The 144,179-nt window shown below is 43.3% G+C and overlaps 1 protein-coding gene across 1 annotated transcript; it reads right to left on the bottom strand.

The window, feature by feature from the left end:
* Nucleotides 1–79,445: 79,445 nt before the first annotated feature.
* On the bottom strand, nucleotides 79,446–142,326 carry LOC141058131 (mucin-2-like). Its single transcript, XM_073554290.1, has 13 exons — nucleotides 142,267–142,326; nucleotides 130,396–130,547; nucleotides 127,265–127,403; nucleotides 124,070–124,180; nucleotides 123,803–123,982; nucleotides 114,550–114,789; nucleotides 114,285–114,441; nucleotides 113,395–113,523; nucleotides 113,129–113,273; nucleotides 83,204–83,247; nucleotides 82,531–82,692; nucleotides 82,129–82,220; nucleotides 79,446–79,661 (listed from the first exon to the last, which is right to left on the bottom strand). Exons 1-13 carry the CDS (start codon nucleotides 142,324–142,326, stop codon nucleotides 79,446–79,448), a joined length of 1,827 nt encoding a protein of 608 aa, XP_073410391.1.
* Nucleotides 142,327–144,179: the final 1,853 nt, after the last annotated feature.

Raw genomic sequence — 144,179 nt, 5'->3', positions numbered from 1 at the left:
GGTCACTTCCTGCGGCGCTTCCTGCTGTGACGACGAGCGACGAGCGTGGAGCCGGGCGGGAGGACGCAGGATCGCCTAGTGTAACAGGTAAGTAGCGATCCCCGTCCCCAGCGATGTCGCTGGTGAGATCTGCCTGTGTGGCAGCTCACTAGCGACCACCTAGCGATGCACCAGTGATCCTGACCACGTCATATCGCTGGTTGGGATCGCTGGTGCATCGCTAAGTGTAACGATACCCTAACTCTGCTGAATGAAGGTGCTGTGCCGATCACAGTGAATGATCCACAGAATTGCTGGATAAGTATGTGACAAGCTGGGAGGATGAAGTGAATGAGCTCAGCTGAATGGAGTGCAAGTAGTGAATAGAGCCGGGCAGAGCCAGGATAGCTCCTGCCGGTAGCGTCCTGGATGCACGGCTGAAGGGGCCGACACTGTCCTGCACTGACAGCGTGTGACGTCACAGGTTAAGGCTATGGAGCCTAGCTGGGGCCAAAAACCTACGTGTTTCAAAGCAAAACGTGCTTCTTCATCAGGGTTACCGCCCACCCAGTCTAGCTGTCATATATAGTGTGTGTATGTTCAAATACCTGTTTGACTCTTGGATTGAACACTCACCCCACCCTCCCAGTAGATGGCTAATTAATGATTAAAATTATATCATACATTTAAAAAAGAAAGAGAAAAGAACAGCCATAGTGTATACCTCACATAAATGGGTTGTAATATTGAGAATATTAAAAACTATAACTTTATTATACTAATATTAATAAAAAAAAACTTAGCATTTTAATATAAATAAAATCAAATGCAAATATGAATATAAAGAAAAACTGTGTGCATAAAATTAAATATGCTCCACCTGCTGTGAATACTCATACAAAAAGCAGATATTAAAAATATGAATGTGGAGGATATGGTAGGGGATGGCAAATGCATATTCTTTAGAAAATATTCATAAAAACACATAATGTATATATGGCATAAACAGCCTCTATGTATGCATTTCACAATATTAATATTGGTTATGGACGTTGTCCTATTGCATACCGAATATTAGTATAACTGGTGAGGATAATAATTTAAATTACTTATATATAAATACCCCTTATAGATAAACTAAAAATCCAGTTTAAATACGAATAAAAATAGAATAAATGTGAAAGAACTGGTTAAAAATAGTTAATAATAAGTACATGAAACCTCTAATGCAAGCATCCATATGTATTCATTTGTCTACAATCATATTAGAAGGCATATAATTCCAGTTCATGATTCAAGCCTTTTGGGGCCAAACTGTCCAAGGAGAATATCCAGTAGGACTGGATATCTGGCTAATCGTCCATCTGGCTAATCGTTACTCAGACGCGTCCGCTCTTCGCCAGTCGTTACACTGGCTGCCAATTCATTACAGGGTACAATTCAAAGTACTTGTTCTCACCCACAAAGCTCTCCACAGTGCGGCACCCCCTTACATCTCCTCCCTCATTTCTGTCTATTGGCCTAACCGACCGCTGCGCTCTGCAAATGACTTTCGACTAACCTCTGCCCTAATCCGTACCTCCCACTCCCGACTCCAAGACTTCTCCCGTGCTGCGCCAATCCTCTGGAATGCTCTACCCCAAGATATTAGGATCATCCACAATTTGCATAGTTTTAGGCGCTCGCTCAAAACGCATTTGTTCAGAGCGGCCTATCACATTCAGTAATCAAAGTCATGTTATGTTTGTGTGTGTGTAGCCCATTCACTATCTCCATCTAACCCCCACCCCCTGAAGATGGCTGGACCGTCATTGTAAATACATCATTGTAAATACAAACCTATGCTTTGTATCTCCCCCACCTCATTGTAGATTGTAAGCTCCACAAGCAGGGTCGTCTTATTTCGCTTTAATTATTGTATTGTTAACGTTGTTACTTATGACTGTTGTGTTTGAAACTGTTCAACTGTAAAGCGCTGCGGAATATGTTGGCGCTATATAAATAAAGATTATTATTATTATTATTATTATTTAGGACTCTGCTCTAGACATTGCCTTGAGGAAATCGCCCCCTCTCTGGTTATGATGGACCACCTGAATGCCGCAAAAATGAACGCCTTTCAAAGATTGGCTATGCTTGTCTTTAAAATGGCGTGAGAGAGTGTGTCTTATAAAGCCTTTGCGAATGTTAGAAAAGTGTTCTTTGATGCGATCCATCAAGCGACGTTTGGTACGGCCCACATACAATTTGTTGCATGGGCACCTAATGCAATATATGACCCCCCTAGAAAAACAGGATATGTTCTCTGCGATATTGAACTCCATCATACCACTGGAGTTAGAAAAGGTAATTTTATGCACACAGTTTTTCTTTATATTCATATTTGCATTTGATTTTATTTATATTAAACTGCTAAAATGTTTTTTTTTATTTTTTTATTAATATTAGTATAATAAAGTTATAGTTTTTAACATTCTCAATATTACAACCCATTTATGTGAGGTATACACTATGGCTGTTCTTTTCTCTTTCTTTTTCTTTTTTAAATGTATGATATAATTTTAATCATTAATTAGCCATCTACTGGGAGGGTGGGGGTGAGTGTTCAATCCAAGAGTCAAAAAGGTGTTTGAACATACACACACTATACAGTTGTGGCCAAAAGTATTGACACCCCTGCAATTCTGTCAGATAATACTCCTTTCTTCCTGAAAATGATTGCAAACACAAATTCTTTGGTATTATTATCTTCATTTAATTTGTCTTAAATGAAAAAAACACAAAAGAGAATGAAGCAAAAAGCAAAACATTGATCATTTCACACAAAACTCCAAAAATGGGCCAGACAGAAGTATTGGCACCCTCAGCCTAATACTTGGTTGCACAACCTTTAGCCAAAATAACTGTGACCAACCGCTTCCAGTAACCATCAATGAGTTTCTTACAATGCTCTGCTGGAATTTTAGACCATTCTTCTTTGGCAAACTGCTCCAGGTCCCTGATATTAGAAGGGTGCCTTCTCCTAACTGCCATTTTTAGATCTCTCCACAAGTGTTCTAAGGGATTCAGGTCTGGACTCATTGCTGGCCACCTTAAAAGTCTCCAGTGCTTTCTCTCAAACCATTTTCAAGTGCTTTTTGAAGTGTGTTTCAGGTCATTGTCCTGCTGGAAGACCCACGATCTCTAAGGGAGACCCAGCTTTCTCACACTGGGCCCTTCATTATGCTGCAAAATTTGTTGGTAGTCTTCTGACTTCATAATGCCATGCACACGGTCAAGCAGTCCAGTGCCAGAGGCAGCAAAGCAACCCCAAAAAATCAGGGTACCTCCGCCATGTTTGACTGTAGGGACTGTGTTCTTTTCTTTGAATGCCTCTTTTTTCTCCTGTAAACTCTATGTTGATACCTTTACCCAAAAAGCTCTACTTTTGTCTCATCTGACCAAAGAACATTCTTCCAAAACGTTTTAGGCTTTTTCAGGTAAGTTTTGGTAAACTCCAGCCTGGCTTATTTATGTCTCGGGGTAAGAAGTGGGGTCTTCCTGGGTCTCCTACCATACAGTTCCTTTTCATTCAGACGCCGACGGATAGTACGGGTTGACACTGTTGTACCCTCGGACTGCAGGACAGCTTGAACTTGTTTGGATGTTAGTCGAGGTTCTTTATCCAACATCCACACAATCTTGCGTTGAAATCTCTTGTCAATTTTTCTTTTCCGTCCACATCTAGGGTGGTTAGCCACAGTGCCATGGGCTTTAAACTTCTTGATGACACTGCGCACGGTAGACACAGGAACATTCAGGTCTTTGGAGATGGACTTGTAGCCTTGAGATTGCTCATGCTTCCTCACAATTTGGTTTCTCAAGTCCTCAGACAGTTCTTTGGTCTTCTTTCTTTTCTCCATGCTCAATGTGGTACACACAAGGACACAGGACAGAGGTTGAGTCAACTTTAATCCATGTCAACTGGCTGCAAGTGTGATTTAGTTTTTGCCAACATCTGTTAGGTGCCACAGGTAAGTTACAGGTGCTGTTAATTACACAAATTAGAGAAGCATCACATGATTTTTTGGACAGTGCCAATACTTTTGTCCACCCTCTTTTTTATGTTTGGTGTGGAATTATATCCAATTTGGCTTTAGGACAATTCTTTTTGTGTTTTTTCATTTAAGACAAATTAAATGAAGATAATAATAACAAAGAATTTGTGATTGCAATCATTTTCAGGATGAAACTGAGTATTATCTGACAGAATTGCAGGGGTGTGAATACTTTTGGCCACAACTGTATATGACAGCTAGACTGGTTGGGCAGTATCCCTGATGAAGAAGCACGCTTTGCTTTGGAACGCGTAGGTTTTTGGCCCCAGCTAGACTTCATAGCCTTAGTCTGTGATGTCACACGCTGTCAATGCAGGACAGTGTCGGCCCCCTTCAGCCGTGCATCCAGGACGCTACCGGCCGGACCTATCCTGGCTCTGCCCGGCTCTATTCCCTACTTGCACTCCATTCAGTTGAGCTCATTCACTTCATCCTCCCAGCTTGTCACATACTTATCCAGCAATTCTGTGGATCATGCACTGTGATCAGCACAGCACCTTCATTCAGCAGAGTTAGGGTAAGTCTGCATAAGTTCTGTCACCGCTCATTAGTGTAGCTTGCTGGCGTGGTAGATCTGTATCTCCTGTACGCTCTGAGTATCTCCTGTCCGCTCTGAGTATCGGATTTATGTGTGAAAGTCAGGACGCTTACTTTCACTTTTATCATTACTGAATCGTCCTGTGAGCGCGGTACCTTCCTCTATTTACACATTACAGGATTCCCCATACTGTGCTTCCTCATTGATATTACTTCAATCTTGTAAATGTCATTGTAACAGTGTAAAATATATGTATATGTCATATATGCATGGAGTTAAAGTACAATTAGTCTTTAACATTTGGTACCTTTGTATTATGTAGAAAAAATTATGCCAGCTCACCAATTGTCATAGTCCAGTGGGCAGTGAAATCACGATCCGAATATTTGTGTGGCGATGAGGAAAAATAAAAAAAGGATATCTCCATCTCCTGGTAAAATATCTTTAAACTTTATTCCATCATAGATTAAAAAGTGTCATTCTGGTACAAAGCAGAAATGCCGAATGCGACGCATTTTGAACGGATGCCACCGTTCTTTGTCAAAGCACTGTTGCATCTGTTCGAAACGCGTCGCTTTCTGCATTTCTGCTTTGTATCAGAATGATACTTTCTAATCTATGATGGACTAAAGTTTAAAGAAATTTTCCTTTTGTGTTATACCATAGTGCTGCATTTTGTCCTGTGTCTTCATATGAAAACAGAGGCATGCGAGCTACCATATGGGCGAACCCATAGCAATCTAATGGTGCCATATTTCAGATCCAGCCAAAAGAAAGCTACAACTCAGGCTTGTATGCGAGACTTTTTAGATTTGAAGAAGAAATGCTTGTGAAGGACAACAACAGAGTACATCCATTTACAATAAACCATGTTAAGATTTTAATTTTAAACTTTTTGTTATTTAAAAAAAAATTGTCCCAGCATGTGAACACTGCAGTCATTTAGTGGCCTCAGTAAGTATAACATATGACTGCTGAGGCCAGTGATTGGCTGAAGTGATGCCATGTCCACCATATTTACATATCACCAGGGTCATGACATACTAAGACTAGTTGGGGGGAGATGGGGAAAGCACTTGGGGTCATGAGCGCTGGGGCTATAGAGAAATTAGTGGGTAAGTAACTAATTATAACTTTTTTCTGGTGTCAGCTTTTTTCTCTTTTTAAAGGGAATTGATCAGTAGATTTTTGCCAACTAATCAGAGAGCAGCATAATGAAGAAACAGAATCAGTGATTCCAGAGATGTGACACTTAGCTTCTTACTGTAGTTTTGATAAAATCACTGATTTATCAGCAGGAGATTATTTATCACTAGAAGACAAGAAAACCTGCTGCCCGGTAGTCCTCCATGCTCATAGGCTCTGTATAACTCCGCCCTCATCACTCATTTGCAGCTTTCTATGTACACTGTATGTAGACAGAAAGTTGTCAATCAGTGGTGTGGGCGGGGTTATACACAGCTCAGCATTCAGTAAACTGGTGGATCTGCAGCTGATAAAACAGGGATTTTATCAAAATTACAGTAAGCAGCCCAGTAAGTGATATGTCACTGAACATAGGCTCACTGCCTCTATGTCATGCTCCACTCAGATGGGGTAGCAAAAATCTGGTGACAGATTCCCTTTGACCCCTTCACAACAATGAACCAATTTCCGATTTTTTATTTTTTTCCTTCCCTTCTTCCAACATCCATAACTTTTTTATTTTTTTTTATTTTTATACCCACAATCCCATATGATGATTGTTATTTTTGTGGAACAAATTGTTCTGTTGAATGACACCCTTTATTTTTATCATGTAATGCACTGGAAAGTGAGAAAAAAATTTGAAGAGTGTTGACAACGCAATTCTACACTTGTCTTTGGCTTTTTTATATTTACCATGCTCATTATGGGGTAAAACTGGCCTGACAATATGATTCTCCAGGTCAGTATGTTTAGGGTGATACCAACCATGAATATATTTTTTTCATTTAAGGGATTAAAAATAACTTTTGAAATTAAAAAAAAAAAAAAATATTGCTTGTGTTGCCATTTTCCAAGACCAGTAACATTTTCAATTTTTGAGACATGGGGCTGTGTGAGGGCTTATTTTTTGTGTCCTGAATAGATGTTTTTACAGATATAATATTGGGGTAGAGGTGATGTTTTGATCTCCTCTTTTTGCATTTCATTACAATATTGCAGCTGCTGAAATAAAACATAATTCTGGTGTTTTGATTCTTTTTTTCACTACACCGTTTACTTCTTGGTTTTATTAATTTTATATTTTGATAGTTTTGCAAATGCAGTAATATCAAATCTGTGTTTATTTATTTTTTTAATTGCTTTATTTTTAATGTGGCAAAATAAGGTCATTTTTTTAACTTTTATATATTTTTTTCATATCTTTTTCTACTTCTTACTATATTTGTTAAGAACCATGCTGGTTTGAATTTTGTTATCCTTTCTCTAATTTTTCATGTCCTCGTTTACCTTGAATATGCTTTTAATAAAGTTTTAGTAAATGTGATGTATTAAATACAATATTTTTTGGGGGATTGCTGGATTTTTTCTACTGCTCTTATGATCACTTGTACTATACATAGTAGTGTTTTGCATTCAACAGGGCAACAACCTCGGGTGGTGCTTTGCTCTGCTCATGGCTATTAGAGGCGGATGATGTCACAAGAGTGTAATGTCCCCCTGGAAGACTGAGTTAGACGGTGACGTTGGGTAATGATCCGCAGTTCTCTTTAGACATGGTGTGATTCACATCCTAATTTAAATGGATTTTCCTTTCCTTCAGTGCTGAGAGGGTTAAGGACTCCTTCCATGCTGGCTGAGACCATATTTCCTGGTTACTCTCAAATGTAACTGCTTACCCTTTACACCCTTTAATATACTGTATCTGGGTGTTAGGTCCCTGTTGGTGAAAGATTCATCTTCCTGTGCTGTGCGCTAAAGCTAAGTAGTTGAAGTTTGGAGTTGGAGTTGTGGTGTTCTATAGCTTTCTGTTGTGCAGGTGAGTTTATATCCTGTTCACTTTTCCCATTCAGTTTTTTCCTCCCTGTCTCCATCCTCCTCCCTAATGTTGGTTAGTGCTTTTGTATTGTAGAGGTTTTCTGTTATCCCTGTCTTGCCTTTGTTTCTGGTATACCTTTCATTTCTGTCCCAGGCCTCATGGGTTGTGGGAGGGGACAGATTAGGATTTTTATAAGAGCATAGTAAGGTCAGCGACTCGGGCCTCTCTACCTTTAGAGGTACAGTTTGAGGCCCCTCTTCCTTACTGAAGACAGAATAATTCAGCCATCATCTGCTGGGAAAGATTCGGGCTTGGCGTGTGAGCCCGAATCAAAGTCAGGGACCCGACATTTGCCGTAACTATACATGATATGTCGGGATTATTTAAATCAATTGGACACCTAATTTAACCTCTGTGTCATAATAATGCTAAATGTTCTTAAAAAGGGTGCCCTGCATCTCTCTCTAGATCCCCTAGTCTGACTGGATGGTTCTGCCATCTTCGATCCCATCGGTAGGAAGACGGATAGTCAAAAAACGTATAGTGTTCATAAGGCTAAAATATACTAAATGTTCAATTAAACAATGCTGAGGTTTTGCAGAATATTTATGTTATTGATTCTTAAATAAAATGTAGCAATAGCTCTTTAATACATTTTAACCGATTCTCTTAACAAGATTGACACTTTACACCTATCTAAGGGATAGTTGATAGCATTCTAAGAAAGTAGTATGATTTCTCTTAGAATGGAGGTCCTTTATCTTCTGTTTCAATGGAGCAACAGTCAAGCATGCACATGGCACTTTGCATCAGTCCCATGGGTACTGCACATTCTTGATCAGTGTTCTGTTCACACAGGGGACCTCCATTCTAAAGGCTTTCCAGCTGATCAGACAATTCTAAAGGGGGTTTTACACATAGCGATATTGCTAACAATATCACTAAAGCATCACCGATTTGGTGACGCAGCAGGGATATCGCTAGCGGTATCGCTATGTGTGATACTTACCTCCGACCGGCTCCCCCGCTGTCCATCGCTGATCACGCAGCTCCATTTCTCGTCGGGCACTTCCTGCTGGCGCCGACGAGCGACGCGTGGATGCGGACGGGAGGACGTCAGGATCGCCTCGTCTGAAAGGTAAGTAACGACCGCTGTATCCCTGCTACATCGCTGTGAGATCTGCCTGTGTGGCAGCTCACTAGCGACCATTTAGCGATGAACCAGCGATCCTGACCGGGTCGTATCGTTGTCGGGATCGCTGGTACATCGCTAAATGCAAAGGGGCCTTTATTTATCTTAGGAAGAGGTTATCAATCTTGGATCAGCAACACCCTAAATTCCTAATACTTAGGTGTCCGTGTAAACCACAAGGAGACATTTCCATTTTTTATTGGCAGCATTGATGACAAGGGTCAATAAATGTCTATGAATGCTTACAAAACACGTACAGCACATGGATGGCATCAGTGTACCATCCATGTGCTATACATGTTAACATTGCAAAATATAGGGGAAGCTTTGTAATTTCATTTTCTTTTGCCTTACCGGAAAAACCCTGATGTCACAATGTTAACACAACGATGGCACAATGATGACAAAATGATGACACAGTGATGACACAATGATGACACACTGATCCAAAGCACTGATGACACCGGCACCATTTCTTCTGGTACCGGTTTTATATGGATGTGTGACGGGGACCTTAGGGTGCAGTCAGACGCAACATGGACGACGATCACATCATAATGCTTGGACTGGCCAGCATTTCCCATTACACAAGCATGAAAGCCTGTATTTTTATGAAGCTGTCACGCTTGGGTGAGGAGAGTCGATGGCCGGTTCGTGCACTTCGATGCGATCGTCATCCGTGTTAGACGGCCATCTGACTTCGCCCTTAGGTACATTGATGATTTGCTAAATTCCTCACCATTTTAAACTCTCCATGAGGCCCAACACAACCTAAGGACACAAATAGAAAGATAATTAGATTTAAGTGTAATACTTGTTAGTAATTAACTGGTAGTAAAATTTGTACATGAATTATTAGAAACCTTTAATATATCTGTTTTGCCTCCATTATGTGGTGGCTGGTTTTAAAACAGAGTGCCCCTAAGCTACTGCACAGTTAATGGTCAATATTAAAGCACTTGCGGATGACCATATTTTCAGTCCGAGTGTGATGACAAAACAATTCATCGAACTTGGACCAATGATAGTCTATGAGGATGTGCACATCAGAATTTTTCCTTGGACAGAGTCTTTCTGAAGAAAAAAATTGGTGCATGCTAGAGTTTAATCCAATTTTTGGGTCGCAAGTCAATGAGTCCGTGGAAACTACATGACTGCACTCGGATGACACATCTGAGTGTAATCCCATTTTCACAGACTGACACAAAGGAGAGAATGGACAAATATTGTTCTCCATTTTCTCTTCATCCAAGAGAATAAGATCACACTATGATCACATCTTTTAGGCAAGCAAGTATGGCCATTAAATCATAACCTATATAGACCGATCTTCATTACAATCATTCTGCTTTATTTTTTAAGTCTTTTTGCACAAATTTGGATATTTCGCTAAGCTATTTAGACAAGAAATAAGATTGGCATACACAGGTGTCTAAAATTAAAAACTAACTTTTTAGAGACAGCGGCATTCATATCAACTCATTTATGCCATAAACGACCAGTTAATTAGAAAAAAAACTTACCGCACTCCTCAACACACATATCATCTCTTGGACCGAATGCAAAACTGTCTTTTGGGCAGATGCAGGTGTCACCAATATAATATGGTAATTGCACAGGAATTCTATAAAAAAAAATTATACATTTTGGCAGAAACATAATCAATGCAGGTATCAACAACTAGAACCAGCATCTTAGATATAGATATTAAAGAAGCACTCCTCTTATCAAAGCTTTTATCCTCTTAATATATTGCATTCATTATATTATATGGCACTGTGTACTTAGAATTGCTCATTTTGGTTTTCTACCCAGATAATTCTTCTTGTTTATTTTAATGCAAATTAAATGCTTCTTTTTACAGCACCAGCCAAATCTATGAGATTTTCGAAATCTCCCGCTTACTTTTATTACTTTTTTTTTAATTAAATTTGAGAGCAGTGTTTTTTAAATCTACAGCATGTCAGTTCTTTTAGCGTTTTTGTGGTGATTTTTGAAGCATTTCTCGCAATTCTACCACTGAAATGTATACAAAAAGTATGATTTTTTTATATTTATATTACCGATATCTTTACATTTATTTTTTACATTGCAATTGCCTTGGCTGGTTTGACTATAACTCTTCAATATCAGGCTCACTGTCTTGGGGTCAATTTTGACATATAACTTTCCTTTATTCTCTATATGAAATCACTCGCTCACTTATGTTACCTGCATCTTAAAAACAGCTTCAGATTCCGACCTTTTCTCACTTTTGAAACTGCAAAAACACTTACTGTTGCTTTTATTCATTATTGTCTGGACTATTGCAAGTATTTACTGATTGGTCTCTCGCTTCAATTTGTCCTGAATGTGGCAGCCAGGGTCATATTTCTGTCCAGCTGCTACACCGATGACTCCACTCTGTGCCAGTCATTGCACTGGCTGCTCATCCGCAACAGAATATATTATAAACTTATCTCTCTCACCCACAAAGCTCTCCACAGTTCTGCACAACCCTATATCTCGTTCCTCATCTTTGTCTAATATCCTCCAAATTCTGAACTTCTTACATCAGTCTCCAAGACATCTCTCATGCTGCACCAGTTTTCTGAAGTGTACTACCTCTGACAATCCATCTAATATCTAGCCCCCACAATTTTAAGTGTGCTTTAAAAATGATATATCTTTACACAGGCCATTTACCTCAATTCACTATTCTAACTCTCCCCCTGTTCCCTCTTTCTTTGCTCAGAATCTGCTCAGAATTTTGCTCAGAGTCTGGTTCTTCCTATTCATGCACTCAATAGCACACGGTAACTGCACTTAGACATATACTGTCTGATGCCCAGATCCTGCAGCTTTATATGAAAACCCTTATTTATTATAATGATTCCTAGACTGTACATAACAAGCATGTTCTACCTATTGCGTTCCCCTCTTTCCTTATAGATTGTAAGCTTGTGAGCAGGGCTCTCACTCATCCTGGAACTGTTGAACTGTGTGTTACTTTGCATTGTCTTTATTGTCGGTACAGTTTCCCGCCTAACTGTAAAGTGCTGTGGAAAATGTTGGCACTATATAAATGAAATTATTATTAATTATTATTATAATTATTATTATGGCTAAGTACCCTGCATACCGATATAACTGGCTTAATTAGCATTTTGAGGTGACAGAGTCCATTTAACCCCTTAACGACCGGAGGTATTTTCGTTTTTGTGTTTTCATTTTTTGCTCCCCTTCTTTCCAGAGTCATAACTTTTTTATTTTTTGGTCAAAATGGCCATGTGAGGACTTGTTTTTGAGGGACAAGTTGTACTTTCAAAATACATCATTGGTTTATTATTATTATTATTATTATTATTATTATTATAATATTGTGTACTGGAAAAGGGGAAAAATATTCCAGGTGCGGGAAAATTGCAGAAAAGTGCAATTCCACTGTTTTTTTTTTTTTTTTTTTACCATGTTCACTAAATGCTAAAACTGATCTGCCATTATGATTCTCCAGGTCATTACAATTTCATAGACACCAAACAAGTCTAGGTTCTTTTTTTTATTTAAGTGGTGAAAAAAAAATCCAAACTTTGGCAAAAAAAAAATGGCATCATTTTTCTTGATTTTGTGCTGGGTGAGAGCTTATTTTTTGCATGCTGAGCTGAACTTTTTACCGAGATCTCAATGCATGCCGAGATCTCAATCTGCTTCCGGAGGCCATTTTCCCAGAGGTCACAGCATCGAGGCAAAGGAAGTGCGCTGGTTCGGAGCTTTCACAAAATGTAGCCGGCCACCCCCGCACCACCGAGCACTGCCGAGCCTGACGCACCTGCTGCACCGGGATGGGAGTGAGATCATTACCCTTCAGCATCAGACCACAGGAAAAATCGCCCGACTCCTTCTGCCACCTCGCTAATTGTAAGTGAAGTATATCCCGACTATATAATGCATCCCCGTTTTCCCCCAATTTTTTTGTGAAAAAAAATGCGTCTTATAGTCCGAAAAATACGGTATGTTTTTTGTTTATTGTTTTATTTTTAATGGGGCGAAAGGGGGTGATTTTAACTTTTATTTTTATTTATTATTTTATATTTTTAAAAAGAGTTTTTTTAATTTTTCGCATGATTCAATAGTCTCCATGGGAGACTAGAAGCTACAGTTGTCTGATCTGCTCTGCTACATAAGGTGCTGATCAGATCGCCTGTCTGTAGCAGAAATGCTCACTTGTTATGAGCGCCGACCATCGAGTGGCGCTCATAGCAATCTGGCTATGACAACCATAAAGGTCTGCTGGAGACCTCTGGTTGTCAAGACAACCCATCAGTGACCTGCGATCATCGATGGGCGTTTACCGGAAGCACGAGTTAAATGCCACTGTCAGAGATAGATAGCGGCATTTAACGGGTTAACAGCCGCGGGTGGATTAGCATTACTGTGAGGTTGTTACACTTACAGTGGAAAACGTATCAAGTACACATATTAATAAATTCAGCATATGTTAAATTGATGAATTGGTTAGTGTGAAAACCAGTTTACTATACCATAAGCATTTGCATGTCACAATGTACAGTATGCACAAAATACATCAGCATGTGTGAATAAACTGATTAACTATTATGGGCCGGTCACTAAGGGGATATATACATATCCTTAGTGACCTGGCCATTTTTTAAAAATCTGGCATCTGTCACTTTATGTAGTAATAACTCTGGAATGCTTCAACATATCCCATAAATTTAGAGACTGTTCTTTCGTGACACATTATACTTTAAGATAATGGTAAATTTCAGTTGAAATGTGTTATGTTTTGTTATAAAAAATATCAGAAATTTGACAAAAATTTTTAAAAATTTGAAATTTTTAAACTTTGAAAGATTATCCCTATAATCTAGACAGTCGTATCACACAAAAACTTTAATAAACAACATTTCCATCCTGTCTGCTTTACATTAGCACCATTTTTGAAATGTTGTTTCATTTTGTTACCATTTTAGACAAATTAATAATGTAGCAGTCATTTTTGATTTTTTCAAAGAAATTTACAAAACTTATTTTTTTTTAGGGACCTGTTAAGTTTTGAAGTGACTTTAGAGGTTCTATATATTGGAAACCACCAAAAGTGATACCATTTTAAAAACAGCACCCTTCAATGTATTCAAAATTACTTTCAGGTACTTTATTAACCATTCAGGTGCTTTTCAGGAATTAATGCAAAGTGGCATGACAGCAATGAAAAATTTGATTTTTACCACCTAAATGTCGCTAACTTCTGAACAGGCCGCTCTAGCTGTCAGACTTTAAGACCATTATTTGGCCATGAACTGCCATGACAAACATCAGGACCCATTGATCAAGATATCAGGGTGCCAATAGGGTTGAAGAGGGAGTCCCCACACTCTGTTATCCATTTAGGTGCTGTAGTCACTATTGACAGCAGCATCTAAGCGGTTAAATGACCATGGTCGGTACCAATGTGACACCTCAGAGTCCAGTTGTCACAGTGACATTACCTCCCTCTAAGAGGTGAAGTCATGCTTGGAAGCAGAAAGGGACCCCGTGCCAGGCAGCAGAGATTAAAAATCACAATTTCCTGCTGCAGGTCAGAAAAGGGAGATGCCTTATAAATTCTGGCCAGCAGAGGGGGTTGGTGAGTCAGCTAGAAGTCAGCTGAGGGGTTGTCATGAAGCAGCTGTGAGCTGTGAGGAGAAAAATGACAGTTACAACATGAGGAGGTGAGGTAAAGCGATCTTTCTGGAAGATCCAGTCAGATGAAGACAGGGAGTTGATCAGAGAGAAGCTCGATAGGCAGAGCTGATCTGTGAAGAGGGAAAGGACAAGAGTAGAGACTAAGAGACTCTAAGGAAGCTAAAATATTGCATATAGCAGACCCCTGAGTGAAGCACTAATAAAGAGAAAAGGGACATCAGAGTCCTAGGCTGACAGGAGATGTAAGTCCTGATAGCGGAATCTGAAAGTACAGGGGATTGTAAATTCCTGTGCAAATTAATCACCTGAGGGCACGTCAGCGGATAAGGAGCCCAGGGCTGACGGTGAAAAGGACGGTACCCGTGGAATAGGCTCACGCTGACAGCCGTACAGGTTAGTGAAACCATCACGAACAGAGTGTCGCAGCATAGTTATATGCAGCGGAGACCCACACACAAAGCGCAGAATCCTAAATCCCCACCTGGCAAGGTGGATCCCCTGAATGCCTCCAGGCGAGCCGGACTCATTCCATCACCTGTATGTGGTACTCCGGACTGCAACCTTTTACCAGTAAAAGGTAAAGAAACTGCACCTCTCTGTGTCTTTCTCTCATTTATCTGCACCCCAACGTTTACAGCCACTTTTACTATTTATTTAACATCTTTGCCCTGGGAATACAGCCCTACCTGAGGAGGGCTACAACATCATAGCTGCGCCCAACATCCATCCCAGAGAAGCAACACCGCAGCGCTGGTCACCTCTGACTAGAATACCACAGGTGGCGTCACGTATTTCACCATCTAATAACTTTATTTTAAAATACCACACAACTTTCCCCTATTTTATTACTGTACGCCTCTGGGCCACGGACCGGGTCGCCTCCGCCGTGACACCGGCCCCTATGGAAGTCGACAGGCCCGGTACCGAGTGCCCCCAGGCCCCGCGGGGCGCTCCACCAACACTGATTGTGGCTGATGCAGCAAGATGTCAACTATAGAACTATTGTGTATAGCTGATAGGTGCTGGATTGTCACCCGTCGGAGGATGCTATTCTCTTACATCGCAGGTCAGTAAAAAGACATATTGGGTCAGTGATTTGGATCAGAGTGTCAGTGATGTGTCATCAGTATACGATCTGTGTGACTTTTTTTACCATCAGTGTTTTTTTTGGTGTGGATAAAGAAAGAAAGAAAGAAATTGAAAAGCTTTTCCTGTACTTTGCAATGTTAACCCCTTTACCCCCAAGGGTGGTTTGCACGTTCATGACTGGGCCAATTTTTACAATTCTGTCCACTGTCCCTTTATGAGGTAATAACTCTGAAACGCTTCCATGGATCCTGGTGATTCTGACAATGTTTTCTCGTGACATACTGTACTTCATGTTAGTGGTAAAATTTAATTCAAATAACTTGCGTTTATTTGTGAAAAAAGCAGAAATTTGGCGAAAATTTTGAAAATTTCGCAATTTTCAAAATTTGAATTTTAATGCCCTTAAATCACAGAGATATAGCACTCAAAAACTTAATAAGTAACATTCTACACATGTTTACTTTACATCAGCACAATTTTGGAACTAAAATTTTTTTTTGTTAGGAAGTTATAAGGGTTAAAAGTTAACCAGCGATTTATCATTTTTGCAACACCATTTTATTTTTACGGACCACATCACATTTGAAGTCACTTTGAGGGGTCTATATGATAGAAAATCCCCAAAAGTGACACCATTCTAAAAACTGCACTCCTCAAGGTGCTCAAAACCACATACAAGAAGTTTATTAACCCTTCAGGTGCTTCACAGGAATTTTTTGAATGTTTTAAAAAAAAATGAACATTTAACTTTCTTACACAAAAAATTACTTCAGGTCCATTTTTTTATTTTACCAAGGGTAACAGGAGAAATTAGGCCACAAACGTTATTGTGCAATTTGTCCTGAGTACGCTGATACCTGATATGTGGGGGGGAACCACTGTTTCGGTGCATGGCAGAGCTCTGAAGGGTAGGCGCGCCATTTGACTTTTTAAATGCAAAATTGGCTGGAATTCTGATCGGACGCCATGTCACGTTTGGAGAGCCCCTGATGTACCTAAACAGTGGAAACTCCCCACAAGTGACCCCATTTTGGAAACTAGACCCCCCAAGGAACTTATCTAGATATGTGGTGAAAACTTTGAACTCACAAGGGCTTCACAGAAGTTTATAACGTACAGCCGTACAATTAAAAAAATCATATTTTTTTTCCAAAAAATGATCTTTTCACCCCCAATTTTTTTTCCCAAGGGTAACAGGACCTTAACAGTTATTGTACAATTTGTCCTGAGTGCGCTGATACCCCATATGTGGGTGTAAACGACTATTTGGGCACATGGCGGAGCTCGGAAGGGAAGCACCGCCATTTGACTCTTTTGGCTGGAATTGAGATCAGACACCATGTCGCGTTTGGAAAGCCCCTGATGTACCAAAACAGTGGAAATCCCCCACAAATGACACCATTTTGGAAAAAAGACCCCCCAAGGAACTTATCTAGATGTGTGGTGAGAACTTTGAACCCCCAAGGGCTTCACAGAAGTTTATAACGTACAGCCGTAAAATTAAAAACATATTTTTTCCACAAAAATGATCTTATCACCCTCAATTTTTATTTTTCCAAGGGTAACAGGACCCCAAAAGTTATTGTGCAATTTGTCCTGAGTACGCTGATACCCCATATGTGGGGGTAAACCACTATTTGGGCGCATGGCAGAGTTCGGAAGGGAAGCAGCGCTATTTGACTTTTTTGGCTGGAATTGGGATTGGACGCTTTTGTGAGCTTATTTTCGGGTTTGCCTCTGGCTTCTGGTGAGGGTTATGGAGCTGGCTGTGCTGACAGAGGAGTAGTGAAGTCTCTATCTGGACTCCCTCTGTTGGTGAAGGGAGGTAATGAAGCTGAATTAAATGGCAGAGACCGGCTATCTCAGGAAGAGGACTGTGATTGGACATCAGGAGTTTCTAATTGGATTTAAGGCAGCCGACTCCCTAGTTTCTTGCTGGTGATTTTTCCTGACTGTGGCTTCTGATTTCCAGTTTGGTTCCTGCCTTCCTAAAGCTAAGTTTTCTCTGCTATTGTTCATATGAGTTTTGTCTGGCTTTCCTAGTTTTTGTGTTCAGCCAGCCCTGGCTGGGACTGGGCTGAATCCCCATTTTGTCTCTGATCAGTTGATCTCTTTTGCTCTGTCTTCAGAATATGCCTGAGTGCTGATATAGTGATTTAAAGTCTAGCAACTTTAGGGCCTTTTTCTATCAGACGTGTTGGACATTGTTTTTGGCAGGGTTTTTTGCGTGATTGCGGACAGCAGCTTTTCTTTCCTGTCCTTTCTAGTTAGTGAGGGCCCCATCGTTTGCTCAGCTATCTGTGTCTGTGTTTTCATCTTGTTTCATCGACAATACATGTTGGGGGCTGTCTATTGCTTTGGGGTCTGCTCTGGGGCAGTGTAGATTTTCCCTTTCTTTCTTTAGGCTTATTTAGTTCTCCGGCCGTGGCGAGGCGTCTAGGACCACCGTAGGCAGGCTCCACATCTACTGCTAGTTGTTGTGGATAGGATCAGGGGTCTGCAATCCGCTAGTTACCAACCTCTCCAGTTTTCTGGGCTTAGCTTGCTTTTTGTTTTTTCCTTCTCGGTGATTCATTCATAACAGGACGCCATGCCGCGTTTGGAAAGCCTCTGATGTGCCTAAACAGTGGATGCACCCAAAAAAGACACCATTTTGGAAACTAGACCCCCTAAGGAACTTATCTAGATGTGTGGTGAGCACTTTGAACCCCCCAGTGCTTCATAGAAGCTTATAACACCCAGGCATGAAAATAAAAAAATCATATTTTCCACAAACATGATCTTTTAGTCCCCAAATTTTTTATTTTCCCAAGGGTAACAGGAGAAATTGGACCCCAAAAGTTGTTGTCCAATGTGTCCTGAGTACCCTGATACCCCATATGTGGGAAAAAATTACTGTATGGGCACACGTCGGGGCTCGGAAGGGAAGTAGTGATGTTTTGGAATGCAGACTTTGATGGAATGGTCTGCTGGTGTCATGTTGCATTTGGTGAGCTCCTGATGTACCTAAACAGTGGAAACCTTCCACAAGTGACCCCATTTTGGAAACTAGATCCCCTAGGGAACTTATCTAGATGTGTGGTGAGCACTTTGAACCCCCAAGTGCTTCACAGAAGTTTATAACGTCCGGGCGTAAAAATAAAAAAAATCATATTTTTTTCCACAAAAATGATATTTTTGCCCCCAATTTTTTATTTTCCTAAGGGAAACAGGAGAAATTGGACCCCAAAGGTTGTTCTGCAATTTGTCCTGAGTAGGCTGACACCCCATATGTGGGGGTAAACCACTGTTTGGGCGCATGGCAGAGGTTGGAAGGGAAGGAGCACCATTTGACTTTTTCAACGCAGAATTGGCTGGAATTGAGATCAGATGCCATGTTGCGTTTGGAGAGCACTTGATGTGCCCAAACAGTGGAAACCCCCCAATTCTAACCCCAACACACCCCTAACCCTAATCTCAGCCCTAACCCTAGCCCTAACCCTAGCCCTAATGGGAAAATGGAAATAAATACATTTTTTTAATATTATTATCTTTCCCTAACTAAGGGGTTGATAACGGGGGGTTTGATTTACTATATATGGCGGGTTTTTATGTTTGGCAGCTGTCACACGCTAAAAGACGCTTTTTATTGTAAAAATAATTTTTGCATCACCACATATTGAGAGCTATAATTTTTCCGTATTTTGACCCACAGAGCCATGTGAGGCCTTATTTTTTGGGGGACGAGTTGACGTTTTTATTGGTACCATTTTGCGGGAGCATGACATTTTCTGATCGCTTTTTATTCTGATTTTTGGGACGCAGAATGAACAAAAACCAGCATTTCAAGAATTTCTTTTGGGGGGTTCGTTTACACCGTTCCGCATGCAGTAATATTGATAAGGCGGTTTTATTCTTCCGGTCAGTACGATTACAGCGATACCTCATTTTTGTCCTTTTTTAGTTTTTGGCGCTTTTATGCAATGAAAACAATTTTATATACAGTGGGGAAAAAAGTATTTAGTCAGTCAGCAATAGTGCAAGTTCCACCACTTAAAAAGATGAGAGGCGTCTGTAATTTACATCATAGGTAGACCTCAACTATGGGAGACAAACTGAGAAAAAAAAATCCAGAAAATCACATTGTCTGTTTTTTTTTTCATTTTATTTGCATATTATGGTGGAAAATAAGTATTTGGTCAGAAACAAGCAATCAAGATTTCTGGCTCTCACAGACCTGTAACTTCTTCTTTAAGAGTCTCCTCTTTCCTCCACTCATTACCTGTAGTAATGGCACCTGTTTAAACTTGTTATCAGTATAAAAAGATACCTGTGCACAACCTCAAACAGTCTGACTCAAAACTCCACTATGGTGAAGACCAAAGAGCTGTCAAAGGACACCAGAAACAAAATTGTAGCCCTGCACCAGGCTGGGAAGACTGAATCTGCAATAGCCAACCAGCTTGGAGTGAAGAAATCAACTGTGGGAGCAATAATTAGAAAATGGAAGACATACAAGACCACTGATAATCTCCCTCGATCTGGTGCTCCACGCAAAATCCCACCCCGTGGGGTCAGAATGATCACAAGAACGGTGAGCAAAAATCCCAGAACCACGCGGGGGGACCTAGTGAATGAACTGCAGAGAGCTGGGACCAATGTAACAAGGCCTACCATAAGTAACACACTACGCCACCATGGACTCAGATCCTGCAGTGCCAGACGTGTCCCACTGCTTAAGCCTGTACATGTCCGGGCCCGTCTGAAGTTTGCTAGAGAGCATTTGGATGATCCAGAGGAGTTTTGGGAGAATGTCCTATGGTCTGATGAAACCAAACTGGAACTGTTTGGTAGAAACACAACTTGTTGTGTTTGGAGGAAAAAGTATACTGAGTTGCATCCATCAAACACCATACCTACTGTAAAGCATGGTGGTGGAAACATCATGCTTTGGGGCTGTTTCTCTGCAAAGGGGCCAGGACGACTGATCCGGGTACATGAAAGAATGAATGGGGCCATGTATCGTGAGATTTTGAGTGCAAACCTCCTTCCATCAGCAAGGGCATTGAATATGAAACGTGGCTGGGTCTTTCAACATGACAATGATCCAAAGCACACCGCCAGGACAACGAAGGAGTGGCTTCGTAAGAAGCATTTCAAGGTCCTGGAGTGGCCTAGCCAGTCTCCAGATCTCAACCCTATAGAAAACCTTTGGAGGGAGTTGAAAGTCCGTGTTGCCAAGCGTAAAGCCAAAAACATCACTGCTCTAGAGGAGATCTGCATGGAGGAATGGGCCAACATACCAACAACAGTGTGTGGCAACCTTGTGAAGACTTACAGAAAACGTTTGACCTCTGTCATTGCCAACAAAGGATATATTACAAAGTATTGAGATGAAATTTTGTTTCTGACCAAATACTTATTTTCCACCATAATATGCAAATAAAATGAAAAAAAAACAGACAATGTGATTTTCTGGATTTTTTTTCTCAGTTTGTCTCCCATAGTTGAGGTCTACCTATGATGTAAATTACAGACGCCTCTCATCTTTTTAAGTGGTGGAACTTGCACTATTGCTGACTGACTAAATACTTTTTTGCCCCACTTGTAAAAAAATAATTATTTTTGCATCGCTTTATTCTGCGAGCTATAACTTTTTAATTTTTTTGCTGATGATGCTGTATCATGGCTCGTTTTTTTGCGGGACAAGATGACATTTTCAGCGGTACCATGGATATCTATATGTGTCTTTTTGATCGTGCGTTATTGCACTTTTTGTTTGGCTTTATGATAATAAATCATTATTTTTTGCTTCGTTTTTTATTTTTATTTTTTAAGGGGTTCGCTAAAGGGGTTAACTAATGGGACAGTTTTATAGGGCGGGCCGTTATGGACGCGACGATGCCAAATATGTGTACTTTTATTGTTTTGGGTTTTTTTATTTCCAAAAATTGAATTTATTAGGGAATATTTTTTTTTATTTATTTAGCGATTTTTTTAAAATTATTTTTACACTTTTTTTAACTTTATTACATTGTCCCAGGTGGGACATCAGTGTCCTGTGACAGATCGCTGATCTGTCACATCACAGATCACTGTGACAGATCAGCAATCTGTCACAGGCAGGGTGCAGGTTTCCTCCTTGCCTGCGCTTTGCAGGCACTGAGGAAGCCAGCTCCCTGCAGGCCCCCGAAGGTCCCCGTCGCCATCTTGGATCCGGGGACCTGCAGGGAAGGAGACCCCGCAGCAGCGCTGCACATTGCGCTGCTGTGCGGGGCTCAGGGAAGCACAGAGGAGCCCCCTCCCTGCCGATGCTTCCCTTTATCCCCCGTTACACCGCGATCAAGTTTGACCACGGTGTGCAAGTGGTTAACGTGTCAGGGGCGGTCCGTGACCACCCCTGACACATAGTGCCAGGTGTCAGCTGTGATAATCAGCTGACACCCGGTCGCGATCAGCTGCGCTCCCCCCGTGAGCGCAGCTGATCGCGCTAGACGTACTATTTCATCCATGGGCATAGGGGCCCGGGTCCCATGGACGGGATAGTACGTCTGATGTAAGAAAGGGGTGAAACAACAACACGAAGCGCATGCTTGGCACAAGAATGGCATCCGTGTCCTGAATATGTGTTTTTCAGAGACACATAGACTTGTATTGGCCTTTGCCTTTCGTACTGACTGGAAAAAAACATACATGTTTTCATGTGTTTTGCAACGACACGGTCCATGGAAAATATGGGCATGTGCACAGCATCGTAGGTTAAAATAGGTACATGTGGTATCCATGAAAAAATTGGATACCACATGTATTGGAAACATAGACGTGTGAAGGAGGCCTTAATTACGTGTTACATTATCGCATTGGTGGAGCCAACGACCTTGCACTGGTCATATACAGAACAAATGGGATTCAGCTGTACAGAATGTCTGAATGTCTGTCTCCTTGCTTTTGAATCTCAAAGGGAATGTACCACATATATTATTTTGTAATAGATAAAATATAATATTAATATTCGTATTGTTTTTATTTTATGTTTGCACATTTTTTTTTCTTGTATGCATAATATAGGGGTAGCTATCTTTTTTGAGCTTTTATTATGATATTTAGAGATATGCTTCACAGCAGTTTCTGTACATGGACATAGGAAGAAATGGGCAGGACATGTTCATTGACTTCTATGGTAGGCGGGTACTTCTGGCCCCAATGAAGGACAGTTCTGTGCATGCGCATGGAAGATCATGATGTACATTGTGATCTTGCGCGCATGCGCAAAAACATCCCATACCTCATCTGAGCAGGAAGTCTTACACTAGTTTGAAAAGGTCCAAGATTTCAGTGCGAGCTGCAGTGATAAGATGATGCAATGAGAACTGGACAGTGATGGAGATGAATGGAGGCTCCATAGGGCTAAAAGGTAAGGAGAATATTAGTGGGGTGCTTTATACTAACCTGATGGCACTTTAGATGGCCAACAGCCCCCTTTTTACTGAAGCTGCACAGAAGCGAATTACAAAAATTCCCATTCTGGCGAATGAGGATTTTTCTAATATTCAGGAAGAATTTAATTCCACTCAAATATATTCGCTCATCTCTAATACATACATTCATACACAAATATAGATAAAGTGATATAGGATTTCTGAAGATTATTTTGGACAGATCTCCTTTATACATGTTTTAAAGTATAGTATAGCTATTCTTACCTTGAATTGCATGTAGGCTGTTGAATGTTGTTGCAGGCTTGATAAACTTTATCTGCAGGACATATAAAATCTGCAAACAAATATAGATGGATATATAAATGGTACATTCTCAAAGTGACCAGCTGTCCACGGTAGTAAAAAAGCAACAAAGTAAGCAGAAGAACACTAAGCATGCAAATATCAATTAAAAAAAATCAATTTTTTAACGACCAAAGGGCAGCTTGTGTAAAACCATGAACGTGTTTAGTATTTCATAACCTCAGCAACATGGCACCAATTTCATAGGTTAAAAACTGCAGACAGGTTCCTTTAGAAGAATAATGAGACACTTACCACATGTAGTATTTGGCCTCCAGTCTGTGCATATTCCGTGAAGTATACAATTTGTTGCATAAGCTGCCACATGATCACAAAACGTATGCTCGTCACAAGTACTGTCTAAACATCTGCGCTCGAAATCGACATAAGGAACAATTTTGTGGCATTCTTTAAAAATTCTGATGAAGACAACAAAATAATTTTAAAAAGTCCAAAGTGTATATATGCGAGAAGATAAGACTGTAACTATTCAAGATGGGATGTCTTCTATACATCAAGTCAACAGTTTCTAAATAACCCTGTTTCATATTGTAGCATCTCTATTTCCATCTCCCAATATAATTTTTTTTGTTTTCACTGATGATAATAATCAAAAATAAAAATGTTGCATCCCTCATAAATATTTTTCTTGAATCTGTGCTCATATTTTGGAGACTTCAGCTTCTCTCCTAGTTTCTCTGCTCAGTGGGGTCCATGGGAGGTACAAAGCCTTGCCCTCACATGAGGCACCATACTCAAATTGCTTTTATCATGTGTGCAACTTATGCTAGAATACAGTAATAATAGCTACATTGTAATTAAACCATCATCTCAAAATGGTCTCCCACAGTCTGACCCTCTGTTTAGCAGGATTTAAAGGGGTTATCCCGTGATTGGATGTGTTTATATAAAATGTTCCTGTGCTGAGATAATCTTATAAATATGCCCCCACTGTGTGCTGTGTAGTGGCTGTGTCTGAACGTTCAGGAAGAAGGACTGATCATACCACAGCTCCTGGGCAGGGGAGGAAGCAAAAGACTATACTGACACGACAGCATGAGATTACAGCTGATTATTTTTGTGAGGTAAAACATTTCCCTGCTGTTTTTTTATGCAATGTTTTATTTCAGAGAAAGATTCTCTTTCTTTGCGAAGCCTTGCCTACTTGTTAGTTCTGCCTTCCTCACAAGCTGCATAGCTCTCGTTTCCACAAAATGGCAGCTGGTTGGAGAGCATGTGACCAGACCTACAAAGTGTTCCCATGTTTACTATTGGAAAAGGCTGAAAAACCTATATGGTCACAAGCCCCTCTAACAGCAGCCATTTTGTGAACATACAGTATATATTATGAGGAAGACTGCACTTACAAGTTCAGGAATATAATCTGCAAAATATATATATATATTAGAAGGAGCCACAAAATTATGTGCCGAACACATTCAGTAAAATGAAAATAAAGTGGACAACCCCTTAAAGGGCTATTCCTAAAATAACAATGTAATCTTTTAATAAGGTACTCTTATAATTGAATATTTATGCCAATATAAAACATTTTTAAATCTACCAGTTTTGCACATATCCCCACTAATTCACCCAAAGGATGCCAATGTAGGCTGCATTCACTCTCCAGTTGCACCAGATCCATCTTGCTATAGTTCCACAGCTCCTGGTCGATCATGTACACTGAGTGCAGTATAACAGTTGGCTTCCTTTCAGCATAGCGCTGCTCTGGTTCAAACACTGATAAAACGTACTCTTCCTTTACAATGCACTCTATGTTCTGTGTACTGCATGTTACGGGGCATAACTGTACCAACTGATTTTATCTTACTGTATGTTATCTACAGGGAGGGCCATTTATATGGATACACCTGGGTGGGATGTTTATCAAATGGCCACCATGGTCACCACCCATTTTGAAAAGTTTTCCCCCTCCCATATACTAATGTGCCAGAAACAGGAAGTTGATATCACTAACCATTCCCATTTTATTTAGGTGTATCCATATAAATCACCCACCCAGGTTTAACCATATAAATGGCCCACCCTGTACATAGGAATGCTGCCTGAGTGTTCTTAAATCAGTGCTCTGTTAGCTGGTTTTCAGCAGAACTCAACCGTCCACCAATCCTCAACAATGGAGGTTCTATTAACTAGGCTCAGCAAAGCTGACATAGAGCTGGGCTAAGTTTGACGCATGTAGAAAACATCTCAATGATGGAAAATTGCTAATGCCATCTCTCTGTTGATGCATATGTCAGAAGATAATCCTTTGACATATGCATCAACAGATAAGCACTTGCAAATTCAACTCACTGATATGTCTGCTATGGGCATCAAACAGAAATCAGCTCTGCAGCATCTAATGATCACAAGCTTCATTGTGGAGTAGTACAAGACAGTTGAGCTCCGTTGAAAACCAGCTAACAGAGTAATTATAAAACACACAGGTAGCTAAAGTGATATAGGTAGCAGAAGATAATATTGGACTGGCAGAGATGAGCAAAGAAGCATGCAATACACTTAACTATAGAGAGGATTCTACTCTTATATTAGCTTGATGATATGCCAAATATCAGTGGATGCAGATCAACTAGCCACTAACATACAGGAGAAGGAGGGATGGATCAGCAGCACTGACGAGAAGCAGGGTACTGCTGGAAAATGTAGTTTTATCACTGTAAGAATAAGACCAACTATTTAGCTATGTAAAGCTGGATGCATATACTGGCAGTTAAAGATGAGAAAGAGACACAAAAGTACAAGAAAAAAACATATTATGCTTTGTTTACATATTAAAAATAGGTATGCTTTACTATGGGTTGTGAAAAGTAATGCAATTGTGAGAGTAATCCTTTAAGATTATTAGTTTGGCATTGACAAAAGTTGCCTGTGGTTAATACTGGATTTATTTAGCATATAAAGCCCAACATCAAGACCCACAGAATGTGCTACGCTGATAGTAGCCCAAATAAGACAAGTTAATGGCATTTACCTAGGGCAAAAAAAAGACATGATAGATTGAAGCATGATCAGTATTGCAATACTGTCAAGAATAGAATAATATAGTAAATTATCACAACTACTTAGGTCTCATAAAGAAATTTAAAGGGAAACTGTCACCCTTTTTTTTGGGCTATGAGCTGCCAGCATCGACATCAGGGGCTTATCTACAGCAGTCTGTAATGCTGTAGATAAGCCAGCCCCCAATGTAACCTGAAAGATAAGAAAAATGAGTTAGATTATACTCACCCCGGCGTCTGGTCCGGTCCGATGGGTGTCGCTGTCCGGTGCCTCTCATCTTCATGCAATGACGTCCTCTTCTTCCCTTCCTGTCGTGGCTCCGGCGCAGGCACACTGCTCTGCCCTGTTGAGGGCAGAGCAGAGTCCTGCAGAGCGCAGGCGGCGGGAGAGGTCCGGCGACTGCGCACTGCAGTATTCTGCTCTGCCCTCAACAGACAGAGCAGTGCGCCTGCGCTGGAGCCATGACAGGAAGGGAAGAAGAGGACGTCATAGTATGAAAATGGGAGGCGCCAGACCGCAACACCCATCAGACCGAGACCGGACCCCCCTGTGAGTATAATCTAACTCTTTTTTCTTATCTTTCAGGTTACATCGGGGGCTTATCTACAGCATTACACAATGCTGTAGATAAGCCCCTGATGTCCATGCCAGCAGCTCAATCCAAAAAAAGGTGACAGATTCCCTTTAAGTTTGTTTGTCAATAGGTTTCTAAGCTCCATCCAAGTCCTTTGTATAATGCAACAGCATTGCTACGGAGGCAGCCCAAGGAGCTAGTATGGGACTTTGGAATGCGGGTCCAGGTCTGGTTGGTGCTATTAATGAACTAAACATTTTCCAAATTATGTTCAAAATGATGATTATTCTTACTTACTGGCTTGAAATGATATTACATATAGAAGCAGAAGTGCAAAATGTTGTTACACTTTCTCGAGTTACAGTGACAGGGCTGCCGGTAATAAAGCTACAACCCGGTTTAGATAAATATACATCCTTCCAGTAAGAGGCCATAGAAGAACAATCAGAGATGACGCTTCCATCTGGAAGACGACAATCATCTTCCCTTTTGTTGGAACAAGTACCTAAAGAAAAGATTGTAAAGTAACACAAGTGAATACAGACATTGATTAATTAAATTAATTTTATAAATTATATTTTTTTATGTATGTGCAAAAATTTGGAACAAAAACTTTAGATGTTAAGCCGGGGCTTTTTGCCACAAATTTGCTTTTTTGAATGTGAACCCCACCTTAATCTGGGGAACTGTGTTACTGTATCAGTCAGGCTCAAGAACCATATTTTTTTTGTGCGAAAGTTCTATTTTAGGCACCATAAGTCACAAAAACGGTTCAAGAAAGAAAAAAAACATTTTTGACTTTGCAATAAATTCATGAATCAATGAATAAGGCACAAAAAATAGTAACTAATATCACAATACAAAAAAAAGAAAGTGACTTAAAAATGCAATTGATGAATCTGGGATATTATGTTTATGCACCAGAAAAGCTCATAGCACACATATCTATAAATTCATATCCACCATCTAAGCCATCTACATTTGGGTAGCATCCATCAGGGTTTTGGTTTTTTTATTGCATCGATTATAGCATCAAAAGGAACTGTTCAATACAGTGGCAACCTGTTGAAAAAATGAGGTCCCAAGTCATCTTTGCCTTTGCACTTATTTTTTGTTTAGTTTTGTGTGTTTTGCGCCTTTTTTGTTTACATTCAATTCATAATTATATTCTGCACCTTTTTTAATGTCTATTTTATATTTTATCGCCTATTATTTTGTTTGTTTTCAGTTTTGTGGGCAGAGTTGAGAAATTCTAGATATTTTTTTTTCTCATTCATCATCATTTTTAAAAAGTTGCAACATTTTGCAGAACTTCACTCCAGCCCCTTACTGGGCTATTTTTGAGTACTCCATTATTTTGGGTAATTTTTTTGTGCCATTTTGCAAATTGTTCGACTTGTTTCACCAAAAACAGTAAAAAAAAAGATCATTTTTGTTTTTTGCATTAAATCATAGGGTTTCATTAAACACATGTAGGATTTACCAGCAACCAACCATGCCTTATTTGCATGTTTCTAATTTCTTTATAATTTTTATTATATTTTTTTTTCATGTGCTAACATAAAAATTAAAATAAAAAGTTTGAGCAAAAATATAACATACCACATTGCCCTTCTGTATTGTTCTTGAACAGGGTAGATGACAATTTTATTTCGAATATTGTGCCACTCAAGCTGATGTAAGCGTCAATGGTTTTTATGTATACTACCACTTTGGCATTATTGCCGGAAATTCTAATATCATTGTAGATGAATTCAGGATAAACTCTTACTGAGTCAAATGTAACCTGCACGGAAAAGTAAGTATTTTAGTTGGGTATTAAAAATTACTCTACATTGATTGGGCAGTTGGAATTGCATATAATATAAGCATTTCTTACTTCACATTGGGTATATCCTCCGAGAGAGTTCCATAGTGGAAAATCTGCAGTGAAATGAATAGCAAAATGCCGCAGATTTTGTCGTAGAAATTCTAATTGGTTGTTGGTCACTTTCCCAATGGGACAGGATGACATTTCAATTTTATGGCTCAAGCAAATTTACACTAAGGGCTTGTGCAGATGACCGAATATGTTCCGACAATCAAATTCGGACCAATATTTTATGGGGCCAGGCACATGTCGGATTTTTTAATCAGACAGAGTCTGTCCAAGGAAAAAAAATCCAAGCATACATGATTTTCATCTGATATTCGGATTGCACTCGGCCATGCAAGCCAATGAGTCGGTGGAAAACATTGGACTACACTCGGATAACGTCTAATTGCAGTCCAATTTTCACAGTCTGATGGAATGGAGAAGGTGGAGAATTTTTTTTTTCCATCACCTCATCTGAGAAAATCAGATCACTCTCTGGTCAAACGCTAACCAGAATGTGATTAGCATAATTGGACCGATTTTCTCAGATGAGAGAAATTATGGTTGTGTGACACTAGCCCAAGAATTATCTCCAAAATGTATACAGGAGAATTAATGAAATGTCATTCAAAAAAACTTGTACTACAGTATGCAGTGAGTTTTCCATCCAGACAAAAAATATACTTTACGTATGCCCTGTGGGAACATACCCTAAGAGTTCACCATAGATAAGAGTAAAACCATAAAACCTTACCTCATTGTAATCCCCCATGCCAGTCAGCTTGATCTCATGGCCTTCATAGAAAATTATTAGAGTAAGTCTACAAGATGCAGCATATTTGGAAGAGCAGTTGGTTCTATCTAAGAGCACTCTAAAGTTGTATTTTGGGATAATTTCTTGTACTAGAACATCTATACACATGTCATGATACTTATAAGAAGTTCCATCAAAAGTTAAATAGTAGCTTCCACCCCATCCAGTACAGACACCTGCAACAAACCATACATTAATTAGAAGAGATTTGTGATAACCCAACTGCCAAAAAATCTCTATTAAAGGTGAAGAATCACTTTAAAAGGGTATTAAATATACAGAAAAGTTCTACAACTTTGTAATATCCTTTTCCCTCCATTACTCTCTGCTAGGATTGAGAGGAACTGAAGGATAAAATAAATGAGAAAGTTGAAGAACTCCCGAAACTGGAGCCAGGACAACAGTTAGAATATGGGATTGAGGGAACCCCATTCTGGGACCCGCATCCATTAGACTTTTATGGTATACTAGATTATGGCCCGATGCTATCGCATCGGGAGGATGCGATAGCATCACACCTCTTGCCATGTTAACCCTCAACACACACACTCCTCTCACCTTTCACCATCTCCACTCACTCTTTCACTCCACATACGACCCCTTCTCTCACTCCGTCTCTCATACTCATGCCGTCATCGCCGCTGCTCCACGATCCCCGACATCTTCTTCCGCCGGCGCCATCCAGGATCCAGACGTTGTCCACGCCGGCGACATGTTCTTGCGGCGACGCCATCTTGAGTATCGTGAAATCCCGCGATAGTCAAGATAGCGTCGCCGGAAGAACATGTCGCCGGCGTGGACGACGTCGGGATCCAAAATGGCGTCGGCGAAATCCCGTGAGTTTTCGCCGATGCCATTTTGGATCCCGACGTCGTCCTCGCCAGCGACGTGTTCTTGCGGCGACACCATCTTGACTATCGCGGGATTTCACGAAATCCAAGATGGCGTCGCCGCAAGAACATGTCGCCGGCGTGGACGACATCGGGATCCAAAATGGCGTCGGCGTAATCTCGCGAGATTTCGCCGACGCCATCTTTTTGGATCCCGAGTCGTCCACGCCAGCGACATGTTCTTGCGGCGACGCCATCTTGAATCTCGCGGGATTTCACGAAATCCAAGATGGCATCGCCGCAAGAACATGTCGGCGGCCTGGAGAACGTCTGGATCCAGGATCGCGGCGGCGGAGGAAGATGTCGGGGCAGCGACGATGACGGTGTGAGTATGAGAAACGGAGTGAGAGAAAGGAACGTATGTGGAGTGAAAGAGTGAGTGGACGTGAGTGGAGGTGAAAGGTGAGAGGAGTGTGTGTTGAGGCGGTGTGGTGTGTTGAGGGTTAACATGTGGTGTGTGTGGTGACGTCACTGGTTACAACTGGACGGAAGTTGTTACAACCGGAAGCTGCTTAGGGCATTTATTATTATAGATGATGAGGAAGAAGCCGTCTGTTGTTGGCGGTGATGGCGTGTAGAGGCTTCTTCAGCCAATGTAATAGATTTAGAGTTAGGGGATTCGTGTGTGAGACGACGGCGTTTATAAGCCTTAATCTTGTCAAGTCGATGCTGTTTTTCCTCAGGAGTCTCATTAGCACGGCGTTGTTTTTGTCGTAGTGCTATTCTGCTTTCCTTTCACTGGCATTGGCATACTGTGCATCGGTATTGAATGGTGGTATTGATAGGGCAGAAACAGATTGCTGATTAGTTATGTCAGTAAACGGCATATGGGATGAAGTGTAGCAGTAAATTGTTCCACATGCTGATGTGGAAGCATCCTGTTGTGAGTCTAATAATAATGATGAGGAAGAGGCCATCTGTTGTCGGCGGTGACGGCGTGCAGAGGCTTCTTCAGCCAATCTTATGGATTTAGAGTTAGGGGATTCGTGTGTGAGACGACGGCGTTTATAAGCCTTAATCTTCTCAAGGCGATGGTGTTTTTCCTCAGGAGTCTCATTAGCACGGCGTTGTTTTTGTCGTAGTGCTAAAGCTGCTTTCCTTTCACTGGCATTGGCATACTTTTTGTTATGACTCATGTTGGCACAGGTAAAGGAGTCTATTTGGCAGTTATCTGGCAGTGAAGAAGGCTTCCTGGAGTATTGTAGAGTAAACAGATACTAATTGACCCTGTAATTGCCCAGCAGTAGTTATGAAGTGGTAGTGGCAAATTGGCCCTGTAGTTAGACACCGGCAGAGGAGCAAGGCAGCAGTAGTTATGGCGGTAGAGGCAAATTGGCCCTGTAATTAGACACCGGCAGAGGAGCAAGGCAGCAGTAGTTATGGCGGTAGAGGCAAATTGGCCCTGTAATTAGACACAGGCAGTGAACAGTCAGAGGAGCAAGGCAGCAGTACTTATGGTGGTAGAGGCAAATTGGCCCTGTAATTAGACACCGGCAGAGGAGCAAGGCAGCAGTAGTTATGGCGGTATAGGCAAATTGGCCCTGTAATTAGACACCAGCAGAGGAGCAATCAGCAGTAGTTATGGCGGTAGAGGCAAATTGGCCCTGTAATTAGACACCAGCAGAGGAGCAATGCAGCAGTAGTTATGGCAGTAGAGGCAAATTGATCCTGTAATTAGACACCGGCAGAGGAGCAAGGCAGCAGTAGTTATGGCGGTAGAGGCAAATTGATCCTGTAATTAGACACCTGCAGAGGAGCAAGGCAGCAGTAGTTATGGCGGTATTGGCAAATTGGCCCTGTAATTAGACACCGGCAGAGGAGCAAGGCAGCAGTAGTTATGGCGGTATTGGCAAATTGGCCCTGTAATTAGACACCAGCAGAGGAGCAAGGCAGCAGTAGTTATGGCGGTATTGGCAAATTGGCCTTGTAATTAGACACCGGCAGAGGAGCAAGGCAGCAGTAGTTATGGCGGTATTGGCAAATTGGCCCTGTAATTAGACACCAGCAGAGGAGCAAGGCAGCATTAGTTATGGCGGTATTGGCAAATTGGCCCTGTAATTAGACACCGGCAGAGGAGCAAGGCAGCAGTAGTTATGGCGGTATTCGCAAATTGGCCCTGTAATTAGACACCAGCAGAGGAGCAATGCAGCAGTAGTTATGGCGGTATTGGCAAATTGGCCCTGTAATTAGACACCGGCAGAGGAGCAAGGCAGCAGTAGTTATGGCGGTATTGGCAAATTGGCCCTGTAATTAGACACCGGCAGAGGAGCAAGGCAGCAGTAGTTATGGCGGTAGAGGCAAGTTGATCCTGTAATTAGACACCGGCAGAGGAGCAAGGCAGCAGTAGTTATGGCGGTAGAGGCAAATTAGCCCTGTAATTAGACACCGGCAGAGGAGCAAGGCAGCAGTAGTTATGGCGGTAAAGGCAAATTGATCCTGTAATTAGACACCGGCAGAGGAGCAAGGCAGCAGTAGTTATGGCGGTAGAGGCAAATTGGCCCTGTAGTTAGACACCGGCAGAGGAGCAAGGCAGCAGTAGTTATGGCGGTAAAGGCAAATTGATCCTCTAATTAGACACCGGCAGAGGAGCAAGGCAGCAGTAGTTATGGCAGTAGAGGCAAATTAGCCCTGTATTTAGACACCGGCAGAGGAGCAAGGCAGCAGTAGTTATGGCGGTAAAGGCAAATTGATCCTGTAATTAGACACCGGCAGAGGAGCAAGGCAGCAGTAGTTATGGCGGTAAAGGCAAATTAGCCCTGTAATTAGACACCGGCAGAGGAGCAAGGCAGCAGTAGTTATGGTGGTATAGGCAAATTAGCCCTGTAATTAGACACCGGCAGAGGAGCAAGGCAGCAGTAGTTATGGTGGTATAGGCAAATTAGCCCTGTAATTAGACACCGGCAGAGGAGCAAGGCAGCAGTAGTTATGGCGTTAAAGGCAAATTGATCCTGTAATTAGACACCGGCAGAGGAGCAAGGCAGCAGTAGTTATGGCGGTAGAGGCAAATTAGCCCTGTAACTAGCCACCGGCAGAGGAGCAAGGCAGCAGTAGTTATGGCGGTAGAGGCAAATTGGCCCTGTAATTAGACACAGGCAGTGAACAGTCAGAGGAGCAAGGCAGCAGTACTTATGGTGGTAGAGGCAAATTGGCCCTGTAATTAGACACCGGCAGAGGAGCAAGGCAGCAGTAGTTATGGCGGTATAGGCAAATTGGCCCTGTAATTAGACACCAGCAGAGGAGCAATGCAGCAGTAGTTATGGCGGTAGAGGCAAATTGGCCCTGTAATTAGACATCAGCAGAGGAGCAATGCAGCAGTAGTTATGGCGGTAGAGGCAAATTGATCCTGTAATTAGACACCGGCAGAGGAGCAAGGCAGCAGTAGTTATGGCGGTAGAGGCAAATTGAACCTTTAATTACACACCAGCAGAGGAGCAAGGCAGCAGTAGTTATGGCGGTATTGGCAAATTGGCCCTGTAATTAGACACCGGCAGAGGAGCAAGGCAGCAGTAATTATGGCGGTATTGGCAAATTGGCCCTGTAATTAGACACCAGCAGAGGAGCAAGGCAGCAGTAGTTATGGCGGTATTGGCAAATTGGCCCTGTAATTAGACACCGGCAGAGGAGCAAGGCAGCAGTAGTTATGGCGGTATTGGCAAATTGGCCCTGTAATTAGACACCAGCAGAGGAGCAAGGCAGCAGTAGTTATGGCGGTTTAGGCAAATTGGCCCTGTAATTAGACACCGGCAGAGGAGCAAGGCAGCAGTAGTTATGGCGGTATTGGCAAATTGGCCCTGTAATTAGACACCGGCAGAGGAGCAAGGCAGCAGTAGTTATGGCGGTAGAGGCAAATTGATCCTGTAATTAGACACCGGCAGAGGAGCAAGGCAGCAGTAGTTATGGTGGTAGAGGCAAATTAGCCCTGTAATTAGACACCGGCAGAGGAGCAAGGCAGCAGTAGTTATGGCGGTAAAGGCAAATTGATCCTGTAGTTAGACACCGGCAGAGGAGCAAGGCAGCAGTAGTTATGGCGGTAAAGGCAAATTAGCCCTGTAATTAGACACCGGCAGCGGAGCAAGGCAGCAGTAGTTATGGCGGTAAAGGCAAATTGGCCCTGTAATTAGACACCGGCAGAGGAGCAAGGCAGCAGTAGTTATGGCGGTAAAGGCAAATTGGCCCTGTAATTAGACACCGGCAGAGGAGCAAGGCAGCAGTAGTTATGGCGGTATAGGCAAATTAGCCCTGTAATTAGACACCGGCAGAGGAGCAAGGCAGCAGTAGTTATGGCGGTAGAGGCAAATTGGCCCTGTAATTAGACACCGGCAGAGGAGCAAGGCAGCAGTAGTTATGGCGGTAAAGGCAAATTGGCCCTGTAATTAGACACCGGCAGAGGAGCAAGGCAGCAGTAGTTATGGCGGTAAAGGCAAATTGATCCTGTAATTAGACACCGGCAGAGGAGCAAGGCAGCAGTAGTTATGGCGGTAAAGGCAAATTAGCCCTGTAATTAGACACCGGCAGAGGAGCAAGGCAGCAGTAGTTATGGCGGTTTAGGCAAATTGGCCCTGTAAATTAGACACCAGCAGAGGAGCAAGGCAGCAGTAGTTATGGCGGTATTGGCAAATTGGCCCTGTAATTAGACACCAGCAGAGGAGCAAGGCAGCAGTAGTTATGGCGGTATTGGCAAATTGGCCCTGTAATTAGACACCAGCAGAGGAGCAATGCAGCGGTAGTTATGGCGGTATTGGCAAATTGGCCCTGTAATTAGACACCGGCAGAGGAGCAAGGCAGCAGTAGTTATGGCGGTATTGGCAAATTGGCCCTGTAATTAGACACCGGCAGAGGAGCAAGGCAGCAGTAGTTATGGCGGTAGAGGCAAATTGATCCTGTAATTAGACACCGGCAGAGGAGCAAGGCAGCAGAAGTTATGGCGGTAGAGGCAAATTAGCCCTGTAATTAGACACCGGCAGAGGAGCAAGGCAGCAGTAGTTATGGCAGTAAAGGCAAATTGATCCTGTAATTAGACACCGGCAGAGGAGCAAGGCAGCAGTAGTTATGGCGGTAGAGGCAAATTGGCCCTGTAGTTAGACACCGGCAGAGGAGCAAGGCAGCAGTAGTTATGACGGTAAAGGCAAATTGATCCTGTAATTAGACACCGGCAGAGGAGCAAGGCAGCAGTAGTTATGGTGGTAGAGGCAAATTAGCCCTGTATTTAGACACCGGCAGAGGAGCAAGGCAGCAGTAGTTATGGCGGTAAAGGCAAATTGATCCTGTAATTAGACACCGGCAGAGGAGCAAGTCAGCAGTAGTTATGGCGGTAAAGGCAAATTAGCCCTGTAATTAGACACCGGCAGAGGAGCAAGGCAGCAGTAGTTATGGCGGTATAGGCAAATTAGCCCTGTAATTAGACACTGGCAGAGGAGCAAGGCAGCAGTAGTTATGGCGGTAAAGGCAAATTGATCCTGTAATTAGACACCGGCAGAGGAGCAAGGCAGCAGTAGTTATGGCGGTAGAGGCAAATTAGCCCTGTAATTAGACACCGGCAGAGGAGCAAGGCAGCAGTAGTTATGGCGGTAAAGGCAAATTGATCCTGTAATTAGACACCGGCAGAGGAGCAAGGCAGCAGTAGTTATGGCGGTAAAGGCAAATTAGCCCTGTAATTAGACACCGGCAGAGGAGCAAGGCAGCAGTAGTTATGGCGGTAAAGGCAAATTGGCCCTGTAATTAGACACCGGCAGAGGAGCAAGGCAGCAGTAGTTATGGCGGTAAAGGCAAATTGGCCCTGTAATTAGACACCGGCAGAGGAGCAAGGCAGCATTAGTTATGGCGGTATAGGCAAATTAGCCCTGTAATTAGACACCGGCAGAGGAGCAAGGCAGCAGTAGTTATGGCGGTAGAGGCAAATTGGCCCTGTAATTAGACACCGGCAGAGGAGCAAGGCAGCAGTAGTTATGGCGGTAAAGGCAAATTGGCCCTGTAATTAGACACCGGCAGAGGAGCAAGGCAGCAGTAGTTATGGCGGTAAAGGCAAATTGATCCTGTAATTAGACACCGGCAGAGGAGCAAGGCAGCAGTAGTTATGGCGGTAAAGGCAAATTAGCCCTGTAATTAGACACCGGCAGAGGAGCAAGGCAGCAGTAGTTATGGCGGTTTAGGCAAATTGGCCCTGTAAATTAGACACCGGCAGAGGAGCAAGGCAGCAGTAGTTATGGCGGTAGAGGCAAATTGGCCCTGCAATTAGACACCGGCAGAGGAGCAAGGCAGCAGTAGTTATGGCGGTAGAGGCAAATTGGCCCTGTAAATTAGACACCGGCAGAGGAGCAAGGCAGCAGTAGTTATGGCGGTAGAGGCAAATTGGCCCTGTAAATTAGACACCGGCAGAGGAGCAAGGCAGCAGTAGTTATGGCGGTATAGGCAAATTGGCCCTGTAATTAGACACCGGCAGAGGAGCAAGGCAGCAGTAGTTATGGCGGTAGAGGCAAATTGGCCCTGTAATTAGACACCGGCAGAGGAGCAAGGCAGCAGTAGTTATGGCGGTAGAGGCAAATTGGCCCTGTAATTAGACACCGGCAGAGGAGCAAGGCAGCAGTAGTTATGGCGGTATAGGCAAATTAGCCCTGTAATTAGACACCGGCAGAGGAGCAAGGCAGCAGTAGTTATGGCGGTAGAGGCAAATTAGCCCTGTAATTAGACACCGGCAGAGGAGCAAGGCAGCAGTAGTTATGGCGGTATAGGCAAATTGGCCCTGTAATTAGACACCGGCAGAGGAGCAAGGCAGCAGTACTTATGGCGGTATAGGCAAATTAGCCCTGTAATTAGACACTGGCAGAGGACAAAGGCAGCAGTAGTTATGGCGGTAGAGGCAAATTAACCCTGTAATTAGACACCGGCAGAGTAGCAAGGTAGCAATAGTTATGGCAGTATAGGCAAATTGGCCCTGTAATTAGACACCGGCAGTAAACAGGCATAGGACCAAGGCAGCAGTAGTTATGGTGGTACAGGCAATGCCAAGCGTCCGCACAGCAAGTCGGCGTGAGGTAAATGACGCAATTTCACGAATGCAAGATGGCGTCGGCGAAATCTCGCGAGATTTCACCGACGTCGTTAAGGCTGTGTGCACATGCTGCGGATTAGGTGCGGATTCATCCGCGCGGATTTTGTAAAATCCGCTGGTGAAACCGCAGGTCAAAAGACCTGCGGTTTTACCTGCGGATTGCCCTGCGGTTTTGCCCTGCAGTTTTTCATCTCCTCAATAGAGGAGATGGCAAACCGCAGGAGAATCCGCAGAAAGAATTGACATGTCAATTCTTTCTGCGGATTGAAAACCGCAGATAATCCGCGCGGAAAATTCCGCACCGTCTGCACTGCGGTTTTTGATTCCCATAGGGAATCATGGTACTGTACACCGCAGCAAAAACTGCTGCGGGTCCGCAGCGGCCAAAACCGCTGTGGAACCGCAGCAAAATCCGCAGCGTGTGCACACAGCCTCACACCTCTTGCCATGTTAACCCTCAACACACCACACGCCTCAACACACACTCCTCTCACCTTTCACCTCCACTCATGTCCACTCATTTTTTCACTCCACATACGTTCCTTTCTCTCACTCCGTTTCTCATACTCACACCGTCATCGTCGCTGCCCCGACATCTTCCTCCGCCGCCGCGATCCAGGATCCAGACGTTCTCCAGGCCGCCGACATGTTCTTGCGGGACGCCATCTTGGATTTCGTGAAGTCCCGCGATATTCAAGATGGCGTCGCCGCAACAACATGTCGCTGGCATGGGCGACATCGGGATCCAAAATGGCGTCGGCGTAATCTCGCGAGATTTCGCCGACGCCATCTTTTTGGATCCCGATGTCGGCGGCCTGGAGAACGTCTGGATCCTGGATCGCGGCGGCGGAGGAAGATGTCGGGGCAGCGACGATGACGGTGTGAGTATGAGAAACGGAGTGAGAGAAAGGAACGTATGTGGAGTGAAAGAGTGAGTGGACATGAGTGGAGGTGAAAGGTGAGAGGAGTGTGTGTTGAGGCGGTGTGGTGTGTTGAGGGTTAACGTGCGTGTGTGTGTGGTAACGTCACCGGTTACAACTGGACGGAAGTTGTTACAACCGGAAGCTGGTTAGGGCATTTATTATTATAGATCTTGTGGGTATACCATAAAAGACTGAAACACCCCTTTAGCCAGACTAAAAAATTAGGGTAGGTTATAGGCAGCTGCAATTTTGAGGTTTGGCACTGCTATGTTCTTTTTCTACTTCTACTCTACACACAGAAAAACAGGTGTTTGCTCATGGTGTCATCAGTGTTATTTGTTTTCTTAGTAGCATATTTGGGTCCATTTAAAGGTTTGTACCTGTGTTTATGTATGTCTATATATGCGGTGTGTAGGCCTCCAATAAATGACTGTATTGTACGTTGCACTCTGCACTTTATTATCGATACTGTAAATTGACCGTTATTGCAATTTCTACTACTACCTCTTGATGCATGATTGTCGCTTTAATGTGATGCTTCTTTATTAATGTGTGGGGTTGTGTACAATTGTTTCTGTAAAGGTCACTACTAACTAATAAGATCCTGACTTTTGGTGGATTGAGATATATAGTGACAGTCAAAAGTGTAGACACTCATGTTCATACATTGGTTTTCCTTATTTTTATTGAAATGTATTTTCAGACTAATAACTGCAGAACTATGAAGGAACACATATAGAAACAAGGAGCACATGACCACAAGTGAAACAAACCAAAGAAACCTTAGATTCGTTAAAGTACCCCTCTTTTGCTCAGAAGACAGGATAGTGTGTCATTGCAGAATGAGGTGGCAGCCATGCTGAGTAAGTGTGCTTTGAATTTGGAATAAATCACCAACAGTGTCTCCAGCAATACACCCCCACACCATCCTGCTTTACAATGGGCTCCAAACATTTAGAAACCATCCACTTAACGTTTCTGTATGTCACGAAGACTTGACAATTGGCACAAAAAATCTTTGACAAATTTTGACTCCTCAGACTAATGGACAGATTTTCACTGATCTATTGTCCAGTCTTTGTGTTGCATAGTCCAAACAGGTCTCTTGTTGCTTATGGCCCTCAGTAGTTCTTTGCAGCTATTTAACTATAAATGTCCAATTTTCACAGTCTTTTCAGGACAATTGACTTTTTAGATGTCTGCTACTTGATGTCTGTGCATCATTTGACGGCTGTTATCTGAAGTGCTATGAATTTGCATTTTCTAATGTTGGCAATTCTAATATATTTATCATTACTCCTCCTGTAACTGTTGAAATTTATGTTACTTTGCATTGTTTTACATGTCCCAGATTAAAGGGAACCTGTCATCTTGTTTTTCATAATTAAAGTAAATGTGCCAGCATGATTTTGCTAAGTAAAGTACAGACACTACCAGATTGGCAGTGTTAAACTGATTAAAATGATACCTGGGGTGAATAAATCCGTCTTGTGTTTCTTGTGTAATCAGTGTTAGAAGTTTTCAGATAATGATATGCCCATGCTCTGAGGCAGGACTGTAGGCAGAGTCTTATCTTCCTGCTCTAAGCCAGAGAATCCAAGGAAAGACCTGCCCACAGGCCGCCCCGAAGCACAAACATCTTCCTCACCATAGAGACAGAGAGAGACAAACTGTTTGTGCTTTGGGGCGGCCTGTGGGCAGGTCTTCCCTTGATTTCTATGGCTTACAGCAGGAAGATAAGACTCTGCACACAGTCCCACCTCGGAGATGGAGCATCTCATTAACTGAAAACTTGTAACACTGATTACACAAACTACAAGACGGATTTATTCACCCAAGGTATCATTTTAATCAGTGTAACAGCACCAACCTGACAATGCCTGTAGTTTACTTAGAAAAATCCTGCTGACAGGTTCACTTTAAATGTAAAGTGTTGCAGAATAGGTTGGTGCTATATCAATAAAATTATTATTATTATAATAATCATAATTCATGGTCTTCTTTTCCTCTGCTTTGGTTGGTCGAGGTTGGGAGAGTCCTCGTCAGTAGAGTTGAGCAAAACAGGTCGGCAAGATTCATAAGTCACCGACATATACCAAAGTCGGGTTTCGCCGACCGAAACCCGACCACAGCTTGAAGTCGGCCATGCGGTCGGCAAAACGAGCAGCAAAGTTGCATTTCCGAGAATGGTTGCACATGACTTTTTTTCAGTCAATGAGCAAGGACGCACACTGTGGGCAACGAGATGACATGTGCAGCAACAAGAGAGAGAGACTTGCATTGGGTTTCGTGTTTCAGTCGGACCTCCGACTTTTCCCGATAGTCGGCCGATTTCGTTCGACTCGACTTTTGAGAAAGTCGGGTTTCATGAAACCCGACTCGACCCTAAAAAAGGCAATGTCGCTCATCTCTACTCGTGAGACATAGTTTCATAAGCACTTATGGAAACTTTTACAGTTTTAGCAATTTTCTAGATTTGCTGATGTTTAAGTCTTAGGCTAAGTGCACACGTAACGGAACTCTCGCGGAAATTACCGCGAGAATTCCGGAATTCCATTCCGCTGGAAAAATCGCATTTTAAATTCCCGCGATTTTCCCGCGGAAAAACTAGCATTTTGCAAGCTAATTTAGCTTGCAAAATGCTAGCGTTTTCCAAGCGATCTGTAGCATCGCTTGGAGAACTGATTGACAGGTTGGTCACACTCGTCAAACATAGTGTTTGACGAGTGTGACCAACTTTTTACTACTGAGGCCGCCTATGCGGCATCAATAGTAAAAGATAAAATGTAAAAAAAAATAAAAAATGGTGTTATTCTTACCTTCCGACGTCCCGCGCAGCCGTTCCCAGTAATCCTTTGCGAAAATGCCCGCGATGACGTCCATTCTCGCAAGATCGCGATGTCTCGCGGTGATTCGCGATGACGTTGTGCGAATGACCGCGAGACTTCGCGATCCCGCGAGAACGGACGCCATCGCGGGCATTTTCGCTAAGGATTACTGGGAACGGGAGCGTGGAGAGAGGCGGGAATGCTGCGCGGGACGCCGGAAGGTAAGAATAACAATATTTTTTATTTTAAATTCTATTTTTTTACAGTTATATGGTACCCAAAGCCCGAAGAACAGTCTCCTCTCCTCCGGACCGTGGGTACCATCCGCAATTTGTGCACAGCCACATGCGGGAAGTAAGCGGAACAATGCATTCCTATGGGTGCGGGATCGCCGCGATTCCGCAAATTAATGAGCATGCTGCGTTTTTTACCACGAAGCGATTCCGCCACGGTAAAAAACGCAGCATTAGCACAGCATTGCGGAATCCCATAGGAATGCATGGGATGCTTATTTTTCGTGTTTTCGCGGCAAAATCGCGCGGTTAAAACCGCCGCGGAAACGCGAAAAAAATGCCACGTGTGAACTCAGCCTTAAAGTAATGTTAGACTGTTGTTTATTTTTACTTAGTTAAATGGTGTTGAGAGAATGGCAAGCATATTTAAAGCAGTCATCAGAATAATAGGAGGTGTTTTGAGAGTTTAACCCCTTAATGACCCCAGCTTTTTTTAGTTTTGCGGTTTCGTTTTTCGCTCCCCTTCTTCCCAGAGCCATAACTTTTTTATTTCTTCGTCAATATGGCCATGTGAGGGCTTATTTTTTGCACAACGAGATGTACTTGTGAACAACATCATTGGTTTTAGCATGTCATGTACTTGAAAATGGGAAAAAAATTGCGGTGAAATTGCAAAAAAAAGTGCAATCCAACACTTGTTTTTTGTTTTTAATGATACCACTTTTGTGCAGATACGATCTTTTCATCTCCCGTTATTGCATTTTAATGCAATGTTGGGTGACCAAAAAACTGGCGTTTTGCTTTTTTTTCCCGCTATGCCATTTAGCGATCAGGTTAATCCTTTTTTTATTGATAGATCGGGTGATTTTGAACGCGGCAATACCTAATATGTGTATGTGTGTGTGATTTTTTTTATTGTTTTATTTTGAATGGGGCGAAAGGGGGTGATTTAAACTTTTATATTTTTGTATTTTTTTCATATTTTTTTAAACTTTTTTTAATTTTGGCATGCTTCAATAGCCTCCATGGGAGGCTAGAAGCATCCACAACTTGATCGGCTCTGCTAAATATAGGCGATGAGCAGATTGCCTATATGTAGCAGAATTACGCATTGCTATGCATAGCAATGCCTCATCAACAACCATAGAGGTCTCGAGGAGATCTCTGGTTGTGATGGCAACGCATAGCTGACTTCCGATCACGTGACGGGGGTCGGCGATGCGCATATTTCCGGACCGGCAGCAGGAAGCGCTGGTTAAATGCCACTGTCCGCGTTTGACAGTGGTGTTTAACTAGTTAATAGTTCAGGTGGATCGGGTGCCTATTGCGGGAACACGTCAGCTGTTCAAAACAGCTGACATGTCCCGGCTATGATGTGGGCTCACCGCCAGAGCCCTCATCAAAGCGGGGGATCTGAACTCGGACGTACTAGGGGTTAAGGTTTAACACCAATTCAGGTTTATTTAATATGTGTTTGTTTACTCCTTGATTTCATATGAGTTCCTTTGCTTTTTTTGCTGTTTTTTATCTGAATCTACAATGTGCACGTTCCAATAAGAACAAGCAAAATTATTGCATGAGCAGGTATATCCAAACTCATCAATGAAACTGTACATTCATATACAGTATATACATATACTCCTTAACATTTAGATTTTTTCATTAATATATTGATTTGATCAGCTGTCATGTGCCACCCGCGAGTGTTAACAAATTAAATGACAATGTTATTCTCTGACAGCAGCATTTAACATGCACATGTCAGAAGCACTTCAGTAATCCCGCCCATCGGTGCCACTGTCACATGATTGCGGGGTACCGATGAGTTGGCATGACAACAGATGGTCTATAGAAGACACCAGTGCTTGTCATTGCCAATCTGCTATGAGCGCAATCCTGTGGCTGTCATTCATAGGAGATGATAGCCCTGCTATTTCTAGCACAACCGATCAGAAGATCGCAACCTCAAGTCTCCTAAGGAAACTACTGAAGCAAGTAGAAAGTAAAATCAATGTTTTCAAAAGTTCAAAATACCCCTCTTTTGTCCAATTCAAAATAGAGCAGTAAAAAAATAATTTAAATACACATTTTGTCATCACTGCTTTTAGAAACGCCCGATCTATCAAAATATAAAAAGAATTCATCCGACCAGTGAAAGGAGAAACGAGAAAAAATCAAAACGACAGAATTGTTTTTTTTGGTCACTGCAACATTGCAATAAAATGCAATAACAGGTGATGAAAGCATTGTATCTACCCCAACATGGCATTCATAAAAACATCAACTTGGTGTGCAAAAAATAAGCCCTTATCCAGCCCCAGATCCCAAAAAATGGAGATGATACGGGACTCGGAAAATGTCGCCATTTGTTATTTATCTATTTTTTTTTTAAACTTTGGATCTTTTTTCACCACTTAAATAAAAAAGAACATATACATATGTGGTTTATGCAAACTCATAATGACCTGGAGAATCATAATGGCAGGTCAGTTTTAGCATTCAGTGAACATGGCAAAAAAAAAACAAGCAAAAAACAATTGTGGAATTGCACATTTTTTGCAATTTCACCGCACTTGGATTTTTTTTTCCATTTTCTGCTACACTATATGGTAAAACCAGTAGTGTAGTTCAAAAGTACAAAGCGTCTGGCAAAAAACGAGTCTTTAAACAGCCATATTGCCAAAAAAAGTTATGGCTATGGGAAGAAGGCGAGCAAAAAATGGAAACGCAAAAACGGAAAATCCCAGGTCACTGTATATTTGTATTTTTATATCACTGTATGGTGGTACTTCTGGCTTTGTTACATAGTGTCTATAAAGAACTATTGTGTGGAATGTCTTAATGACTGGAACTGTCATTTGGTCATTGTATGTTCCTTGTTTTGGGTCAATACTCTATGGTGCGTATTGTTAGGTACTATGTGTACTGTTTGTTTTGCACACTGTATATTAGTACACTTTTTAAAAGAGAGCACCATCAGAAGGTACTGCACAGGGCAAGATCAACTGTATTGGTAGCCTTGATCTAAACTTTGAGTGACTTAGATGATTGTTTCCCTCTACAACCAGTGGGGAAAAGTAATTCTCTAGTGAAAGTTTGTATAACCTGTGTAAGTGCATATTAATAATGAATCATACTTAGTATGAGCTATTCTTATTCAGTCATATCACTTACATTCACAGACATTTTGAAAGCAGCAGCCGTCATCTGACCAATGGACAGTAGGTTTCACTCCACTAGCGCAGGAATGGGTTGTTAAAGGAGGACAAGTCACATTTTGGAAAACAACTTTATTGTCTCCTAGACATGTGGCATTTGTACAGTTGTCAATTTTCCATGTCTCGTTTACCTGTATTAAAAACGAAAAAAGGGGACTTAAATTACAGTTTACGGCATACAGTAAAGCAATCATACAAGAGACAAAAAACTGACTGGCACATCCAAACTAATGTGAATAGGTGCATACCAAGAGGAGCTACCCCCATATACAATATACAAAGAATGGTTGCACTCTATCATGCTAAGGCATGTCAATGTGGAATATATGTAATTAGAATTGCAATACAGCTTCAGAATTATAGAAAAAATATATGAGACTCTTAGCATAAAATTTGTCCAAATATTATCTGCCCACCAGCCAACGTCAAAGCGGCCTCAAATCTGATAGGTACCCATCAGATTTGAGGCCGCCTTGACGTAGGCTGGTGGGCAGATAATATTTGGCCAAATTTTATGCTAAGAGTCTCATATATTTTTTCTATAATTCTAAAGCTGTATTGCAATTCTAATTACATATATTACACATTGACATGCCTTAGCATGATAGAGTGCAACCATTCTTTGTATACAGAAAAGAAATGTCATAAAAACAAAATAAGTTTCCTTGTGTACTTTTAGGAGAGATTATTTCTAGTTGTACCCTTCACAGTTACTTTTATGATACATTTGTATGAATCAGAAAGAAAAACCCAGTATGTCTTGCTTTGAAATTGGACAGAAATAGAGGTACAATAGAGGGCTCTTGAATCTAAAAGGAGACCCTGTTGTGGAGTCTTAAAACGGCTGTGTGCATGAGCCCTAAAGGTGAGCCATATTTCACAGGATTTCACAAATCAGAGGATACATATACAGAACAATCAGACATTACAGGGTAACAAACTAATCAATAATCTGAGCAAGTGGTGTAAGGTTCCTATTTGCAAGATCTTCTAGTCTATAAAGAGAAGAAACAGAAGGTTAAAAGAGCCACGATGACTGGAAAAACCGGAAGAACTCGCCCGATAATTTTAAAATTGTTGGTAATTTATATGACGTACAGGAGATACAGAAGAGAATGTGATGATCATGTCCTGCTAAACACCGCTTCATCTAGACTTAAGCATCTCCTCTAACCCTGCCCTCTTATAACAAGCTCTCAATAAACTCGAATTTTGACCAATGTACAGTCACCTTTTTTTTTTAGCAAGGGTTGGAAATTGCACCCTAAAATGACTATATGCATATTTACATAAAACCAATATACCTTTTTTAACTCCTTTCCTACATCGGGAGTGAATGTACACCGATGTCGGACTCCCTCCCTTTTGATGTGGGCTTCGGTGCTGAACCCACATATTTTCCGGTACATGTCAGCTGTTTTGAACAGCTGACATGTGCCTCTAACAGTCACTGGTGGAATCGTGATCCATCCGCAGCTGTTAACGAGTTAAATGTCACTGTCAAACTCTGACAGCGTCATTTAACATGCGATTCTACCTGCGTGCCGGAAATCTGCCCATTGGTGACCCTGTCACGTGATCGCGGGTCACCGATGGGTTGACATGACAACCAGAGGTCTCTAGCAGACCTCTATGGTTGTCACTGCCAGATTGATATGAGCGCTGCCCAGTGGACGGCGCTCACAGCAAGTCAGCAATTCTGCTACATACAGGCGATCTGATCATCGCCTGTATGTAGCAGAGCTGATCGAATTATGGCAGCTTCTAGTCTCCCATGGAGACTATTGAAGCATTCCAAAAGTTAAAAAAAGTTGTTAAAAATATTCAAAAAATATAAAAGTTTAAATCACCCCACTTTCGCCCCATTCAAAATAAAACAGTAAAAAAAAATCAAATATACACATTTGGCATTGCCGCATTCAGAATCGCCAGATCTATCAATATAAAAAGGAAGCAATCCAATCACTAAATGGTGTAATGATAAAAAATAGTAAAAATGCAAGAATTAAATTTTTTGGGTTGCAACAACATTGCATTAAAATGCAATAACGGGCAATCAAAAGATTTTATCTGCGCCAAAATGGTATCATTAAAAATATCAGCTCGGCATGCAAAAAATAAGCTCTCATCCAAACCCAGATCACAAAAAATGGAGACGCTACTGGTATCGAAAAATGGCGCCTTTTTGTAAACAAACTTTGGAATTTTTTTCACCACTTAAATAAAAAAGAACCTAGACATGTTTGGTGTCTATGAACTCGTAATGACCTGGAGAATCATGATGGCAAGTCAGGTTTAGCATTTAGTGAACATAGTAAAAAAAAAAAAACAACAACTGTGGGATTGCACTTTTTTTTGCAATTTCACCCCACTTGGAATTTTTTTCCCTGTTTTCGAGTACATGTCACAGTAAAACCAATGGTGTCGTTCAAAAGTACAACTTGTCCCACAAAAATCAAGCCCTCACATGGCCCTTTTGACTAAAAAAATAAAAAGTTATGACTCTGATAAGAAGGCGAGCAAAAAATGAGAATGCCAAACCAAAAATACCTCTGATCGTTAAGGGGTTAAGATTAAGTTTCTAAAAGTGGACTTACATCATTCTTAGCATTCTGACCCAAAAGTCAAAAAGCCTCAATTATCAGAATCTGTATGGTTTACTTATGCATTAAACCTGCAAACTGTATTTGCCCAAGGATTGTCGTTGTGATCTTAAAACATAAGCCCAATTCATTATTGTATTTTTGCCTCTACTTGTCTTGTTTTTGGTAGTGTTCACCTGTTTATCATTTGCACCTAATTTTTCTTATAGGTTGCATCTTTTTTAAAGTCCATTTTACATGTGTTCACCTGTTCTTTTTTATTTTTCACCACTGTGGGCAGAATTTGTTATTTCCAGATGTTTTTACCCTATTAATTGTGACTTTTTAAAAAGTCACAAAATTTGGTGTAACTCTACTTCAGTCTCCACTGAAGTGATTTTATGCATGCCCTTTAAAAGTTGCAATTTTAACAACATTTTGAAAAAGATGCAACTTTTTGTTCATAAGTCGCATCATAGTGAAGGACAGCAAAAAAAGCAATTTTTTTTACTTTGTTCAAAATTCATGAATCATATGCGCCATTTTGAGGAATTTGGCACAATAAATGTCAGTTAATACCACAAGACAAAAAAGCACAAAAAAGCAATATACCGTAAATCAGGACCATAATGTTTTGTTAAACTTCTTCTTTTAAACAAATCTGCCTTTGAAAAAATATGCCTCAAGTTGGCACAACTTCTAAAAGATATTTTTTTGCCATTTTTCTAATCTAATAATATCTACTATGGCACCATATTTAAAGGAGAACACAAACGTTTTATCTTTCTTTTATGATATTTTAGGAGCAATATATAATATATTCAAAAAAGGTCACACAGTAACAAACCTTTGCAGTCATATAATAAGATCAACCTTTCCTTTTTCACAAATGACATTTCATATACATTTAATAATTTAATAATTTAATTTCTTATCTGCATCTGTCACAATTACATACTGCACCCTTATTTCTTTGCCTTCCCTCTCTATATTCTGTAATGATGTGGTGTCATATGACTGGAAAGGTTCATTACCACACCTCCTTTTTTGAACATTGTCCATATATTCACGCACTTTTTGAGTTGTATCTTATCATTGTTGTTTGGTCCTGATGAAGAGGTTTAGAAACCTTGAAACGTGTTGACACAAACCACATTCATGACTTAACCTTGGGTGTGACTATATCTTTAAAGCTTGGGCAGCACGGACTCTGAACCACTGTATTCCTCATTTTGTGCATGGCATTTGACTGGCAGTCTGGCAGCAGCCTTTGTATGCTTTTTATCGCCCAGCCAAATTTGAGTCTTAAAACAGCTGGTGCTTTTTATTCTGCATCTTCTATGATATGAATACATGACTTTTTTTTAAAGTCGTTGGGTGAGTGCCACAGTTTATTTCTTTCAAGGATTCATTGAATATTTAATTACCTGTTGAGCACCACCATGGGCTTTTAGACAGCTGTTTTGATATTTAACTACCTGTGAACCTCATATACACTAATTGTTAGATGCCAGGATTCTCCCTCTTCATGGGGTAGATCCCAAACCTTATCTCCCTCTGCGGTCCCCCATTCAGCTTCGACTGCAGTGAGTGCTGCACAGCAGAGATGTCGGTCTCAGCATCTTGCTCAGACTCATGCTGTGCGCTATGTTACTGCTGGCTCTCCAGCTTCAGCTATAGTAACTAGCAATAGGCAGTGGCAAACAGACATTCCTGAGGCTAAGTCCTGGAATCACCCTACTGGGCATGCTCGTGAGGTGGTGACCTCTCATTGGTGGTCAGTCATCAGCTGCTCCGGTGATGTGGCAGTCCCAGATTGGTCCACTAGCAAGGTCCTGTCCAACTGGACTTAAGCACAGTCTATAAAAGGGTCTTGGGGCTCCTGATGGTGCGCTAAGATCATTTGCGGTAGTGTATGTGTGCGTGGAGCCTCTGCCGCTCTGTCAGCGTGTGTGAATGTCTAGTTTTACCTAGAGAGGCAGGTTTTTCCTTGGCTTGGCCTAGCGCCTGTCTCAGCCACGTGTGCTGCTAGCACGGGCTGTTTACAGGGCACAGTCAAACCCACATGCTTTAACCCTTTTGTTTTGGGTATAGCACAGACCTCTTTTGGTACCGCTCGGTGGTTAGCTGAGCTTGGTACTCTTATTTTTGCGCCACTCAGTGGAGCTGAATTAGTTAGTTGTATTTTTGTTGCCTCTTGGCGGTTAGCTGAACTTGTATTCCTCGGCCAATGCTCACTCACCCCTCTGAGAAGTTTTCAGAATAAGGTAATCTGCACTCAGTCCACACAGGGTGACGTTTAACCCCATGTGTTCTTGGTGATCGCTCACTGCACTGCTCCGCCATTACTCACTAGCAGCAGGTTAACATCTCTGCTCAGTGGAACCCGAGTTGTGATCGCACTAATTAAAGTAACTAATAAAGTGCGATCTGCCAACCCTAACACTAATTGTCCACTTTCAGTAGTTCTGATCTATTTCCATTATTGACCCCTTCACAACCAATGACCTATATTTATGTAATCGTCCTTGTCCCTGCCTTTGATGCGGGCTCACATGCTGAACCTACATTTTTCCCCACACTTGATGGCTGATTTAATTAGCCATTAAGTGCCTCTAACAGCCACTGATGGATCCGAGATCCACCTGCGACTGTTAACAAGTTAAATGTCCCTGAAAATCACTGACAGTGGCATTTAACACTCGCAGACAGGAAGCGCATCATTGATCCTGTCATGTGATCACGGGGTGCATATGGGTTATCATGACAATCTGGGGACTGCTGAAGACTCCTGTGCCTGTCAAACGATCCTCCCGTCAATGCCAGCCCAAGGCCATTTTTCATAAGAAATAGTGATTTTTGCTATACATAGTAGTGCTGAAGCAGATGATCAGACGATCACAGCTTCGTGTCTTCTAAGGGGACTATTAAATACAGTAAAAAGTAAGAAAAAATGGTAATTAGACCTACCGGTAATTGTGTTTCCAGGAATCCATCCTGACAGCACGCTGGAGGACGTCCTTCTTATCCACAGTGGGACAGGAAACCACGAGAGTTCAAAAGGACCCTCCCCTCACCACCCTTCAGTGATTTCTCAAAGTAACACATCTGGATGGATGCAAGAAGGTTTTTTATTTAACAAAATTTCCACATACACATGTTACATCACAATAGTATGGATGAATATCCTAGGGAGGGAACTAACAGTGCTGTCAGGATGGATTCCTGGAAACACAATTACCGGTAGGTCTAATTACCGTTTTCCAGGTCACCACCTGACAGCATGCTGGAGTAGTACCAAAGGAGACTGATCCTAGGGTGGGACTACTGTGTGGAGTACCTTTCTGCCAAATGCCAATTGTGCGGATACCACATCTAATTTATAGTGTCTAGAGAAGGTACTGAGACTGGACCAGAATGTGGCCCTGCAGATCTGCTCCGCCGAGGCTCCCCCCCTCTCTGCCCATGATGTGGCCATGGCCCTAGTTGAGTGGGCTTTAAGGTTCCCTGGGGGATTCTGCCCCTGTGTGCTATAGACTAGACTAATTGTGGATTTAATCCATCTTGCAATTGTGGATTTAGATGCTTTTCTCCCTTTATTCGGACCACTGTATTGAGCGAAGAAATTATTATCCTTTCTCCAAGGCCTGGTTGCGTCTAGGTACCTGAGTACTGACTCCCTGACATCTAGGTTATGGTAGGCGTTCTCTTTTTTATTCTTAGGGAACTGACAGAATGAAGGGAGTACTACCTCTTGATTCATGTTTGAATCTGAGACAACCTTTGGAAGGAAAGCCGGGTCAAGTCTTAAGATTAATCTATCGTCAAACACCTGTGGATAAGGGTCCTGGATAGACAGGGCCTGAAGTTCTCCTAGCCTCTTTGCTGACGTGATCGCTACCAGAAATGCCGTTCTGATCGAGAGATTACCAATCCCTATGTCTGCTATTAGCTGGAATGGGTGTTTGCATAGTGCATTGAGGACTAGGTTAAGGTCCCAGGGGGAAACCGACTTCCTTATTAAGGGCTTCAGCCTCTGAACCGCCCTGGAGAAACGGGCTACCCAGGGGTGTGCTGATAGGGCGCAGTCATAAAAACACGCTAAGGGCCGCAATCTGTACTCTTAGCGTACTGGGTCTAAGGCCCTTTTTGAACCCTGCCTGCAAGAAGTCCAGAATCTTTGGGATATTGGGGTGGTCAGTCTCAACTGTCGTCTCTCCACAGAAGCTGCAGAATCTTTTCCAGATCTTGTTATATATTGCAGCAGTTACAGGTTTCCTACTCGCCTGCAGGGTAGAGATGACGTCGTCTGAGAGGTCCCTTGATTTTAAGACCTGCCGCTCAGGATCCAGGCCGACAATTGGAGTGCTTCTGGCTTCTGGTGCCAAACCGGACCTTGGTGGAGGAGGTCCCTTCTTTCTGGTAGAAGAATGGGTTCTTCCTCTACCATCTTCCTGAGAAAGGGGAATCAACTCCTCTTCGGCCAGAATGGCACTATTAGTATGACTCTGGCTTTGTCTTCGTTGATTTTCCTGAGAGTCCGCGGTATGAGAGCGAGAGGCGGGAAGGCGTATAACAGGCCCTTGCTCCATGATTGTGATAGAGCGTTGATTCCTGCCGGGTTCCCCAGAGGGTTCAGAGAGTAGAAGGTCCTGACTTTTGTGTTCTGCCTGACTGCGAACAGGTCTATCTCCGGTGTTCACCACCGGCTGCATAGGTTGTTGAATACCTCGCTGTTCAGCTCCCATTCCGTTGCGACTACTCTTCTCCTGCTGAGAAAGTCTGCCACCTGGTTTTTGTCGCCCTCTAGGTGCACTGCTGAGATCGAGAGGGTGTTCTTTTCTGCCCATCTGAAGATCTGTTCGGCTAGGCGCTGCAGTCCTGGGTGTCTTGGACCGCCTTGGTGACGCAGGAAAGCTACTGTCGTGGTATTGTCCGACAGTACCTTGACGTGCCTGTTCCTCACCAGTGACTGGGCGGACAATAGTACCTTCCATACCGCATGAAGCTCCCTGAAGTTGGAGGACTCCTTGCTGTCCTCCCGACCCCATCGTCCCTGGTAGTATCTTCCTTGGATGTGTCCGCCCCAACCCTGCTGGCTTGCGTCTGTGGTGACTACTACCTCCGGGAACTGGATCCATGAGATACCAGCGCGTAGATTCTTCGGAACGGTCCACCACACCAGGGAATTCCTGACTCGGTGAGACAATCGGATCTTCTTGTCCAACGAACTCTGTCTTCTGTCCCAGGAAGATAGAACTGCCTGCTGTAGATCTCGAGAGTGGAACTGGCTCCACCTGACGCAGGGAATACAGGATGTCATCAGGCCTAGAATTTTCATGTCCTCCCTGATAGTGACCCGTTGTCTTGCGAACTGGCGAATCCTTTCCTTCGTGCTGGTCTGTTTTCTTTCTGGAAGGTAAGACATTCTTTCTTCTGAGTCTAGTATTACTCCCAGGAATTTTATTCTTGGCTTGGGTATTAGATCTGATTTTTGCCAGTTTATAATCCAACCCAAGCCCTGCAGCGTGGAAATCAAAGACTGACAGTCGAGTCTGAGCCGGGCCACTGAATCTGCTATGATGAGGAAATCGTCTAGGTAAGGGACCATCGTGATAGTTCTGATTCTTAGGTAGGCCACTACTTCTACCATCAGCTTCGTAAAGACCCTTGGGGCTGATGCTAGACCAAAGGGGAGGCAGCAGAACTGATAATGACAGATATTGCCCTCTTTTCTTACTGCAAACCTGAGATACCTCTGATGGTCTGGATGGATGGGAACATGGTAATATGCACTCTTTAAATATAGAGTATAACATTACCACCCCCTTGCCTAGGAGAGGAATCGTAGATTTTATTGATTCCATCTTGAACCTTTTGTATCTTAGCCACCTGTTTAGGAGTTTGAGATTTATTATAGTTCTGGACTCTCCTGACGGCTTTTTTATTGAGAAAAGGCTTGAGTAGTGCCCTCTGCCTTCCTCTCGCGCAGGTACTGGGATGACTGCGGCTGTTGTCAGGAGGTCCTGAATGTCCAACCACATTGGGGAGGCAGAATGGAGGTGGGAGCTGGTTATCAGAAATCGGCTTGAAGGGAGGGAGTCAAACTCTATCCTGTACCCCTGCAAGATCACCTGCAGCACCCAGGGGCTGCTGGAAATTTGCTGCCATTCTCCTAGGAACCCGAGCAATCGCCCCCCTACTCTGGTGGCGTCATTTTCTTCGGGAGTTTGACCCGGACCCGGAGAAGATGGAGTCCCTATTTCTACCCCTGCTCTCTCCCCCTTTGGGGTAGCTCCATCTTCCAGTTTTCCCCTTCCCTCTGTAGTCCGTCCTTTGGTTAAAACGGGGTCTACGAAAGGGCTGATATTTTTTGCGTTTCTCTTCCGGGAACCCTTTTTTCTCGTCAGAGGCTTTCTCTAAAATATCATCGAGCACAGGCCTGAAGACCTTGCCTCCCGAAAAAGGGTTTGAGCAGAGCTTATTTTTGGATTGTATATCCCCCGACCAGCTCTTTACCCAGATGGCTCTCCTGGCCACATTGGTCAGGGATTGATTCCTGGCCGTAAATCTGACGGTTTCCGCTGAAGCGTCAGCTAGAAACCCAGTGGCTAGCTTTAACAAGGGAAGGGATTTTAGAATAGTCTCCCTTGGGGTTCTATGTGTAAGGTGCTCCTCTAAGTCATCTATCCACAGGTGCATTGACCGTGCTACAGACATTGCCGCTATATTAGCCCGTATGACCGCGGCCGAACTTTCCCAGGCTCTCTTTAAGAGGCCGTCTGCCTTCCGGTCCATGGGCTCCTTCAGATTGGAAGAGTCCTCAAAGGGAATGACCATATTTTTAGACACCTTTGCAACCGGGATATCTATTTTTGGGATTTCCTCCCAGACCTTGACCTCCTCTGGGTCAAATGGCAGGCGCAGTTTAAAGTCTCTAGGGACAGTGAGTCTCTTCCCTGCCTCTTCCTACTCCTCCAAGATCATCGCTCGTATATGCGTATTTACTGGGAAGACCATTGAGGTCTGCGACCGCAGCCCCCCAAACATCTCGTCCTGTACCGAAAGAGTCTCTGGGGGTTCTTCGATCTGTATAGTGTGTCTTACTGCACCCAGCAGTTCATCCATATCCCCGGACGAAAAGAGATATCTCTTCCCCTTCTCTGTGGGTTCTCTTATCTCCTCCTCCTCTAACCCTGATTCGGACGGGTCCTCCTCCGATGAGGAGTCCGACTCCCTTGGCCTTTTACCGGATACCTGGGGAATCGGCTGCGGAGTCTGGGGGCATCTCAGGCCTGATACTGAAGCCTGTACCTCTTCCCTTATAATGGATCTCATGTTAGACATGATAGTGGCTTGCTCATCCCCCACTATGCATCTTGTGCATGCGTCACATAAGGGCTTATGCCATGTGTCCTTTAGTTTTTTGGCACAGATTGGGCACTTTTTCTCCTTCTTCCTAAACTCCTTCTTCTCTGCTGGGGTCCCCTGGAATACATAGAATATGTGTCATATGGGATCTGCCTACTTAGGGTCCTGCAGTAACCTTTGGTGAGGTACTCACGTGACCCTGGCCCTCTGGCCCCGTCTTGGTTTTCGCCTGATCCTCCATCTTTGTGCAGGAATGGCTGTCTGGGGCCCACCTGCCGCTAAGTCAGTGCACCTGGATTGGCGCGCCGCGGTGTACGACCTGCTCCGAATCCTCCTGGAGGGGATGTCGCCTGTCGGCTTCCAGCTCCGGGAGCGTGCGGTTCAGTTTGAATTGGCTGTGACTGAACCGCTACCCGGAAGTACTGCAGTTGCCCGGGCCCGTCCCCCGGAAGTGACGCGGCCGCTTGGGTCGCAATCCAGCCCCGGAAGCCCGGAAGTGACGTGGACCCCGCAACCTGGAAGTGGCGCCGGGGCCTGCGACGCTGCCGCCCGGAGAGGCGCGGTCCTCCAAGACGCTCGCTTCACCTGGCTGTACGGATCCGATGCCTGGTCCGCAGAGATGACCTGTGGCGATGATATGGTGTCGGGACCGCTTACTAGATGCAGCTTCTGTAGAGGCGGCCCGGCAGAGGAACATCAGAGGCGACGCCTGGAGTCGAGAGCCTCCTCAGGGGAAGCGACTCCGTCTCCCAGGAGCAACGCTGCACTGGGTCTGCTGAGGGACCCTCAGGTGGGTGTCAGCCTGCAGAATTCTTGAGGCGGGAAGGGAAAGGCTGGGCCCCCCGATCCTCACCATCTGCTCGGAACGGTCGGATCTCTCTCGTCGTTCCTATCCGCAGAGGGACAGGAAAAAACACTGAAGGGTGGTGAGGGGAGGGTCCTTTTGAACTCTCGTGGTTTCCTGTCCCACTGTGGATAAGAAGGACGTCCTCCAGCGTGCTATCAGGTGGTGACCTGGAAAAAAACTTTTTTAAATATAAAAAGGCAAAAACACAAAAGTTAAAATCACCTCCCTTTTGCTCCATTAAAAATAGTACAATTGGAAAAAACAAAACACATATTTGTTATTGCTGCATTTGGAAAATATAAATTAATTTGATCGTTGGGATGAAGTGGAATCTGTCAGGTGATTTTTTCGTAACATACTAATAGTATCTTGAAATAGGGTTTGGAAAGCACTTTGAGAATATGTAATGTTTAATTTTTTACCTTCCCCAGTTGTCATGCTGTAGGCTCTGCACAATTCAGAGTTGTGCGCTGACTTGTCAAACATATGTAAATCCAAAGTAAATATTCACCCTTACCTCTACCTATAATTCCACTCATTCCTCTGCATCAACATCTGTGATAGTTAGGGTACTGTCAGAAGGCTGCATTACTCATGCAAGGATTGCAAAGCAATCCTCTGACTGGCTGTCAGCTCTCCTGAACTGAGCGTGACAGCAAGCATTTCTATGCAGCTGTCAAACTCAGGTCAATGACTCGCAATTTTACATGTTGTAAAAAATGACCACATTTTTTATGACAGTCAGTTGACCACATTGGCTGTGATACAAATGAGGTCATTTTTTTACAACATGTAAAATTGTGAGTCATTGGTCGTCAGGTATGCAAAAGCTATTTATACTGTAGATGGCTTGTTTGGCCAGCCGCCATTAAGCCTATCTCCCATACCCTGATGACGCCGCTAGTGCGGTGAAACATGTTGTGAGGACCCTAGTGCTAAAATTTATTGTCCTATTCTGCCAATATGTATTAGTATACTAGGTGCTATACACTTTATAAATATAAATTAACAGGAATACTGCATAAAATAACTGCAGAATTTTGAGACAGATTAGGGACAAACCGTTTTATAACCTTTGTATATACTTTATATAAATTAATAGAAATAAAAGTTAAATGTTATGGTCTTCTAGTGAGGGTTTAATTGGATTTCTTCTCAATTTGGAAATTCTAGCATAAATTAAAAACAAATCTTATTCTCATATCTTCTCAACCCTTCTAGTGCCTGTTGTGGTGCAGTGACACTTGTGACAGCTAGGGGGCACTGTATGGGTCATGCACACAGGCATATCCATTGTGGCAATGGAGATAGGATGAACGGCAGGATGGTAAATGACCGTTATGTATCCCAGGGTGGGTGGCCCTGGGATGGACACTTGAACGTGTGTTGATCAGCAGAGATGCTGCTGAGGATTTTGTTACAGTGTATCAGGGAAAGCTTCCAGGTGGCTTGGTGAGATGGGTGGGACCAGTCACCTACAAACCCACCCAGGGGCATGGGTCTGAATGCCCCAGATAAAGCCTATGTGTGGCTGTGTGAAATAGGACCTGCAATGAGGTCATAGCCATGTGATCCGCACCTTACCAGTGGGCATGGCTACGGACCATATAAGGTGACCAGAGTAGGTCACATTGGGGAGAGTGCTTGGATCTGGTACATGTGAAGGTCGACGTGCTGGAAAGCGAGCTGCCTTCCTGATGAGCACATGCGGAGGCCGCTGACTCAGGGAGGCCTGTGTATTATGGCCTGCGAGTGTGTGACTGTTCCCAGGAGGGAATGGATGTCCGGAGTGAGAAGCAACTAAGAGGCATCCCCGGACAAGGGGGAATTAACTGTTAGACTTTAGAGCCTGTTTGCTGGACTAAAGCACAGTCTGTGTGAACACAGGGCTAAGAGAGCGGAGCTCCTTTATGAACTTTCGTTTGGTCTGATGTAAGACCGTTACCATTTTCTTCATGCTGCTATGGCTTATGCCGTGTACAATAAACTGTATGGACTATGTTATGTGTAAAGCCTGTGCTGGACCTGGTTTATCTGCAGCCAAGTGAGTGTCCCCCAATGCACTCAGTGAGCGCTACTTTACACTGTTCTACCAACTACTGCTGCCGGTTTTACAATTGTCTCTTCTATAGTCTACCTTTCTTCTGGTTAGGTCTTGCCAAGTGGGGCACATTGCATGTCAATGATGTGCATTGTGCAGCTTGGCGTCATTTGGGGTGTGACACACATCATTGATGTACTTTGCATTTCTTGTGACCACGTATGGTCTGGTGAATGGATGACCTGTCAGACGGTAAACGATAGAAGAGACAATCAGAGGATAGGGATGAGCGAACCCAAACTGTAAAGTTCAGGGTTCTTACCAGATGCATAGTGTCCGGTGCTGAACTTCAAACACGACTTCTCCCAGAAGTCTGTGTTAGTGTTCAGAGTTTGGATGCTCAATGAAGCTGAAAGGCTGCAGCACAGCTAATCAACAACCTTTTAGGCTATGGGCATTTCAGCAGCCATCACAACCATGATAAAGTTTGATAAAGGACGCCTTGTTTGAAACACGTAACTGTATCTTGCCAAGTGAACTTTGCCATTGCCATGGTTTATTAAGAAGCGTTTTCTAATACATTTTTGGATTCAAAGAAGCTGGAACACATCTTTTTCTCATTATAACCATGCACAGTATTGACATGGCTGTGATTGGCCAGCGCACCATGTGACCCGGCCTGTATAACCATTTAAAAGAAATAAATAATTAAAAAAACATTGTCGGGTCCCCCTCTTTTTAATAACCAACCAAGGGAAAGCAGAAAGCTGTGAGCTGGTCTTATTAAGCTGGGGGACCTAACAAAAATGATGTAGGGTTCCCTCTAGTTTTAATAACCATGTTCTGTCTCCAACATCTGATTCATTATCTGCTTGTTAATTTTTTCCATGTTTCTGGCTCCATCTAGTGACCAAAGTCATAACCGCAGTGTTATTGTATTTTACTTTCACTTTCTAATCTTTTTTCCCTCCGTCGCAAGGCATTCTGGTAAGCTTTTGCAAAGGATTATGGTTAGTCCAGCCCCCATTTTCCCTCCAGTTCTCCATTTTCCCTCAGCCTGCATCCTGGAAGCATCACATTTCTCTTCTCCCCTTGTGAGCGCATCGCTGGTTTGGTATCATGCTTCCTGTATCTAATTTCTGTCCCATATTAGCCCGCTTAGCTAGTTTTCCCCTGCTCAGCTAGTAGTGCAGATGTTGATTTATAATGTATATATGTATTCCAATGTACCCCATACTGACTGAGTATATATATGTTTGTATTGTAGTTTCACCGCTCCAATATACCATCACTTTCAAGAAAGCAAAGATTCAACCTACAGTCTCCTTATTGGACCCTCGTATAGCGGTTTAGCTGCCTGTATAGCTACATGAAGTCTGCTTCATTTAGTGAGGACAGAACAAACCAGGTAAGGCAAAACAGACAGCTGGGGCCTGATATTTATAGGCTGGGAAGATCAATAGATATTTGCCCCTTCCCAGATTAATAATACCAACCATCCATTTGATGCACCAATACTGGTGCTTAGCCTTGGCTCTTCCCCATTGCCCTGGTACGGTGGCAATCGGGGTAATGGGATTGTGGGGTTGATGTCAGCAGCTGGCTTCCCAGGGGTTAGTAATAGAGAGACATCTATCAGACACCCCCATTAATATCCTCATGTTTAAAAATAAAAATACACACAAAAAGGAAATTAAGTTTATTTGAATAAAGACTCCCCAACACATTCCCTGATTCACACATTTATTTAAAGCAAAAGTCCTCACAGGTCCGAGGTTATTTTCCGTAATGTAATTGCCCATGAGGCAAGAATAGGAATGACCTATGAAGCGTCACTCTCAGAATGACACTCCATAGGTTGCAGTAGAGAGGCAGTGGATGTAATGGGAATGCCATTGAGTGCGTCAGACTGCGAGGACTATTTTTTAATAATAAATGGATGAACAAGGGATCGTGTCAGGGAATCTTTATTCAAATAAACTTTTTTTCCTGTGTGTAGCTATTCATTTTGAAATAAGGGGTTAGTAATGGGGGTGTCTGATAGATGCCTTCTGGGCTTGATGCCAGATGGCATTACACAGCTGACATTAACCCCCAAAACTATAACCTAGACTACCAATGCACCAGGGCAAACAGTAAGAGCTGGGCAAATCAGCAGAATTGGCGCATTTAATGTGATGCACAAATTCTTGGGCAACTGCAGGCTGGTGTTTTTAGGCTGGGAAGGGCCCAATAACTAAGGCCCTTCTCAGCCTATTAATATCAGCTCACAGCTGTCTGCTTTGCCTTTTACTGGTTATCAAAAATAGAGAGGACCCCACAATTTTTTAGGGTCCCCTTTTTTATAACCAGCAAAGGCAAAGCAGACAGCTGTGAGGTGATATTATCAGGCTGGGAAGGTTCATGATTATCTGGCCTTCCCAGCCTAAAAATATCAGCTCACATGTATCTGCTTTACCTTTGCTTTATCAAAAATAGAGGGAGCCCCAAGAGGTTTTTTTTTCATTTATTTATTATCAAGTTTAGTAAACTACATATGCAAGCCACTGATCCACTCCTCCACTTGGACTTCTGCTTTGAGCCTATTGGTTCAAGATTACTATTATTTTTTATTCTAAGTTATTTAAAGTAATTTCTCTATCCACATTTGTTTGCAGAGCAGTTGTCCTGCTATTACCCCCATTTTGCTTCCCTTTTCAGCACCTAGCCCTTACTCTGACCATTTTACAGCCATTTTACAGCACTAAAGTTCAGGTCCCCATTGGCTTCTCTGGGGTTTAGGTCTAGAGTCAAGTTTGGGTCAAGTTCTGTTTCCCAAAACTGAACTTTGGACTACAGTTCAATCAATCCCAACGAACTCAAACATCCACTGGTACGCTCATTCTTATCAGAGGACCATAAGGGGCAAGACAGGTATAAGGAGAATCAAGAAGAGGCAAATGTCACATTTTTTAACCCCTTCCTTGCCTTTTACAACTCAACAAAATGGATGCCATGTGCTTGCCATTTTTCTGATTTTTTTCTAGCTAAAAAATAGATTTTTTTGAAAAACTCTAATGTTAAAACATCTTAAATACCTGCAAAAAATAAATGTTGGCCAAAATTAACAATTTTTCAAGAAAAACAATTCATGCTCAATCAATTTACAAATTGATTTATAATCCAATCACCTTGTTATGCTCACACCAGGGGTGTATCCGTGGTCCCAGGGGTTGCAGCTGCGTCGGGGCCTGGCGTGCCTAGGGGCCCGCACCCCAGGGCCGCCAGTCAGGGCATTTATGCCCTGACTGGCGTATGAAGCCCGATAACCAGAGGGGGCCCACATCAGGCCCCAGTGGTTGGGCAGGCTGGGCGGGAGGGGGGTCAGAGGGGCTCCTCAGCTCTGCACCGGTCCCCTGCAGCCCGGCTCTACCCACACATATGACTGCTCACTTGGGCATGACGTCAGCGAAGGTCCTTTCGCCCACCAGTGCCTGATGCTGCAGTGAGGTAGTGTACGGATGTGTGGCAATGGCAGGGCTGGACTATATTATATATCATGTGGGGATGTGTTATATACCATGTGTGGCTGCTCTCTATACCATGAGGGGATGTGCTGTATACCATGTGGGGATGTGCTGCATACCATGTGTGGCTGGGCTATATACCATGAGGGGATGTGTTATATACCATGTGGGGATGTGCTGCAAACCATGTGTAGCTGGGCTATATTCCATGTGGGGATGTGCTATATACCATGTGGGGATGTGCTGTATACCATGTGTGGCTGGGCTGTGGGGATGTGCTATATACCATGTGGGGATGTGCTATATACCAAGTGGGGATGTGCTATATACCATGTGGGGATGTGCTGTATACCATGTGTGGCTGGGTTATATACCATGTGGGGATGTGCTATGTACGATGTGGGGATGTGCTATATACCATGTAGGGATGTGCTGTAAACCATGTGTGGCTGGGTTATATACCATGTGGGGATGTGCTATATACCATGTGGGGATGTGCTATATACCATGTGGTGCTGGGCTATATACCATGTGGGGATGTGCTGTATACCATGTGTGGCTGGGCTGTATACCATGTGGGGGTGTGCTATATACCATGTGGGGATGTGCTATATACCATGTGGTGCTGGGCTATATACCATGTGGGGATGTGCTATATACCATGTGAGCTGTGTTATTTACTATGTGACTGTGTTATATACAATGATGGGTACATTATACATCATTCTATGGGAGAAGCTGTGTTATATAATATGGGGGCGACATTATATTCTATGGGGAGATGGGCTGTATTCTATTCTATTCACGGCTACATTATATTCTATCGGGGGGCTGTATTATATTTATTATATTCTATGGAGGGTGATTGCATCATACTCTATGAGGGGGCTACATTATACTATATGAGGAGGCTACATTGTATTCTACGGGGGGCTGCACTATATTTTATGGGGGGCTAGATTATATTGTATGGGGGCTTCATTTTACTTTATGAGGGGACTATATTATATTCTATTGGGGCTGCATTATACTATATGAGGAGGGCTACATTGTATTCTATGGAGAGGCTACATTATAATATATAAGGGGCTGCATTATATTCTATGGGGGGGCTGTATTATACTCTGAGGGGGCTGCCATATATTCTATGGAGGGGCTGCATTACACTATAAGAGGGGGGCTGCATTATATTCTATGGGGGGTTACATTATATTGTATGGCGGGGCTGCATTATACTCTGTGGTGGCTGCATCATACTCTGTGGTGGCTGCATTATACTCTGTGGAGTGGCTGCATTATACTCTGTGGGGTGGCTGCATTATACTGTATTGAGGACTATGGGGAATACATTATACTATGAAGAACTATGGGGTGCATTATACTATGGGAAGTGAATTGTACTACATGGATGACTGGCAGTGTATTATACTATATGGAGCACTATGAGGAGTGTGTTATACTATATGGAGGAGTGAGCAGTATATTATACTATATGGAGGACTATGAGGAGTGTATTATACTATATGGAGGACTATGGAGAGTGTATTATACTATATGGAGGACTATGGGGTGTAAACTGTAGATGTGCTGCTCATAACATGACACTGTATGGGGACAGATTGATCCATTAGTGATTGTTCTGTCCCCATCATTCTTTCCCAGGCAGTGGAAAGAGGCCGGGAAACAAGTGTTGAATGATTTCAATATTGTCGATCACACTCATTTAGCGGCCTGAACTCAGCACATGTGAATACAATCGAAATGCTTCTGTGTAATGTGCAATATGTTGAATCCAAAGGGAGTTTGTAGCTATATTCCGCGCTGCCGCTTTAGACAAATTCCAGGAGAGTGCTGTATGATTGCAGTGGTTTTATTCTACGCGTTTCAGGGGTCTCATGCCCCCTTCATCAGGAAATACCACAAATACATACAGGTATCACAGACATAAATAGGTTTGAAAGGATGCTGGATTTCAAAAAAATGAGTGCCAACAAGTCAGATGATGCAGTGTCAAAGTTCAATGACACCACATGATTAACAGTTAACCTAAGATATATTACAAAAGAATACGTATTTTAAAAGATTTTGTGATTAAATTTTTGTTTACAAAACAGATAATAAAGTCAAATTTACGATTTAAACAAAAAAAAAAAAAAAAAAGGGGAAGGGGGGAGTTTATTCCTGTTTAGAGGTGGATACCTTACAAGTGGACTATCGTATGGAAACAGCAAACCGCTTTTTTTCATTGAAAGCATTGCAATCTTTATACAAAAAGGGGAAAAAAGTAAAAACATAATTTTAATTCTTTACCAATAAAAAATATATAATTTTAGTTAAATTCTAAAAAATTAAATATAAAGTTATTTTTTAGTATAGAGGAAATGGGTTTAAAAAATAATAAAGGATGCTAAAAGCAGCAACACACGAGAAGCTGCACAGCAGTCAGCGCTGCTCAGAATGAGAACGCAGACAGCATGGATTCATTACTTCACTGATACAAAGATCATGGGCAAATTTTAGATTTAACACGAAGCACATAAAAAAGGGGGTTAATATCAGATGCAGCAACACACAGGACGCTGTGCAGGAGCCCACTACTGCTCAAAGTAAAAACACTGGATAAAGAGGCAGAGTGAATGGGTGGCTTCATTAATAGATAAGATCGCAGGCAGCTTTTGTGTTCAACATGTGACACATAAGTCTTTACACTGTGAAGGAGTGGCAGTAACATTCTTGCACTGTTCACTAATCTCTATGGCTAGGCAATATATGCATGGGAGCTGAGTTAAAGGAGAAATGAGATACTATTATCAGCCGGGGTCATTCTTTCATGTCAGACTAGTAGAATTAGTAGCGCTTACCCGGGCTTAATTAAAGAAGAAGAAAAAAAAAATATATAAAAAAGAAACTCTTCAAAAAAATTTTTCTTCAAAAAATGCAACTAACAGAGATAATGTTTAAGACAGAGGAATGAAAGTGATTGCTCCCAAGGGCAAAAGGAGCTAAACCTGATAGGAGGCTATACAGGATTTTCATATATATAACACTCTTTTAGAGCTAACGCACAAGTAATATTTAAATACACATGAGGGTTTTTTTTGTTTTTTTTTCTTCTTTAATTAAGCCCGGGTAAGCGCTACTAATTCTACTAGTCTGACATGAAAGAATGACCCCGGCTGATAATAGTATCTCATTTCTCCTTTAACTCAGCTCCCATGCATATATTGCCTAGCCATAGAGATTAGTGAACAGTGCAAGAATGTTACTGCCACTCCTTCACAGTGAAAAGACTTATGTGTCACGTGTTGAACACAAAAGCTGCTTGCGATCTTATCTATTAATGAAGCCACCCATTCACTCTGCCTCTTTATCCTGTGTTTTTACTTTGAGCAGTAGTGGGCTCCTGCACAGCGTCCTGTGTGTTGCTGCATCTGATATTAACCCCCTTTTTTTATGTGCTTCGTGTTACATCTAAAATTTGCCCATGATCTTTGTATCAGTGAAGTAATGAATCCATGCTGTCTGCGTTCTCATTCTGAGCAGCGCTGACTGCTGTGCAGCTTCTCGTGTGTTGCTGCTTTTAGCATCCTTTATTATTTTTTAAACCCATTTCCTCTATACTAAAAAATAACTTTATATTTAATTTTTTAGAATTTAAGTAAAATTATATATTTTTTATTGGTAAAGAATTAAAATTATGTTTTTACTTTTTTCCCCTTTTTGTATAACGATTGCAATGCTTTCAATGAAAAAAAGCGGTTTGCTGTTTCCATACGATAGTCCACTTGTAAGGTATCCACCTCTAAACAGGAATAAACTCTCCCCTTCCCCTTTTTTTTTTTTTTGTTTAAATCGTAAATTTGACTTTATTATCTGTTTTGTAAACGAAAATTTAATCAAAAAATCTTTTAAAATACGTATTCTCTTGTAATATATCTTAGGTTAACTGTTAATCATGTGGTGTCATTGAACTTTGACACTGCATCATCTGACTTGTTGGCACTCATTTTTTTGAAATCCAGCATCCTTTCAAACCTATTAATGTCTGTGATACCTGTATGTATTTGTGGTATTTCCTGATGAAGGGGGCATGAGACCCCTGAAACGCGTAGAATAAAACCACTGCAATCATACAGCACTCTCCTGGAATTTGTCTAAAGCGGCAGCGCGGAATATAGCTACAAACTCCCTTTGGATTCATGATTTCTTTGGTCGCTGAAGACCTGTGGATCTGCAGCAGCCGCTACCTACATGCTCTTATCTCATCCTAACCAGGTGAGCATATTTCATGATATACTGTCTTTTGTAACGTGGATAAGACCCTATTGCACTTTTTTGTCTCCCCCTTTTTTTTGCAATGTGCAATATGTTAGCATTTGGGGCCCCATTTTAAACTTTGCCTAGGGCCCCACTTTGCCTAAAACTGACCCTGCTGTGTGGCCCCAGGGGTGCACGGGAGAGGGAGGTGCTCAGTTTGTCCACTGCCGAACACGGCTGTGGTGTGATGCAGTGTGACCTGCACTGAACACAGCACCAATCCGCAGGGAGAGTCTCCACAGTGTGTATACACACAGTAGTTGCATTATTAGCATTTGAGGGCAGCAGAGCTGGAGTTCTGTCACTGTGTGCAAGAGTTCTTTATCCCGCAGCAAACAGACAGGGGCAGATTGATGACACTGTCTTAAAGAAAAAAAACTTTGTTGTCCATAGCAACCAATGAGACAGCAGCTTTCATCTTACCAGAGCTGTTTAAAAAATGAAAACAGTGCTCTGATTGGTTACTGTGGGAACACAGACATTTCATGACCCTGCCCAATAAGAGCGGCTCCATGTGTATTATGCTCGTCTGTTGAGGCTTCTTCGTCCTCCTAGAGGAAACCCGAGACAATATTGCACAGACACCCCAGACTAAAGAACCAGCCACACTGCACCGAGCTGATGCTTTGGAAACATGGTACTCCTCTTCCCATTTTTGCATTATAACTGCCATCTGTGGGGCTCTTTTCACACCTACATCAGACATACAGTTGTGGCCAAAAGTATTGATACCCCTGCAATTCTGTCAGATAATACTCAGTTTCTTCCTGAAAATGATCGCAAACACAAATTCTTTGTTATTATTATCTTCATTTAATTTGTCTTAAATGAAAAAACACAAAAAGAATTGTCCTAAAGCCAAATTGGATATAATTCAACACCAAACATAAAAAAGAGGGTGGACAAAAGTATTGGCACTGTTTGAAAAATCAAGGGATGCTTCTCTAATTTGTGTAATTAACAGCACCTGTAACTTACCTGTGGCACCTAACAGGTGTTGGCAATAACTAAATCACACTTGCAGCCAGTTGACATGGATTAAAGTTGACTCAACCTCAGTCCTGTGTCCTTGTGTGTACCACATTGAGCATGGAGAAAAGAAAGAAGACCAAAGAACTGTCTGGGGACTTGAGAAACCAAATTGTGAGGAAGCATGAGCAATCTCAAGGCAACAAGTCCATCTCCAAAGACCAGAATGTTCCTGTGTATACTGTGCACAGTGTCATCAAGAAGTTTAAAGCCCATGGCACTGCGGCTAACCACCCTAGATGTGGACGGAAAAGAAAAATTGACAAGAGATTTCAACGCAAGATTGTGCGGATGTTGGATAAAGAACCTCGACTAACATCCAAACAAGTTCAAGCTGCCCTGCAGTCCGAGGGTACAACAGTGTCTACCCGTACTATCCGTCGGCGTCTGAATGAAAAGGGACTGTATGGTAGGAGACCCAGGAAGACCCCACTTCTTACCCCGAGACATAAAAAAGCCAGGCTGGAGTTTGCCAAAACTTACCTGAAAAAGCTTAAAACATTTTGGAAGAATGTTCTCTGGTCAGATGAGACAAAAGTAGAGCTTTTTGGGCAAAGGCATCAACATAGAGTTTACAGGAGAAAAAAAGAGGCATTCAAAAAAAAGAACACGGTCCCTACAGTCAAACATGGCGGAGGTTCCCTGATGTTTTGGGGTTGCTTTGCTGCCCTGGCACTGGACTGCTTGACCGTGTGCATGGCATTATGAAGTCAGAAGACTACCAACAAATTTTGCAGCATAATGTAGGGCCCAGTGTGAGAAAGCTGGGTCTCCCTCATGGGTCTTCCAGCAGGACAATGACCCAAAACACACATCAAAAAGCACTAGAAAAATAGTTTGAGAGAAAGCACTGGAGACTTCTAAGGTGTCCAGCAATGAGTCCAGACCTGAATCCCATAGAACACTTGTGGAGAGATCTAAAAATGGCAGTTTGGAGAAGGCACCCTTCAAATATCAGGGACCTGAAGCAGTTTGCCAAAGAAGAATGGTCTAAAATTCCAGCAGAGCATTGTAAGAAACTCTTTGATGGTTACCTGAAGCGGTTTGTCGCAGTTATTTTGGCCAAAGGTTGTGCAACCAAGTATTAGGCTGAGGGTGCCAATACTTTTGCCTGGCCCATTTTTGCAGTTTTGTGTGAAATGATCAATGTTTTGCTTTTTGCTTCATTCTCTTTTGTGTTTTTTCATTTAAGACAAATTAAATGAAGATAATAATACCAAAGAATTTGTGTTTGCAATCATTTTCAGGAAGAAACTGAGTATTATCTGACAGAATTGCAGGGGTGTCAATACTTTTTGCCTCAACTGTATAGTCTTGTGTCAATTAGAATAGTACACTATAACATTAGTGGGGTCCTCCTCATGTTGTCACCAGCTGCAGGATGTCCATGGGATAGATGATAACTTGGGTTATGACTGCTGGGGGGGTCTGCAATGATCAGCATTACTGTGGACTTGTAGCCCCTTTACAAGATGGTGTAGCAAATCAGACACCTGCCCTCCGCTCCTTTCATTCCCTATGTGGGGGTGGAGTTATGGGAGTGGTGGGGCTGTGGACAGTTCGAGGGATGGAACCTGGGCTGATCTCAAGGGGGCGCCAAAAAATTTGCCAGTATGGGGCCCCGAAATTCCTAGTGGCAGCCCAGGGTGGGGGGCCCCATTTGAAAGTTCGCACCCGGGCCCATAACTTTGTAGTTACGCCACTGGCTCACACCCTGACAGTTTGGCGCTAGTGTTGAGAGTGTGGCCCCACTGTGCCACAAACCAGACTACCCTGGAAGGGGCGTGACTAAGCAGCTATCTTGGTGTTCACTGGAGCCTCTGATGGTGAGGTCAGGCTTGTGCGGCAGCTAGCTTCGAGGTACCACTCCAGGGTGGTGTCTGGCTGTGGCTGCCGATCCCACTGGGGGATGGAACGCTAGGACAGGAACAGGCAATGGGCTCGACTGGCAGACAGGTAGGCACGGCTTAGACACTGGAAGGTGGGCATGGCTGGCACTCTGGCAGGCGGGCATGGCTGAGACACTAGCAGGTGTGCACAGCTGGCACTCTGGCAGGACAGGCGGGCATGGCTGGCACTCTGGCAGGACAGATACTGACTTTTTAGGGACAGAAATACAGGCAGGTATATGGAAACAGGTAGGAACCTGTTCAGACTGGAGGGTATGTGGGAACAGGTAGGGACCTGTTCAGACTGGAGGAACTGGAGTTAATTTGGGAGCGAGTACAGACTGGTAGGACAAAGGTCCACAGGATGCGGAATGGAAGCAGAGCAGAACTGCAAGGTTGTGGAGCAGATAAGAGCCGCAAGGTTGCAGAGCAACTGCTGAGCAGAACCGCATGTATGCAGAGCAGAAAAGAACTGCAGGTATGCGGAGCAGGGCAGAACTGCAGGTATGCGGAGCAGGGCAGAACTGCAGGTATGTGGAGCAGGGAAGAACTGCAGGTATGCGGAGCAGGGAAGAACTGCAGGTATGCGGAGCAGGACAGAACTGCAAGGAGCGGAACAAGGCAGAACCGCAAGGAGCGGAGTTAGAGCAAAGCAGACAGAGTAAACACAAAGATACACACAGCAGGGAAAGGAAGCTACAGACAAGGATACAAACAGGTACAGGTTAGAGCTAAGTTCGGACAGGGTCAGGTACAGGCACAGGATCTAGATTACAAGAATATGACTCAGTACAGACAAGGACAGACATGGGAACAGATACTGGACAAGGACACAGGCCTGAGTATGCAGCCCTCAGGGAGGCCGAAACATAGGACACAAAGTGCACGGTAATAGGTCTGGGAAATGCAGCCCCCAGAAAAGACTTAAATAAGACACAAAGCACACGGTAACAGGTCTGGGAATGCAGCCCCCAGAGAAGGCGTAAAAAAGACAGGACCTGGCACCTCAGCAGCAAGACACTGACTGAGGAAAATAGTTTCTCTGGCATCCTCCTATGGGCGGGGATGCCTTAAGTACTTGAGGCCTCTTGACATTTGGCTGGGGACACCTTAGGAAGGTGCACATTGACTCAATAAGAGCCAGAGAGTGTTGGCGCCGCCCCCCAATGCACACAACCAGGAATTATGCAGAGGGCAGCCAGGAGGCAAGAGGCACCAAGCATGGAGCCAGCAGAAGACAGAACTTACAGCATGGCCCGGAGTAGTGAGTGAATTGGTGTGTAAGGCAGGTGGGGGATAGGAGGCCATGCAGTGATGTCGGCAGGGTTGTCACACATCTATCTCTGAAATACATTAATTTCATATTCTTGAAATTGACTTCTGCTGAATACTGGAAAATAATAGTTGAATTTGATTTAGCTGTTAAATACTATGGGTTGGTTGGAAAGAGAAAATAAGTGAATGGAGAAAATCATTTTGCTAAACTGCAAATAAGGAAAATTTGCTGCTTACTCACAAACAGACATATTTACTTTCATTTAGTCACCTTTCTTCCATTGCAATCATGTAGTGGAGTACTTGTTTTTTCTGAAGTGGTTGTTTGTCTAGTTGAAGTCCTTATTGTAGTAGTTTTAGTTGTTGATGAACTAGTAGATGGTGTTGTTGTTTTACTTGTAGTCTGAGTAGTTGTTGCTGTTTTGGTAGAAGATGGTGTGGTAGTTATAATATAAGGAGTAGTTGTTCTAGTGGTAGTTTGAGTTGTTGAAGTTGATGAGGAGATTGTACTCGATTTAGGTGTAGCGGTAGAGGAAATAGTTGTTTTTTCAGGAGTAGTAACTGTTGTTAATCGAGAAGTTGTTGTTGCGGCAGTGGAAGATGGCGTAGTAGTTTTTGTTGTGGTTGTAGTTTGTGAAGTTGTGGATGTTTTGGTTGTAATTTTAGTAGTTGATGCTGTTGTGGTTTCTTTTGCTGTAACGGTTGTTGTTACAGAAGTGGTAGGTGAAGTCCTTGTTGTGGCTCTTGAAGTCGTGAAACAGAAGTGAAATTCTTCAACTTTACAATTATCGCTGCACACTTTAGTAAAAATGCAACCATTGCTATCTGTTCCATTGAAAATAGTGTCACCTGAAAAAATAAAAAGAATCAAAAATAAAAATGTACTTAACTTACTTTATGAATTTAAGCAAGTTCTCATTCACTGATAGTAAACAAATATTTTGAAAACACATTTCAGCATATTGTCTGACAGCCAAAATTGAGGAGAAGCTTACAGCTCCTGGTTCAGTGCTATATGCATAAATCTATTTCTAGTTAAGTTTGCGTAAAGGTTGTTGCATTTAGTCTTGTATCTAAAAATATTCAAGTCAGAAAAACAAAACAGCTCACCACTAATATATTAGCAAATTAACCCTTTTAGGATCAGGAAATGTTTCATTTTTTCACTTTTGATTTTCTCCTTGCCTTCTTTGAAGAGCCATAACTTTTTTATTTTTCCATTGACATAGCTGTATCTAGGCTTGTTTTTTACAAGAAAAGTTGTAGTTTTGAATGGCAGCATTCATTATTTTTACCATACAATGTACTGAAAAATGGCAAAAAATTATAATTGTTATGAAATGGTGCAAAAAAATGCAGTTTCACCTTTTTTGTGGGGAGGAGTGGTTGTTTTATATTATTCTTTGTGTATTAATGATTTGGAAATATGATTGTTCGTGTCAGTATGATTATGGCAACACCAAACACTCAGCTTTTTCTTCTTTTTAAGTGGTGGAAAAATTCTGAATATTGTGAAAAAAATGTTTGCTTTGTGTTGCTATTTGCCCATACCTTTAACATCTTTATTTTTCTGCTGGTGTGGGTTGTGTTTTGCACAGTGAGTTCATATTTTTATTGATATTAATTTTGTGCACTCATGATGCTTTGATTGCTTATTATTTCATTTTTAAAACAAAGATGAGGTTACCAAAAAAATAGATTGGATTTTATAAACATAACGATACCAACCTTTTTCCCCTTTCTTTATTTTAACAGTGGAAAAGGGTGCTGATTTGAACTTTTATATATTTAAAAAAAATTAAATTTTCAAAAACTTTTTTTCTGTTATATTATTTGCGAGTCCTCTTAGGGGACTTAAACCTGCGTTGATTTGATGACGTTCCACTTGTACTATATACAGCAATACCATAGTATTGCAGTATTTAGTGAAAATCTTGGTCTCCTATGGAGCTCAGCCAACAGCTAAACTTCTCAGAAGGACTAAGTACAGCATTGGAGGTCTTCAGCAGACAGACATCGGACCTCTGCTATTCATCGCTGGGAGCTGATGAGAGCTGGGCATGCTTGCATCGCTCATGGGTCCCATTTATATGCTGCTGGTAGCGACATTTAAAATTGTTAAAAGCTGTAGCTGAAACGAGGCTCTAGGCATGAATGTTAGAGGCAATTACTGGCTGTTTTATCAGGCCAGTGTCCCAGTATCTGAAGCGTATGGAGGGAACTCACCAGCCGAGCTCCCTCCACACCTGAGGGCTCCTTCCCAGGATGCAAATAGCATTGACGGGAAAAGCTTAATTAGAAAACTAGTTTGGGATCTAAAAACACAATATGCATTGCAGTTAAATGTGAGGAATTGGGAGCAGGTTCTTAGTATCTTTCTATTGGAGCACTATAATGTCTTGCATTCACCTTTCCTATATGCTAGTCTAATGAGTAAAATTGATGGCTTTTCTATAAATACAATACTTAGAGACATACACACATGAAACGTACACTTAGAATATGAATATAACGTACCTGGTTTGAATGTTGTACCTTCCACGTAGCAATAGCAAGTTGTTGTTCGTCCTGTTGTAGTTTTTGGGATTGTGCTTGTTGGAGTTGTTGTCCTGGTTGTGGCTATTGTGGTTGTCGGTGTTGTAGTTGCTGATGTTGTCACTTTGGTTGTGGGTGTTGTGGTTGTTTTGTATGTTGTGGTTGTTGGGGTTGTTCTTGTTGTTGTAGGCATTGTGGTTGTTGGGGTTGTGCTTGTGGGCCTTGTGGTTGTTGGAGTGGTGGATGGGGTGGACACTGTAGTTGAGGCTGTGGACTTTTGGGTTGTGATTGTTTGGGTTGTGGTCATGGAGGTTGTTGGAAATGTGGTTGTTGTGGATTTGGTTATTGTTGTTGGGGTTGTGATTATTTTAGTTGTGGGTGTTGTGGTTTTAGTTGTGGTCTTTGTGGATGTTAGGATAGTAGTTATTGGAGTTGTGGTAGTGGAACTTGTGGTTGTGGTTGCAGGCGTTGATGTTTTGGGTGTGGTGGTTGTTAGCATGGTGGATGTTGAGGTTTTTGGAGTGGTGGATGTTGGAGTTGTGGAGATCCTGGTTGTAGGTATTGTGGTTGTTGGGGTTGTGAATGATGTGATTTTGGGTGTTGTGCTTATTGGAGTTATGGAGGTAGACTTTGTGGTTGTTGGGGTTGTAGTTGCTGATGTTGTGACTGTAGTTGTAGGCAATGTGGTTTTTGTGGTTGTGGTTGTCTTTGTTATGGTTGTTAGAATTGTAGTTGTGGTGGTTTTAGGTGTTGTTGTTTGAGTTGTAATTATTGGAGTTGTGGTAATGGGCGTTGTGGTTGGAGCTCTGGTTGTTGATGTTGTGAACATTGTGGTTGTGGGTGTTGTTGTTTTTGGGGTTGTGGGTGTTGTTTTTGGGGTTGTGGTTGTGGATGTTGATGTTTTTGGGGTTGTGGGTGTTGATGTTTTTGGGGTTGTGGTTGTGGGTGTTGATGTTTTTGGGGTTGTGGGTGTTGATGTTTTTGGAGTTGTAGTTGTGGGTGTTGTTGTTTTTGGGGTTGTGGTTGTGGGTGTTGATGTTTTTGGGGTTGTGGTTGTGGGTGTTGATGTTTTTGGGGTTGTGGGTGTTGATGTTTTTGGGGTTGTGGTTGTGGGTGTTGTTGTTTTTGGGGTTGTGGTTGTGGGTGTTGTTTTTGGCGTTGTGGTTGTTGTTGCTTTTGGGGTTGTGGTTGTGGGTGTTGTTATTTTTGGGGTTGTGGGTGTTGATGTTTTTGGGGTTGTGGTTGTGGGTGTTGATGTTTTTGGGGTTGTGGGTGTTGATGTTTTTGGAGTTGTGGTTGTGGGTGTTGTTGTTTTTGGGGTTGTGGTTGTGGGTGTTGTTGTTTTTGGCGTTGTGGGTGTTGATGTTTTGGGAGTTGTGGTTGTGGGTGTTGTTGTTTTTGGGGTTGTGGTTGTGGGTATTGATGCTTTTGGGGTTGTGGTTGTGGGTGTTGATGTTTTTGGGGTTGTGGGTGTTGATGTTTTTGGGTTTGTGGTTGTGGGTGTTGTTGTTTTTGGGGTTGTGGTTGTGGGTGTTGTTTTTGGCGTTGTGGTTGTTGTTGCTTTTGGGGTTGTGGTTGTGGGTGTTGTTATTTTTGGGGTTGTGGGTGTTGATGTTTTTGGGGTTGTGGTTGTTGATGTTTTTGGGGTTGTGGGTGTTGATGTTTTTGGAGTTGTGGTTGTGGGTGTTGTTGTTTTTGGGGTTGTGGTTGTGGGTGTTGTTGTTTTTGGCGTTGTGGGTGTTGATGTTTTGGGAGTTGTGGTTGTGGGTGTTGTTTTTGGGGTTGTGGTTGTGGGTATTGATGTTTTTGGGGTTGTGGTTGTGGGTGTTGATGTTGATGTTTTTGGGGTTGTGGGTGTTGATGTTTTTGGAGTTGTGGTTGTGGGTGTTGTTGTTTTTGGGGTTGTGGTTGTGGGTGTTGTTGTTTTTGGCGTTGTGGTTGTTGTTGCTTTTGGAGTTGTGGTTGTGGGTGTTGTTATTTTTGGAGTTGTGGTTGTGGGTGCTGTGCTTGTTGGGGTTGTGGTTTTGGGTGTGGTAGTTGTGGGATTTGTGGTTGTGGGTGTTTTGGTTGTTGGAGTGGTGGTTGACTTTATGGTTGTGGATAATGTTGTTGTGGCTGTTGGGGTTGTAGTTTTTGGAGTTGTTGTTTTTATGGATGTACTTTCACAGTAAGTCTCACAGCAAAGATACCTGATCTCATAGTCATAGCATGTAAAAAAATGTGTAAATTGATATACATTTAGGCATATCAAACCTTTTTCTAGAGAGCATTCAATGTTTTGATTTTCATATTTGTTATTTATTGTTCTGCAGTTAATGTCTTGTGGATTTGTACATATTACAATACCAGCATTTATTATTTTGTCAAGATTTTCTATGTCCCCTCCATTGTTTCCAAAGGTAGCATTATGTAAACTATAATACTCTGTCCATTTACAAACTTCTTGACAGACTGTAGTTGGTGAAGTCGTCTGAGTTGTCGTTTTAATTGTTGTAGAGGTTCTTGTAAAAATAGTTTTTGTTGAAGAGTATGTGGTAGTAGGGGTAGGTGTGGTGGTTGTCAATACTGTGGAAGATAAATAAAAAAGAAAATTATATATTTGTGGAGAAATCAATAACTTACGATAATGATTCTGTTTGTACAAAAGACTAAATTAAAATTTGGAATAACACCTATATCAATTTTTTTAGGAATTAAAATTCCAATATTCATTGCCTAATCTCTCACCTGTACAATAGGTGATGAATGTTCGATTTTTTGGGCCCCAACGGAATCTCAATACTATTACTAGTATATGAGTTTGGAGTTTCTGTTCACTAAAATTTGGTGAGGGGGAAGTTGTTTGCAGCAGTGGTCAAGCAAATTTCAATACTGCGTGATAAAGTGTTAAAATAAGGGTTTAATGTGTATGATATATGCTAGGTATGCGTGAGCTATATGTGTGTAAAAGGCTTAAAATATAATTATTGATAAATTCCTAAAAACTTTTAACCTTCCTAACAGATATTTTTAATATCTGATATCAATTCTAGTGATTCTGAGATAGTTTTTTCATGACACTTTTTACACTGTTATAGAGGTAAATTTAGGTCACTAAAATTGTGTTAATATATATCAAAAATAAATGTACCGTAATCATTTTTAAAAATTTTGCAATTTTCAAACTTTAAATTTGTATACCTTTATAACTGACTCAATATATAAACAGTCAATAAATAACAATACCCACATGTCTGCCTTACATAAGCATCATTTTTTAGTTTCCCTTTTATTTGGTTAAGGTAGTAGAGAAAAACAGCAGTGGAGTCCGGGCACTGCCAAGGATGTCGCGATGAACCATTTGTTGAAGAAACTAAACCATTTTAAAAACAATGCACTTTGGATTTGGATCAACTCCTTTTTGATACCTGTTTTTAAAATAAATTTGTTTTTCAACACCTGATTCATCATGACATCATTGGCAGCACCCGGACACCACCACCATTTCTTCTCTACTACCTTGATCTTCCTCTCCACCCACAGGGTGCGAGTGCAGTGGCCAGAGCAGTGGACTTCTATTGTTTGGTCTCACATGCATATCAGAGTTGTGCTGCACACTACTCACTCAGGTGAGGGGTTCACATCCTATTAACCTCCCCAATTACCTTTCAGTTATATACAGGGAGCACTCTCTCTTTTTTTCCCTTTTATTTTGTTAGGATGGTAGCCCAAAAGCATTTAAAACTGCATTCAGGAAGTTTGTTAACCTTGTTCTTTAAAGGGAACAGGTCACCAGTTTTTTGGATTTCAATCCCTACCTAACACCTTTAAGATCATAAGAATGGGTTTTCTGTAACCCTTTGATATCCTTAGATGTACCATTGCATGCCTCAGAAAAAAATGTTTTATTCTTTCCCTTGGTGTTTGTAAATTGCGCTGTCTGGTCCTATGGGTGTCTCCATGATACAGTCAGCACCGCCCTGATCCATTCAAATGCCGCCTCTTCTAACTACATGTAAGTTGATGACGTCTCTGTCTTCCACATACTGCTCGAATTGTCACGCTGGCGTAATGGAATCACTGGTTGTTCAATAGGGCACAGTGAGGCGTGACTGCGTGGCTCTCCCATTCCACTGGGCAGGTGCAAGACTTGAGGCACTACGTGGATGACAGACAGACGCCATCCATTTACATGCACTTAAAAGAGGCTCTGTTAGGGACCAGGATGCTGAACTCAATGTGGAGACACCCATCAGAATGGACCGTGCAATTTACATACAGCGCGGGACAAGTATAAATCACTTTTTCTGAGTTATGCAGAGACATGACTGAGAATATAAAGGGGTTGCAGGAACCCCATTCTTATGATTTTAAAGGTGATGAGCAGGATTTCTAAACCAAAAAACTGAACACTGGTTCCCTTTAAACTAAAATATTGTTTTAGCCTTATTTTTTTTATTTTCAACACCTGTATTAAAAAAAAAAAATCAACCCAAAAACTTGATATGCAATTTTTATCAAATGCAGTGATATCCCTTATGTGATCAAATTTACTTTTTGGGAACACAGCATCCCACATACGGTAATATAGGGTGCGCTATTTGACTTTTTGAGCACAAATTTGGCTACAATAGAGTATGGACACTGTGTTGTATTTGCAGAGCCCCCAACATGCAACAGAAAATTCCTGTAAGGGATCTCATTTTTAAAATATACCCCTCAAGGAATTCAACCAGGGTTGTGGTGACATTTTTGGACCCACAGGTGTTTCTCAATAGTTTATAAAATTGGGATATGAAAATGAAAAATATTTTTCCCACAAAAATATTGTTTTACCCCCAATTGCTCTATTTTCATTACTGTAGCAGGAGGAAATTGACCCAACAATTTGTAATTCAATTTCTCTTCAGTACGTTGATTCCAATTATGTGGACAGAATCTACAGTTTGGTCAAACAGCAGGGTTCCATTGGGAAGGAGTGCTATTTCACTTTCCTTTCTACAGTGCAATTTGTCTGAAATAGATTGCAGACGCCATGTTGCACTTGTAGTGGCCTGTAAGATGCCATAGCAGCAGAAATCTCCACAAGTGGAATTTTTTTTTTTAAATCTTCCTCCCACAAGGAATTCAACTAGGGGTGCAGTGACTTTTTTGAATCCATAGGTGCTTCACAAATTGGGATGTTAAATGAAAATTATGTTTCTGCCATGAAAATATTGTTTTAATGACAAATGTTTCATTTTCACAAGCATATGCAAATAAAGTCCGTGGAGCCTCATTTAAGAGTCTCAAACACGGGACTAGCCAGATCTTCCTCCAGGGAAGGACCCAGCCAAGGGGTGGCTCCTTTTGGAAACCACCATTACCCTAGTAGACCAACATCACAAAACATTCCCTGGAGGAAGATCTGACTAGTTCCATGTTTGAGACTCTTAAATGAGGCTCCACGGACTTTATTTGCATATTCGTATTTCCCAGGGAGCAATGCACCTAGGATTCACTGATTGAGCGCCATTGCCAGCTGCCGCAGTGTTTTCTTTGACTGGTCTCCCTGAAGTCAGTGATTGTTTCGTGATGTTGGTCTACTAGGCATTGCTCCCACCTAGCCAGAATCCTACTCCACACTGATGAGGGGCAACACCCCAAAACAGCTGTCTGTGGATGGATACCTGGCCTTGGTATTTCCCTTGTCATATCTGTAAACTCGTAAAGAGCTGAATATTGACTTAAAGGGCCACTTAATATGGTGGAAACGGTGGTTTCCGAGAGGAGCCACCCCTTGGTTGGGTCCTTCCCTGGAGGAAGATCTGGCTAGTCCAGTGTTGGAGACTCTTGAATGAGGCTCCACGGACTTTATTTGCATATTCGTATTTCCCAGGGAGCAATGCACCTAGGATTTCACTGATTGAGCGCCTGTTTTCTTTGACTGGTCTCCCTGAAGTCAGTGATTGCTTCGTGATTTTCACAAGGATAGCATAAGAAAATTGGCCACAAAAATTGTAAATATTTCTTTTTGTGTACACCGATATCCTATATGTTTTTGGAAACTATCATTTGGACACATGGCTGGGCGGAAGGAGAGCTATTTGACATATAGAGCATATTTTGGCTGGAATAGATTGTGGACACAGTGTTGCATTTCCAGTGCCCCCCAAGGTGCCAAAACAGCAGAAACCCCAACAAGTGACCCCATTTTGAAAATTACATATCTCAAGAAATTCTTCTAGGGGTGTAGTGAAGTGACTATTTTGAAGTCACAGATGTTTCATAAACTTTTATAACATTAAAAATTAGTTTTTTCCCAATGTAATGCTTTAGCCCCATATTTTTCCTTTTTGCAAAGGTAGCAAGAACAAATTGGCCACACAATTTGTTACCCAATTTCTCCTGCGTACACCAATATCCTAGTGTGTGGTTGGAAATGAGTATTCGTGCACACTGCAGAGCTTAGAAGGGAAGGAGCACCGTTTTGGAAAGTAAGCTTATCTGTAATGATTGAGTGGTATGTCACAGTAAGAGAGGCCCAAAGGTGCCAAAACAGCAGAAATGGCACACAAGTGAGTCCATTTTAAAAATTACAATTCTCAAGGAATTTATGTAAGAGGATATGAAGTCAAAAGTAGAGATGAGCGCATCTTTTAAAATTTGAATTCGCTGAAAGCCAAATTTTACAAAAAAAAATCTATATGTGGCAAGTAAATTTGCGTAAATTTCAACACTGGAAAGTTTGCAATTGTCGTCAAATACACATGGGGAGAAGAGAAAGAGAAAGAACTTTGTTGACCATAAGATCTTTCACTTTGCAGCAGAGAAATAGGATCCCAATAGCCATAAGAGCTTACACTCTATATTAGAAAGAATTCCCCAATGATTGTAAGTGCTTACACCTTACTGGCAAGGGAGAGACAGGAACTCGCTGGCCATATGAGCTTACGCTGTATAGGAGAGAGCGAGGACCATGCTAACTATAAGAGCTTGCACTCTACAGAAAAGGTAGATTTACCCTGTGACTCTGGAGATGAAAAATGACTTTGCCATACAAACGGTGCTCCTCTCTTAACCACTGATCTGTGAAAGCCCGAGATTGGACCAAAAAGGTATGATAATCCATAAGATGTCATAGCTGCAGTGTATTGTGGTGAATCCGGCGCAGCAATGCAAATTGAAGTTTTCCTGTTTTATGATTCTTCGGCGGCAATGTGGGAATTGGTTCCAGGCAAAGGTTTTTTTGTAAACCAATAACCAAAACTCAAAATGTTCTAATTTGCATAAAACCGGTGATTTCATAAAATCTTGAACTCGATCCTCCGCAAATCTATATGCTTATATATTGCTAAGGTCTTTCACAATGATAAATTGTGCCCTTTTGTATTCCTTTTTCGAATCATACCCTACATCTTTTCTATGTTCTTCCCTTCCTTGCCATTCGAGCGACCTCACTGGGGTACTATTGCCCTTGTACAATATGGCACCTTCAGTTCCAAAACTACTAGAACCCTCACCATCTTGATTTCCAAATATTAGTGTCTTGATTAAATCCTAAGAATGAAGTAATGCCTGCAGATAGAAACAAAGAATTGTACAGTGCCATCTGTCCTATGTGCACAGACAACTTTTTGTACCAATCTTTTGCTTCTTGGATGGCAATATGTGGTTTCAGAGCTTGATCTGAGAGATCAACATGCCACAAAAATGTAATATAATCCAGAAAATAATCTGGTTTTAGTTTTTGTGTTGTAGCACCTCGGAATGCGAATTCCTGAGCTACCTGTGAAATCACAAATTTGATCCTCATCATTTCAGAGGGATGGGGTCTATAGAAATCAGTTGCTGCGTGATTGCCTCAGCTACAGTCCTGACACATCTCACTGGAGACCATCCTCATTGGATGAAGAAGAGGAAAATTCTAAAAAAAAATAATGTGGCATTTTCCTCCCTGCCCAAATCATTGTTTAAGGCAGGGAATGCCAATGCCTCATCTGCTGATTAGAGATGTTATGATCAATGGATCATTTTTTTATCCTACCAAACAATGGTGTGAGTGTAATGCTTTTACATGTGTATTGTATAAGGTGTGTATATATTTATTATAATATGTAATATAAAATATGCAATTGTAAAAATTTAGAAGGAAAACTTAGAATAGCATAAGTTAGAAGAAAAAAACTGAAGCAAAAATTCAAAGAAAAATTCATTGAAAAAAGCAGAGGTGGTAAAAATAAGAAAATCTTTTGTCTAAAATTTTACAGTGATGTCCGTTACCATAATGCCCAACTTATAGAGTTACTAGATAAAGATGAGCGGATCGTGTAACACAACTCCGGTCCACAGTCCAGATCAGTACTCTCTTATGATTAGTCAGGTTGGCAAGATGCCACCTGTCTGCTGCGCAGATGAAGTCAAGCTAGGCGGGGAATCAATCACCACTTTAGGCAACTGAAAACTCAGGATTTCTCGTAGCTCCTGTCCAAGGAAATAAAGCACTGACCTGGACCAAACTTAACTTTCAAGCAGAAGCTTGAGAGTTAAGTTTTCTTATTCCCTGTCTTTGTCTGTCTCGTGCTTGTCACTACCCCCTGTGTTTACACCATCTGCAGAGGCTAGCATCCTTGCTGGCCAGTGCACTAGCCAGGGTATAGTGAGATGACAGCTAGGGACCAGGAACGTGACAGCGGCTGGGGGAAGGACCTGCCTAGGGCATTAGGGGAGCTTAGGGATAGGCACAGGCTGTGTTAGGAGGTGCCCCATCCCTTGTTCCCTACTGTTAGGGCCTTCTTCTCCTTTTTTCCATCCCCATTGATAGTGTTTGTTGTGTCGTCTGCTGGATCGACCCTTGTGGGGCGTGACACGCAGACTCTGATCAGCGATGTGCAGCACTATATTTTCCTGATATTTATATAATTGATTGATGTGCTAAATGTATGGCAATAAAGTTAAAATAATATAGATCACAGTTGTTTACCATTTTGTTAACTGAGAAAGCTCACCTGTTGATGAGCTGAAACATTGAGTTTTTTCACATGGACCAATAAACCACTACATTTTTTTCATCTGAGCATTTTGGAGTGCTGTCTACTAGTAAATGGAATGTGTGCAACGATGCTTTAATGGTGCTTTGTCAGTGGTCGCCTAACAGCTCTAAAATGGGTACCATAGACAAGCTGAGCACACTCAGCTTAACAGATCCCAGGGTTTGTTCCGACTTCACCCTTTAACTCCTGTACAGAGATCTGAATTTAACAGGTTGCTCTGGACTGGGCCACACAATAAGCTGCTGTTTGGTGGAGCAGGCTTGGCAGTAGTGGTCAGATAGCTTGGTCAAAATCAACAGGGAAGAAAAAATACAAAATAAGAATATATAACTTTAGTCAGAAACAAGCCGAGATTAAAACAAGGATCTAACAAAAAGCAAAACAGGCAGGACTTAACCAGGGGAGCACAATACTATCTTGAAGCTTTCAGCAGGCAGTAAGCTGGGAGCATAAGTAGGGTGTGGTGCTCACCAACTTGCTGGAGCAGGGAGCTGACATGTCCAGCTAGATATCACACACACCCATACAGTCGGACCGCACTGCAGATCCCAGCCATCCTAATCTAAATGGATGGACAGAGCCTGCGCCATCCAGAGCTTCTGTTTCCAATGTCTTTTCTATCACCAGCGCCACATACAAAATGAATATGGCGGCACCTGGCGACAGAGGAAGACACCGCAGAAGCAGGTCCAGGTGGAGATGTGACAGATGCACTACCCCTATTTTATTTTTTTCTCTTTTTTAAATTTATTTATTAATTTATTATTAATTTTGCTGGCAGCTTACCATCGCCTGCATCTTCTTCATTGGAAGAAGGAACAAGGAAGCCCAATTAATTTGGTTTTGATGATATTGTAGCACCGATATTTGTCAGGATGGTTATACACTACATCCAGGACATGGACTAGACAAAATATGCTTCCTGTGCAATCCATGTGACCACTCATATGCAATGTGCATACTTTCCATCATACTTTCTCTTCCTCTTCTCCTAAAGTTGTATAACTCACTGTTAAGATTCCGCTTATTAGACTATCCACTAGTTTTATAAATGGCCTGGAAAATCCTTTGGAAAGCATTATTAAATCAGCAGTATTCCACATGGCAATATTTCACATAGCATGTGTTAATCTGGCCCTGTATCTGAACACTATATGTATTGTGGTTTCATTGGTTATATGGGGCGTTGTAGAATGGCAACATACAATTATCCATGATCAGTTAAAGTGCCTTTACTAACAAAAGAAGCAAAGAGTTCCCATTTACAGTGCTATTAGAGTGCATTGCATAAATAGTGATGGCAGAGGACACCCATAAGTTGTGCCAGCAAACAATAATTTATTATTATTAGTGGTAATATTACAAAAAAGTCTCACCTGTATGTGTGGTTTGTGTAGTTGTGGGACAGGTGTAGACCACTTCATGGATGGTTCCATTATCTTTGCATATACCAGTGACACATTCTCCTTTGAAGTTAGTAGTATTGTATACAGTTTCATTGTATTTGTAGGTATGACCGTTGTAGGTACACGTGCATTCTGCAGTGAAATACAATGTGTTCAGATCAAAAAGATTTTTAAGAAAAAAAATTGCTGAAAAAGCTTAAAGCATTTAACTTATTTGCAAAACTTGACATTTGAGAAAACAATGGGCCATGGTTGTGATGGTAGGCGAGTATGAAGGACGGGGCGGGTAACAGCTGTGTTTGTTATCTTATGTTTTATCTTTGATGAGACAAAAATATACCCCGGAAAACATATTTAATTAATAGGTCATTTTCTGGGGGAACATTCCCTTTAAAGGGCAGTTATTTTTTCATATAGCCTATAAAGCGTGGAAATGCAGCCTATAGCTAATAAAGTTTGTTATGCATTTACTTTTTTATGGTGTTTTGGTCTATTACGTTCGGCAATATTCTAGAAAATGTGACATCTAAAATGGAGCAAATGCTTTTTTGTAGGATCCTCTCTAGTAGCCATATCAACTTTCTGCTTTAGCTTCAATCCGCAAATTTATCAAAATAATTCACTTTATATTCTGAAAACTTACCATTAACATCATAAATGCAAAGTATGCCTTCCATAGTACAGTTACTGTGGAGAGAGATACAGTAACAGATTTTCATTGGACATTTAGAAGAAGTGAAAGTTTAAAAGGCAGTTTAATCACTCTTTGAAATGAACACATTTTTTAAATTAAAATTCACCAGATGTGCTAAATTTTGACAGGAAATTTGATTAACTTGTACAAGTGAAAAATTGATCTTCTAGATAACTCGTACAAGTGAAAAATTGATGTTTTAGGCTGGTTTCACATTTGCGCTTTATGGCGCAGTGACGGCCTGCGCATGGCCGCCGCTAAGCCCCGCCCCCTGCTGGCTCCCTGCCCGCCCCTTCCGGTCATCGCCGCCTACTAGCGCACATGGACGCTTGCGATCTGTGCACACTGTCTTTAGCAAAGGGTGCGCAGATCGTGCGCTGGCCGTGCGCTAGCAGGATTTTGCCGTGCGCTGCGCACTTTTGAAGGTGCGCCCGTGTGTGCCGAACGCAGCATGGTGCATTTTGGCGCACACGGCGCACCTTCAAAAGTGCGCAGCGCATGGCAAAATCCTGCTAGCGCACGGCCAGCGCACAATCTGCGCACCCTATGCTAAAGATAGGGTGTGCAGATCGCAAGCGTCCATGTGCGCTAGTAGGCGGCGATGACCGGATGGGGCGTGCAGGGAACAGGCACGGGGCGGGGCTTAGCGGCGGCCGTGCGCAGGCCGTCGCTGCGCCTTTAAGCGCAAATGTGAAACCGGCCTTAGATAACTCGTACAAGTGAAGAATTGATGTTTTAGATAACTCGTACAAGTGAAGAATTGATGTTTTAGATAACTCGCAGAAGTGAAAAATTGATGTTTTAGATAACTCGAACAAGTGAAAAATTGATGTTCTAGATAACTCGTACAAGTGAAAAACCACCATGGTTACTTACCGGTAGCCGGTTTTTCCGGAACCCATGACAGCACCACCTGAGAGAGGGATCCGCCCCGCCAGGACAGGAACCTACATAAGGGGCGGCACCTCTCCCCCGCTTCAGTTGGGGTACAGAGCACTGAGAGGACTTCCCGGTTAGTTACATGTTTAATCCAACACCACAACACTCAAAAACACCCTACTAATTGTGCACACCCATATGGTGAAAAGGGGGGGGAATATACGGGTGCTGTCATGGGTTCCGGAAAAACCGGCTACCGGTAAGTAACCATGGTGGTTTTCCCTTCACCCATGACAGCACCACCTGAGAGATTTTTGGAGATTCGAAACACCTTAGGGAGGGACCACCGCTTGCAGCACCCTTCTACCAAAGGTTAAGTCAGCAGAGGAGGATAGATTTAATCTATAGTGCTTAAAGAAGGTTGAAGGTGAGGCCCAGGTAGCGGCCTTACAAATCTGTTCGATCGATACCTCTGCTTTTTCGGCCCAGGAGGTCGCCACGGCTCTGGTGGAATGAGCCTTGATGCCGTCAGGAATCGGGATACCACTAGCTGTGTAGGCTACACTAATGGCCTCCCTAATCCATCTAGCAATAGTCCCTTTTGAAAACCCATAGCCTTTCCTGGCACCCTGAAAAGCTACGAATAGGGACTGGGACCTCCTCCACTGGCTAGTCATAGATATGTAGAGCTCTCTTAACATCCAGATTATGGAACTTTTCCTCCCCCAGATTTTTTGGGTTCTCACAGAAAGATGGAAGGGCAATTTCCTGGCCCCGATGGAAATCTGATGCTACCTTGGGCAGATAAGCGGGGTCTGTTCTTAACACTACCCTATCCTGAAAGACTTGCGTATAAGGTGGATTTACTGAGAGAGCCTGTAAATCGCTTATCCTGCGGGCTGACATGAGGGCCACTAACAGGATTGTTTTTAGGGTCAGAAACTTCAGGGGTAGCTGATGTAATGGCTCATACGGATCTTTTGTAAGGGCTTCTAGCACTAAGTTTAAATCCCAGGGGGCTATCCGGGGTATTGGGATAGGCCTAGCTCTATGGCAGGATTTAATAAATCTGGCTACCCATCTATTTGATGCCAATTTGCAGTTGTAGAGCGCCCCTAGTGCAGACACCTGAACTTTAAGTGTGTTCACTGCTAACCCCATCTGCAACCCCGATTGTAAGAACTCCAGGATGGCATTAATCGGGGGATCTTTCCCTAACGGCCTACCTAAGAACTGCAGGAACTTATTCCATGTTCTGCCGTAGATGTTAGTCGTCACTGGTTTCCTACTCTTTAGCAGGGTGGCCACCAACCCAGGGGAGAACCCTCTATCCGTTAAAAGCGACCTTTCAAATTCCACACCGTCAGATGGAATCCTTTGACCTGAGCGTGGAATATTGGACCTTGAGCTAGTAGGTCCGGGATTTCTGGTAGAACCCATGGATCGGAGAGGGACATCCTTCGTAGCAGAGCAAACCAGGGCCTTTTTGGCCAAAATGGAGCTATTAGAATCACCCTGGCCTGATCGTTTCTGATTTTTCTGACAACTGTTGGGATCAGAGCCACTGGGGGGAACGCATAAGCTAGCCTGAAGTTCCACTGGATGTGCAATGAGTCCACTGCCCATGGATTTTCTCTCGGGTTTAGAGAGCAGAACCTTTCTGTTTGCCTGTTGTGTTTGTTGGCAAAGAGGTCTATCACCGGTTTCCCCCAAAGCTGAGTTATTTTTTGAAAAATGGACCGGTTTAGCGCCCATTCCCCCTGCTTCAGGGTATTGCGACTCAAGAAGTCTGCCTCTATGTTTTCTGCCCCTTTTATATGTAAGGCTGTCAAGGAGTGTAGGTGTTCTTCTGCTCTGCTCAGAATGTCTGTCGCCGCTTCCATTAAGGAGTGTGATCTTGTCCCTCCTTGGTGGTTGATGTATGCCACTACTACCTTGTTGTCTGACATGATGCGTACATTTCGACCCTGGAGTAGCGGAATGAAGTGACTTAGGGCCTTGCTCACTGCCCACAGTTCTCTCAGGTTGGAGGATGCTTCCCTGTTATGATTGAATCACCATAGGAGGCAAAAACAGAAATGCTAGCTAGGTCCAGAAAACCAGAGAAGTTGGCAGCTATCGGATTGCAGACCCCTGAACCTATCAACACAACTAGCAGTAGCCGTGGGGGGTTCCTACGATGCCCTAGACCCCTCGATCACAGCCGGAGAATTAAATAGGCCTAAAGAAAGAAAGGGGAAATCTAAACTGCCCAGAGCAGACCCCAAAGCAATAGGCAGCCCCCAACATATAATGACTGTGAAGCAAGATGAAAACACTAACACAGACAGAAAGATAGACTGAGCAAAGACGGGGCCCAAGCTAACTAGATAGAAAAGGACAGGAAGACTGCTGTCTGCAATCCGTGAAAAACCCTATGAAAATAAGAGCCAACAGACTGACAGTGAAAAAGGCCCTGAAGATGCTAGGCTTCAAAAAGCTATGTCAGTACTCAGGAATATTCTGAAGACAGAGCAACAGGCAAAAGGAGATTCAGCTCACCCCAGCAGGGAATGGCAGAATCCAGAAAAGCAAGGAAAACAAAAACAAAACACAAATGCAACAGGCAAAGCAAAAAACTTAGCTTTAGAGGAGCAGGAATCAGACTGGTGTCCTAGAAGTCCACAGAGAAATCACCCGCAGGGCAGAAGGGTGTCGGCAGCCTTATATCCAGTCCGTGACTCCACTCAGCCAGTCATCCTCATTAGACTCAGGTGCCTGATAATCAGGCTCATTACCTTCCTTTACCAGAATAGGGAGTTCACCAGACCTCAGTGACGAAGGGGAAAATGAACTCACAACAGTACCTCCCCCTTGAGGAGGGGTCACCGAACCCTCAACCACGCCACCAGGGCGATCAGGGTGAGCCCGATGAAAGGCACGCACCAATCTTTTGGCATGAATATCAGAGGCAGAGACCCAGGAATTATCCTCCTGACCATAACCCTTCCACTTAACCAAATACTGGAGTCTCCGTCTAGCCAAACGGGAATCCAGTATTTTCTCTACCTCATATTCCATGTTACCTTCAACCAATACAGGGTCTGGAGGTGCCACCCCAGGAACAACTGGTTCAACAAACCTCTTCAACAAGGACTTATGGAACACATTATGGATTTTAAATGTGACAGGAAGAGCCAAACGAAAAGAGACCGGATTAATAATCTCCAAAATCTTGTAAGGTCCAATAAATCTAGGCTTAAACTTAGGAGAAGCCACCTTCATAGCAATATTTTTTGATGATAACCACACCATATCACCAATCTTAAACTGGGGACCAATGGTCCTATGTAGAGTTGAGCGACTTTTGTTTTTTTATGGTGAAGTTTCGTTTCGTGAAACCCGACTTTTCCAAAAGTCGGGTCGAGCAAGATCGGCCGATTATAGGGAAAAGTCGGGGTCGTCCCGAAACACGAAACCCAATGTAAGTGAATGGGGAATAAAAGTCGGCAGTGAGAGGAGGACAGGAAACACACCTACAGTGCTCATTTGAATGCCAAAAGCATCAATTCTTCTTACTTAAGCTGGTCAACCTTAATTAACTTCATAATACAAGTTACACACTGAAAAATGGGGGTTATTTGGCTAAAGTTGTGGGGGGGTAGGCCTGGCTCCAGGTTTTCATGTGCCCTGGGCGAAAGAGTGCCCCTTTAACACATACCACAACTCATCATGCTCCGATACGGCAGAGAAATAGCGGTATAGTACAATGAAAAATACTTCACTTTTTACATCTCATGACGAGGCCCATCTATTTCTCCATACAGAATCATTGGTCCCATATAATGTTTGAAACAGTATATGATGCGCTCCACATAATGCTACAGTATATGTTGGTCCCCATGGATGAAGCTCCACTGTCTTATGGGCCCAAATAATGCTCCAAACATAATGGGCCCCATTTCTAATGCTCTAGTGTATAATGGGCCCTGTAAATGCTGCTCCAGTGTCTGATGTCCACCTTTGGAATGTTCCAGTGTATGGTGGGCCCCATCTATCATTCTCCAGAGTATAGTGCTCCCCAAAAATTGCTGTCCCAACATTGAAAACAATCAAATAAGTCTCCTCGCTAGGGAATCCCTGCACTAGTCTGGACTCCTCGTCGTCCCCATCTTCCATCTCACTGCACAGTATTTCAACCTTGCAAGTGCTGTGATCCTGAGCAAGCAGGGGGGGCCCACTCGTTGGCGACGGCACTGGCACAGGGCCCCTGATAGTACGGTGGTGTGTCTGATGGCGGGTGGGCCGAACCTGCACTTTCATCTGCAGCTTCCTCTTTGTCACCGTGTAAGATGGAACTGTATATGGGAAGGGTAAACTGAGTTTCATCAGGGTCAGATTCAGGCCGTGTAGCGTGCGAGGGGAATGTAGTGGTCTGGGTCAATGTACCAGCAGATTCATCGAGCAGTGGCTGGGCATCAGTGCACTTGTGTCGCCCCCAGGAGTACGGTCGCCACAGTGGCATTACCTTCCTCCTAGGGAGTGTGATGTCATGCTTGGGAGCAACGAAGGATCTCTCTAGCAGGTTAACTGATTGGGCGGCGTTATTCCCACGAGTCATGACCCTCCAAACAGCGTTCATGAAGGAAAAGTGTTTGTTTTACGTGGGCAGTATGGTTGCAAAGCTGAACCTTAAAGGAATGTCCAGAAGGGCACCACCAGGAGTGGAGCCTACGGCGTAATTTGACTCAACACGGGCAACCTCAACCATGCCAGCTACAGAACAGATGCACACATTGCAAGCTTAATTCCGTTAACGAACGAGACTCCGTCATGCCCCGTGGTCCGAGTCCGGCTTACTAGAGGGATACGTGAGGCTCTGGCACATGAGATTGGCCAATAACTGGTGTGTCATGCCCTTACATGTCCGTGGCTGCATGTGCGCTACACTGAAAAGGCCAGCGTTTGTCGCTTACAGGTGCAGATAACCCGCTGAACAACGTTAGTGATGGGGATCACTGATTACAATTATTACTCGCGAACGATGATTTCCCAGTAAGTGCAGGTCAACCGCAATTCCGGAATTAGGCCTAACCGACATTCCTGAAAAAATGAAAAACTTACGTGTGCAAACCACAGGTGCTGTAGCTTGCTTAACAGCTCGCCAGCCGTTCTCACGCCCAGTATGGATTACACGTGATTGCACAAAGGTGAGAAAGGGTACCGTATATCCGGATAACATGTATGGATAGCGTACACATTCAAAAGATATGTCTATACATCAGGAGGCAGGCTCAGACGGTGTTAGGCCCAGTATGGCTTGCAAGTGATTGCACAAAGGTGAAAAGGGTACCGTATCCCCGGATAACATGTATGGATAGCGTACACATTCAAAAGATATGTCTATACATCAGGAGGCAGGCTCAGACGGTGTTAGGCCCAGTATGGCTTGCAAGTGATTGCACAAAGGTGAGAAAGGGTACCGTATCCCCGGATAACATGTATGGAGAGCGTACACATTCAAAAGATATGTCTATACATCAGGAGGCAGGCTCAGACGGTGTTAGGCCCAGTATGGCTTGCACGTGATTGCATAAAGGTGAGAAAGGGTACCGTATCCCCGGATAACATGTATGGATAGCGTACACATTCAAAAGATATTGTGAGAATCATGTGGGAATAGTGGATGAGGGCAGGTATATCTCGCCCAGATTCCTTTCCTATGTGGCCTAGTCTGGTCAGTATCGCACCTACTTACTAATGGATAATGGGAGGTGGATATAAAAAGGATGCCAGGTGGTTGTGTGAGTGTCTCAGCCTGGGAACACAGAGAGCCTGACTGTGTGAGAGACACACGTGAGTGGAAGCAGTGCCCACTGCAACTGTGGTTTGGCTGGACAGGAGAAGCCCGCCAGTTGGTAGTTAGGTTGTCCATTGTTTAGTTAGTGCCGGACAGGCAAGGATTTGTTTTATGTTTTATTTCCTTTTGCATTGCTTTCACCGTTAATAAACCTGACTCAGGGTCAGTTATACACGAATCCCATCTCTGCGCCTGAGTTTCATGCTGAATGCACGTGACCTTTGACCCCAGCAAAGGCGATCCCGGAGTGTTTTATCACATTGTGGTGGAGAACGCGGGCATCACGTTGCAAGCATGAGCATGGAGGACGTGGTGAAAGCGCTGGTACAGTCCACCGCCGTCCAGCAAGAAGCTAATCGGGTGATGATGGCCCAGCTGAAGGAGTTGGTGGACATGACAGTTACCGATCGTTCGCTTCTCCAGCAGGTGGCGCAGCGCTTGGCAAGCTTACCTGAGCTTAACCTGGAAGCCGAGTCGAGAGTGATTCACGTGAGTCGGTACTGGCAGAAAATGACGACCGAAGATGACGTCGAGGCATACCTGACCACGTTTGAACGGACGGCGGTGAGAGAAAAATGGCCGAAGGCACGATGGGCCGGCCTGATTGCCCCGTTTCTTTCCGGTGAGGCCCAAAGGGCTTATTATGACTTAGAGCCTGAAGCCGCGCAGGACTTTGACAAACTGAAAGCCAAGATCTTGGCCCGGCTGGGAGTGACGACCGCTGTCCGTGCACAGAGAGTGCATCAATGGACTTATCAGCCGGATAAACCACCGCGGTCCCAGATGTTCGACCTGATCCACGTGACGAAGAAGTGGCTACAACCCGAGGTGTTGACAGCGCCAGAGATAATCCAGAGAGTCGTCATGGACAAGTACCTGAGAGCTCTACCGCCAGCCCTGAGGAAGTGGGTAAGCCATGGAAATCCTATGACGGCAGATCAACTGGTGGATCTGGTTGAACGTTACTCCGTGGCGGAAGGACTCCGAGAAGACGCTACCCCACCTCGTTCTTTATCATCTCCACGTGGAACCGGTAAGACTGTTCCAGGGAGTAGGGGAGATGGAAAAATCCCTAAGACAGTGGGGGAGGAAAACGGGACTGCCCGCACTGCGAGGCCGAGAGTAACGAACTATGGTCTAAGTAAGGGGCCCGTTAGGTGTTTCCGCTGCCAAGAGATGGGACATATTGCTGCGAACTGTCCGGTCACTACTGAACCCATGCAGTGCGACGTCACAGACTCTAAAAACCGCATGTCTATGGTAGCACAGGTAGTGAGTGTGAATGCTGGTCAAAAGGATGTGGAAAAACACTTGTGTGATTTAACTGTTGATGGCAAAAATGTGGTGACATTGTTAGACTCGGGAAGTGTGGTGACTCTGGTGAAGGCCAGTCTGGTGTCAGCCCCGACTGGACCATCAGACAAATTTTCTGTAACGTGTGTGCATGGAGACACCTGTTCGTACCTCACCACGGTCATATGCATTACTACTTCCTATGGGTCTGTGCAACATAAAGTGGGACTCGTCCCGGCGTTATTGCATGATGTTATCCTGGGCCGGGATTTTCCCCACTTCTGGCAATTGTGGGAGAATCAGTTGATGCCCTCGGGTAATAGTGTACATGATTCTTCTCCCAGGGAGCGTGTGGGTCCCAAACCCCTGGAAGAGGTCTCCCCGGAAGACTCGGGGGAAGAGTCTGCGGGAAATGACCTGCAGTTCCCGTTTTCAGTCATGGCGGGTGATAATGAGGAGACCGGGGAAGAGGAGCAGGCTGACAGCCGTCCACCTCCCCGTTTGCCGGATTTAGAAGTTCAGAAAGATGACTTCCAAAGTGAGCAAATAAAGGATCCTACCCTTTCTCAGGCTAGGACAAATGTAAAAGTGATAAATGGGGTACCCGTAGAACCTGGCTCTAGGCTGGCATATCCTTACATGGTTCTGGAGAATGATTTACTCTATCAGATAGAAAAAAAGGGGGAAGATACGGTGCAACTATTAGTCGTGCCAAAACCCTACCGGCGGCAGGTGCTGGACCTGGCCCACGGACATGTGATGGGAGGTCACCTGGGAGTCCAGAAAACCACCGAAAGGATATTACACTGTTTTGTTTGGCCAGGCATGCATCATGATATTCGTGTATATTGCGAGTCTTGTCCTGACTGCCAAGCCTCTGCACCTAAGCCCCGGTTCTGTAGCCCTTTGGTACCCCTACCTATTATTGAAGTCCCGTTTGAGAGGATTGGGATGGATTTAGTTGGGCCCCTTCCACGGTCTGCACGTGGACACCAACATATCCTGGTCATCTTGGATTATGCCACTCGTTACCCGGAGGCCATCCCTTTGCGTAACACGGCCACCAAGACGATTGCCAAGGAGCTGGTGCATGTGTTTAGTTGGGTCGGTATACCAAAACAGATACTCACCGACCAGGGGACCCCCTTTATGTCCAGGATAATGAAGGAGCTCTGCCGATTGTTACAAATCGAACCGTTACGCACATCCGTGTATCACCCTCAAACAGACGGGTTGGTTGAACGGTTCAATAAAACTCTGAAGCAGATGCTGAGAAAGGTGATAGACAAGAATGGGAAGAACTGGGACTATTTACTTCCGTATTTGCTTTTTTCCATCAGGGAAGTACCCCAGTCTTCCACGGGATTCTCGCCTTTCGAGTTATTGTACGCCCGACGTCCTCGCGGACTGTTAGACGTTGCAAAAGAAACCTGGGAGGGTCAGGTCACTCCATTTAAAACAGTGATAGATCACGTCACACAAATGCAGGACCGTATTGCGGCTGTTATGCCTATCGTCAAAGAACACATGATACAGGCTCAAGGAGCCCAAAAAAGAATCTATGATAGGGGCGCCAAGATCCGTATGTTTGCACCCGGAGATAGGGTGTTGATCCTGGTCCCCACGGTGGACAGTAAGTTACTGGCAAAGTGGCAGGGCCCCTTTGAGATCAAGGAAAGAGTTGGTGAAGTAAACTACAAAGTATACCAGGCAGGTAAACGGAAACCTGAACAGATTTATCATGTAAATCTGATAAAGCCCTGGAAGGATCGGTCTGCCTTGTCAGCGGAGCTGGCCCGTCCTGTCTGCTCGCATACCGTACCGGAGGTACGGGTTGCAGAGACTCTCTCGGAGCGGTAAAAGACGGAAGTCAGGCAGTTTCTACTTCACAACCAAAAGTTTTTCTCAGAAAAACCCAGGCAGACTATGCTAATGAAACATGACATCGTAACGGAACCTGGTGTCACAGTTCACGTAAAGCCCTACCGAATCCCGGAAGCGCGCCGTGAAGCTGTTTCCCAAGAAGTGAAGGCAATGTTAGAGTTAGGAGTCATTGAGGAATCGCACAGTGCGTGGTCCAGCCCAATTGTGCTAATTCCTAAACCGGACGGCACCATCCGGTTCTGCAATGACTTCAGGAAACTGAATGCGGTCTCAAAATTTGATGCCTACCCCATGCCCCGGGTCGACGAGTTAATAGATCGGTTAGGAAAAGCCCGGTATATTACGACCCTAGACCTAACAAAGGGGTATTGGCAGATCCCTCTGGTGGAGGCTGCCAGAGAAAAGACGGCATTTGCTACGCCGGAAGGTTTATTTCAGTATGTGTATATGCCGTTTGGACTGCACGGGGCACCGGCGACCTTCCAGAGACTGATGGATCGAGTCTTGAGGCCACATAGGCGGTATGCTTCGGCCTATTTGGATGACATTGTCATTTACAGCTTGGACTGGGAGACTCATCTCCAGAAGGTACAAGCTGTGATTGACGACCTGTGGGAGGCAGGTCTAACCGCGAACCCCAAGAAATGTCACATCGGGCTAGAAGAAGCCCGGTATTTGGGGTATGTAATTGGGAGGGGTGTTGTTAAACCCCAGGTTGATAAGATTCAGGCGGTTCAGGACTGGCCACAACCTGTCAACAAGAAGCAGGTGCAAGCCTTCCTGGGGATCGCCGGTTATTATCGCCGGTTCATACCCAATTTTGCAGCCATCGCTACCCCCCTGACAGATCTTACAAAAGGGAAAGACTCCGTCATGATTAAATGGAGCTTAGCGGCTGAAGAAGCCTTCCATAGCCTAAAACGGGCACTTTGCTCTCAGCCCGTACTGGTGACTCTGGACTTCCGCAGTGAGTTTGTGGTACAAACGGATGCCTCTGATACCGGTATCGGGGCTGTACTCTCACAAGTGAGGGACGGAGTGGAACACCCAGTCCTCTATCTCAGCAGGAAGCTGAATAAACACGAGCAAAGGTATGCAGTCGTAGAAAAAGAGTGCCTCGCCATTAAGTGGGCTCTAGAGGCCCTCAAATATTACCTGGTGGGCCGAAAGTTCAGGCTGATCACTGACCATGCCCCTCTCAAGTGGATGCACTTGAACAAGGAACGGAATAGCCGGGTGACCCGGTGGTTCCTTGCCCTGCAGGCCTACACTTTTACGGTGGAGCACCGCCCAGGGGTACAGATGGGAAATGCAGATGCCCTGTCCCGAGTGCACTGTTTGGCGGGTGTCATTGCTCGACCGGAGTGGTCTGAGCAGAAGGGGGGAATATGTGAGAATCATGTGGGAATAGTGGATGAGGGCAGGTATATCTCGCCCAGATTCCTTTCCTATGTGGCCTAGTCTGGTCAGTATCGCACCTGCTTACTAATGGATAATGGGAGGTGGTTATAAAAAGGATGCCAGGTGGTTGTGTGAGTGTCTCAGCCTGGGAACACAGAGAGCCTGACTGTGTGAGAGACACACGTGAGTGGAAGCAGTGCCCACTGCAACTGTGGTTTGGCTGGACGGGAGTAGCCCGCCAGTTGGTAGTTAGGTTGTCCATTGTTTAGTTAGTGCCGGACAGGCAAGGATTTGTTTTATGTTTTATTTCCTTTTGCATTGCTTTCACCGTTAATAAACCTGACTCAGGGTCAGTTATACACGAATCCCAGCTCTGTGCCTGAGTTTCATGCTGAATGCACGTGACCTTTGACCCCAGCAAAGGCGATCCCGGAGTGTTTTATCACAATATGTCTATACACCAGGAGGCAGGCTCAGACGGTGTTAGGCCCAGTATGGCTTGCAAGTGATTGCACAAAGGTGAGAAAGGGTACCGTATCCCCGGATAACATGTATGGATAGCGTACACATTCAAAAGATATGTCTATACATCAGGAGGCAGGCTCAGACGGTGTTAGGCCCAGTAAGGCTTGCACGTGATTGCACAAAGGTGAGAAAGGGTACCGTTTCCCTGGATAACATGTATGGATAGCGTACACATTCAAAAGATATGTCTATACATCAGGAGGCAGGCTCAGACGGTGTCAGGCACAGTATGGATTTGACGGCCCAGACTACACAGCGGAGGAGCAGGGAGAGGTAAAGATTGCAAATGCTGGGGCCCTGCCCAAGCAAGGGGGGCCCACTCGTGGGCGTCGGTACTGGCACTGGGCCCCTCATAGTACGGCGGTGTGTCTGACGGCGGGTGTGCACCACCACCGTCAGAGACACTTGATTGCACTATGAGGGACCCTGTGGCAGTGCCCGCGCCCAAGAGTCGGCCTACCCACCTGTCCAGAGCAAACGGCACTCGCACGGTGTCGTGCGCTAGGCGGTGACCCCAGCCATGGGGGGGGAGGCTGCACAGTTAGGGAGTTTTAGAAAGTGGCATATGTTGATGTTGGACATTCAGCTGATGCAAAAGGCGAAATAGGTCAAGTCCCAGGAAGAGGTGGACCAAAGCAAGCCATTTTTCTGTCACCCTATGTGTCATCAGGGGAAGGTGGGACAAAATCCTTGGAAACCCATGCATGGTTCATTTTAATGAAGGTTAGATCATCCACATTTTGGGTTGACAGACGGGTCCTTTTTTCTGTCAGGATTGATCCAGCTGCACTGAAGACTCTTTCCGATAGCACACTTGCAGCTAGGCAAGCGAGCTCCTGTAAGGCATATTGTGCCAATTCAGGCCAGGTGTCCAGTTTAGCGGCCCAATAGTCAAAGGGGAATGACCTGTGTGGGAGAACATCGATATGGGAGGAAAAAAAGTTTGTAACCATAGTTGACAACTGCTGTCTCCTGTCACTTTCCATCGATGCTGTATTACAAGTTGTGTGAGCGGTACTTGAAAAATCAGTCCACAACATTGTCATGAAACCCCTGTCTCCAACGCCACTTCTGCTGTGTGCACCAAGAACACCTCTGCCAAGCTTCCCCCGGCCCGTACGGCTCGTGTGAGAACCATCACCGCTGCTGTGTGCTGGGAATGCCTCAAGCAACCGATTTACCAGAGTTGCTTGTTTATTAGCCAATATTAGGTCAAGGTTCTCCTGTGGCATGATGTTTTGTAATTTGCCTTTATAGCGTGGATCCAGGATGCTGGCCAACCAGTAGTCGTCATCGTTCATCATTTTAGCAATGCGGGGGTCCCTTTTTAGGATCCGCAAGGCATAATCTGACATGTGGGCCAATGTTCCCGGTGTCAATGATGCACTGCGAGTGCTGGTTGGAGGAGCACTTTCTGGCAAATCCACATCCCTCCAGTCACGCACAAACCCTGTACCAGACCTTGCCACGCCAACATTTTCACTTGCCCCACGAGATGCATCCTCTTCCCCTAAGTAATCATCCCCATCATCATCCTCCTCTTCTTCCTCCAACTCGTCCAGGAGAGGTCCCTGAGCAGACAATGGCTGAATGTCATCAAGGATTCCCTCCACTTCTTCCTCCTCGTCAACATTGGCTGCAGACGCCTGCTCCTTAAGGTGCGTCAAAGTTTGCATGAGCAGACGCATAAGTGGGATGCTCATGCTTAGGATGGCGTCGTTTGCGCTTACCAGCCGTGAGCATTCCTCAAAACACTGAAGGACTTTACAGAGGTATTTCAGCTTCGACCACTGCACACCTGTCAACTCCATGTCTGCTCTCAAAGTGCCTGGCCGTGTATCCTCCCACAAATGCATTATGGCCTGCCTCTGCTCGCACAGCCGCTCCACCATGTGCAGGGTGGAGTTCCACCTTGTTGCAATGTCGATAATGAGGCGGTGGTTGGGAAGGTGGAGCAATCGCTGCAGCTTCTGCATACGAACGGAGTGTACAGGCGACCGGCGGATGTGCGCGCACAGTCTTCGCACCTTATGGAGCAGGGATGTTAACTCCGGATAATTTTTGAGGAAGCACTGCACCACCAGGTTCAAGGTGTGAGCCAAGCAAGGTATGTGGCTGAGTTTTGAAAGGGCTATGGCTGCCACAAAATTACGTCCGTTATCACTAACTACCTTGCCTGCCTCAAGATGTACACTGCCCAGCCATGACTCAGTTTGTCGCTTTAAGTACTCGGCCAGCACCTCGGCGGTGTGTCTGTCGCCCAAACACATCATCTGCAACACAGCCTGCTGACGCTTTCCACTAGCTACTCGATAGGGGGACACCTCGTGTGCAACAGTGGCAGCTGCAGATGGAGTGCTCGTACGACTGCGCTCTGTGGACGAGCTTTCGCTTCTGGAGGAGGAGGAGGAGGAGGAGTAGGGTGGAACGCCTACAGCCAACTGTTTCCTATACCGTGGGCTAGGCAGCACTGTCCCACCACCGCTGTCCCCTGTGGACCCTGCATCCACCACATTAACCCAGTGCGCAGTGATGGACACGTAACGGCCCTGGCCATGCCGACTGGACCATGCATCAGTTGTGAGGTGCACCTTTCCACTCACTGACTGCTTGAGTGCATGGACAATGCAGTCTTTCACATGATGGTGGAGGGCTGGGATGGCTTTGCGAGAGAAGTGGCGACTGGGTAGGTCATAGCGTGGTACTGCATAGGCCATGAGTTCGCGGAAAGCTGCGCTTTCCACCAACCGATAGGGCATCATCTCAAACGAGATTAGTTTGGCAATGTGGGCGTTCAAACCCAGTGTACGCGGATGAGAGACTGAGTACTTTCTTGACCTACTCATAGTGTCTGGGAGGGTGAGCTGGACTTGAGAGCTGCATATGGTGGAAGTAGCGGTGGACAGGGCGGACTGAGAGAGGGTCGATGATGGTGTTGGAGTTGGTGTTCTTTCTGATGGCCTAGATTCAGTATTTCGTTGATATAACAGTGGGATTCCCTGACTGCTGTGGCCTTGCAACGACACCTCAACATTTGCTGCTGTGCTAACCGGTGGGCTTACAGTGGGGGAAACAATGTAGCGTTGCTGACTACCTTCTTTGTGATCAGTTGCACATGTGGCACTTGAGGTTTGGTGTTGTGTCCACGCTTGCAAGTGAATGCTGGTTAAATGTCTAAGCATGCAACTGGTATTCAAATTTTTCAGATTTTTCCCTCGGCTAAAGGTCTTTGCGCACTTCTTACAGATAACCTTGGCCTGATCATGAGGATTTTGTTCAAAAAAGTGCCACACTGCACTCTTCCTACTTTGGCAGACATTTTGCGGCCTAGCACGCTGTGATGTTTTGACCCTCTGGACAAGCTGTCCAGCAACTCTTTTGATTTTTGGAACCAGTCTTTGGAGTGCTCCGGGCCTGCCAGATAACAGCTGTTGCGATGTCGATGTCTGCTGTGGATGCTCCTCATCTGAGCTATTGGAAGCAGCACCCTCTTCCCCCAATGGATGCCAATCTGGGTCAACAACTGGGTCATCCATCACCTCCTCTTCAATGTCATGTGCACCTTCCTCTGTGTCACCGTGTATGGTGGTATAGTGTGTGGGAAGGGGCACCTGAGTCTCACCAGGGTCAGAATCTGGCTCTGTACACTGCGAGGACAATGTAGTGCTCTGAGTGAATGTACCAGCAGAATCATCTATCTGCGGCTGTGCATCAGTGCACTCCATGTCAGATTCATCTTGGCCTGGGTAATTCACCATTTCACTTGATAATCCAGGCATGGTATGTGAAAACAGCTCCATGGAGTAATCAGTAGTATGGCCTGCGTCATACTTCAATCTTGGTTGGGGTAAAGGACACAAGGAAAGGTGTGGTTCATGAACATGAGCCTCCAATGACGACTCAGTGCTTTTACTTTTTACAACTTCAGAAGAGGAGGCGATAGAGCTGGAGGCTGAGTCAGCAATGTAAGACAAAACTTTTTCCTGATGCTCTGGCGTTAAAAGCGGTTTGCCAACTCCTAGAAAACTAAGCCTTCGAAGCCTTATGAAGCCAGACGATGACGCAGGCTCAACACCTCCTGCATTCGGTCCTATTTTGCTTTTGCCACTACCATCAGATCCACCACCAACACCATCATTACCAGCTGCCAACCCCGGACCAATTCCACGGCCTCTTCCACCAGCCTTCCTCATTTTTGGTAGAAATGTAGACAAAATCCAACAAACTATATAGTAATGTAAAACAAGGTACAAGGTGTCTATAGGACAGGGTAGATTTAGATTTTCTGCAGACACTTGTGGACACTGGACACTTGGATTGTGTGAGGCCCACTGAATATCAGAGCGCTATGTCACAGGCTCGATGCAGCAGGTGTGAAAAAAGTGACTACAGGATAAGGGAGATTTTGAATTTCTGCAGACACTTGTGGACACTGGACACTTTTGGATTGTGTGAGGCCCACTGAATATCAGAGCGCTATGTCACAGGCTCGATGGCACAGGTGTGAAAAAAGTGAATTGTAGAATTGGGCAGAATAGGAATCTCCCTAGAGTGTAGGTCTGTAAGAACGGAACAAGTCCTCCACTTATCCTTCCACAGTGACACACAGATAGCTTCACTGTGGCTGTGATAACAGCCGTTACACGGTACTGTGTGAGGAGCGTACACCGCTGTATGGTGTGAATAAATGCACGCTCAGTACCTCAGCAGGACAAAAAAAAAATTGGGATTGCTTTTAAAAAAGCAGTTTGCAGAGCAGTGGGGAAACAGCAATGCAGCTGTCAGGAAGCCTTAGAAGGCAGCCTAACAACCAACACCGCTGATCCACCACAATATAACCTCCCCTTGCACTGCACACACAGTGACTGGTGTGTTGCACAGGCAAAATCGCTAGCAGCAGAAGCAGTTTTTTTTTCTTCTTCCCTGCCTAACGCTCTCCCTACAGAATCAGCAACCTCTCCCTATGCTAAGATCGGCAGAAGTAAGATGGCGGTCGGCGTGTGCGTCCTTTTATAACCCCTGTGACGCCCACCAAAGCAAGCCAATCACTTGCATGCCCTTCTGAAAGATGGTGGTGACCCCTGCCTATGTCATCACGTTGCCCACAGTGTCCGTGGATCCTGATTGGCTGAAAAAGAGCGCTAAACAAACTTTTGAAAAGCGACTTTGGCGCATAAGTCGCCGACCTCATGGCCGACCTCATCCTAGGGTCGGGTTTCGTTTCATGAAACCCAACTTTGCCAAAAGTCGGCGACTTTTGAAATTGTTCGACCCGTTTCGCTCAACTCTAGTACTATGTCGATTGGAAAACCGCTGGGCCTTTTCCTGGGAGAGAGAACTTATCCACCACTTGGTCCCAGATCTGGTGCATTCTCTCCACCACAGTGTCAACACCTGGGCAGGCAGAAGGCTCCACCTGCCCTGAAGAAAACCGAGAATGAAACCCAAAGTTACAAAAAAAAGGTGACATCAAAGTGGCAGAACTAGCTCTATTATTTAAAGCAAATTCGGCCAAGGGCAAAAATGAAACCCAATCATCCTGATCAGCGGAAATAAAACATCTCAAATACGTCTCCAAGGTCTGGTTTGTTCTCTCTGTCTGCCCATTGGTCTGGGGGTGAAAAGCAGAGGAGAAGGACAACTGAAATCCCAGCTTGAAACAGAAAGTCCTCCAAAATCTAGACACAAACTGAACTCTTCTGTCAGATACAATGTTCTCAGGAATCCCGTGTAAGCGAACCACCTGTTGCAAAAACAGGGGCACCAACTCAGAGGAAGATGGCAACTTAGGGAGTGGTACAAGATGAACCATCTTAGAGAACCTATCACAAATCACCCAAGTAACAGTCATTCTTTGAGAGACCGGCATATCAGAGATGAAATCCATTGAAATATGGGTCCATGGCCTCCTGGGGACCGGCAAAGGCATCAACAACCCACTAGAGCGAGAAGAAGATTTAGACCGGGAGCAAGTCCCACAGGACTGCACAAAATTCCTGACATCATGAGACAAGGTGGGCCACCAAAAAGAGCGACTCACCAGATCTCTAGTACCAAAAATACCTGGATGACCAGCCAATGCAGAGCAATGAACTTCAGACATCACTCTCTTCTTCCACTGGTCAGGAACATACAACTTTCCACTGGGACAACGCTCAGGTTTGTCCTCCTGGAACTCTTGCAGCGCAAGTCTCAAATCGGGCGAGATGGCAGAAAGAACTACCCCTTCGCCTAAGATGGTAGCAGGCTTGGTCACCACAGGAGAATCAGCAAAGAAACTCCTAGAGAGGGCGTCTGCCTTGACATTCTTAGTTCCAGGAAGAAAAGAGACCACAAAATCAAAACGTGTAAAAAACAAGGCCCACCTAGCCTGTCTAGGGTTCAAGCGTTTAGCCGACTCTAGGTAAATCAAATTCTTGTGGTCAGTGAGGACCACAGCTTGATGTTTAGCTCCCTCCAACCAATGTCTCCACTCCTCAAATGCCCATTTCATGGCCAACAGTTCCCGATTCCCCACATCATAGTTACGTTCAGATGGAGAGAACTTTCGGGAAAAGAAAGCACAGGGATTCATTTTAGATGTTACAGGATCCTTTTGGGACAAAACAGCTCCTGCACCAATCTCAGAAGCATCCACCTCTACCTGGAACGGGAGTGAGACATCAGGTTGCCGCAAAACCGGGGCGGAGGTAAATCTTCGCTTCAGCTCCTGAAAGGAAGCAACAGCCTCCGGAGACCGATGCAACACATCAGCACCCTTCTTAGTCAGATCAGTCAATGGCTTGGCAATACTAGAAAATTTTGCTATAAATTTCCGATAAAAATTAGCAAAACCCAAAAACTTCTGGAGGGCCTTCAAAGAAGTGGGCTGAACCCAATCATAAATGGCCTGTACCTTGGCCGGGTCCATTTCAATAGTTGACGGAGACAAAATAAATCCCAAAAATGAAATCCTCTGTACTCCAAAAAGACATTTCGAACCTTTGACATAAAGGGAATTCTCCCTCAAGATCTGGAACACAGTCCGAATATGTTCCACATGAGAATCCCAATCCTTGGAGAAGATCAAAATATCATCCAGATAGATAATCAAAAATTAATCGACAAAGTCTCAGAAAATATCGTTCATGAAGCACTGGAAGACAGAAGGGGCATTAGTGAGCCCAAAAGGCATCACCAGGTACTCAAAATGTCCCTCCGGAGTATTAAACGCCGTCTTCCATTCATCCCCCTGCTTAATGCGGATAAGATTATACGCCCCCCTGAGGTCAAGCTTGGTAAACCAGCAAGCACCTCTAACTCTAGAGAATAGATCCGAAATCAGGGGTGACGGATGCTGATATTTAATAGTAATTTTATTGAGGGCACGATAATCAATACAAGGCCTTAAAGAACCATCCTTTTTGGCCACAAAAAAAAAACCGGCACCTAAGCGTGAAGAGGATGGTCTAATATGACCCTTCTCCAACGCCTCCTTAATATAGGACCGCATAGCCTCGTGCTCGGGTACAGATAAATTGAAGAGCCGACCCTTGGGAAATTTACACCCCGGGCTTAGTTCAATTGCACAGTCATAACTCCTATGAGGAGGCAAGGATGCAGACTCATTCTCACTAAATACATCATAAAAGTCCGCCAAATAGTCAGGAACATCATGCGACTGAGGAAAGGTGGAAAAAACCGACGCCTCACTAAAGGAACACCGACAACCCCCCCAACTCACCACAGACACAGATTTCCAATCCAAAACGGGATTATGAATTTGCAACCAGGGAAACCCCAGAACAACGGTATCATGCAGACCATGCAACACCAAAAATCTGCTATTTTCTTGATGGTCTGGGGCGACCCGCATGACCACCTGGGTCCAAAACTGAGGTTTATTTTTCGCCAAAGGGATAGGCGTCTGCAGAGGTGTCATTGGAAATCCACAACGTTTAGCAAAATCCAAGTCCATTAGGTTTAGCGCTGCTCCCTAATCCACAAAAGCATTGGCGGAAAATGTGGACAGGGAGCAGATCAGAGTAATTGCCAGAAGAAACTTAGGTTGAATACCACACACAGAAAACGTGTGTGCAAAGCGTTTCTCTCGTTTAGGACAAACAGAAATAATATGTGAGGCATCTCCACAGAAAAAACACAGCTTATTACGCCTTCTGAACTCCTGACGTTGCGCCTTAGACAAAACTCTATCACATTGCATAGGTTCAGACGTCTGTTCAACCGGTGGCAACACCTCTCATGCAATCCTGCGTTCACGCAAACGCCGACCAACCTGAATGGCTAATGACATAGAATCGTCCAGACCAGAGGGAACAGGAAATCCCACCATAGTATCTTTTACGGCTTCTGACAAACCCTTCCGAAAGAGAGCAGCCAAGGCATTATCATTCCAGGTAGTAAGGACCGCCCACTTTCGGAACTTTTGACAGTACAACTCTGCAGAATCTCGACCCTGGTTCAATGCCAACAGGGTCTTTTCAGCCTGATCAATAGCATTAGGTTCGTCATACAGCAACCCCAAAGCTTGAAAGAATGCGTTCACATTAGTCAGAATAGGATCATCTGGTTTCAAAGAAAACGCCCAATCCTGGGGATCGCCACGCAGCAAAGAGATGACAATTTTAACCTGCTGCGCGGAGCTCCCTGACGAGTTAGGCTTCAAGGCAAAAAATAATTTACAATTATTTTTGAAACTCAAAAATTTAGATCGATCCCAAAAAAATGCATCAGGTGTAGGAATCTTTGGTTCAACAGCATGCGAACGAGCAAGGTAGGCAGAAATTCCGCAGCGAGCTGCTCCACACGATCAGACAATTGCTTTATCTCCATTGAGAGGAAAAAAAAAAATTCCCCCTACGGCCTCAGAGATATAGAGGAAAGAATATACACACACTTTTTTTTTTTTTTTTTCATTAAGCACAATTCTTTCCTGCTATTGAGTACCCTAGGATCTGCGGTAGGGCGGGTGATTCTGTTATGATTGAGTCACCGTAGGAGGCAAAAACAGAAATGCTAGATAAGTCCAGAAAACCAGAGAAGTTGGCAGCTATCGGATTGCAGACCCCTGAACCTATCAACACAACTAGCAGTAGCCGTGGGGGGTTCCTACGATGTCCTAGACCCCTCGATCACAGCCGGAGAATTAAATAGGCCTAAAGAAAGAAAGGGGAAATCTAAACTGCCCAGAGCAGACCCCAAAGCAATAGGCAGCCCCCAACATATAATGACGGTGAAGCAAGATGAAAACACTAACACAGACAGAAAGATAGACTGAGCAAAGATGGGACCCAAGCTAACTAGATAGAAAAGGACAGGAAGGCTGCTGTCTGCAATCCGTGAAAAACCCTATGAAAATAAGAGTCAACAGACTGACAGTGAAAAAGGCCCTGAAGACGCTAGGCTTAAAAAAGCTATGTCAGTACTCAGGAATATTCTGAAGACAGAGCAACAGGCAAAAGGAGATTCAGCTCACCCCAGCAGGGAATGGCAGAATCCAGAAAAGCAAGGAAAACAAAAACAAAACACAAATGCAACAGGCAAAGCAAAAAACTTAGCTTTAGAGGAGCAGGAATCAGACTGGTGTCCTAGAAGTTCACAGAGAAATCACCCGCAGGGCAGAAGGGCATCGGCAGCCTTATATCCAGTCCGTGACTCCACTCAGCCAGTCATCCTCATTAGACTCAGGTGCCTGATAATCAGGCTCATTACCTTCCTTTACCAGAATAGGGAGTTCACCAGACCTCAGTGACGAAGGGGAAAATGAACTCACAACACTTCCCTTCCTTGACGCGTCCAGGAACCCTGACCTATGATGCCCCTTAGGTGTGCCCCCCACCCCGAGGAGCTTGCATCTGTTAAGATTATATCTGACGTCTGTCTGTCCCACGGTATTCCCAAGGTCAGATTTTTCTTGTTCAGCCACCACCTGAGAGAGTCTCTGGTTTTTAAGGAAAGCTCCAGCTTTCCTTCTAAACGCCCTCTTAGCGATCTTTGTGCTGTTAGTATCTCCCACTGGAGTTGCCGGGTGTGAAACTGAGCCCACCTGACCGCCGGAATACAGGAAGTTAGGGTACCTAGCAGGGACATTGCTCTTCTTAAAGTCATACGTGGTTGGTTTTGGCTCGTGAAGGCCAGATTCTGCACCTTTTCTATTTTGGACTCTGGGAGCAGACACTCTTGCTTTTCTGAGTCTAGTACGAATCCTAGGAAGGTCTGTTCTTTTAGGGGTTGCAATTTTGATTTTTTGAAATTGACTATCCACCCTAATTCCTGCAAGGTGTTGATCACCCGGGTCAACTGCGCTGTACAGTGGTCCTCTGAGCTGCCTACTATGAGAAAATCGTCCAGGTATGGTATTATGACCGTGTCGTGAATCCGGAGAAAGGCAGTCACTTCCGCTATGACTTTGGTGAAAACTCTCGGGGCTATAGATATGCCAAACGGAAGAGCCCTGAGCTTAAAGTGCCTTAGCATGCCTTGAATATAAAGTGCTACCCTCAAGTATTTCTGGTAATCTGGGTGGATAGGGATGTGATAATACGCATCCTTTAAATCGACCACGGCCATGAAGCAATCTTGGTGTAGCAGCTTCACCGCTGTAGTTACTGATTCCATCTTGAAGGTCGAGTTCCTTATCCATAGATTGAGCCGTTTGAGATTTATGATTGTCCTGAAAGTTTGATCGGGTTTTTTTATCAGAAAAAGGGGTGAATAAAACCCCTTCCCTTCCTGTAGGCGTGGTACCTCGGAGAGTACCCGCTTGTCTATCAGGCTCAGGATCTCTGTTTCTAAGGCCACCTGCTCTTCGGTCACCTTCCTGATGGGTGTGATGACGACCACGGATTTTGGCTGACGGATGAAGGGAATTTTCAGGCCTTCTGTTAGGATGGTTAGGATCCAGGCGTTGGAGGAGATCTTCTCCCAGGTTTGGAAAAAGAGTGCCAATCTCCCCCCCACAGGAATACTGGCGTCACTGTGGCGACTTTTTTGAGGTGGAGGTACCTCCACCAAACATAAATCCCGATTCTTTTTTTCTTTTATCCTCCCATCTTCTCTTGTCAGCGGGAGGGCGCCCCCTATTGAATCTCCCCCTCCGAAAGGGCTGTCTCCTCTGATCCATAGGGAATCTGGGGAAGCCTTTTTTCTTATTGCCTGCTTTCTCCAGTATATTGTCCAAGTTCTTGCCGAACAAGAATCGCCCGTCGCAGGGGAGAGAGCATAATTTGGCCTTGGACTGGAGGTCACCCGAACAGCCCTTAAGCCATAACGTGCATCTAGCAGCATTTGATAGTGATGCTGCCCTGGCTGTCATCCGCATAGAGTCCGCCAAGGTATCGGCCAAAAAAGCTGCTTCCCCGTGCAAGAGATACATCTCCGATAACATTTTCTCTCTTGGGACCCTTGAAGCCAGCTTTTCTTCTAACTGCTGCAGCCAGATCATGAGGGAGCGTGCCGTACAAGTACCCGCTATTGCCGGCTTTAGTCCTCCTGCTGTCGCTTCCCATGCGTGCCTCAAATATGAGTCAGCCTTTTTGTCTAGTGGGTCTCTAAGAACCCCTGCGTCTTCCAGGGGCAGGGCCGACCTTTTGGAGGATCTGGACACCGCTGCATCTATTTTGGGGATTTTGTCCCATATCTCTGCATCCTTATGCTCGAAGGGATATCGTCTCTTGGAAGTGGATGGAAGGGCCCCCGATTTTTCGTGCTTTTTCCACTCCTTCTCAATAAGTGCCTGGATCTTCTCGTTTACCGGAAAGGTCCGTTTTTTCCTCCCCTGAAGCCCCCCAAACTTAACATCCTCTAGGGTTTTAGCCGCCTTTTCTTCCTGTAGGCCCATTGTAGCTCTAATGGCCTTTAGGAGAGCATCTCTGTCTTCTACAGGGAAACATGGTTTACCCCCCATGTCGCTGTCTGATGAGTCTGAGGAGGATGATTTTCCCGCCTGAGATGACATTGACGCGGAATCCGAGGGGGAGCTAGGGGGATCCTTCCTGTTTTTTTTCCCTTTTTTCAATAGGGACTTAATTGAGCCTTCCATTTCTGACCTTAGGGCAGATATCAGATTGGCTGCGAAAATAGGCGCTTCCTCCGCCATAGTCCGCTGAATGCACGCAGCACAGAGATCTTTTTGCCAATCTCTTGCTAGGGGAGATTTACATATAGCACAATCCCTATTGTTCTTCTTGCTTCCCGCTTTCCTAGGCCTTTCCTACAGGGTGAAGCATACAACAGAAGCCCTATTAACATATGCTAACATTCACGAAGATCACTCACCACCCGAAATCAAGGGTATCGGACTCGGAGGCTGAATCGGGGTACGTGACCTGCGTTCTTTGGATCTTGCTGAATCCCCCAACTTGTGGCTGGGGCGACTGCTGCTGGAATGGCTTCCATGCTTTCTGCCAGAGGGCTGAGAGGGAGGCAGGGACGCTGAACGTTCCTGCTCTGACTCCATGTTGCACCGCCGTCTGCTGCCGCCTTCTCTCTTTAAACACCGCGCCTCCGCTCAGGTAAGCGTCTCTCCCCTCCCCTCTGCGACCGCCGGCCGCCGTTTCAGGAAGCCGGCTGGCGTCGCACCCGGCGCCATTAAACCGTCGCCCTTCTCTGACGTCAGCCGGCGCACCCAGCATGCAATGCGCCGCTGATGTCAGCGGCCGGAAGAAGCCAGCGTCTCTCCCCTGCTATGGGGATCGAGATGTGGTGTGCGCGAGGGGAGGGCGGCGCGGTGGGGGCTTCCCGCAGACCCCGGGGATCCCACCGACGCCCGCACGAACCCGGAACCCCGGAGGGCCCGGGGACTGCGCATCCAGCACCCGACGGCGGGCGCTGCAGGTGAGACACCTGTTCTTCCTGCGCCGGGACGGGGCTGGGTCCATTTCCTTCGCCCATGACAGGCACCGCCGACAGTGGGGTTCCTTCCAGGACAGGAACCCAACTGAAGTGGGGGAGAGGTGCCGCCCCTTATGTCTCAGTAGGTTCCTGTCCTGGCGGGGCGGATCCCTCTCTCAGGTGGTGCTGTCATGGGTGAAGGGAAAATTGATGTTTTAGATAACCCAAAATCTTAATCTGTTTCAAACGATGAACTTCAGCATTATTTTTTCAGGCCTTTACAACATTGTTACCTTTCACTCAAAGGTTTATGTCACTAAAGTTTCAATAGATGAGGTCCATACATGATGACATGTGTCAATGTTATGTAATCTGCAGTTTGTTTAGAAAAAGGAAATTCGATTTGCAGTGAACTGATTTGCCAGAAATCAAAACAACTCCAACGTCTCCATTTGAAAAGACATGTATGATGCTCTGACTCTCCTGTCTCTCTCACTTTTATTTAAACCGGTATTCTCTTTTCGTCACACAATATTATTCAGTGTTTTATGCCTTTTCCTTCCCATCTCTATAGATAAGCTGTGAACTGTGATGTCCTCTCACTATCAAGATTCACCACAAAATGACTGCTACCTGTTTTGCTTCAGCTTTAATACAAGCTGAACTAGTCCCTCCAGATTGGCTGACCACGTGAAGTCATAACTACAAGGCATTTTGCAAAAGACCATCTGGCCATGCCTAAGGTCATGTGATCCGTGTCCGGCAGATAGAATCTACTAGAATGTTTGGCTATTTTAGGAAATTTAAGGAAAGTAATTTGCATATTGTTGGAATTTGCCATGTTTAGTGAATTTATTAACTATGCAAATGAAATTTGATCTGCATTACATCTATATGCTCATCTTTATTAGAAATTTAAAAGGGTTATCCAAGATGAAAAAATATTGCTACTTTGCTGCTTATCACTTTAATACATAGGATAAGACACAACTTGCCACATCTTTGCCACTTTAGATGCTGCAATCAATGGTGAATCAATGCTCCTGTCAATCACACCCAACAATTGGATTGCAGGGTGCTGACAAGCGGCCATGGCAGCTGGTGGCCAAAATTGTTCTCCAGACATTTTATGTACAGATGTTTAATAGGTAAAGATGAGAACATTTATTTTAGCTTTTTTTTTTTCTTGAATTTTGCTGAAATTTGTATTCTCCGGTATTGTCTAAAGACATACTGATAGGGAATTTAGATTGTGAGCCCCATCGGGGATAGTGATGATAATATGTGCAAATTGTAAAGCGCTGCGGAATATGTTAGCGCTATATAAAAATAAAGATTATTATTATTATTATTATTGTCCCGGCAAAGTCAGGAAAATGGCAGTCAGCTGCAGCTTTCATTTTGCTAAACCGTAGAAGACCGGCAAATGAAAAAATAATACTTACCTCACAGCTCATCTGCTCCTTCCCTGCAGCGTGCTGTCCAGTCCTCCATGTCTCTTCTTTTCAACTTCTACTTTGACATGCATTCTCTTCTATCTCTACACTCCAGGTCTTCTGGCGCAAACAGATCTTTGATGTCACAGTGCGCAATGCTATTGTGGTGCAAAGTTACCATGCTCATCTGCAACTTAGTGAAGAGGCCAAAGAGAATGCATGCAATGAGCTAGAGAAGAAATATTGAGGACTGGATGGCAGTCGGTGAGGTGAGTGGGACAGGTGAGCTGTGAATATTTGTCTTTTTTTACATTCTATGTTTAGATTTTTAGACTCTATGGCACAAGGAAAATTAAATTTGTAGAAAATATTTCACTGCTAATTGAATTTTCCTGTATAATCAGCACAATTTGGTGAAAATTAGTCTTGGCAGATTCGATCATCTCTGCTGCTAGGCCATGCCTAGAAACCCATCTGCCAAATGTGCTGAAATAGGGAGAAATTGACAGGGATTCACTCAGATGATTTTTCCCATTCCTGGCTCATTTTTAAGACACATTTTTCCCTGAAACCATACAATATTTCAGACTAGAAATGGTGGCTTATAACTAGGAAGCCTTTAAATGTTTAATTCGGTCTATGAATCTGGCAACGTGAATCAGGTTTCCTTTTTTTGAATAAATTTAAAAAAAATCTAAATTTTGTAAAAATTTATTCGAATTAGTGTGGCGGGATCAGTAGAAATGGGCAAATATTTTTGAGTGAAATTGAGTTCTACTAGAACTTAACAAAAAAACAAAAATACATATTCTCCAAAACACGTATTTTTTGTAATTTGTTCTGAGAACTATAAGCCATAGATGGCCCGGAGAAAGTAAAAAAAAAAGCTACAGTAACCTTCACCTTTCCACCCTCTTTCATTGATCTCTACCCACCTTAGGTTCCCCCGTGTGTCTTCTTTTCACTATCATGCAATGCATTTCCTGTGTCTTCAGTCTATGATGAGACTAGGCCTTGGAGGTCACTGCACATCGCAAAGTCATGATGTATGTCAAAACGTTGCTACAGTGCATGGAGGCATCCAAGGCCTAGTTGTACCAGGATGTTCCATCCCAGAATGAAGGCCCTGGAAGTGTGGCACGCCATGGAAGAAAGAAGAGCCACAGAAGATTAGACAGCAGGTAGAAAGCTTCAGTGGCATTCGGAAAGATGAATATTCGGCTTTGTTTTTTCATATTTTACATTTATTGTGGAGTATGGAGCAAGCAACTGGAGAGAGCAACTTTGCTGTGAATCAAATTTCCCATAAAAATCTGCACAAATTTGGTGAATTTCAATCTCACTAGATCTGCTAATCTCTAGGAATCAGTTAACTGTTTCAGATCAGTAAAAATCAAAAGTAATATGTTCTATAAATAGCTGTGTTATACAGCCGACATCTGCCTGTAACCACCATTGTAGCTCATTCTGACCATTTAACTCTCTAGCTGCAGCACCCCCAATTGGTACCCCCATACTGTAATCGTCAGGGAAAGATGGGTTATCATAGCAGCTGATAGACCTTTAATGCCATCAGTGTCTTCCATTGTTGTCACAGGGAGGTATGTAAAATGCAATGTTAAGTATTGCAGTATATTGTAAAAGTAATCAAGTGACTACAGGTTCAAGCACCCTAGATGAGCATAAAACAGCATCAAATTAAAAAAAAATTGAAAACCTAAAACCTCACCTGCAAAAAACAAGCCTACAAACCATACCTTTACAAAGATGGGGAATAAAATGAATTACTGATGGAAAGGTAAGAGATTAAACCAAAATTCTAACGGCTCTTTCAGATGTCTGTGAAAACTGGTTTGATGTTGGATTACAATGCACAACTTCTGACCCGAGTGTGACATCCTCATATACAGCTCTGGCAAAAATTAAGAGACCACCATATCAAAACCCTGTCATGGGCAGCCCATTCTCCAGACCTGAACCCCATTGAAAACCTCTGGAATGTAATCAAGAGGATGATGGATAGTCACAAGCCAAGAAGAACTGCTTAAATTTTTGCATGAGAAGAAGTGTGAAAGACTGGTGGAAAGCATGCCAAGACGCATGAAAGCTGTATTTAAAAATCTTGGTTAGTGCACAAAATATTCCTGAATTAAAACATTAGTATTGTTGTTTCTAAATGATTATGAACTTGTTTTTTTTTGCACTATTTGAGGTCTGAAAGCACTGTTGTTGTTTTTTTTTTAATTTTGACCATGTCTCCTTTTCAGGAAAAAAAAACAACTAAATTTATTGCTTGGAAATTCGGAGACATGTTGTCAGAAGTTTATGGACTAAAAGAACAATTTACATTTTACTCAAAAGTATACCTATAAAGAGAAAAATCAGACAAACTTTACATTTGGAAGTGGTCTCTTAATTTTTGCCAGAGCTGTATTTCTATGAAGCTGTCACACTCAGATCAGGAGATGTGCAGCAAGTCTGTGCATTGTAATCTGACATCAGACCGATTATCATGGAAATCTGAAAGAGCCCCTAGATTAAAGGGCCTGTCACACTAAGCGATATCGCTAGCAATATCGCTATAACTTGTGACGTTATAGCGATATTGCTAGCGATATCGCTATGTTTGATACTTACCTACAACCTGCTCCCCCGCTGGTTATCGCTGATCGCGCGAGATCAGGCTGGACTGTTTCTCGTCGTCAGCTTCCTGTGACACGTGGAGCCGGGTGGGAGGACGCAGGATCTCCTGGTGTGACAGGTAAGTAGCGACCCCCGTCCCCAGCGATGTCGCTAGTGAGATCTGCCTGTGTGGCAGCTCACTAGCGACCACTTAGCGATGTACCAACGATCCTGACCGCGTCATATCGCTGGTCGGGATCGCTGGTGCATCGCTAGGTGTGACAGTACCTTTAGAGATAGAATTGGGAGCAACTTCTGTCAGCACATAATGACTGTTCAAACCAAACACAGGCACTTAGTGCTTCACGACGCAGCAAATAATTTAAATACACCATTCTACTTTCTTGGTTTACATCTTTTCGCCACCCTCCTCTGGCCCCATAAAACTAGAGCTGTGAATCAAGGAAGAGGGTGGTGGAGATTAAGGGAAAACAAACAGGTGGTAAGGTGTATATAAATGATTGGCCCCGCCGTGAAGCGTAAAGCGGCGGGACTTAAATTGCACAGAATACTGACCTTTTAGCTCATTTTTATTTTTACTTGAACTCTTGGAAAAATAACTCCCTCAAAAGTTAAAAAAAATATTATTGTCTACCCTTTAAGTAAAGACTGATGTAATAATGGGCCTAGAAACAAGATTTCAGATATCAGTCAATTTAAAACCCAAAATATCAATATTTACCAAAACACAGAATGTGTAATTCCTTTTTGTGATATGAGTCAGGGTATGAGCACATGATCCGGAAGTGGCAGCTCTTTGGACGCAGCGCATGTGTGCTGCCGTCTATTGAACGCAGGTGAATCCACATGCGTTTATTGAATTGTGCTGATTCACCGCGTCCAATACATTCTATGGGTGAAATTTCTCTTCCGGAGGCTCGTGTCTCCGCAAGATAAATAGACATGCTGCAGTCTGGAAAGGCGAGCCACATGTCAGTCTCCGCAAGTGAGTCGCGGGCGTCTGTGGATGCACACTATGCTGTATCATCTGGACGCTGTGGGTTGGACGCTGCACAAGTGTGCAGCATCCAACTCGCAGCATTTACTGACCACGTGCACATACCCTTATACATTTTTAAATGCTTATAATGAAAAAAAAAATACCAAACATAGCAGTTTTTATGACTTGGAACATTTGCTCCCAGCTTGTAGTGTTTTCTATCCTCATCAAAGCAACCACATATTGCAACACACTTCATTTCATCTTCATTGAAATAAGGATGTTCAGGAGGACACGTAGGGTAACATCCTGTAAAAAATGACAATAGTACAAAGAGATTATACTATTATTTTACCCAATATCCCCATGGAAAGGTATGGTAAGTACCAATGTAAAAATACATCTATCGACAGGGCCACAGCACATTTACCTTCCAGTCCTCTTATCTGATAATTGCATGTTCCGTGTGGATTTCTACAAGTTTTCATGCAGGGAACACCACAAGCTTTATAGTGCCATTCGCAACCATTTTCTTCATTGTAGTAGTCACAGAAGAGAGCTATTAAGATCAAAGGTGCATTTACTGTTGAGATTATCTGGAAATTGGGGTTTTGTCAGGAGACTGGTTTAAATAGTATGTGGATATGAGGGAATACGTTTGAGTGGAATTGAATTCTACTCAAATTTTACAAAAACATGTATTCACCAAAATACGTTTTATTTTGTAATGTGCTTTTGTATGGATTCAGCATGCAGGCCAACATTTTTCTGAACCATAAAGGGCCATCAAAATGTAAAAAAAAAATTACTACACTCTCATGAGCGCTCACCTCTCCAGCCCCTTCGCTACTCAACGTCACCTGCCAGTCATTGTTGCATCTTTCATTCCTCGCCTCTCGTGCTGTTATTCCCAGGATGGTTCTGCGCGTGATCACTGGAGGTCATGCCATCATGGTGGCCCATGAAAGCCAGATGTACCAAAAGTGCTCACTGAGTGTGATACGCCTGGAGATTCCAAGACGAGCGGTGGGGGATCAGAAGATACGATGTAGACCAGAGGGGTGACGGGGAGGAGTCGATGAACAAATAAAATGAGCTGTGATTTTTAACTTTTTTTTAGATATTATGTTTTTTTTATGCTGTGGATCTGGTGAGACCACAGAGCAGAATAATGGATATTAAATTTGCCGAGAATAACTTCTCCGTAAATCAAATTTCCCAGGAAAAAAAATGAACAAAGAGGCAAACTGGAATTTGTCCCGATCCGCTCATCTCCAAAAATAAGCTAAATTAGCATTAAAATATATATGATTTACTCACGGCAAATAGTTGGAGTTCTCCAGGAGATGCATATTCCGAATTCTCCACAAGCCTGTGCGTAGGCAGCAACTGCAGTACAGAAACACTCACAATCTCCACCAGTATTACAAGCACATGAATCACTCACACATGCATCATAGTACCTGATGGAGTCAACCTAAAGTTACAAAAAACTTCATAAACGGAATTGGACATACCAATCTAGTTTCATAATCAATCAGGAGGTGTATGGTAATACTATTCTTTTTAGATTTATTATACATACATGTGGATGACAAGCTGAGAAGACTTCACTGTTTATGATACTGCACTGTTTCTGTGCCCATGATATTCTATATGGGTTTAATGAACAAGGATCCCTGTGGATTTTGGCATCAGGACAGGTTGGGGATTGCTTCCAACTGTTTCCAAATTCTACTACATTTCCAACAATTGCATTGTTACGAGTTGTAAAATCATTGTTTGCATTTCCATCATAGTTTCCACAAAGTCCGCAAAGTTTCCCCTAGGAAATATGAAAAATATGTTAACAGATTTTGTTTCAACTAGCTGGCAACATAAACTTCCAGGTAGGTACAATCACAGCAATACCATTCTGAACTTTGTGAAAAATATAAATGTATTTTGTATCTCCATTTTCTGACACCCATTTTTTTCCAGTTTCCGTTCAAGGAACTATCGAAGGGCTTTTTTTTTTTTTTTCTTCCACGGTGAGCTGTAGTTTTTGCAGTGACCGAAAAAAAATGAAAAACCCTAAAAATATGCATTTACAATATGGGTTAAGCAATTTTAGATTTTACTGTACGGATTAAAACATTTCATATTTTGATTTTTACTTTTATGGACACAGCAACATTGAACATGCGTTTTTATTTTTATTTTTTTTTATTTCTGGCTTGGGTAAAGATAAAGAAGTAATTGAAATTTTTGTATTTTGTTATTTATTTTTTTACTTTATGCTTTTAAGCCTCATAAGGTCCATAAATGTGCATTTTTTATAGTTTATTCTCTTTTATTGCAGTGTTACAATATATTGTGAGGAAGAAAAAAACTCTCCTTTAAGCCCAGTGTTGTACACCTGTCCTGACTTCCCCACTGGCCATTGCTCGCTTCTCTTCCCCAGTGGCTGCTTTCCTTTGCTGTGATCATTACTCAAGGTCTTTGAAGCCTAACTCAGACACCTATGTATCTAATTATTACATACTAGATTAAGGGTACTGTCACACTTAGCGATGCACCAGCGATCCCGACCAGCGATATGACGCGGTCAGGATCGCTGGTGTATCGCTAAGTGATCGCTAGTGAGCTGCCACACAGGCAGATCTCACTAGCGACATCGCTGGGGATGGGGGTCGCTACTTACCTGTCACACCAGGCAATCCTGCGTCGTCCCGCCCGGCTCCACGCGTCGCTCGTCGTCACAGCAGGAAGCGCCGCAGGAAGCTGATGACGAGAAACAGTCCAGCCTGTTCTCGCGCGATCAGCGAAAAGCAGCGGGGGAGCGGGTTGTAGGTAAGTATCACACATAGCGATATCGCTAGCAATATCGCTATAACGTCACAAGTTATAGCGATATTGCTAGCGATATCTCTTAGTGTGACAAGCCCTTAAGGCCCGATGCTATCGCATCGGGAGGATAGTGACGCACCTCTTGCCATGTTAACCCTCATCACACACACCTCCTCAACACACACTCCTCTCACCTTTCACCATCTCCACTCACGTCCCCCCCCTCTTTCACTCCACATACGACCCTTTCTCTCACTCCGTCTCTCATACTCACGCCGTCATCGCCGCTGCTCCACGATCCCTGACATCTTCTTCCGCCGGCGCCATCCTGGATCCAGACGTTGTCCATGCCGGCGACATGTTCTTGCGGCGACGCCATCTTGAGTATCGCGAAATCCCGCGATACTCAAGATGGCGTTGCCGCAAGAACATGTCACCAGCGTGGACAACGTCGGGATCCAGGATGACGTCGGCGAAATGTCGCGAGATTTCGCCGATGCCATTTTGGATCCCGATGTCGTCCATGCCGGCGACATGTTCTTGCGGCGACGCCATCTTGAGTATCGTGAAATCCCGCGATACTCAAGATGGCGTTGCTGCAAGAACATGTCGCCGGCGTGGACAACGTCGGGATCCAGGATGACGTCGGCGAAATCTCGCAAGATTTCGCCGACGCCATTTTGGATCCCAACGTCGTCCATGCCAGCGACATGTTCTTGCAGCGACGCCATCTTGACTATAGTGAAATCCCGCGATACTCAAGATGGCGTCGCCGCAAGAACATGTCGCCGGCATGGACAACGTCTGGATCCAGGATGATGCCGGTGGAAGAAGATGTCGGGGATTGTGGAGCAGTGGCGATGATGGCGTGAGTATGAGAGACGGAGTGAGAGAAAGGGTCGTATGTGGAGTGAAAGAGTGAGTGGACGTGAGTGGAGATGGTGAAAGGTGAGAGGAGTGTGTGTTGAGGAGGTGTGTGTTGAGGAGGTGTGTGTTGAGGAGGAGTGGTGTGCTGAGGGTTAACATGGCAAGAGGTGTGCTGTGACGTCACCAGTTACAACTGGACGGAAGTTGTTAACACCTAGAAGCTGCTTAGCGCATTTATTATTATAGAAGCTTTGGTTTCATTTACTGTGTGCTTTGGAGTTTGCCTCTCTATTTATCTCACCTGGCAGTCATCTCAGCAACTCCTGTTTGTTTCTTCAATCTGCACTTACTTGCTAGCTCAGACCAGCAACAAACACTTTGTCTGCTGTTAGCATAACAAACCCCTCTCTGGACTTGTTCACATTACTAACTGCTATAAATGACTGCATCTTTTTTCACTTTAGTTTGCCTATTCATCACTGCTGCCAGCAACTATCCATTGGTTTACTAATTGACACTTCATCTGTTGTAAGCATTACAAATTCTCATCTTTGGATTTTCACTTTACAAACAGACCTGCAAACCCTATGCTGACTATACAGTGCCTTGCGAAAGTATTCGGCCCCCTGGAACTATTCAACCTTTTCCCACATATCATGCTTCAAACATAAAGATACCAAATGTTAATTTTTGGTGAAGAATCAACAACTGGGACACAATTGTGAAGTTGAATGAAATTTATTGGTTATTTTATATATTTTTGGAAATACCAAAACTGAAAAGTGGGGCTTGCAATATTATTCAGCCCCTTTACTTTCAGTGCAGCAAACTCACTCCAGAAGTTCATTGTGGATCTCTGAATGATCCAATGTTGTCCTAAATGACTAATGATAAATATAATCCACCTGTGTGTAATCAAGTCTCCTTTTAAATGCACCTGCTCTGTGATAGTGTCAGGGTTCTGTTTGAAGCACAGAGAGCTTCATGAAGACCAAGGAACACAACAAGCAGGTCCGCGATACTGTTGTGGAAAAGTTTAAAGTCGGATTTGGATACAAAATGAATTCCAAAACTTTAAACATCCCAAGGAGCACTGTGCAAGCAATCATATTGAAATGGAAGGAGTATCATACCACAGCAAATCTACCAAGACCCGGCCGTCCCTCTAAACTTTCATCTCAAAAAGGAGAAGACTGAACAGAGATGCAGCCAAGAGGCCCATGATCACTCTGGATGAACTGCAGAGATCTACAGCTGAGGTGGGACAGTCTATCCATAGGACAACAATCAGTCATACACTGCACAAATCTGTCCTTTATGGAAGAGTGACAAGAAGAAAGCCATTTCTCAAAGATATTCAAAAAAAGTGTCGTTTAATGTTTGCAACAAGCCACCTGGGAGACTCACCAAACATGTGGAAGAAGGTGCTCTGGTCAGATGAAACCAAAATCGAACTTTTTGGCATCAATGCCAAACGATATGTTTTGCATAAAGGCAACACATCTCATCACCCTGAACACACCACCCCCACTGTCAAACATGGTCGTGGCAGCATCATGTGCTTGGGCCTGCTTTTCTTTAGCAGGGACAGGGAAGATGGCTAAAATTGATGGGAAGATGGATGGAGCCAAATTCAGGACCATTCTTGAAGAAAACCTGTTGGAGTCTGCAAAAGACCTGAGACTGGGACGGAGATTTGTCTTCCAACAAGACAATGATCCCAAACATAAAGCAAAATCTGCAATGGAATGGTTCACAAATAAAGGTATCCAGATGTTAGAATGGCCAAGTCAAAGACCAGACCTGAATCCGATCGAGAATCTGTGGAAAGAGCTGAAAACTGCTGTTCACAAACGATCTCCATCAAACCTCACTGAGGTCGAGCCTTTTGCCAAGGAAGAATGGGCAAGAATTTCAGTCTCTCGATGTACAAAACTGATAGAGACATACCCCAAGTGACTTGCAGCTGTAATCGCAACAAAGTATTAAGTTAAAGGGGCCAAATAATATTGCACGCCTCACTTTTCAGTTTTTGTATTTCCACAAAAATGTAAAATAACCAATATATTTCGTTCAACTTCATAATTGTGTCCCAGTTGTTGTTGATTCTTCACCAAAAATTTACATCTGGTATCTTTATGTTTGAAGCATTATATGTGGGAAAAGGTTGAAAAGTTCCAGGGGGCCGAATAGTTTCGCAAGGCACTGTACATATTCAGTTCATGTCTACACTCTTGGCTCTGTATTTTAATTTTTCCTGCTCTGCTTGTCTGCCTGTTGCCCTGGTGTTTTCATGTTCCATCTGGAGAGTTCTGCCCACCGTTCAAGCGCCTTCTCTCCATGTTGCCAATACTGACCTGGACTTAGACAATCCACCTAACCAGGTGAGCCTATAACACCCACAATAAGCTTGACTTCACAGGAGTGATAACATGATAATGATGGAGCTTTCAGCAGGCTCCCAGCTGACGCTTTAACAAATTGCCTCCCAGCCATTGCACTGCAGGAATGATGGGGGCCAGAAAAAAAGTCCTGAATAAAATCACATTTAAGTGCTGCTGTCTATGGGCTCAAACTCACATGCGAGAAACTCGGGCGAGTCTTGCACGTCAATACCCGGCATTACCGCCGGCATTCGGATCGGAGCGTTCAGCTGCATGTATTTCTATGCAGCTGAACACTCCAATCCGAGTGCCGGGTATTGACGCGCGAGACTCGTCCGAGTTTCTCGCAAGTGAGTATGAGCCCTATAACTGACATCAGTATCTAAATGGTTATACAGCAGCAAGTGGAGCTAGCTTTATTTGATCCTGTTAGAGGCAGATGATGGTTGAATAACAACCCAATCCATAAGACTTCCCCAGCATAATGATGAACTGGTAATATGATGGAATTTGGGTGTTGGGAAATACCAATATATCTCAAAGTGCCCTATGTCATGTGCAAGATTCTTGAGTCTTTACAACACCTATCAGGAAAACCAATAGCTATGTATCATCAACCTCAAACTTTTCATATACCATAGCGCAATATATCTGGCCACATGGAGGGATACTCCATGCCCTAGATCAATCAAACATTTACTAAAATCTTCAAAAGAATAGAATGGCAAGTGACAGATGCTACAGCGCATGTGCTGCCGCCAGCGCCATTTTGCTGTAAAAGAAAAAAAATGGCTGCAGCAAAGTGCCGCCAGCGGCGCTTGCACAGTAGCATCTATCGGGAAGTGATAGATGCTACTTTGCGTGCACCTTTGCCACCGGCGTCATTTTGCTGAAGCAAAATATATTTTTTTTTACCTAAAAAATAGGACCAAGAGGCATAAAGCACCTAGTCCTGTTGTAATAATCTCCTGCTAATAAAACACTGATTAGCTTAGTAAATGACACTGGAATCAGACTCTCTGCCTCTACACCATGCTGCTCTCAGATTACATTGCAAAATCTTGCTCCCAAATTTCCTTTAATAAATACTTGGGATAAATCTATAACATGAATAACACAAACTACACTCTGTCAATGTCTTAATCAACAATCATATTTATGAGAGGTTATGTTTTTTTTTCGATTATTTAATTAAGTATATTCCTCTGCAAGCTAATGACTGATTGGTCAGTTATGTGAGCTCACATTTACCTAGGTAAATTTATTTAGGTGAGTGTGTGTTGTTGTTTTTTTGTATGGGTATGGGATGTTTGCATATATATGACATTTTATGGGGACTCATATTGTATATAGGAGGCTATGTGGAGGCTCATACCTTACTGTATATAGAGAGGCTAGGTGGATGTTCAAACAGTATATAGTGGACTATATTAGAGTTCATATTGTATTTAGGAGCCTATGTGAGGGCTTATACTGTATATAGGTGGTTGCTTGGACTCATACTGTATATAGGAGGCTATGTGAGTGCTCATACTGTTTATAGAGGCTATTTGGAGGCTACTACTGTATGTAGGGGGCTGTCTGAGGGCTCATACTGTACATAGGGGAGCTTTGTGCCGACTCATACAGTTTATAGGGGATGTCAGCAAACTTAATTCTCCTTAATATTAAGTCATAATATAAATGTAAAATGTAAAATAATAATTTGAAATAATATGCTAATATTCATATTGAGCAGAATTAATTCCCGCCTATTGGCTCAACCCTGACCAACAGTCACGTACTCTTATGTAGCCCTTCGCAAAATTATTGCTATTATTTATGCTATAACTCATAAAAATATGAAAGCTGCTCTTTAATAAAGCTTTGAAGGTTCAGAGTTTTTTCTCTCTTTTCTAAGCACAAGCTTTTTTATTTCTTTACTTTTTAAATACAAGATATTGAAAAGTGGAGGACGTTAACTTCCAATTCTATTTACAATAAATTTTTGGCCCACGTTTCTGCCGACCTACTGACCAAAGACCATATATTTTGTGGAAGAATCGCTACTATCATTTTAACCCTTTTCCTACATTGGACGTACTATTCCATCCATGTGACCTGGGACCTAAGTCCCAAGGATGGAATAGTACATCCAACGCGATCAGCGGCACTCACGGGGGGAGCGCCGCTGATCGCGGCCGGGTGTCAGCTGATTATCACAGCTGACACCCGACACTATGTGTCAGGGGCAGTCATGGGGCATAGGAGAGAAGCGCGCAGGGAGGGGGCTCCCTCCGTGCTTCTGTGGCGCCCCTGAGGCTTCAGTCGCCACAGAGGTACTGCACCTTCTCCTAAGGTGTAGTGCCCCACCATCCAGGTAAGGTGGGAACTCCTGACCACGCTCCACACCTGCATTCCACACACAAGATAGTTCAGTGGGGCCACTTAACAGCTTCATGCTGGGGGTTAGCAGAGCACCCCTCGTGGAACCCTGCTTCGTAACACGAGATGTGCTGGGAGGAGGGTGAAGTGTGATGATACAAAAGAGAGGGAAAGTGTAGGATTTGAGGTCAGTCTGACAGAAAGTCAGTGAGTCTGGGGTGAGTCCCAGAGAAGGAAGTCAGACGAGGGTCTGAGAGAGAGCAGGCTGACAGCAGGTCAGCCTGAGAGGAGCTCAAGGCGGAGGAAGGCAGTCAGTCAGGAGAGGCTGAGGACTGGTCTTAGTGGAACGAGCTCCTCACAGAAAGAAGAGAAGGAGAAAGAGACGTAGACTGAAGACTACAGATTCCATAAGAGAGATAGAACAGATCGGAACGAAGGAGAATAGAAGGACTGTGGGAAGCTGGTTGAGAAAGAGAGAGAACCCTTCCAGCCCAGAAAGCGCAAAGGCTGGGGCCCGGTCCCCGAGGATGATTGGATCTTTATGTCCGGCAACAGACACCGGAGGAGTAGTGAGCCGCTAACGCCTTGCTCCCACCATAGACTTGGGACACAACAGCAACTGAATAGTAAGCCAGGACTCTGGAGCTAGAGTTCCCCGAAGCAGGCTACAGCTGTCTGTCATACAAGTAAAGACTAGGAACACCTAGAGAGAGGCATTCCAGGGTAACTAAGTACTGGAGTGCTTCGCACCTAAAGGCGCATTGGAGGAGTCATTCAGTAAGGTACATGTTGGCGGAGTGTGGAAGGGAGAATCCTATCCTGCCTGGAGGTTGGCTGGAGCCCGGACCTGGAGAACACAGTACGGAGGCAGGCAGTTGTGAGAACTGCAAACAGTGAGTAAAGCTTTGGAACCGCATACTCTGGTGTCCTCCAGTTATTCCCGCACCGCTACACCTGGGTACCAGCATCCATACCATTCTGCGCCTCTCCTCATCCATTGCACCTACACTGCCCTGGTACTACAGCTCTACCTGTGGAGAGCTACACCATCTCTGCTGCACCACACCATCAGTCCCAGCGGATCTGCATGCAGCGTTGGCCTAACACCATACTTGCCAAATACCACGGATAGCATCACAAACTATTCTAATAAACTCTAACACCATTAACATCACCGCCATTGATATTGGGCGCCCAGGGCCACGGACCGGGTCGCCGCTGCTGTGACACTTCCCTGCTTCGACACCGGCCCGGTACCGGGTAACCCACCCCGCTGCCCTGGGCAAGCCAGCGTGGGGCACCCCACTTCCCTGCGACCCCCAGAGAGACGCAATGTGCTGCATCGCTCTGAGGGTCCTCCTCCCTGCAGGCCCCCAGTTCCAATATGGCCACGGGGGCCTTCGGGTTCCTGCAGGGAGGCGGCTTCCTCACTGCCTGATGAGAGCAGGCATGAGGAAGCCTGCTGTAGCTCCTGTCAGATCGCTGATCTGACAGCGCTGTTTTAAGTGTCAGATCGGCGATCACTGGATATGAATAAACATGGTACCGTTGAAAACATCATCTTGTCCCACAAAAAATGAGCCATGATACAGCGTCATCAGTGAAAAAATAAAAGTTATAGCTCACAGAATAAAGCGATGCAAAAATAATTATTTTTTATATAAAATTGTTTTTATTGCATAAAAGCGACAAAACATAAAAAAGACATAAATGAGGTACCGCTGTAATCGTACTGACCCAAAGAATAAAACTGCTTTATCAGTTTTACCACACGCGGAATGGTGCAAATGCACCCCCCAAAAGAAATTCATGAATTGCTGGTTTTGATGATTCTGCTTCCCAAAAATCAGAATAAAAAGCGATCAAAAAATGTCATGTGCCCGAAAATGGTACCAATAAAAATGTCAACTCATCCCACAAAAAATAAGACCTCACATGACTGTGGGACAAAATATGGAAAAAATACAGCTCTCAAAATGTGGTGATGCAAAAACTATTTTTACAATAAAAAGCGTCTTTTAGCGTCTGACAGCTGCCAAACATAAAAACGAGCTATAAATAGTAAATCAAACCCCCCTTTATCACCCCCTTAGTTAGTGAAAAATAATAAAATTTAAAAAAATGTATTGATTTCCATCTTCCCATTAGGGTTAGGGTTAGGGCTAGGGTTAGGGCTAGGGTTAGGGCTAGGGTAAGGGTTAGGTCTAGGGCTGAGATTAGGGTTAGGGGTGTGTTGGGGTTAGGGTTGGAGTTAGAATTGGCCCGGGCATTAACATGCAAACCACCCTTGGGAGTAAAGGTGTTAATGGGGTGGATTTTGTCAATGATGTTATTGGTAGAGCAAATATTACTACATGCAACACACGTTACTTTCAGCACATAACGAAGATTCACCTTAAATTCTTTAGTGACTTTGATGAAGATGCTTGTCTTCTTATCCCATAACAATAGCAGACCATTTTTTGTCTCAATGACCAAGTAGATACCCGTCAGTCGTACCCTGTAAGGTACTGTGTTACCTGGGCCTTTCTGGACCACATTCAGATGGTCATCAACGAGGATTAACTCATAACCCTATGAAGAGGGAATTGAAGAGACAAGTACATGAAGAAGGCTATTATTTTATAGTCTGATTTATTTACAATAGTTTGGTTTACTAACCCCAAGAAACATTTTTATAGACTTCAAGCAGGTTGCTCCTGTGGTTCCACAAGGAATATTCTCTGTTACAATCCGAAACGTACTGCTGTTGTCATTTAGTGAACAGTGGTCCTTGAGTTGAAAAAAGTATTTCATTAAATGCCCAAATGTTTGTATATTACAATATTCATCATTTTTATAAGTACACAATGTTGTAAGCACACCCTGGCCCTTTAATTGACAGCTCGCTCTACACCAATGTGCTGCAGAGACAACTGTCAATCAATATCCCAGGGCATGTTTATAGTCACCACTCTCAGTATAGGAAGCAGTGTAGTGAGCGGTGATGGTAATCACTTGTATATGCCCTGAGGACGGAAAGCCTAGGACTAAATACATTAATTTTCTCCCGGTAGATGCACTTTCAGGGAGGAGGCCAGGCAGCATATACTATTCACTCGTAGATTAAATACAGTTTTTCAAGGTGAAAGGTTCCTCTTAGGGCAGGTGCACATGACTGTAGATATGCTTATCCAAAAGAATTGGGTCGATTATACAAATTACACTCTGATCAACCTCTGATCAGCAATTGATCAGAGTGTGATCCAATTGTCACAGATATGGAGAAGATAGAGAACAAAATGACTCCATATTCTCCATTCTGTCACTCCGTGGAAATCGCACTGAACTCAGAGGTCATCCGAGTGCAGTCCAATGTTTTCAACTCACTCATTGACTTGCATGGCCAAATACAATCTGAATATTGGATCAAACTTTGATATGCCGCAATTGCTTTCCCAGCCAGGCTCTATCGAAGGACCAATTTTAGTCTATGGGGCCGTGCACATGCTTAATTTTTCTCCGAGTGCAATCTGATGATTTGTCGGATCACATTTGGACCAATAATATGGCCGTCTGCACCTGCCCATAAGCTGTGCCGCTAATAATAATAATGGTATCAGCCTTCTAAAATGATAGCAAGAATGATTCATAGTCTTATCGTTATGCAGCAAAGTTGTGAAATTGTAATACAATTTAACTACAATTTAAGGAGATTTTCCAACCGTTACAACTTTATAAACCTTTGCAATTATTCAAATATATCTGTTCGGGTTTGCGGATCACACCAAATATAAATTATGATAGTGTGTGATCGCAACCCGGGGTCCACCGTGCGGTGATGGAGGAACCGCAGCTAGGAAACTGTGGCGAAGCAGAGCTGAGAGCAAGCACTGTAATCACACCGACTTAAACATCTCTCAGTGTGGACTGAGTGCTAAGTACCAGACTCTGTTACTCCACAGAGCAGCACACACAGAGAGCACTCTAAGTTATGCCCTGTTAGATGTCACAGGAGCATAGAGGTAATGATGCTAGTTGGGGTCCCTATAGCTATCCCCCAGGGAGTCTAAGCTGATGGTTGAACTTGCTCTGCTACACGGTTTGTGCTGAAAGCACATACGACTTAGGACGCCCGGTGCAGATGGTAAGTCAAGCAGGATTCCCACCCTACACTGCCTGTCTAGACACACACTCGCTGTTCTAGTAGTGGCACACATGCACACAGGGTGGTAACGTATCCACCAACACACCAAACACATGTTATCTAAGCGTGCCGATGCATGCACCAGAGGATCTTTTACATGCTCCTCGATTAAGTCCAGTCTGACAGGACCTTGCTCGTGGGCCAATTTGGAGCTGGAACGGGCCCTGAACAGCTAACAACCGACCACCAATGAGAGGTTGCCACCTCACAAGTATGCTCAGTAGAGCAAATCATGGACTTAGCCTCAGGAATGACTGCTCACCGCTGTCTAATGTTAGTTACCACAGCTGAACCTGGATAGGCAGTGGTAACGACATGCACAGCCTGAGTCTGAGCTAGATGCTGAGACTGACGTCTTTGCTGAGCAGTATCTACTGGTTGAAACTGAATGGGAGACCGCAGGAGAAGACAAGGCTTGGGATCCATCCTGTGCAGAGGGAGTATCCCGGCGCCTAACAATATCAATCTGCAAAAATTGCACCATATTTATCAAAATAGTGCCCATGGTTTAATTTATTTGACAAAACTAAAGGCAGGGATAGATTAGTCATATATCCTTTGACTAATTACATATAAGCCAAAATTTTGTGGCTAAATGTTTATCTACAGTATGGGTTTTCAAGAAGTCCAATAACTGGTGATGGGTGAGCATGCTCGGCATTGCTTAATACTAGTGATGAGCAAGTATACGCATTACTTGAGATTTCCCAAGCATGCTGGGGTGATCTCCGAGTATTTGGATGGGCTCAGAGATTTAGTTTCTGTTGCCGGAGCTGCATGATTTGTGGCTGCTACCCAGGTTGAATACATGCCTGTTTGTTAGGAAATCCTCACATGTGTTCAGGCTGTCTAGCAGCCACAAATCATGCAGCTATGGCGACAAACTAAATCTCCAAGCACATCCTAATACTTGGAGATCACCCGAGCATGTTCGGGAAATCTCAAGTAATGAGTATACTCGCTCATCGCTCCTCAATACTTGATCAAGCAGTATCGAGCAGTGCTGAGTATTGCGTGGTGCTCAGGTTACCATAAGAAGCTCATTTGAATCATCTGAGCTGTGCACAGCACTGAAGCGAGGAATTCCCCTGCTGGTGGCACAGGGACTCCTCTGTCAGCTGGACTCCTTGTGAGATGTAGAACTCCAGGAACAGAGAGAGAGACGGAAAAATGTTTGAGTTTCACATTCACTTCCATTATGCTAGCTACTTGAGTCGAACACGTCCGAGCGTCCGGGTGCTCGAATGGAGTACCGAGTACTCGAGCATTTCATTGCTCGATCATCACTAATAATAACTTATCATTATGTTATGTTCCATATTTTTATGCAGCAGAAATCAAATTGCTCACTAAACACACTCCAGAATTGCTAGGTTTAGCCAACTTTTATCTGTATGATCAACTTTATGCATAATACACTCTTTTATTTTATTTATTATTTTATAAATATATATACACTTAAATTATGCATTGTAAATTATTAATTATTTAGATAATTAATTATTATTAATAATTATATATTATTATATACTGTACATTCAGAAAAACAATAATCACAAGTCAAGTTGCAGTCTACCTCTTAAATATTTTGCCAAGATTCTTACATTTTTGTTGACACCAGCATAAAAAAATAAACAGTCCAACTGATCCAATTGTGATTTAGGCAATACCTGTGCTAGGGTATATAGGCATTCTCCATTAAAGACATAGAGTTTTCCATCAAAGGTGATATAATGTCCGTCCCCATAAACAGTGCAAGTTGCTAAACAAATATTGCTTGTACATTTCCATCTTCTTTTCTCGCATACGCTGTAAAACAACAAAAGTAATATATCTACAGTTCACGAAAATGTAATTTTCATCAGTTAAATGTAAGTATGTAGACTTACTGTGATTTCTGTTGGGAAGAGTGGTTGTCATGATACCAATAATGGGGGCTCTGGGTGTCACTACTGTGGGGGAGTTGAGAGCTAGATGTCACTATTTTGGGTAGTTGTGAGGGAGTGCTCTGGATATGTCTTGCGACCAGGTACGGACTGAGACTGAAATTCAGCCCTGGTATTTGAAGTCACACAGGCCCATGTTGTCCCCGTCCCCAAGCACCAGATGGAATATATTAGGCTAGTTTCACACTAGCGTTTGTGAGCGCAGCGACGGCCTGCGCATGGCCGCCGCTAAGCCCCGCCCCTTGCTCCGCCACCACCGGTATCTCCGCCTCCGGGCGCATGACGTTGCATGCGTCATGCGTCCCCTATCTTCATCACAGAGGGCGCAGGCCGTGCGCAGTCTGCGCACAGTCTGCGTTTGGCGGCGCATGCGTCCTTTTGACGGTGCGCCGAGCACAACCAAAATGCAACAGGTTGCGTTTGGTGCTGCTCGGCGCACCGTCAAAAGGACGCATGCGCCGCCAAACGCAGACTGTGCGCAGACTGCGCACGGCCTGCGCCCTCTGTGATGAAGATATGCGCCCGGAGGCGGAGATACCGGTGGAGGCGGGGCAGGGGGCGGGGCTTAGTGGCGGCCGTGCGCAGGCCGTCGCTGCGCTCACAAACGCTAGTCTGAAACTAGCCTTACCCTGGATGAATGAAAGCAAGAGTTACTACAAGACCAATATTTCTAATGATTCCCGTGGCCTGCTGGGATAAGTAATGGAGTCAGCGACTTTGTGCTCCGTCACAACTTTTAACAGTAGGGGTGTCTTGAGAACACTGATTCTGTTAAGAATGTAACAGACAAGGTGACCCACTACCAGACAGGCCCTTCTGCATTTGACAGAATTGCCAGATGGCCAGTCCGGCCCTGCTTGCGACCCTCTTTCAGAGCTGAATTTGGCTTTCAAGGTTAGAAAAGTTGGCAATAGCTGCTGTAAGCTTTGGAGCTGAGTGTGAATCACCAGCATCAGCTCACACCTTGATTGAATAATTGAAATTAGTATTACTTACAATTCTGGCTGTTTAACGCATTAAATTACATAGTTATGGGATCTCTATGGATCAGCACTGGCTCACATGTCAATTCATCTCATACAAATGCTATCCATGTTTTTCACAGATAGCACTCGTACGTATAAGACCCTATTCACAAATCTGCTTAAAAAATATACACATGAGATCGTCCATTTTTACTATCCGTGTCATTTTCTCTTGGCAATCTGTGTTAGTGTGTACATCCATGTGCCATCAATGTGTACGCGAGTTATCCGTGTGATATCAGTGTGCCATCTGTATGCCATCTGTGTGACAGGTACCAGAATCAAATGCATTCAATAAATTCTTGATTTTTATGTATTAGAGATGTTCAAAGATAATAGATAGCTAAATGTATAGGTAATAGATAGAAAATAGATAAATAGAGAAGATATCCGTCAGATATATAATTTCACAACCCCACGACACATTATAAAATTGCAATCTTTAGTGCCTTGCATGTGAAGTTTATTGGATAGCTTTGTATTAACCTAATAATTAAATTAAAAAAAGGATGTGAGGTCCCCTTCATTTTTTGTAACCAGCAAAGGCAAACCAGGTAGCTAAGAGCTGGTTATTGGGATTTTCCGAGCCTAAATATACCAGCACACAGCTGCCCCAGAAATGGAGCATCACATGAGATGCTTTAATTCTGGCTCTTGGACTGATTCTTGCTGATGACCTGGTGCATTGGTGTGATGACAGCATTTCATTTTAATTATTCAGATGTCTATTTTCAGTAGGCCAGGAGACATAGGCCATTGTTTGAACATTGATAATTGAATGTGTTTTTTTCGGTTGGAAAAGAAATAAGGACTTTTGTCATATTTAAATCCATGTAGCTTGTTGACCTGCAAACAGTAAGGGACATACTCTGTAGATTTATTAAATATTCAAACAATGGAGTTAAACTCTTCTCTCCTTCACTCTGATCTTTGGATGATTGATGACCTGAACCACAGATGTGGATATAGAAAAGGATTTCTAGTCTTCTGCCAGGAAGAAAGGAAAATAGTCTACAAAACCACAGCCAGGACATCTTGACTCCATAGAGTCTTTGCAGAACAACAGCCAAGAGACCATGGCAACATTAACAGGAACACAGCTTAAGCTTGGAAAATACAGATCTGTTCCATTGACCATCTTTGAACCCATGAATACATTTGGGAAAGCCAAGATTTTGACCCTCAGGACCCCTGCCTCCATGAAGATGTTCGAAGAAGCCAGGTTTGGACTATCCGGTCACCTGGTCACATGCCTCAATGGACTGTTAGATTCCTAAGCTTGTCATTACCTCCTCTCTGTGGGTGCCCATCTGTTCAATGACCTCTGATGGTGTATCAAGGACCCCCACTATTTTTCTCATCTTCTGATCTTCTAGAGTAAGCAACTTATTATATATTATATGTATATGTTTATGATACTTCAATAGTTATACTAATTCTTTTCTTTTTTACTCCTTTTTGAATGGTTGCACCTTTGCTAAGCGGCCCCTTTAAAAGCATACATAATATTTCCTGTTTTTTTCATGTGAATTTTTCTGAGCTTTGCAATTTTATTTTTATGGATATGTCCATTAAATATTCTAGTTATTGTTGATTTTGGTAAATAAAGTACTAGAATTATTTTGAGTGTTGTTTCTATATTTTTTCTACATTTTGGAGATCTGTGGTAAAGAGTTCCAATGAGACAGGCACCACAATGACATGCCGTCACCATAGTCATAGCCTAAAAAGTTACAAACCTGATTTAAAGAACACATCATTTTATCACAATACTTTTCCATTCATTACAATCCCACCATAAAACTATCAAAAGCTATAAGCTACACATACCAGGTGTTACACTTGACTTGGATCTCCTGTCCTGAGTTATACATAGCTCCATTGTGCATACATGGACAGTTGTCTTCTGTAATGCATCCTCCGTCGTCATCAGATACAAGTCCAGGAGGGCAGACGCAGCCTGGTATACAATTAGTGGAATACTGGGGAATCCAAGCAGAACAATTACAAATAAGTGTAAAAGTTTAATGTTTCTTTTTTTGGAAAAAGGTATTCGACAATACATTTAGATTTAATGACAGTTGATGTCTTAAAATGTTGACATTTCTGGATAGTGTGAAGAGTGGCATGAAGAGTATCAGTTTTTGGACCTTACCCAACTTTGTGGGAATATTTTATTCTTTGGGAAGCTTATAAGTTTTTGAGATTTAAGGTAATTCTTTTCTGTAATGACAGTTATATACTTTTTCAGAAATCTTTCTGCATCTTTTATTTTTAATTTTAAAGATCTCTACTTACAATCATTCAATAGATACTTGCATTGTTTGCTTCCAGTGGCCATGGAAGAATCCTACAGATGTTCACACAAGGTCATGACATGGCCACTAAAGATTTGAATCCAAATGTTCTGCTTTTTAGCAGATTATTGGTTTGGTATGCTATTCTGTACCTCCTCCGAGAAGCCCTGCATTCTCAGATTGGAGACACCAGATAAAAAGAAGGGCAGGCTCAGCCACCACTTAACCTTAATGTCAAATTTAACCTCCATTAGGTGCATTTGATGCCCATCTTGAAATGAATAACTAGTGTTCTGACCCACCTTTTTCCTTGTTCATGTTTTGAAATATCCCCTAAAGCCCCAAGCTGATATAATTTGGGACACTTTGCCCATTATGCTTCATGACCTCCAGGACCCTGACCTTCTGGCTATCACAGACTACACTTTTGTATTAGATTTTGTTCTTAAATTCATTTTCTGCTTCTTATTCCAACTCTTTATGTTTTTTCCTCAGCTTGCCCACCCTCTACAACTACTCTGCAGCCATAAAGTGGGGCAAAGAACAGAATCCTGGCCAAAGAGATGACAGATTGTTATGCTACTGGTATGCTTGTTTTTTCTTCTATAAAGCAGTTTCTTTTGCAGATAGGGCATAGTTATATATTTTTCACACTTAGTGTGAATTATTTCATTTTTTATATTTATTTATATATTATTTTCTTGCATATATGGGAAAAATCATTAAAAAAATTCTATGCTATGCTATGTTATGTAATTCTATGCTACTATAAAGTGGCATCAAATGCTAGAAGAATTCCCACATAGTATACAGTATGTTTTTCTGTTAGGCCATTTGCAGTCTTTAAGTATTTAGTCAGTATATTACATCTGTATTTGTGAGCCAAAACCAGGAGTGGGTGATAAATACAGAAGTGGTGACGTGTTTCTATTATACTTTTCCTCTGATTATTTCACTGCTGGTTTTCGGCTTAAAAATCTTGATGTAAAAAAGTAACCAAATATTCAATGGGTACATGAAGCCAGTAGAGGTACAATTCGGTTTCATTCGCACGATGAGGTTTTGGTGAGTTTTTGAATTAAGTTACTTGCGTTTTTTTTTCATTGCATTTTTGAGCGCATTTTTATGTGTATTTTTATTGCATTTTTGACAATGCTTTTTGCATTTTTTTCAATTCACATTAAATAAAACTGTTTTCTTTTTTGATACTTCTTTAGATTTTCTCTAACAAAACTTTATTGATATGATCATGTGCGGATTCTATGTGTTTTTAGTGTGAATCCGCCTTAGAAACACACTAAAAAACATACGCGTTTTTTACCTGCAGAATCACGTCTAAGGCCGGGTCACACTGGCGAGGAATACGGGTGCGTGAGAGGCGCTAAAAGCACGCATTACACACGGACCAATGATTCTCTATGGGGTCCCTCGCACCAGCCGTATATTTCTCCTCAGTATCCTACGCTCCGTGCCACTCGCAGCATGCTGCGATTGTCAGCGTACTACACCCGTAGTACGCCAATGCAAGTCTATGGGTGCGCAAAAAATACGGATTACACACGGACCACACATGTGACTTGCGAGAAATACGCACCAGGTGTCGCGCCGGCAATTCAGTGCGCTATACAGTAAACTCACACTGACAGTTTTAATAAAGAAATGAAAGAATAGATATAGACACATAGAATACATATATATATATATATATATATATATGCATTCTATGTGTCTATATCTATTCTTTCATTTCTTTATTAAAACTGTCATAGGGCTCCATTATATGTCCATTTTGCAAGCCTGCGAGAAAATCTCGTCATACGGATGCCATACGGATTACATACGGATGCTGACATGCGCAAAATACGCGACCACACCTTGCTTACGGATGACATACGGAGCACTATTTAGGGGTCTGTCATCCATATTACGCATGTAAAATACTGACCGTATTTTGCGCAGGTTAGTGTGACTCCAGCCTAATGCAAGTCCGCAGTGGAAATCTGCATATAAAACTTAGCGTATTCGCAAGAGAAATTGACATGCTGCGGATTTCAAACAAGCAGCGCAGGTCAGAATACATTGTGTAAAAAAAAAAAGCACAGTGGGCATGATATTTCTATAAATTCCATTCACTTTGCTCGAACTTTAAGTCACTTTGCTGTTTGCACACTTTTTGTGAAAATATGCAGCATCAAAAACTCGCCTAAAACTCATTGAGGAAACTTAACCTTAAAATATTTGAACACTGAGCCTTTTTATGGAGTTTGAAAGTTTTGCTCATTTTCTGCTCCAAAAATCTTTTCAAAATACTCAGTGTAAACTGACCCGTAACAGGTTTTTAGAGTGCATCAAAACAATAGATGTTTTTTCAGCCTAAAGTACTGTATTTTTTCTAAATCATACAAGAAAACTTTAAACTAGAATTTATATTTATATTCATTAGCATTTAACATTAATTTTCTTTTACAACATGACCTGGTTAGTGGAACTGCATGGAGTTTAATTCTTTAGACATTTTGGAAGGGTGTCATTTTATTTTTGTTTTAATTTATTTATACTTTTATTTTGTTTTTTATAAACCTACATCACATTATTGATTTTCCTCAATGAGAGCTTTTCTTCAATAAAAATACATTTTCACTTTCTATGAATACAAGCAGAGATCTTGAAAAACAAAAGAAATTGATAGCCCTATCCTGGATCTCATCATACCTAACAGACCAGACATTCAGCGTCTCCCACTCACACACCACCTCCTCACCTCGCCCCCTATCTGTTGGAGTCCCATAAGGTTCAGTCCTAGGACCCCTGCTCTTCTCCATTTACACCTTTGGCCTGGGACAGCTCATAGAATCTCATGGCTTTCAGTATCATCTCTATGCTGATGACACACAGATCTACATCTCTGGACCAGATATCACCTCCCTACTAACCAGAATCCCTCAATGTCTGTCCACTATTTCATCCTTCTTCTCCGCTAGATTTCTGAAACATAACATGGACAAAACAGAATTCATCATCTTTCCCCCATCTCACGTGATCCCCCCAACGAACCTATCAATTACAGTCAATGGCTGCCCACTCTCCCCAGTCCCACAAGCTCGCTGCCTCAGGGTAATCCTTGACGCTGATCTCTCCTTCAAACCACATATCCAAGCCCTTTCCACTTCCTGCCGACCTCAACTCAAAAATATTTCACGAATCCGTTCATTCCTCAACCAAAAATCTGCAAAAACCCTTGTCCATGCCCTCATCATCTCTCGCCTTGACTACTGCAACCTCCTGCTCAATGGCCTCCCCTCGAACACTCTCACACCCCTTCAATCTATTCTAAACTCTGCTGCCCGACTAATCCACCCGCTATTCCCCAGCTGCTCCCCTCTGTCAATCCCTTCACTGGATCCCCATTGCCCAGAGACTCCAGTACAAAACCCTAACCATGACATACAAAGCCATCCACAACCTGTCTCCTCCATACATCTGTGACCTCGTCTCCCAGTACTTTCCTGCACGCAACCTCCGATCCTCACAAGATCTCCTTCTCTACTCCCCTCTTATCTCCTCTTCCCACAATCGCATACAAGATTTCTCTCGCGCATCACCCTTACTGTGGAACTCTCTACCACAACATATCAGACTCTCACCTACCATCGAAACCTTCAAAAAGAGAGTGAAGACCCACCTCTTCCGACAAGCCTATAACCTGCAGTAACCACCGATCGACCAAACCGCTGCATGACCAGCTCTACCCTCGCCTACTGTATTCTCACCCATCCCTTGTAGATTGTGAGCCTTCGCGGGCAGGGTCCTCTCTCCTCCTGTACCAGTTTTGACTTGTATTGTTTAACATTATTGTACTTGTTTTTATTATGTATACCCCTCCTTACATGTAAAGCACCATGGAATAAATGGCGCTATAACAATAAATAATAATAATAATAGCTATATGATAGCGTTAGAAATCGGCAGAAATCATTTAATAAAGAATAAACTTGAAGTAAACTAAAATAGACCATTTTTTATATTCTTCATACTCACACAATCCATTTCCAGAGTCTGACAACTTTTGGCACACTGTGCTCCTATGGCTGTTGGAGAATCACAGCTAACAAAAATCATTGGCAAATTGCATTCTAAAGTGTGAGGGAAAAGAATAAGAAGCTTTAGATCAAAGGTTATTATATAACTAGATTACAGAATGCTATAGGACCGAAAAAATACTACATAGTTGATTTTCTGCTTTAATACATAGCAGGCAGATTGCTAATTCAAGATGGTAACATCATGTCTCAAAGTTCAATAGCTGCTCATCTTAAAATACAGAAGATATGAGAGGGAAAGGAAACAACCAGTTGTACATTCTTAGACTGTCTAATATTTCTTTTGTATGTAATTTTTCTTTTTACAAATAACTATTCCTCAATATAGAATAGGAAGTAAAACAGCACTCCAAAGTTTTTTTTGAGAATTTTACAAGTGAAATCCAGTTCTTTAACCCCTTTCTGACATCGGGTGTAATAGTATACCAATGTCGGACTCCCCATGTTTGGTGCAGGCTTCGGCACTGAGTCTGCACCTTTCCAGGCACATGACAGCTGATATAGACAGCTGAAATGTGCACGCTACAGCCGTGGGTGGAATCGCGATCCACCCGTGGCTGTTAACTAGCTAAATGCCGCTGTCAATCTGTTACAGTGGCATTTAACTCACGTTTACCGGAAGCACTTCATTAAACCCGCCCAATTGCAAACCCGCCACATGATCACAGGTCACCAATGGGCCGGCATGACAACCAAAGGTCTCCAGCAGACCTCAATGGTTGCCATAGCCAGATTGCTCTGAGTGCCCCCGGTGGTCGGCACTCATAGCAAGTGAGCATAGATGTACAGCAGATGTAGGCAAGGGGTTAATTTACAGTATGTTGTCAGTAGAAGTAATCACTACATGACATTTAAATGGCTGATAATTTGTTGCACTGACCTGTCCTAGGATGTTAATACTAAAGATGCCTGTGAGCATGTGCAGAAGATAGCTGGTGTGGTTCTCACAGCACTCGATATTGGTTCTGTGTAGTTTACAGCAGCATATCAGCATTCAGATAGTCAGCGTAGTCAGCAGTGTGAACAGCCTCTTGCTAGCCTCTGCTCTTGAGGCTAAAGGAAAGAGTTGAGCCAAGCTTCGTACTGCACATTCTCCCAGGTATCTTTTTTGTTATCATTTTAGGACAGGTTTCTTTCAGTGTAACAAGATGATGGCCATTATGATATACAACCGATAGTACTAATGGTATTTAGGCATTTATTTATTATAACATGTTGCTTCTCCTTCAAATCATAGGGTCTGTGATTTTCAACACTGATACCAATCAGTGAAGGTTAGCCCCTTAACCCCCGGAGCTTTTTTCGGTTTTGCTTTTTCATTTTTACTCCCCTTCTTCCCAGAACCATAACTTTTTTTATTTTTCCATGACTATCGCCATGTGAGGGCTTGTTTTTTGCAGGATGAGTTGTACTTTTGAATGACACCATTGGTTTTACCATGTCGTGTACTAGAAAATAGGAAAAAAAATTCCAAGTGCGATGAAATTGCAAAAAAAGTGCAATCACAAACTTGTTTTTTGTTTGACTTTTTTTTGCTTGGTTCACTAAATGCTAAAACTGACCTGCCATTATGATTCTCCAGGTCATTACAAGTTCATAGACACCAGACATGTCTAGGTTCTTTTTTTTATCTATGTGGTGAAATAAAACTCCAAACTATGTTTAAAAAAATTGCGGCATTTTCCGATACCCGTAGAATCTCCATTTTTCGTGATCTCAGGTTGGATGAGGGCTTATTTTTTGCGTGCCTAGCTAACATTTTTAATTGTACAATTTTGGTGCAGATACTTTCTTTTGATGGCCAGTTATTACATTTTAATGCAATGCTGCGACAACAAAAAAAAGTAATTCTGGTGTTTTGATTTTCTTCTCGCTACGCCGTTTAGCGATCAGGTTAATCCTTAATTTTATTGATATATCAGGCAATTCTGGATGTGGAAATACTAAATATGTGAATGTTTGATTTTTTTATACTTTTATTTTGAATTGGGCGAAAGGGGGGTGATTTGAACTTGTTTTTTATTTTTTTATATTTTTAAAAACATTTTCTTTTTACTTTTTGGCATGCTTCAATAGTCTCCATGGGAAACTTGAAACTGCCACAACTCGATCAGTTCAGCTACATAGAGGCGATGATCAATTTGCCTCTACGTAGCTGAATTACTGACTTGCTATGAGCACCGACCACTGAGTGGGGCTCACAGCAAGCCAGCACTGTTAACCATAGAGGTTTCCAGGAGACTTTGGGTTGTCATGCCGACACACCGGTGACTCACGATCACGTGACGCAGGTCAGCGATGTGTGTATTTCCGGTGCCATTGCCGGAAGCGCCATTGATATGCTGCTGCCAGCATTTAACAGCGACATTTAACTAGTTAATAGCCATGGGTGGATCGTGATTACACCCGCGGCTATTGCGGGCACATGTCAGCTGTTCAAAACAGCTGACAACCAAGGAAAGATGTAGGCTCACCACTGGAGCCCACATCAAAGAAGGGAGTCAGACATCGGTGTAAATGTACACCCGATGTTGGAAAGGGGTTAAAGAATGGAATATCCTGTTATCAGCTTATCACTGGAGTACCCCTTTAGTAAAACTTTCTTTTACTTTTTTATGTATTCCATTGGATACAACACTCTAATGAAGTGTTCCCCAATTCCAGTTTGAAATTAAGGAAAGAGAGCGCACATAGGGTGATAAAAGTGATATTTTGGGTGACAATGCATGGTTAGTGCACTCACCTTTACAGGTTGTGAACAGTCACAACCCCTTGCAGAATGTAAAAGGAATCAGTGGTCGCTGCAGACTCCCGTAGATACCAATGTCACAAAGGAGGAAAGTAAAAGACCGTGTTTTTCTGGCGTATGTATCTTAGACATTTACTTTGTTTCTTATAATCTTTTAATAAGGTGCAAAAAAGTTGACGCCAACAGTTATGTACAAAACAAATGGTTGACAAACGTTCCAAAAAATCAGTATCAACGAATAAGGAAAAATTGCACCTTATTAAAATATTATAAGGAACAAAGTAAATGTCTAAGAGAGAGATTTTTAGAGCATGAAAACCCTAAAAAATTAGTAAAAAAGCATATTCAGAGGGAAAGGGAATTTCACAAAGTAGTTTAATACATGGGACAGACAATACAAAATCTACAGATGAATACTATACCACTAATTTCATCACAACCTTTCCAGGAACATAATACAGAAGCATTGGAAGGTCCTACTAAATGACCCAGTCTGTCAGAAAGTATTACCAATTAGACCAGTGGTTACCTTTAGGAGGGCGCCATCCCTAAAAAACATTTTAGCCCCCAGTAGAATAAGGAATGTGGGAGATAAAAAAAGCCCCAAATGCAGGAAAAAGTACCTTACAGAAGCACATAAGAGGTTGCTTTAAATGTAAAATCAAAAAATGATTGTGTTGTCTTTGGATCAGAGATAATGTAAATACTTTTTACTCAAATAATGATAATGATAGAGTATATCACATTAATTTTAAGCTAACATGTCAATCCAGTTTTGTGATTTATGTAATTGATTGTTGCTGTGAGAAACAATATGTGGGACGCACTACACAGCCTCTACATCTAAGGATGAACTCACATAGACACAATATCTCTAAAGGATATCTGAAATATGGCTTGTCTCGACATTGTATTGAAAAACTGAGCATTTTCACAGGAAGTGATGTTTTGTCTGTTTGTGATGTCATGAAGGTCTTATATAAATCCACAACCATTCCTAACAAGTGGAGAGATAGTGTGATGGTAATGGGAAGCCTTAAGTGTTCTGACTTGCCTAAAACCTGTGGGTTTGAGTCTAGTTAACTCTATTTTTATAACATTTTAATATGTAGTGATTATAGGTTTCATATACTTTTTCAAATTAAAGATTGATTGTTCATATGTTTAATGTGTTTTATCAGATTAGATCTTGATATAAAGTTATTGTGACAGATATATGAGATTTTGACATTGGAGGAGGCGTTTCCACAGGAAGTGATGTCTGTTGTTTGTAATTGTGATGTCATGAAAGTTTTGTATAAAACCGCTGCTGTAAACAGATACTGTAATTCTTTGGCCCTGAGGAAGTGGCAGATTTGCCACAAAACGCATCAGCAAAATAAAGCTTTGAAGAATAATCCTGTCCTTGTGTGGTCAGTGCGGATACATTGAAAAACCCAAATCCAGTTTACAAGAGTTATCAACAGGTCATGCTTTCAATATTTCCTTAGTATTTCACAGGTGATGGAATGATTACCTGTGCAGGTGATGAAATTATCACTGGAGATGAGTGAATTTGTTCAGAAATGTTGACAGTTCATACCGGACAGTCACTGTTCTGAAGTCCGGTGCAGAGTTTGAGTAAGTCCGTGGTCACAGAGAAAAGAGAGAAAGATTTTTCTTTAAAATTCGGTGTCTCCAATACTGTATTTTTAACCAGGTTTGGGTTCTGGTGGAACTTCAGATGCTGGTCTTGTACTCAAACCAAACTTTCTCAAAAGTTCGGGTCAGGTACCAGAACTCGAACTTACAGGTTCCCCCATCCCTAATCGTCACTAGAGATAAGTAAACCCAAAGTTAAATGTTTGAGGTTTGTACCGGACAGTGTCCAGTGCTAAACGCCAAATATGGACGTCTCCTGAAAGTCAGTTGCAATGTTTGGCGGTCCCTGAGAATAGAGGGAGAGAGAATTCAAGTTCTGATTGAGGATTGGGTACAGTTCTGATACATGAACCGAACATTGGAATAAAGTTTGAGTTGGATACCAGAACTCGAACTTCCATGAGTCCGCTCATCCCTAATCATCACCTGTGTAATAGTAAGGAATTCCTGAAAACATGTCCTGCTGGTGGCTCTCGATGACTGGAGTTGGGGAGCAGTAGGAACAGTCACGGCACTATACTGCTTTTCTTGCTTGCTGTGACACATTTACAGTGTCTATCTACAACTGCCACACTAGAAGGGGCTCAAATAGACTTATTATAAAATTTAAACATTTCTGTGTTAAAAAGCAGAATGATGGGCATTGATGGCATTTAAAGTGTAGTGAATTTGGTGAAACCCTAATAGGCACAATGAGAGTTTACCTTTCAACGCTTTCAACCTACGATTTCTGTTTAAGACACTGACAACTATGTAAAATGCTATAAAAATACATTTGATGAAATTAATATTGAATTTTTTTTTACCTTTAACAGGAGGTCCAATGCACTTTAATTTTCCTTTGTTGCAGACACTATAAAATTAAAAATAAAATATAATGTCCTAATAAGAAATGTTAATTCATTATTTTAACTATATTCTGACGAAATCACCAGTCTGACTTTATATTTTTGTATGCAATAAATAGAATCTTCAATAAATCCGTGTCATTTTTTTTTAGGCCACACTAGGGAATTACACTTGTCCCATTCAATTGCTACTCAATCATTCATTCACTCTTTAAAGTGATGGGTTATCTTTCAACATTGATCTTCAGAAGTGCACCACTTCCCGTGACGCACAGGTTCCTGTTTCCTGGCGGGGGGAGCAGTGTGCTCCTGATTCAATTGAAGGTATGTGTCTAGCTTCAGAGCAGCACTTGCAAGCTGTGCAGAAACAAAAGAGCTTGTATGTACGGCGATCTTTGCCTAGAAGATGAGCAAACATTTCTCACAGACACACTCCAAAATAATATTGGAAGTTTTCTCAGAAGAGTGGAAGGTATTTTAGCTGTAATGGGCTACCAACTTTATATTGAGGCTTAGGGATTTAGAATGGGATGTAATAATATCTCCTCTAGATGTGATGTGTAGGTGTCCCTGGACTTTTATCATTGACCTCAACTGCAAGTACGGCTGGAGTCACATACATTTAAAAAAAAAATCGGTCAGTTTTTCACGGCCGAGAATCGCATAAATGTTTCATGAACAGTGATCTGTATGTCATCCGTGTGCAATGCGAGGATGCGATTTTTTCGCATCTAAGCATCTGTGTGACATCCGTATGGCGAGATTTTCTCACTGGCTTGCAAAATGGACATATAATGGATCCCAATGACAAAATAGAAAAGGAGGAATAGATATATACACACACATATATATAATCTAAAATGTAAAGCTCAATGTGGGTGTGTATGTATGTATGTATGTATGTACAGTATTATGTCCGGGATTGGCATCTGCACCGTCGTAGCTACAGCCACAAAATTTTGCACAGACACACATCTGGACCCCGAAAGCGTCATAGGCTATGTTGTGAGGCAAAATTTTAACCCCGTGCGTTCCAATTCACCAAACAATTTTGCCCCTATCTACATAACGGGGAAAAAGTGTATGTATCGGCATCTGCACCGTCATAGCTATATTATATTATATTGTATTAGAGTATAGCTTGGACCATAGTCTGCAGTAAAAACCTGCTAATTATATCTATATGTGTGCAAATCACTTTTTTTTTCTCTTGCTATGAATGTGCTTCCTTGACCTCATTGTAGTTACAAGTTGGTTTAGCATTGGTACTCATACGTGTCATTAACAATTGGCATTAAAAAGCAGTATCTATTGCAGCAGTTTTTTGAACACAGTCTGCATGCTTAGAAACCACTTCCATTGGGGGGCGTGGCCTAGCTCACTAGCATGTGAGACTTAGGAATAGGGAGCTCCTGAGAAAAACCTCCCAACCCGACTCTCAACTCGACTATTTCATGCCATTCTGCCTGGATACCTTTTAGGAAGGACCCCTGACCCTATAAGGAACATTTTGACACCAAAACCGACGTTTTTGGACCTCCTGGAGCATAGAAACCATCTGAGGCCTTCCACACCACTGGGCCGCAAAGCCTCGGACTAAATTACCACTGTGCAGCCACCCGAACTTCCAGGGCTGCAGCCTCCCTGCTTCCAGAGCCTCAATCAACACTCCACAACCCTTCAGGACCTGCTCCCAGCTCACCCACACTAGCGACGCTAGTCAGGACCCTCAACCTACAAGTGGGAATCAGCATTTTATTGTAAGGCTTACCTAGCCTTCCCCTCTGGTTCCATAATCAGGGACGCAGCTGCGTCTCCCTTGAGACCCCGGTCCAGACGCTGCAGCCTGCAAAAAGAAGCTCACCACGGGAGATCGTAGGGGCTGTGAGTATTACATGACAGATCGCCCCGACCTCCTCCCCTTAGCTTATATAGACTTTCTGGAGAGCCATAACTCTGCCTAGAGTCGGCGCTCTTTATCAGCAAAGACGCGAGATCGCAGCTGCGTTATAAACGGTGACGCTGCAAAGTCTCAGAACGCATCTCAGTCTCCAATTCCACCACACCTGCGACCTCTCCTGAGCGTCTTCCATTAGGATCGCAGCTGTGATCCCGGCAGAACGCATCCTGAGATAAATAATATCGCCCACTGCGACCCCTCTGCGCATCCTCGTTTGGAGTCACAACAGAGATCTCGACCAACTTTATTATCCCTCTGAGATCGCTGGTGAAGTTTTTGCGGTTCAGCATCTAAGTGGATCCTCTTACAGCATCATGAGCAGCATTAAAACCAGGGGGAAAAATTTAACCTCACCCTTAAATAAAGCTCAAAACCCTCTGAAATCTGACAAATCATTTAACAATCGACATCATTCAAGGGACCAAGTCAATGCTTGGAGCCCCATTAGATCTAGATCTCCTCCGAGAGACCTCTATCACCAAGCGGATCGTGGTAGAAAAGTTACATTTGTACCAGAAGTCCAATTACAAGAAAGCATGGACTCCTCCATAAATGCCAAGCGGAGAATGCCGGGAACCTATGGTGAAAAATACTCAAATACGGCAGGGATATCTGAGTCTGAGGAGGAATCTAGTGACTACTCCCCAAACACAACTCCAGCCAAAAGCAGGTCCAAGATGGAAACACTTGGGTCTAATTTGGATCTCGACATTCTTCCTCCGAAATCACAAACCTCGGATAACATGGAGGTCCTATTCAATAAGTTAAGTGCCCTACTTGACAAAAAACTCAACACTCAAAGTCAAAGACTTGACCTGCAGTTTCAAGAATTCCGCAAGACGGTGGAGAAAAAATTAGTAAACCAGGAGGAGAGGATACATAAGCTCGAGCAGAGATCGTCAGAATACTCAGTGGACCTGGAATACCTATCTGCGGAAATACATAAGCTCAGGACCAAGATGGTGGATCTCGAAGATAGAGGCCGTAGAAATAATCTAAAGATTAGAGGAATCCCGGAGAGCATTTCCCAAGATGAACTTTCGGGCCATATTCAGGATATCTTTAAGCAGGCCATCCCTGATCTAACACCATCTGACCTTATCATCGACAGAGCCCATAGGCTACCCCGTCCTCCTAAGCTCCCTATAGAGGTCCCTAGAGATACCATTCTCAGGGTGCACTTTTATCAAACTAAAGAGAAGATTCTGAACTATCTGAAATCCAACAAAACTTTCCTGGATCCACACAAGGATCTTAAAGTGTTTCCTGACCTTTCCAAGGAGACTCTGGATCTACGATGATCATTCAAAAGCATAAAATCAGCACTGAAGGAGATAGGCATCCTTTACAAATGGGGATTCCCCGTGAAGCTGCTGGTTTTCTACAGAGGGAGGACAATACCTCTGTTCTCACCGGAAGAAGGAGCAGACTTCCTCAGGTCTATTAAAGAAGCTCAACCTAACCACGGCAAATGACTTAGGCCTTCGCCATGGAAGATTACCTTGTTTTAACAGGCAGCTTTGGCCTGATTAACCTCGTATTGGAGGTTTTCTCTTTTTTTTTTTTCCCGTCCACATTCTGGACCCCGTTGTAAGGAGGTAGTTTCATAATTGAACTACTTGAACAATTTCTTTATTGTGTTAACCCTTTCGTTGCAGCTAAATTCAAAGTTGACGACAAGTTAACTAAAGGTTTGGTAGTTAGCAAAGTTCTATAAGTTTTGGTGTTGCTAGTTCAACCTTCTCCTTGAGCATCCAGCGTAACTCCGCTGCAGACTAACCTTAGTCAGTCACACCGCATTGTAACCATGAGCTTCAAAGTGGCATTGTACAATGTCAGGGGCTTGAATAGTCCAAGAAAGAGGCATATCCTCTGGAAGGAACTCCTAGATTCACGTGTAGACATTGCCTGTATCCAGGAATCAAAATTCCTACACGAGAATCACCCTTACTTTAATCATCATAAATATCCGCATATTTTCGAGTCCTGTAACTCAAAAAAGAAAGCTGGAGTATTGAC

The sequence above is a fragment of the Dendrobates tinctorius genome, unplaced genomic scaffold, assembly GCF_039654945.1.
Source record: "Dendrobates tinctorius isolate UK_male_01 unplaced genomic scaffold, ASM3965494v1 ptg000211l, whole genome shotgun sequence".
Taxonomy (NCBI): domain Eukaryota; kingdom Metazoa; phylum Chordata; class Amphibia; order Anura; family Dendrobatidae; genus Dendrobates; species Dendrobates tinctorius.
This window is presented reverse-complemented; position numbering and strand designations above follow the sequence as displayed.

What these genes read in the sequence shown, in the direction of transcription:
- LOC141058131 (XM_073554290.1), bottom strand. Translation starts at nt 142,326, where the DNA reads ATGCGTTCTGCCGGGATCACAGCTGCGATCCTAATGGAAGACGCTCAG. An exon ending in AAGTCACTAAAGAATTTAAG is followed by an intron (nt 114,790 to 123,802) that starts GTGAATCTTCGT and finishes CATATTTCCTAG; the next exon opens with GGGAAACTTTGCGGACTTTG. An exon ending in TTGCATTTATGATGTTAATG is followed by an intron (nt 82,693 to 83,203) that starts GTAAGTTTTCAG and finishes ATTTCACTGCAG; the next exon opens with AATGCACGTGTACCTACAAC.